Genomic DNA, 144179 nt, shown 5'->3' on the forward strand with positions numbered 1-144179 from the left:
GATTTCCTTCAATGAAATAAGCACAAGAGTAGTTTGAAAATATTGTAATCAGATAATCAAACTATAGAAATCTTGCAATGACAATGCAAAGATCCTCAAGCCTATGATTTTATCCCAACACAAGATTTACTATATTCAAATCTGTGGTATAAACTTTTCTAAACTCCCCAAAATAATATCAAACAATCAAGCCAAGCAAACGGGAGTATGAGCAATCTATACTAATCAATAACCCAATATAGAACTCTCACAAAGCTAAGATGTATCAAGGGAATAAAGATTTGAGAGTGTTTTGAAGTAAAATGGGCAATATAAACTTTTGGAAATAGAGAGGATTTGCTAATGTTTTTTGCTAGTCAAATCCTAATCCTCACAAATGAGCTCATATATATAGACCAAGGCCTAATTATAACCGTTTAGGACATGTAGGGCATTATTAGATTTGTTTTAAATAAATTTAGACAAATTAACCCTATTTAACCCTTAACCATGGTAAAATATTAACTTACCCGAGATGATTCGGGTGGCTGAACTATGGTTCGGTCGCCCAAATAGACTCAACTCTAGAAGGCACTTTAAAAGGTTCGGTAGCCCGAGTCTAGGTTTGGTTGGCTGAACAAAAATCAGAAACATTATGTCCGTAGTTCGGGTGCCTGGATATAAGTTCGGTTGCCTAAGGCCTTTTTGAACGCGAAGCTTCGGGCGCCGAGGTTGGTGAAAAGTGCTCTGGCACTTGTTCAGTCGCCCGTGGATGGTACGTTCACTTCTGGTTTGGTCGCCCAAAGCCAAGTCAAACCACTGACTTCCCAACGGTTCGGGCGCCCAAGGTGTTTTGAACACCTGGGGTTCAGTCGCCCGACCTCTCATAGTTTTTCCTATTTTGTTCTTTTACACTTCAATTTATTCTCTTGATATTATAAGTGATTATGGGGACAATTTTATGTGCTTGTGCTAGGACCTAAGGTCTTTCTAGGGTCATTTGAGGACATCAAAAAAATTGGGCGTCGGTCAATCGAAGGTCGACCGAAGGGTGCCCTAAGGTCATTCGGTCCCTATGGTTAATCTATGATCATGTTGATCTTACAATTACCTACGTGCATGACATGCAAAGATTATTACAAATTGATATAAATTATTACATACCATTATAAAAATGAATGCAAATATAATAGAAAATAAGTCTTTATTCTTTCGATTCTTCAAATGCCATAAATGAAGCTCAATCTTCATAGTCCGTATGACTTGCTTGAGTTCCTACCAACAGTGCATGCTAAGGATAAACCTATTGAAGAAGCTTAGAGCACAGGTGAGAAACATTGGTTTGTCATAACCAAAACGGGATCAAACTCATAGAGTCAACATATTTTTTTTTTCAAATACTTGTTGGCTTCTCAAGGAAGCAGCTCTCACGCCTGAAGCAGCAAGTCTCATGCACAACAACAGCTCCAGCCCCTTCATCTCCTTTTCTCCATTTTTCTTACAGCAGTTGTGACTCTCTTAGTTCTCTCTCCATTTTTGGTTTTCCACTCACACAAAACCTCCGCCTACAGCAGCACCTCACCAACACCAGTCGTCATCTTTTGCTGCAGCAACCTGCTGCTTGGCTACGTATTATTTTTTTTTTCAGTATTTTTTTGGAGCTTCTGGTTGTACTCATTTTAGTTGGTTTTTTGGAGTTTTGTTTAGAATATTTGGTGAGACATTTCCATCTTGCTACTTTTGTTTATACACTCTTGTGTATTTGTAAGGCTTGTGCCTTTTGTATCCACTTTGTAGAACATATTTGGCGATAGTGGATTTGGACCGCCGTGCCCTATGGACATACCTCAACATTTTAGGGAACCACATTAAATTTTGTGTGTCTCATTTTTATTTATTATTTGCATTACGCCATTGATTTACTTGTTGGAATTGTTTCTCATATATAATATTTTTCCCAACAAGTGGTATCAGAGTTGTGTTATTTGGACTCATTAGTTTAGTGTAAATCATGGATGGTAAGGTTGGTTGCATGATTAGCTTCAATGGAAACAATTGGGTAACTCGGAAAACAAAAATGTAAGACCTTTTATTTTGCAAAGATTTGGATGGACCTATTAAGGGTGATAGTTGAAAGCCCAAAGACACGAGTGATGATGAGTGGAATAGGCTTAATAGAAAAACCGTTGGTGTCATTCAGCAATGGATTGATCATAGTGTTTTTTATCATGTTTCTACCGAAACTTTGGCACACGAATTTTAGAAAAAATTGGAGGGTCTTTATGATAAAGTCGGCTACAAATAAAGCTTTTCTTTTCCGAAAATTGGTGAATTTGAAATATAAAGATGGTGGTCTTATTACCGAGCATTTGAATGAGATGAAAAATATTATCAATCAACTTGCTACTATGAAAATAGTTTTTGATGATGAATTGTAGGTCTTAATGCTTCTTAGTTCTTTGCCGAAAAGTTGGGAGACTTTGGTTGTGACAGTTAGTAATTTAGCTCCCGATGGAATTGTTACTATGAACCAAGTAACTAGCAACTTGTTGAATGAAGAAATTAGAATAAAATTAGTTAGCTCTTCTCATTCAGAGGAACATGTCATAGAAAATCGAGGGAGAGGCAGAAGCAAAAGTGGATATTCTCACTGCAATGACAAATCATGAGGCCGGTCTAGTTCAGTTTCGAAAAAAGATATTGAGTGCCACTATTGTCATAAAAAGGAGCATATGAAACGGGAGTGTAAAAAATTGAAATTCAAGGAGAAAAACAAAGAGAAAAATTTCAATAAAAAGCATGAAGACACAACTTCAGTTGCATCTAGTGGTGATTTTATGGTTGTTTGTGATGAAAATTGCATTAATTTGATAAATCAAGAGACTAATTGGGTTATTGATTCCAGTGTGTCATTCCGTGTCACTTCTCAAGAAGATTTCTTCACTTCTTATTCCAAAGGAAATTATGGAGTTGTTCGGAGAGGAAATGAATGTTTGTCAAAAATTGTTGGCATGGGAAATGTTTGTTTGGAAAAAAATCTGGGATGCAAGTTGGTGTTCAAAGACATGAGACACGTACCTGAAATTTGACTAAATTTGATATCTACCAGAAAGCTTGATGATGAAGGGTTTGACAACCATTTTGGTGATGGAAAATGGAAGCTCATAAAGGGTAATTTGGTGGTGGCTAAAGGCAAGAAGACTAGTACGTTCTATCTAATGCAAGGTAAAATTGGTAATGGTATTGTGAATGCAATTGAGAGTTCCTCTTCCACCGATTTGTGGTATAAGAGGCTTGGGCACATGAGTGAAAAAGGAATGCAGTTTTTGTTCAAAAAGAAGCTCCTACCCGGGATGAAAGGTACTTCTCTTAAAGCTTGTGTTCAATGTTTAGCCGGTAAGCAACATAGAGCTCCTTTTCATACAAAGTTTGTTACTAAAAAATATAATGTTCTAAATTTGATACATTCCAATGTATGTGGTCCATTGAAAGTTAAATCTCATGGTGGTGCACTTTATTTTGTTACTTTTATTGATGATTGTTCAAGAAAAGTTTGGGTTCACACTTTGAAAACTAAAGATCATGTTTTAGATGTGTTTAAGCATTTTCAGGTTAAAATTGAAAGGGAGACTGGAAAGAAGGTGAAATGTGTGCACTCGGATAATGGTGGAGAGTACATTGGCCCATTTGATGCATATTGTTATTGTTGACATTATAGGTCATGCCCGGTTTTGATTATGACAAATACTCATTATATCTAATGGGTGTTTGAGGTTATGTGCAGGAACTTAAATTGTCAGTTTATAATACACATGGAACGAGTAAAGCTTTAAAGCCAAATTTCCATTAAAGACTAAACTTTTTATGCTGTATTATAATTCATTATTATAATTGGCCTGTAATAGTAATTAGGGCTTTCCGTATGTAATAATCACACACATCACATGCATGTTTTAATACGTAAGCTCATAATGCTCAAAATGAAAATGACCTTAGAATGACCTTAGGGATTTACCCTACCGGATTTTTTCGATGTCTTCAAAAGGACTCAAAAATGACCCTAGGACACTCATCATTGCACCTATGAATGTTAGGCACTTGATTAGGGTTTGTGTGAATCATAACAGGACCGAAATGTACACATTGTGCACTTTCGGTCGACTAGCCAAGACAGTTCATTCTGCCTCGGTCGACCGAAATCGGTCTAGGTCAACGGTTGACCAATGTCCTGATCAACCGAACCATTGTAGTTCAAATCCCTTGGTCGACTGAACCCTCCTAAGGTCAACAATTTGACCACCTGGTCGATCGAGCCAAAATTGAATACCAACTACCTAGTCGACCGAGGGTCCTCAAGAGAAATCCCAACTATATGGTCGACTGAACCATTCAGTTCAAAATGGTCTAGTCGACCGAACCTCGGTAAAATGGAAAATTGCCCTTTGGACATGCACTTTCGGTCTACCGAGTCCCAAGTTCAACAATGTCCTAGTCGACCGAACCATATGAACTTCGGTCGACCGAAATGATTCTAGTCGATCGGACCTCTTAGGTTGCCCTGATTTTTTACCGTGGTTAAAATAGTTTAAGTAGGGTGAATTATTTTAAAATGATTTAAAACTTTCCTAATTATTCCCAATAGGTCCCTAACGGTTATATTTCAAAGGGTGTCTATAAATACCCCTCATTTGGGATAATTAGCATGGGATTAGCCACTTTGATTAAAAGAGATTCTCTAAAATTCCCAAAACCTATAATACTCATATCTAAGCCCCAACCACTCATACTTACCTTCTATTATTGCCCACATCATTTGTAAGTTGATTGAGTGTTTGTGTTGAAAGGTTTGCTCTCCTTGTTTGGTGATTATTTGATATGATTTTTCTTAAGAGCTAAACATAAGTATTCTTAGGGGACTTTGTTAATAAGTCTCTCCTAAGAAGACTTGTATTAAACTTCTGAGTATTGCATATCCATTGCAATATCTTATAAAGTTTGTATTTGTTTGTGGATTGCAAAATCTCTTCAAAACATTTCCAAATATCTCGTGGGATTTATTTTGATATAACTTTGAAAAGATATTTGTTTATGTGATAGTGATCTTTGTTGCAATATTCATTCACTCATATATTATTTGTTGAATACAAAGATTACACATCTTTTGCAAATCAAGCATATACATTATTTGATATTTACATGCTTGAGACATCCTGTTGATTGAAATATTTGAGACTTGATATCTTTGTGTGAGCTGTTAAATTGAGCACATATTGTGATACAAAGATCATACTGGTTGATACTCTCACGCACTCATTACACTAATAGTAAATATATATATCTGAGAGTTAAGATATTGGACCACACTAAGCTTACATATTAAATCATATTGTGGTGTATGAAATTGCACGTAGTTGGGTACATATCTGCTTTGCACGAAAGCACAATCACTATACCAATATTATTTGATTGCAAATACTGTTGTATTTTCAAGCATGGGCCTGAAAAAGAGACTAGCCCTGGAATAGTCTCGGATTGGCTTAGACTCGGTTAGGAAAGTTAGGTGCGCCATCCTATTAAGGCGTGTAGGTTGAGGTCATCCCCACTAATTGACCTGGTTAAGGTTGTAGTCAGCCCTATGCTAATTAACCTGGCTGTAATCGGTGCTGCTCCACCCTTAAGTGAGCTATTATAGAATCCACGAGCTTGGGAGCTAAAGGCGGGGACGTAGGCACAATTGACCGAACCCCGATAACATATCGTGTGTTTGTTCATATTTCCGCACTTCATATTTACCACACGTGTATGATATTATGTGAATGATGCGCTTGACTTAAATTTCTATATAGTATATTTATCGGCGTATTTGGAACTGCATAAAAAGACCCTAGGTTGTAATATTCAACTAACATCTAGTCCAACCTAGGAGAAAAGTTTAAAATTCCAATTCAGCCCCGCTTTTGGGAATACACCAATTCTAACAATTATAGCCAAAGCATTAGACATCAAAAGATCATCAAGAAAACCCCTCAACAAAATGGAATTGCCGAAAGGATGAATCGCACCATACTGGAGAGAATGAGATGTATGCTATCTCATGCGAAGTTTCCAAAATCATTTTGGAGTGAAGCAATGAGGACGGCAATGGACTTTATTAATTTGTCTCCTTCAACTCCTCTACTTGGTAAAGTTCCTAAAAAAATTTGGAAAGGTAAGGATGTCACTTATGATCACTTGAAAGTGTTTGGTTGTCGTGCATTTGTTCACATTCCAAAAGATGAAAGATCCAAACTTGATAACAAGACAATGCAATGTATTTTTCTTGGCTATGGACATGATGAATTTGGATATAGATTATGGGACCCGGTTGAAAAAAAAATTATTAGAAGTCGAGATGTTATATTTTTTGAAGATCAAACAATTGAATATTTTGGCACAGTTGAGCAACCATAATCTAATGGGAATGATTTTGTTGACTTAGAGTTACCTTCTCCACTTTTGGCACATGATAAAAATATGGAAGATGTTCTTCCACCTTTTGAAGATGTTGGAAATGATGAAATTCCTAGTGATGTTGAAGATAAAAATGAGGGGGAGCAACAAGTTCAAGAGCAAGCTCCATTGAGAAGATCTTCAAGAGAGTCAAGACCTTCAACTAAATATCCATCAAGTGACTATGTTACTCTAACAGATCAAAGGGAGCCTGAAAGTTATCAAAAAGTCATGAACCATGAAAAATAAAGCTGAATGGAAGGAGGCTATGCAAGAGGAAATGAATTCCATAGTTGACAATCACACTTATGATTTGGTTAAACTTCCTCCTAGAAAGAAAACTTTGAAAAACAAATGGGTGTTCAGGTTGAAAAATGATGGAAGGAATCTTTGATACAAGGCTAGGTTTGTGGTAAAAGGATTTGGTCAGAAAAAGGGAATTGACTTTGATGAAATATTCTCACCAGTTGTAAAGATGTCATCTATTCGAGTTGTTCTTGGCATGGCAGCATACTTGAATTTAGAAGTTGAGCAATTAGATGTGAAAACCGCTTTCTTACATGGTGACTTGGAAAATGAAATTTACATGGAACAATCAGAAGGCTTCAAACAAAAAGGGCAAGAGAATTTTAGTGTTCAAATTAAAGAAAAGTTTGTATGGGTTGAAGCAAGCATCACAGAGATGGTACAAGAAATTTGATTCTTTCATGATTGATCATGTTACTTAAAAACCTCTTCGGATAATTGTGCGTTTGTGAAAAAAAATTTGGATGGTACTTATTATAACGCCTTGAACCCTAAAACCCAGTCTGGTGCGTTATTCCTGAAAATCCAGATAATCCATAAATAAATACCATGTACACAGTAGAAAACATAACTATAATCCTCAATCATAAAAATAAATACCAGAGTTTACAATGTCTATCCATAATCCATAATAACAATCCATTACATGTATTCCAATATATACACATATCTTTAAAAACATAACCTACACTTCCAGTATTCACAACCATCCATTATCCAGAAGACTTAAAACATAAAACATAAAACATAAAATATACTGCTAGAATTGGTGTATTCCAAGAGGGGGGTGGATTGGAATTTTAAAACTTTTCTCCTAGGTTAAGTCAGAATATTACAACCTAGGGTCTTTCTAAGCAATCTCTAATGCGCGATAAATATAATATACATAAATTTAGATTATGTGCATCATTCACCAAAACATATACATGTAGAAATATAAAGTGCAGAAATATAAATAAATACACGATATGTTATCGGGGTTTGGCCAACTGTGCCTACATCCCCTCTTCTAGCTCACAAGCATGAGGATTCCACTAAAGGCTCACTTAAAGGGTGGAGCGGAACCTATTACAACCAAGTCAATTACCACAGGACTGACCTCAACCTTAACCAAGTCAATTAAGGGGCTGACCTCAACCAACACGCCTTACCAGGATGGCACACCTAACTTTCCTAAGTGAGTCTAAGCCAATCTGGGACTATTTCAAAGGGTTAGTCTCCCTCTTTAGGCCCGTGCCTGTAAATACAACAGATTTGAAATACAATACAATGGTACAGTGATTATGCTTTCATGTAAAGTAGATGTGTACCCAAATACGCTCAGTCACATACACCACAATATGATTTAATATGTAAGCTCAGTATGATCAAATATTTCAACTCTCACATATATTTTCTATCTATGTAATCAGTGCGTGAGAGTGCAAAACTATATGATATTTGTATCACAAGATTTTTAATCTAAATGCTCAAACAAAGATATTACCAAACAATATATATATATGTATATTTCAATCAGCCGATTTTCTCAATCGTATGATGCTCAAGTAATGTATATGTTTCGTTTGCAAAAGATATATAATCTTTGTATTCAGAAAATAAAATATTAGTCAATGAATATTGCAACAAAGATCAATATGACATAAACAAATATCTTTTCTAAGTTATATCAAAATAAATCCCACAAGATATTTGGAAATGTTTTGAAGATATTTTGCAATCTAAAAATAAATACAAACTTCACAAGATATTGCAATGAATGTGCAATATTTGGAAGTTTAATATAAGTCTTCCTAGGAGAGACTCATTAACAAAGTCCCCTAAGAAAACTTAGGTCTGACTCTCAAGAAAAATCGAATCAATCAAACAGAGCAAGGAGAGCAAACCTATGAAAATAAACACTCAATCAACTTACAAAGAGTATGAGCAATAGGAGAAGGTAAGTATGAGTGGTTTTAGTATGAAAATGAGTATTATAAGTTTTTGGATTTTTAAAGAATTTTCCCTAATCAAATCTGCTAATCTCTTACTAATAATCTCAAATGAAGGGATATTTATAGACACCTTATGAAATATAACCGTTGGGGATATAGCTGTAATTATTAGAAAAGTTTTAATGAAATTTAACTATATTAACCCCGTTTAAAAATATTTAACTGCGGTAAAAATTTAGTCAAGCCCAAGAGCACCGGTTGACCAAAAAAATTTTCGGTTGACCCAAGTTCATATGGTTTAGTTGACCAGGACAAAAATGAAATGGGGACTCAATCGACCGGACATATGTGTCAAAGGCAATTTTTCAAGGTTCAGCCGATCAGGAAAAAAATGAACTATGGTTTCAGTCGATCGTAAGGAAAATCGCGTAGTTCGTTCTAACAAGTAGAGATGAACTGAGTTTGTCGATTGACCAGACCATTGGGACAATTCCCGAGGACCCTCGGTCGACCAAGGTGGTGCAGTACAAATTTTGCTTGGTCGACCAGGGAGTCAAACTATTGATTTCAAGGGGATTCGGTCGACTAGGGTAAAATGAGCTTTAGAAGCTCGGTTAATCGGACTGCGGTCAACATGTTGAACTGGTCCAGATTCGGTCGACCAGGAGTATATGTATTATGAAGTATGATCGACCGAATGAGCCTATTTCGAGCATTTTGATCCTTTTAAAGCATGCAGACACACTATTCAAATAACCAAACATATATATGCATGAGTAAGTGTCTTAGGGTCATTTTTAGGTCTTTTTCTTTTTAAAGACGCCGAAAAAATTTTGTGTTGGTCGACCGAAGGGTAAACCCTAAGGTCATTTGTATTATGAGCTTATGTATGTGAGCATGCATGTGACGTGTGTGATTATTACATACAAAAGCCCTAATTACTATTACAGACCAATTACATGAATAAATTATATATTACAACACAAAGTAATTGAGTCTTGACTCTTCACTTTTATTATGTGCATCTTGATCTAATAATGTAGGTTCATGCACACAATCTCAAACACCCATTAGATATAATGAGTATTTGTCATAATCAAAATCGGGCGTGACCTATAAGGTCAACATTCTCCCCCTTTTTTATGATGACAAATACAGCATGCAAAAATATGGGTATAAGCCTAAGAAGGCTCCCCCTATCAATATGCATTTAGGAAAATCAAATTTTAACCCAATTTTTACCTCTCCATCTCCCCCTTTTGGCAACAGAAAAAAGGTCCATAAAATTTAAAAGCTCTAGGCAATGGGTGAATGTAATATTTATACATTATAAGTTTTGGAAAGTTTTTAGAAAAATTTTGGCAGTGTCGTTTGAAAACCGGATTTTTCAAAATAGATCTTGTATAAATAATAACCTGTTTGAGTTGATAAATCCTAACAGTTTATCCAAAACTACTCAAACAGTTTAGTATGATCAATGCATAGAATAGAGGTATAACTTGCAGTCTTTGAAAAATCTAATAGTCATACTTATGCACAAAGAATGACAAAGAATGACAAAGATAACCTCGGCAATTAAGCACACAAACAATATAACTAGTTATTAAAGGTTCAAATGACATAACAAACATGATTAGACTAGAAATATACACAAACCATTTGCAGTTGAAACATATCATAAGACCCGTGGAAGATTTGAGCTAAAAACACACGACATATGATACCAAAAAGGAGATTTGAGCATAAACATAGTCTAACTAGTTCACATGCATTTTTATGTGAAGTTATTGAACCAGTTATGCAACCTTAAAACATATATGTATATAATAATAAGGCAAGAGAGAAAAAGTTTGAGTTTTGAAAAAGGTTCTTGCCATAAAGTATTACAATAAATATATACATATAAATATATATCCCCCTTGATATTTGCAAAAAGTATTAGGGGGTTGCTTGTTGAAAAAGATACTTTAATTTTGAAACAAGCAAGCAAACACAAATTTTCTAGTTTTAGCATTTAAGTACATTCATAACATAACTAGAAAACCAAAGTCATAATGATCCTAAAAATTCAACAAGCACATGCAAGATCATATGGCAAACACAACCTGCTGTGGCAATATAAACATGCTTCAAATTTATGATTTTCAATAAAGCATTTCATTCAAACGCTTGCCACACTTGATTCAATAACAAATCTAAGCTAAACATATTTGAGAGCAAAACAAAATAGGAATTTATCTTTAGATGCTCCCCCTATCAATCTGAGTTCGTGCTTAGATTCTTTAACTACTTATACTAACCAAAGTTTAACTTCATTATGTTCAGTAGTATAAGTCATTTCCAAATCTTTTAAAATCAACTATATTGAGTATTTGTCAATTACATATTATCACTTGATTAGTATAGTTGTCCCTATAGACTATAGATGCATCAGAGAGTATATATTGAGACATGCAATAATGTTCATGACCCAAGAACATTTCATATCAAAGAACTTTACGTGCAGGATACAATGTTTAAGGATATCAGAAGAGCCTCAATATTTCAATAAACAATAGTGATGCATGTGAGACTTATAAGTTCTTTCTATAGGAAAGATGCTCAGCTCTCTAAGTGCCTGATGATTATGCAAGGATGAAAGTGTGATATTTTTGTTTAAGTTTTCACTCATCCTTTCAAAAAATATTTTAAATTTAATTTTATCATAATCATCTTTAACACAAGGTTTTGGTTTGGGAAAAATCCTATCGAAATTTTGGCAACATGCCGTCTATATCCCAAATTTTCATGCACCAAAACCTGATAGATTCAAGCAATCAATTCAAAATATTTCAATTTGAGCATGCGAGAACCTATTTTTACTACCATCATGCAACACACAACATACTGTATCAGTCATGCAGTTGGCGTTCTAGACTACGTATGCAATCCAGTAATACAATCAACAGTCCATATAAAATGTAAACCATCCAACTAGATAACATGAACAATAAATGACCATGGATAGTTAGGAATTCAATACAATACTCATATGGACATTTAGGCATAAAGTAAGAATTATGAGAGCATTTTAATTTATATAACCACGAAATAATGTATGCTCCCCCTGAGTTATGCACTTATTCAATTTATGCCCTTTTCATCTCCAAATATTTTAGCTAAGGTTCCTAAGATTTTTCAATGGATTTTGGACTTGGCATGAACGTTCCTAGGCTTAGAGGACCAAAGATTCACATGCAATACTTCTTCAGGGTCATAAGCCAATGTATGCCTCTTTTCTTATGATTTTCAATATATGAGAGAGGCTCAAGTTTAAATGGCTTTTCATTTTTAATGTTTAGCCATTCAACTTCACTTCTAAGTACATAAAGCTCTAAATGATATGACGTAATGATTTGAGAGCTTGTGAAGGGAAGATAAATAAATACTCTTTGAAACTTTAAACCACTAGTGGATACAGAAGAGTATTTAGGATAGGCAGAACATTTATTAAAATAGTTTAATGAAAGTGAATATGTCCAAACCGTTTAGAAAAAGAGCAACTAGAAGTATAGGAGTTTTTGAACACTGCTCTTTGGTGATTGGAAAGTATCCTTTAGATATTATCACATAAAGGAGCAAGGATACGAACCAAGGAATGGATGAAACCTTACCGAATATGATCATGGTTTGGTAAGGATTTCCTATGGAAGAGATAAATCAGAATTAAAGGTTTTGCAATTTTAAACTCAAAGGGACCAAATCCCTAGTGGATACCTCTAATTTGGTTATAGCTATGAGAAGCACTCAATATATATTAGTCATTTATGATCAATAGTACTTTAAGCCTAGAATGATAACTTGATTTTGATTTAGGCTTTTTATATTCAAAAGTGAGTTCAGGGTATAGTGATATACGATATATGATGGAACCCTAACACTCAATTTTTTGTAATGGACAACAGTGGCTTAACTTAAAGTATTATATTTAAGTGTGGGTTAAGCATTATGAATTAAATATCAGGCATAGATGTCATGTCCATTTGGAAGTGGATAAAGTGTCTTAGTATGATAAGATAGTTTAGTGAGTGTGTATACTAAGATTTTCATTTTAAGCAACAACCACTTCCCAAATCTATAGTCATCACAACCCCCTAAACCTAAACCTAGGATCTAAGGAAACATTTAATAAAGTAATATTAATTTAAATCCATTTTTCCATATGACCTACGGGGTTTGCTTTCATGATTACCTACATCATTTCTTTTTCTAACCCTCTGGCACTTCTGAATGAGAGAATAAATCGGTTGTGTCTCTTTCTTTTATAATGCAAGCAGGTTTTGTAAATGCATGAAAGGATATGCTTACAATTCTTATAATTGCTTGTGGAGACATGATAGTGGGAATTATGTGATAGTCTTAAATCCTCTTTTAAAAGATTTTTCTCTTTAATCTCTAAGGATTTATTATGATTATTCTTTTTATTTGTAACTTTGAGTGTAGTTCTAGAATAATCATCCATTTCTTCTTCTAAACAGATAATTTTTAAGATCTTCTTAATCTTTCTCTTTTCTAAGATGACATGATAGTCTTTTAGATTTTCTAATTGTGCAGCCAACTTTTTACCTTTGCTTTTCAAAAAGATTTTCTGCTTAGACATCCTAACTGTAGCATTAAGGATTTTCCTTTTCAGTTTTTCATAAGATGTCATGCTTCCAAAATTTGATGCACATGATTCAACAAAAGATTTAATACAATCATTTTCACATATATTATTGCATGCATCATCAACAAATTTATCACAAAATGCAACAGATGATTCATTCCATAATATATTGCAACATTCAATATATGAATCATCACATACATCATTAACGGAATTATTATGATATTCAAAAAATGATCCAGCATTTGATACATCACATGATTTGGCAAGAGAATCATCACAGCAAAAATTACATGAGCAATCAAACAAGCTAGAGTGAGAATCATATACCTCCTCGTGGATTTCTAGCTCATGATTTACCTCCTCCTGATCATTTGAGCTCAGAGCATTCAGAGGAGTTACGATCTCCTTCTCCTAGGATTCTCCATATTTCTTTTCTAGTTCATCCCAGATTTCCTGTGCACTATGACATGCCACAATCTCAACAAAAATATTAGTCTCTAAAGTACAGTAAAGTATATCCATGGCATTAGAATTAATCATATTAAAATTATTTTCATTTATTTGTGCACATCTTCCATTAGTAGTCACAAGCCAGACACTCCAGTCCATAGATTTTAAAAATATGGTCATTCTAATTTTCCAGGTGGTCTAATCGACACCACAAAATAATGGAGGACTAGTACATGATTGTCCCTCACCGAATGGAGATACACCAAATTGAGCCATTGCAATCTTTTAAAAAAATATTTAGGTCCAGTGCAACGAGACTCTGATATCAATTGTTAGAATTGGTGTATTCCCAAGAGAGGGGGGTGAATTGGAATTTTAAACTTTTCTCCTAGGTTAAGTCAGAATATTACAACCTAGGGTCTTTCTAAGCAATCTCTAATGCGTCGATAAATATAATATACAGAAATTTAGATTATGTGCATCATTCACACCAAAACATATACATGCGGTAAATATAAAGTGCAGAAATATAAATAAATACACGATATGTTATCAGGGTTTGGCCAACTGTGCCTACATCCCCTCCTCTAGCTCACAAGCATGAGGATTCCACTAAAGGCTCACTTAAAGGGTGGAGCGGAACCGATTACAACCAATTCAATTACCACAGGACTGACCTCAACCTTAACCAGGTCAATTAATGGGTTGACCTCAACCAACACGCCTTACCAGGATGGCGCACCTAACTTTCCTAAGTGAGTCTAAGCCAATCTGGGACTATTTCAAAGGGTTAGTCTCCCTCTTCAGGCCCGTGCCTGAAAATACAATAGATTTGAAATACAACACAATGGTACAGTGATTATACTTTCATGTAAAGCAGATGTCTACCCAAATATGCTCAGTCATCTACACCATAATATGATTTAATATGTAAGCTCAGTGTGATCTAATATTTCAACTCTCACATATATTTGCTATCTATGTAATCAGTGCGTGAGAGTGCAAACCTATATGATATTTGTATCACAAGATGTTTAATCTAAATGCTCAAACAAAGACATTAGCCAAACAATATATATGTATATTTCAATCAGCAGATTTTCTCAATCGTATGATGCTCAAGTAATGTATGTGTTTGGTTTGCAAAAGATATATAATCTTTGTATTCAGAAAATAATATATTAGTCAATGAATATTGCAAAAAAGATCAATATGACATAAACAAATATCTTTTCTAAGTTATATCAAAATAAATCCCACAAGATATTTGGAAATGTTTTGAAGAGATTTTGCAATCCAAAAATAAATATAAACTTCACAAGATATTGCAATGAATGTGCAATACTCGGAAGTTTAATATAAGTCTTCTTAGGAGAGACTCATTAACAACGTCCCCTAAGAAAACTTAGGTTTGACTCTCAAGAAAAATCAAATCAATCAAACAGAGCAAGGAGAGCAAACCTATGAAAATAAACACTTAATCAACTTACAAAGAGTATGAGCAATAGGAGAAGGTAAGTATGAGTGGTTTTAGTATGAAAATGAGTATTATAAGTTTTTGGATTTTTAAAGAATTTTCCCTAATCAAATTTGCTAATCTCTTACTAATAATCTCCAATGAAGGGATATTTATAGACACCTTATGAAATATAACCGTTGGGGATATAGCTTGAATTATTAGAAAAATTTTAATGACATTTAATTATATTAACCCCATTTAAAAATATTTAACCGCAGTAAAAATTTAGTCAAGCCCGAGAGCACCGGTCGACCAGAAACATTTTCGGTCGACCCAAGTTCATATGGTTCAGTCGACCAGAACAAAAATGAACTAGGGACTCGGTCGACCAGACATATGTGTCAAAGGCAATTTTTCGAGGTTCGGTCGACCAGGAGAAAAATGAACTATGGTCTCGGTCGATCATAAGTAAAATTGGGCAGTTCGTTCTACCAGGTAGAGATGAACTGAGTCTATGGATTGACCAGACCGTTGGGACAATTCCCGAGGACCCTCGGTCGACCAGGTTGGTGTAGTACAAATTTTGCTCGGTCAACCAGGAAGTCAAACTATTGACTTCAAGGGGATTCGGTTGACCGGGGTAAAATGAGCTTTAGAAGCTCAGTCGACCGGACTACGGTCAACATGTTGACCTGGTCCGGATTCGGTCGACCGGGAGTATATGTACTATGAAGTACGATCGACCGAATGAGCCTATTTCGAGCATTTTGGTCCTTTTAAAGCATGCAGGCGCCCTATTCAAATAACCAAACATATATATGCATGAGTGAGTGTCCTAGGGTCATTTTTAGGTCTTTTTCTTTTTGAAGACGCCGAAAAAATTTGGTGTCGGTCGACCGAAGGGTAAACCCTAAGGTCATTCTAAGGTCAATTGTATTATGAGCTTATGTATGTGAGCATGCATGTGATGTGTATGATTATTACATACAAAAGCTCTAATTACTATTACAGACTAATTACATGAATGAATTATATATTACAACACAAAGTAATTGGGTCTTGACTCTTCACTTTTTCTATGTGCATCTTGATCTGACAATGTAGGTTCCTGCACACAATCTCAAACTGTGATGCCTCGAAACCCGCCAAGTGGGGCCCGGGTGCCACGTGCTCCAATCACTTGTATCTGATACCATAATTAACATGCACGCAGCGGAACATAAATAAATAACCTCAAATAAATACCAGAGTTCTATATAACAACCCAAAAACGAACACTACAACATCTAGATATCCATATCCACAAGCAGCATTTAAAACATAATCCAGTACAAATATATATATATATATATATATATATATATATATATATATATACCAGTATCTCACAATACCCAAAAAAAAACCTTCAAATACAATCCCAGCCTAGGCCTTCAAACTCGGTCTTCAGAAGAAACTGAAAAATTGTTAATCCACTAGGGTGAGACACTTCTCAGTAAGGGTGGAATAAATTATAACAGTGTATGACAGCTAAGTTTTAATATTTACATATCAAAATAAACTGTTTCTTACATAATATCAATAACAACTGAAAAAATGTACTATTAATAACATCCCCAACATCTAATATCATACACACATCCAATATGCACAAGTACATAATTTTTATGCAAGTGAAAGTTCCCAAAGATAGGGAAGATTACCCGCTCATACAAGTAGCTTTCCTCTGCTCTGGTACTAAAAACTACCTACCAGGGCACTCACCTTTCTCAATAAGCCCTCAAGTGAAGTATTATCTCACCGCCAATACACACATCTTTATTATTTTAAAGGCGAAGGTTTCCGAGGATCGGGATGTCTACCCGCCTATACAAGTAGCATCCCTTTGCACTGATACCAAGAAACTACCTAGCAGAGCACTCGCCTTTCTCAGCAAGCCCCCGGTGGTATGTTTACCTCGCTGAATACACACACATGCATTCATAATATGCTATACCACTATTTTTATGCTATAATAAAATTCACATACGCACAACACATCCACACAGGAATCATACAACTTATATTTCATCTTCCAATGTCCTCAGTACGTGGCCCACACATAGCAACTGCATGCATGTCAGTACGTGGCCCACACAGGCACCACTACCCACACAGGGTACATAACATGGCCCACATAGGTGCCACCATCTACACAGGATGCATAACATGGCCCACACAGGCGCCATTATCCACACAAGATATAACGTGGCCCACAAAGGCACCACTCCAGCTTCCGCAACACGTGGCCCACACAGGCACCACTGTTCACCAGTATCCAATCCTCATGACCTACCCGTCGTACATCAGTAGAACAAGCTCCTCGACCTGCCAATGTTCTACCCCATATAAATGATAATATGACGAGCTCCTCGACTTGCCAACGTCATATCATGATTTATATCTAGGCAATATAACAACCTCCTCATGTCAACGTTATATTGAGATGCATACGAATAACCAAACTAGTTAGTTCACACAGACGCATCAATGCATTTCCACATAGGAATCCAACAGATCAATTCATTTCCCACACAGTATCCCAACAAATCAATACATTTACACACAGGAGTCAAACATAACAATTCATTCATCATGCCATAATCATTCCAAACATCCCAAATACCACAGTAATTCATATTCAATTTATTAGGAAAAATTACTCTCATGTCACATGAATTTAATATCATATGCAATTATTCCAAATATAAACCTTAAACAAAATCATCATTTTCTAGTACTCAGATGGTTCTAAAAATCATATAGATAAATAATAAATTTCATATGCTCGTAAATGACCGGTTCACCTTAATAAAATACTGATATAATTTTATTCCCCCCTACCTGATTCCCTGAATCATGCCTGTAGGGCTCCCAAAATTATACCCATAGCGCTCACCCGAACCCTGATTCAATCAAATCAACCCCAATAAAATATTATTTTAACCTTTCCTAATTTACAATAATTAAGTAACAATTAATTTCTAAATAACCCCTTTATCCTAGTTTTGGAGTTATTCCTACAACGACCCCACGAGAAATTTGCTCCGCTATACTTGTAGAGAATCATCCCTAGATTCTCGTGGTGGTGTCTGATCGCCCATTTGGCTTAAAATTTAAGAAAAATTGAGACAAGAATGAGAATTTGCCTTATCCCAGGAGATATGTCCACGTTGCTCCTACGACAAATCCACTTCGGTAGAATGTCGGTGGCGGAGAATGGAGTCTAGTGGTATTTTTGGAATTACAATTGGGCAAGAATTTGCTGTGAAATAGTAGAAAAAAGAAGAGTGGAGAGCGTGAGCTGAGAGAATTTTTTTTTTCTTTCTCTTTCTTTCTTTCCCTTTCCTGCGTAGCGTGAGTAGTTTTTTTTTTTTTTTCTTTCCACTTCCTGTTTGCTCAGGAAGCTTAGCCTTTAATTTTCCTTTTTTTTTTTTTTTTTTCTTTCTCTCCTTTTTCTCTTACTTTTACTTTTATATATACTTATACACACTTATATATACTTATATAGCTATACTTACCTATATACTTATATATATCCAAAACCCTCAATTTCTTAATTTAATTATTTTTCTTAATAATAATAATTTTTTTAATTAATTAAATTTTTTTGTTTAGGTTGTTACACAAACACTCATTAGATATAATGAGTATTTGTCATAATCAAAATCGGGCGTGACCTATAAGGTCAACATATACACATCCCAAAATATCATCAAAATGTTTATACACTTTCTCTATCTATAACCCAAAAATGTTATCAGTCTTGAGCTCTCTAAGCTCGATCTCGTGAAGGTCCTAAAAAAGATAAATTTGCATTCAGATCAGACACATCTCAGTAAGGGAAGAAGCGATGTATATTAAAATAGTGTGTGGTCGACATGAGATTTAAAATTAACATATTAATATCATTTGCAAACCATTAACATAAATTCTTCAAAACATTTCCTAAGCCTAATCAAACACATGCAAGATATTTACCCACGAGACTACTCAAGGATAGGGGTAATTACCCGCCCATACAAGTAACACTCCTCTGCTCTAATACATTAAGTAACCCAAAGGTCACAACTGAAGCATACTAGGGCACTCACCTTACTCAGTAAGCTCTCAAGTGATAGATTAATCTTGTAATCACATAGTTCATACAAAAGTTTACCAGCGAAGGCCCCTAGGAATAGGGAAATCTACCCACCCATACAAATAATTTCTCTCTACTCAAGTGCATTATGCAGCCGACTGCTACATCTGATACTACTAGCACACTCGCCTTTCTCAACAAGCTCTCAAGTGAAGAGTTTGCCCTGCCCTAACATAACATGTTCTACTAGCATAAATACTGATAATAACCTAATACATTATTCTTTCTGTTGTTATTCAGCCATCTATATCTGTTCATGTTCATAACTTTAGCATTTCATAGCATTTCACTTTACGTAGTCTTTCACATTTTACATCGTTCACATTTCATATTTCATATCCATTTCATTCACACTTCCATTTCATTTCATTCATTCGTACTATAGCTCCTTTTAACTGTACATTAGTTAGTCTACATAGATATGGGCTAAATCTGCTAACACAACTCATTTTAGCTGTCATCAATTAGTCTACAACTCCTTTTAGCTGTCATTGTATACATGGTTGCATTATTAAACACAAGCAATATAATCCTTATAACATTTCATTATCAATGCATTTCTTACATATCCTGCATTTCATACATATAACATATGTTTGCAATGCAATACCATCTACTTATACCACACAATTTTGCAATAAAATCCATACATTGCTTGTAAAAAAAGCCAACCAACATTTAACGTTTATATACTGAAAATATACCTTCATTTCTTACATAATTATCCTGAAAATATTTTCCACTTTCATTAGTTCATTTTCACATATACATAGCTATATAAGCAGCCCTAAGCTTAGAAAACATAATTTAAACAGTTGGCATTTTATACCCACATGAAAACATATATACATATAGATAACATAGTCCATTTTATTTAATTCATGAAAACCTGATTTTATATTTATATATATATATATATATATATATATGATGTCTGTAATGCTCACCTGAACCCAGGTTCAAAAACCCTAGTTTAATTAAATAATCCCCAAATAAACTACTATTTCTGCATTTTCTCAACTTATAAACCTTAAATAAACTTATAAAAACCCAAAAATAAAAATCTTAACCTTTACCTCAACTTAGGAGCGTTTCTCAAAAAACCCAGTTTAGAAAAATGCTCTGCTAAATGTGTAGAGAATCTTCCCTAGAACACCGTAGCGGCCTCCGATCGTCAATTCAGGCTAGATTCTTAAAGAGAAAGGAGAGAGACGAATTTAGAGAGAGAAAAACGAAGGAAAAATGATTTCCTTCACAAAGAAGCTACCTCAAACATTCTTATACTCGTCTTTGCCACATGGACTCGTCAACGAGAAGATAGGACTCGTCGACAAACCACTGAAGAACACTCATTAGCAAGGTCGTGAGCTTGTCGACGAGTTTCAAAACATCTCAAACCCTCTCGGTTAATCCTTTTCAATGAGACATGCATACTCGGTGACAAGGCTCACAAGGTCTCTTGTCGACGAGAAAATCCTACTCGTCAACGAGCACCTATTTGTTACCCTTTTACAATTTCTTTCCCTTTCTTCTATTTCCCTTTTTCCTTTTATTATCTTTCTTATTATTTTAGTTAGTTAAAAATTCTCCGGGTCGTTACATTCTCCCCTCTTTAAAGAAATTTCATCCTCAAAATTTTACTTACTAATTCATTTTTCCCTCATTTCAAACATTCATAAACTCATTCTATTTTGTATATCCATACTATTCATAACATAACATCATCATATAACTTTGCTAGCTATCCATAAGTTAACTAAATCATTACTTTTTAAATCACAAATCCATACCTACTTCTCTAATGGCATCCTCCTCAGCCTGAAGTGTATACACTCGGACTGGAGCACCTCTCCCAAGTGGTGCCTTCTGTTTTCCTCAATCCTGGTTTTGAACAGATACCAAAGGCAATAGTTCCCGATAATTTTTCTTGATATGCCCCGACTTACCACACCTGAAACAATTCAGAGTGCCAAACCAACATTCGTCCCTGTGCCTTTTATTAAATTTCTAGCATAGAGAGTCCACTGCCTTTTTTCCTTTCTTCACTGATCCCTAACTAACCTCTGACTGAAAAATTAGATGGTGCGGACCTCTTCTTCTACTCTAAAGGATTTGTGCTACTCTAGATACTCTTTTCCAGCACCAAAGCTTTATTAACTAGATCTAAGAAATTTTGAACCTAAAACCCCACCACCAGCTCATAAATTCTGCATCTAAGGCCTTTTTCAAATTTCCTAACCTTCGTTGCCTTCTTTGGGATTAGAAATGGTGCAAAACGAGAAAGCTCCACAAATTTTGTTGCATACTTCGCAACGGTCAAATCCCTCTGGGTCAGATTAGTAGACTCCTTAATCTTTTCCTCTTTAACAGATAAAGGAAAATATCTATCAAAGAATAGCTCCTTGAATCTCTCCCAGGTAAGAGCTATCTTTACCAGCCTTTGTTCCTCTAGCAGCTTTATAGAAAGCCACCAACGTTTCGCCTCTCCTGTCATCTTAAATGCAACATAACGGACCTTCTGCTCGTCCGTGTAGTCGGGTACAGCTATGATCTCCTCTATTTCTTATACCCAATTCTCTACAGCCACTAGATTAGGTCCTCCCACAAAGGCCGGAGGACTCATTCTTACAAACTCCTTAATGTTGCAGCCTTAACCTGCAGATGGACAGTTCTGCTGTCTGGGATCCTTCTTCATCTCTACCCTAACTTGCTGGGCTATACCCCACAGCACCTTTGAGGTATCAATGTCCTTTTCACTGGAAGTATCTGAATCTTCCCTTCCTTCAGCCTCTACATCCTCATCTCTAGGATCCATCCTAAAAATAGGACAGAAAAGAGATAAGAATTTCATATCATAACTCCAATACAAAATTATATAATTTAAATCCAATATACATTTAAGTTCTCCATATAAGGACCAGTCTCACAATTTAGAAACAAAAACATCTAAGGTTTACCATGGCTTTTTTGAGGCCATCGACTGCTTCAGAAAAATCATAAGAAATCATCAACGTACTTCCGCCTCTAAACTGCAAAACAAAATCTTATACTTTCATACACCAAACCTACTTCTCAACACTTAAGCTATTTATCTAGTATCCTTATCCTAACTAATTCTTATACTCTGGTATAAATCATTCCTAAGTTTATAGAACCCAAAATCTATTTGCTCTGATACCAAAATGTAACACCCAAAACCCTAAAACCTAGTCTGGTGCGTTATTCCTGAAAATCCTAATAATCCATAAATAAATACCATGTACACAGCGAAAAACATAACTATGATCCTCAATCATAAAAATAAATTCCATAGTTTACTATTTCTATCCATAATTCATAATAACCATTCATTACCTATATTCCAATATATACACATATCCTTAAAAACATAACCTACACTTCCAGTATTCACAACCATCCATTATCCAGAAGACTTAAAACATCAAACATCAAACATCAAACATAAAATATGCACATCCCAAAATATCATCAAAATGTTTATACCCTTTCTCTATTTATAACCCAAAAATGTTATCAGTCTCGAGCTCTTTAAGTTTGATCTCGTGGAGGTCCTAAAAAAGATAAATTTGTATTCGGATGAGACACATCTCAATAAGGGAAGAAGCAATATATATTAAAATAGTGTGTGGTCGACATGAGATTTACAATTAACATATTAATATCATTTGCAAACCATTAACATAAATTCTTGAAAAAATTTCCTTAGCCTAATCAAACACATGCAAGATATTTATTCATGAGACTACTCAAGGATAGGGTGATTATCCGTCCATACAAGTAGCACCCATCTGCTCTGATACATTAAGCAACCTAAATGTCACAATTAAAGCATACTAGGGCACTCACCTTACTCAGTAAGCCCTCAAGCGATTGATTAATTTTGTACTTACACAGTTAATACAAAAGTTTACTAGCGAAGGCCCCCGGGAATAGGAAAATCTACCAGCCCATACAAATAGTTTTCCTCTACTCTAGTGCATTATGTAGCCGACTGCTACATCTGATACTACTAGCGCACTCGCCTTTCTCAACAAGCCCTTAAGCGAAGAGTTTGCCCCGCCCTAACATAACATGTTCTACTAGCATAAATACTAATGATAACCTAATACATTATTCTTTCTGTCGTTATTCAACCATCCATATCTGTTCATGTTTATAACTTTAGCATTTCATAGCATTTCATTTTACGTAGCCTTTAACATTTTACATTGTTCACATTCTTTTAACTATACAACAGTTAGTCCACATAGATATGCATTAAATCAGCTAACACAGCTCCTTTTAACTGTCATCAATTAGTCTACAACTCCTTTTAGCTGTCATTGTACACATGGTTGTATTATCAAACACACGCAACATAATCCTTATAACATTTCATTATCAATGCATTTCTTACATAACCTCCATTTCATACATATAACATATGTTTGCACTGCAATACCATCTACTCATGGTACACAATTTTGCAATAAAATCCATACATTGCCTGTAAAATAAGTCAACCAACATTTAACGTTTATATACTGAAAATATACCTTCATTTCTTACATAATTATCCTGAAAATATTTTCCGCTTTCATTAGTTCATTTTCACATATACATAGTTTAATAAGCAGCCCTAAGCTCAGAAAACATAATTTAAACGATTGGCATTTTATACCCGCATGAAAACATATATATGACTCACTTCTAAAATTGAGTAGCACTAGGGCTATCCCAAGTATAGGAGCTACGTCATGTAATAATTAGCCTAAATAGGCCAGATCGTCTTCATGGGGAATGCAGATTAGTTTTAAACTAGCGAGAAATAAGAGAAGAAAATAAGAAAATAAATTTTACTGAACATGGTTCAGATTCGAAATTTTGGGTTTTTGGAGAATTTGTGATGGAATTAAAATGACGCAAAACTTAAACTAGAACCTAACACGCATGAACAATAAAATAAATATTATGAAATTAAATAGCCCAAATAACTGTGTCAACCCATTATAATCCATTTAATAACTCAACAAAAATAAGTAGACTCCAACTCAACACAATGATGATTCGAATAAAATAAATAGATCCAACAATCTCTAAAAATAAACTGAACTTAACATTGGTTCAACTAAAAATGAACTTAATCTTGCAATATCTTAAACATAAACAAACCTAACACTAATGTAAACAAAAATATCCAATCCAATAATCAACTCAACCAAATATTAAAATAAGGAACAAAAAGTAAATAAACAATTATGAATTCTTCAACAATGAAATATACTAAACACACTAATTAACTTAAATAAACATTTGGTTCCAACACTAATTTTAGATAAAACAAGCTAAACTCAACAATAAACCTAACTCAAACAAGATTTAATGACTTTAAATAATAAAAAAAAGGACAAACTGACTTCCATAATAAAAATAAGCCAAATAAAATTTTATTCCAACACTGATTTTAAATAAAAAATAAATAAACTGAACTTAATAATAAGAATAACTCAAATAAATATGTAATTTCAAACACAGAGAAAGAGAGAGAGAGAGAGATCAATGGAGGGCTGGCAATGAGAAATCCCCCAACATAGCGGCAGTTCTTCCTTGTGCAGTAGCCCGCAGCGCCCCCCAGCACGGTTCCCATGAAGACCTCTAAAGAAAAACTCCAATAACCCTACAAAAAACCCAGCCTAAAACTAACCACAACTTTTTGACTTTTCTCCCCTTACTTTTCTTTTCCCTCCTTTTCTTGTCCTCCAGCCCCAAACCCTCCAAGAAATCCTACTTTAAACCCCACAAGAAGCCTCCAATTGTTGACTTTTCAAATGCATTAAAAAAAAACAATTTTTTTCAATTCCTTTAAGCCCTCCAAAGCCCATGGCCCTCTGTGCTTTCTTTTTCTTGAGTGCATGGCCCCTTCATGTGTTTTTATTCCAGCAACCCACATTGAAGCGGCCCATTCATTTAATTTGCTTTTATTTCATGGCTCACATGTAATATATTATGCCCACATACTTCCTTGTCTTATGCAGGTATAATAACTTTAAGCTCAATTTTGACCTTCTTAGAGCTTATTTCTTGCAAAACTCAAAACATGAAAGTTGTAGATAATCCTTTCCTCTTTCTCTAAAAATTTGAATTGTCTCAATCGGAGCTCTAGAAAAAAAGTTATATGTAAATTACGAACAGGTGCTGGTTTTGGTTCCCGTGAATTTTTCTGCGATACAAAATTGCCAAAAATTCATAAATTGTGCAATAAAACTCAAAAAATGATAAACACGGTACTTTGTTAAAATATTGGACGTAATTGATCATTTAATTAAAATATAAGTCGTAAATCCAGGGTTAAGATGCCTAGTTACGTAATTTTAGCATGTAATCAATATACATATATATAACATAGCCCATTTTATTTAATTCATGAAAACCTGATTATATATATATATATATATATTTCCCCCTTATATATATATATATATATATATATATTTCCCCCTTACCTAACTCCTTGAACTACACCAATTGGTATCCCAAACTAATGCATTTAATGCTCAGTCGGATCCTGGTTCAAACACCCTAGTTTAATTAAATAATCCTCAAATAAACAACTATTTCTACATTTTATCAACTTATAAACCTTAAATAAACTTATAAAAACCCAAAAAATATAAATCTTAATCTTTACCTCAACTTAGGAGTGTTTCCCAAAAAACTCAGTTTAGAAAACTGCTCCACTAGATGTGTAAAGAATTTTCCCTAGAACACCGTAGCGGCCTCTGATCATCAATTTAGGCTAAATCCAGGCCATATTTTTTAAAGAGAAGGGAGAGATATGAGTTTAGAGAGAGAAAAATGAAGGAAAAATGATTTCCTTCGCAGAGAAGCTACCTTAAACGAGAGATATGAGTTTAGAGAGAGAAAAATGAAGGAAAAATGATTTCCTTCGTAGAGAAGCTACCTTAAACCTTCTTATACTCGTCTTTGCCACATGGACTCGTCGAGGAGAAGATAGGACTCATCGACAAACAATTGAAGAACACTCGTCGACAAGGCCGTGAGCTCGTCGACAAGTTTCGGAACATATCAAACCCTCTCGGTTAATCCTTGTCGACGAGACATGCATACTCAGCAACTAGGCTCACAAGGTCTCTCTTCGACAAAAAAATCCTGCTCGTCGATGTGCACCTATTTGTTACCCTTTTACAATTTATTTCCCTTTCTTCTAATTCCCCTTTTCCTTTTATTATCTTTCTTATTATTTTAAATAGTTAAAAATTCTTCAAGTTGTTACACTTATATTATTCTCTTACTCTATGTTGATGATATGCTCATTGTAGGACAAGACTTCTCCAAGATTGACAAGTTGAAGTTGGAGTTGAGCAAATCTTTTGCTATGAAAGACTTGGGACTAGCAAAGCAAATTCTTGGCATGAGAATTGTTTGTGACCGTGAAAAAGGACAAATCTGGTTGTCTTAAGAAAGTTACACTGAAAAAGTGCTTGAGAGGTTCAATATGGATGAAGCAAAACCCATTGGTTGTCCACTTGCCATTCACTTCAAGCTTAGTACAAAACAAAGTCCTACAAGTGAGAAAGACAAGGAAGAGATGAAGAAAATTCCTTATGTTTCGGTAGTTGGTTCCTTAACGTATGTAATGGTTTGCACAAGACCGAATTTAGCTTATGTTGTTGGAGTTGTTAGTCGGTTTCTCTCTAATATGGGAAAGGAGCATTAGTTAGTAGTAAAATGGATTCTACGATACCTTTAAGGCACTTCAAAGGTGTGTTTGTGCTTTGAAAATGATAAATCTACACTCCATGGATTCACGGGTGCCGACATGGCCAGTGATGTTGATTCTAGAAAATCCACTTCGGGTTATTTGATAACTTTTGCAGGGGGAGTTGTGGCATGGCAATCTAAATTACAAAAATGTGTTACTCTATCTACTATGGAAGCCAAGTTTATTGTCATTACGGAAGCTTGCAAAGAATTGCTTTAGTTGAAGAGATTCTTGAAAGAGTTGGGCATGGAACAAGAAATGTAAGTTCTTTATTGTGATAGCCAAAGTGCAATTCATTTGAGTAAGAATTCTATCTTCCATTCAAAGTCAAAACATATTGATGTTAGATATCATTGGATTCGAGATGTGTTGGATAAGAAATTATTACAACTTGACAAAATTTCTACCAATGATAATGGTTTGGATATGATGACAAAAGCATTGTCTAGGGACAAGCATGTGAACTGTAGAGTTTTGGTTGGATTGGTGGAGTCGTCCTCATAAGTCGGGAGGGGGAGATTTGTTGGGTTTCCATCCTTGAGGGGCCCAAAATTTGGGAAGTGGTGTTTTTTTTTTAATACTTGTTGGCTTCTCAAGGAAGCAGCTCTCACGTCTGAAGCAGCAAATCTCACGCACAGCAACAACTCCAGCCCCTTCATCTCCTTTTCTCCATTTTTCTTACAACAGTTGCGGCTCTCCTAGTTCTCTCTCCATTTTGGGTTTTCCACTCATACAGAACCTCACCAACACCGGTCATCATCTCCTGCTACAGCAACCTACTGCTTGGTTGCATATTATTTCTTTTTCAATATTTTTTTGGAGCTTCTGGTTGCGCTCATTTTTGGTTGGTTCTTCGGAGCTTTGTTTAAAATATTTGGTAAAGCATTTCCATTTTGCTACTTTTGTTTATACACTCTTGTGTGTTTGTAAGGCTTGTGCCTTTTGTATCCACTTTGTACAACATATTTGGGGATAGTGGATTTGGACCGTCGTGCCCCGTGGACGTACCTCAACATTGGGAACCACTTTAAATTTTGTGTGTCTCATTTTCATTTATTATTTACATTACGTCATTGATTTACTTTTGGGAATTGTTTCGCATATATAATATTTTTCCCAAGAGAACCTGGGCTCAATATTATTCCAATAACAATTTGATGTAGGAAACTTTTTTAGAGCAACAATCTGACTATTGTTGTCTTAGCTTTTTACCTAAAATGTGGATACTATCCAATAACTAAACCAACTAGAACTTTTTGCCAATATGATGGGAAATTTTTCATATAAATTTAATTTTCATGACGTGGCTAAATGGTTAAATTGCTGCATTCATCTTTTCGAACTTGATTATGATTCTTCTTAAATAAGAGATTTAAATTTTAATATTTTTTGTATGAAAAATATTTGTAAATAATGTTGTTTGCTTATGAATAACAAACATTAACGTTCAAGATATAGATTTCTCCGATAACCACAATTAATTATGGTCTTTCCTTCTTCTAACCCTATCTATCTGCATTATATCAAGATTTAAATCTCATATCCCTAACAAAGAACCTAACACTATTTTAGCATTTAAAAAAGAAAAATTTGAAGTCCAGATGACATTGTCGTTAACACCTATAAATAAAAAATAATTTCTCTACTAGTATTCAACCTAAAATTTAAATGCAGAGTGCATTTTATTATGCACAATATTCCCTTTTAATTGAAAAACTCTTTATCTATGTTGTTAATATTAAAATCAGGCAATTATGGGTGTTTTCAATATTAAGAAACTAATTACTAGTGGTGAATATATCTTAAGAAAAGAACATATCCTTAAAATGACTTTTAAGGCAAATTTAAACCAAACTTTTTTGTTGGAATATAAATGACAGTACTTCCTCATTGCACAAAACTATGGGGTAATTGTTCATAATCTTAGAATATCAACTAATTTCATTAAAGTCTTTTTGGGAAAAAATAAAATTATAAATTGTTCTTATCTGCTTTATTTAATTTTAAAACATTGGGAAAAAAAAATGGTGTGCATCGCCTCGCTTCGCTTCGCTAGTAGAGTAAAACAAAACAAAACAAAACAAAAGATAAGTGTTGGGAAACAAATTCAGGGAAACATAGATGCCAAAAGTTGGTGAGCCTAAATTGGTAAAAATGAAGGAAAGAATTGTCCATGAGTTGAAAAGAAGGAAAGATTGCCCATTGAAGCGGGCTTCAACCCCATCTTGGACAAGTTTGGCTAGGACTCAGGAGACTGCTGGGCTCTAACCCCACTTGTGCAAGTCGAAAAAAGGATGGGTCATCAATGGGGTTTCTATCTCATTTTGGGTGAGTTTGAAACCATAGAACTCTATCCCCATTCTCTAGCAAGTATGGGAAAGTAATAGACAGTCCAGGGGGTATGGGATACACAGTGACTGCGCGGTGGGTCTTTGTTGGGTGAGGGAAACTACACAGCCAACCCACTTACGAAGAGCCTTCAAAGGATAGTAAACCTCCCTTGTTAACTCATTTCTTCCAGTATATTGGTAATTGTCTGATGGATGTACACGCTACATCAGATCTCGATGCTCTTTAATTGTATAAGCAATTTGTTCTTGGGTTAGCACCCTATTGTCACCAGTCCTCTAGTACAGATCATCTTTACTGGTCTAAACTCCTAACATGGCATTTGGGAATACAACTGTGAGGGTAAATTTGAAAAAAATAAAAATTTAGAAAAAAAAAAATTACGTGAATTTTATTTTTATTTTTTTTTCAAATTCACACAATTCATTTTCCAAAACACAATGCAGAGGACATGATTACGGCGAAGAATGAATTTCTTGATACAGATGCAGATTGGGAACAAAAGCAAAGCAAAACTGCAATGAAATTTCCTGTATTTTCCGAAAAAACAAAAACAAGCATTATCCTTCAGCATACTGGGATCACCATCGTTAGTTTCCAATGCCTACAAACTAAGGTGTCAAAATGGCTGCAAAAAATGAAGTTCTCCTGGTAAATCAAAATTGCAGAAAGCCTAGCGACTGCTGACCCATACATAATTTGGATCCCGTTCGAAACAGAACATGCAAACGTGTAAAAACACAATGTGGTTCCTTACATGAGGGCACTTGGACCCCCAAAATGCTTGAGCATACATTGTCTACAACCACTATTTCACCTCTAAGCAAGGCTTACATAGGCTTCAGATGGAACAATCTCAGCGTCTCAATGATCTTCCTTTGCAGCAAATGCTATTCTTGGTGGCAATTAACAGATGTCACTGTTGTGTCTCTCTCTACGTGTGATTGACCTGCCCATGCGTAGTCGTCGAGATGTGAGCGCATCTAACAGAACCACTAAAGTATCTTCTAGTGCTTCAGCCTGTTCATCCAACCTGTAACAGCTAAATGATGGAAGCAAATGAAGCTCGGATAGGATGCCAATAGCAGCTGCTGCCGTACAGGTACGATCCCATGATGGTTGCGGTCTGCCCTCAAAACACCAGAAATGTTTAGCAGTCAATATAATAAATGATATGTATGCAGGGAAGAAGAGGAAAGAGAGTTGAGGTTTAGAAACTAAATAAATAAAAACAAGTAAAACAAAAAGAAAAGAGAACTATTCCAAGCCTCTTAAAGAAAGAAAGAGAGACAATTAGTATTTATCTCACCGAAGCCTATGCATTGCAGAAGCACCTGCCGCTAAACATATGCAGGGAAGATCTTCATCTCCCCACACTACCTTTGCTTGTTCCTGCTCATAAAACATATTCATGTCAAAAACACTTCCCTAAGAGTAAAAAATTACAATAACATCTGCTTCATTTTTCTTATAGGAGGTTCTTACAAAATTCAAACCCCCAACTGATCCACACCAGCAAAAATAAAGTTTGACCTACAGTCAAATCCCAATCTCCAAGTCCTCAAAGACAATGTCACAGATTTTAACCACAGCATGGTTCCCATCCTTGCCTCTTGAGATAAATAAAGAATATAATCATATCCAGCTCAGCACCTAGGTCTCAACTCTCATGTGCCACTCAAGTTAATCTGTCAAATGCAGCTTTTAAAATAAATGGGAAAATGCCACAGGCAGCAACTATCAGTCATGGTTTGGAATTGCCGTGCAAGAGTTACAGCTATCATGGACACTGTATCCCATGTTTTGAGATGGGCTGTGTTTTTCAAATAATGATGGTAAATTTTAGGCAACCTTATGGAAAACAGTATTTGGCTTCATACAGTCAACTCTCTAACGGTTAACAATCAGGGGAGGTACAAAACAGTTAATCAATAAAATTATTAAATTTTCATATCTACTACAAATTCTGAAACTCATATTTATAAGATCTCTTGCACAAAAACAGATCAAATTATACTATCCCAAAAGAGCACTTAATATCCTAAATTAATGATGGCCGCATTGGTAAAATTAATTACATAATTATTTTCTCAACAATTTTTTTTTTTTTTTAAATATAGATTCCATTTGCAACTTCGAAAATATAAGCAAAGTAAAATTCAAACAAATTCACATTTTTCCATGTTTGGTTATCAAGGGGAAAAAAAAAAAAAAAAGGCAGCCCAGTGCACAAAGCTCCCGACTCTTGTATATGGTTATCAAGGAAAGTAATAAAAAAAGATAGACTATATCAATGAACAAAAATTTAATTTTACACATCATTTAACATTTTGTTTTTCTTAATTTTTAATTATATTAAAACAAATTTTTTACTTTTAATAATATTTAATATAATATAATGGAAAATGAATTTCATTTCAACTTTTCTTTCCTTTCCTTTCTCCAAACAAAATTTTTCATCCAAATGAACCCTTAATCTTCTTGGCACATAGCTTTTCATAACTAGTGCTCAAGCATCGGCTTCATTCTCAAGCTTCGCCTGAGAAATCACTTACCACATCCGATAGATTTTATTATCAATAATTTAATTTTGTAAATATTCAATATATTTTATTATTAATAATTTTAATTTTGTAAACATGAATATTTTGATTCTAACTAACAACATAAGAACATTTCTCTAAAATTTATTTTATCAAAATTTACAAAAATAATCCAGTCATCAATTCTTTCATAATATAAAAATGCAAAAAGAAAAGAAAAGAAAAGAAAATGCAACATAAAAAGCATATTTTGTATACATTGAATATTTTGATTCTAACTAACAATATAAGAGAATTTCTCTAAAACCTATATTATTAAAATTTACGACAATAATGCAGCCATCAATTCTTTCGTAATCTAAAAAGAAAAAAAAAATGCAAAAAAAATGCACAAGGATCCCGTGTGATATTGGGAGTTTAGGAGAGGGCATGATGTACAGAGCCTAAACTCCATATAAGGATTGGGTTGTTCCCATATTTGTTTTCACCCTTACCATTGGGCCAAGGCTTGCTGATGTAAGAGATTGAGAACAGAAACACACACACACAGACACACAGGAGAAAGGAGAAGAGGAGAAGAGAAGAAGAAAGTAAGGGACAAAGAGAGAGATTGCTGCATAACAGAACAGAAAACAGAAACTGAAAGAGGAGAAAGGGAACAAGGAGGACGAAGAAGAAGAAAGGAGGAAGAAAGAGAGGGGGAGAGAGAGAGAGAGGAAAATCAATTCTGGAGTTCTGAAACAGAACAGAGAGAGAAACAGAAAGAGACAGGAAGATGGAGAAGGAAGAAGAAAGGAAGATGTAGGAGAGGGAGAGACAGAATGAGAGTGGATTTCTGAATTCAAAATGATAGTGTGTCCAATAGAACAAACACACAAAGTAATTGTACACCCAATATTACAACTAAATAAACAATTACAAAATAACCTGAAAATATACTTGAAATACACAAAATACCCCTAAATTAACAAAACTTCTAAAATAACCAAAAGTTTTCCAAACTAAGATAAAACCCTAAGTATTAAAGCTACATTACAATATTAGCATCTAACGTTCTTCATTGCTATTCCTCCATTTCTTGCCTTCTAAAATGAAAAAAAAAAAAACTAAATATCATAACATTGCATCAAGGAAAAACAATTATAACAATCAACTAAATATAAGAATGTTAAATTCAAATAAAAACACAAAAACAGACCTCGCTTATTTTTGTGGAGTGGGAAACATATTAAAAGAAAAACAAAGCCCCAAAACACCACAACATTTATCTGCTTCAAGTTGAGGGACAATGCATCACGGAGGTCTATCAACCTGAAAGAAGAAACATGCACACGAGATCCCCTTTTTGCTAAAGAAATCAGCACAATGGTTGGCTCATTTGGTTCAGCATCCTTCCCCTCAAGAAAAGCATGGATTGCTTTTCCATATAGGGGCCCACAACAGGGGGTGCTCCTCCTTTGCTTAGATCTTGCAGACTCCCCCCCCCCCCCCCGGCCCTTTCCTAAAAACAGAGTGGGTTGCTTTTCCATATAGGGCCCACAATTGGGGGTGCTCCCCTTTTTCTTAGATCTTGTAGAGTGCCCCCTGCTACTTCCCCCCACCTCTCCCCCAATTAATACGTCTAATTTATTTTTGTTGAAAGCTTTTTACTCTGCTCTGATTATTTTTAAGAAATAGAGATGATTTTTTCTTTCAAGAATAGTACCAGACAATTGACACAAGCTAGTTGGTTAACGTGCAAGCATATAACGGCATAGTAAAGAGAATAAGAGAGAGAATGCACACAAAACTTTGTGGTTTGGCTGCAAAGCCTGCATCCACGTGCACCATTACAGGTTCAAATCCACTATGAATGGAAAGAGTACAAAGGATATCAACTTACATTAGATACGCATCCTAAAGTCTCCAATTACATGATAAAATTCATAAACACTGCATTTGGGAGGATGGATTTTAAACACTGGATTTAGATTTGGGTGGATTTGGATAAGTTTCAATACAATTTTGTATTCCATTTTATCCAAATCCAACACAAATCCAAATCCAAATCCAAGATCTATCCAAACATAGGGAAAGGAACTCAGGAAAATGTTCTCTTTCTTTTAAGAAACGCCAAACCCCAGGAGTAGTTCCCAACACTTGGTTCTCAAATTGCACAAGATGAACACCTGAAATAAGCAATTCAGAGTATTTTTTCTCGACAATCACTCAACCTTTTTAGTAGCCATCAATCAATAGAAATAGATTGGAGCAAACACATTGGCAGTCAGAATTCAGTTGACCCATATGACAAAACTGACCCAGTTCAAGTAGAACTGAGCCACCAAACCACAAACATCCACATTGGCAAATTTCTGCCCTAAACTCTTGCACAGAAAGAATCAAAACATCAGTGCAACTCCAATGCCTTTGAGAGCCAGCAACTAGAACTGCAAAGATCTACAAGTCTAAGCAATGCTTGAACTTGATCAGAGTGAGACTACGTTAACATATTAATTGGATTATTTTCATAACCAATCTTCCCCAGAGAACTCTCTCTCCACAAAAAATAGATCATGAAGAAAAAAAAAATGAACATCAATATGCATCATCCTGCCACACCATGAAACATCTGATCCCAAGTCAAAGGAGTAAAACACTAATGGTCCTTAGTCCACCAACCATGCCTTGTGTTAAGCATCCTACACACCTGGAATTTCTTCCTTTCTTCTGAAGACCCATTTACAGCCTATAATCATCTTCCCTTTTCTAGTCTAACCTGCCTAATATTGATTGTTTTGAAGAGTTTCAATCTCCGTCTGCATTGCAATTAACCACTTGTCTAAATTAACCCCAGAACCAACTTCTAAATACTTAGGAGGCCCACCAGCATCCTATGAGCGTCAAAGCATGTGCTGTAAATGTTTCTTTTAAAAGAGACTTAATGTGGCCCACTTATTACATAGGTATAGATTTTGGGAGGAAGAAATAAGGAATTGCATTATGGAGTTGTGCTTTATTTGCAGTATTTTGGAGATTGTGGAAGGATTTGCGTATATTTTCAGGAAAGAAGTTACCATATTGGTTGGTGTGGGAAAAGATCCTTTTTATGGTTTCTTTATGGTGTGTGGGGCTACCTCGAGTTTCTTTTGTCATATTTTATTTTCATGGTTTTTTCTTTTTTGGTTTTCTTGAGGATTCCCAGATTTTGCTAAGGAGATGTCCTCTCCCATGATTGTACATTCTTTTTTATCCAATGAATTTCTTTTTCTATTAAAAAACAAAATAAAAATACATACGTATAGATAAAATAATATTTATCCTAGCCTCCTAGGTGAGAATTAAGAGTATTATCACATCTTGGTGATAATGAAAGTGATAATTAAGAGTATTATCATACTCTTACCTCATGGAAACAGTTATCCCATCTCCACTATAGATAAGCTTCTTTGATGGTAGGAAGAGTTTGAGTAGGAGTCTAATAGTGTCCTAGTAGAGTCGCCAAGTTGTTAATAAGTTTTTGAAGCTCACCTCTACTGGGGTGAATCTCTGAACAACCTCGACCTAGATGGCGAAATCGAGCGAAATTTGAATGGGGTTGAGATGTGGGTAAAGAAATATGTCAATGGAGTCGCCATCTTGGGTAAGCAAAGAATGCCTAATTATCATTACCAATGTTTTAAAATGCGAAGGCGTAAGGCAAGGCATTTTAACCCTTAAAAGGCAAGGCGTAAGCAATAAAGCATTGGGGCGTAAGCCTTTTAATAATTTATTTTTAGATTAAAAAATGTAAATAAATTATATATATTTTAAAAATAAAGAAAAATTAAGAAAATAACAATTATAATGTAAGAAAGAAAAATTGTATATACTTTGCAAACTACTTGTCAACTATTCAAAAATTGCTAACTTGAATACATGATATAAATCATGACAAGAGGTAGCTATACAATTACATAGTTAAATTGTTTTCATGATCTAAGATATTTACTCTCTGTTATTTTGGGAAATTGACGTTCAAGAGTTCTAGAAATCAACTCATATTATGAGATTCCTTTTATACAAACATGTAGTTATAATTTTTTTAACCAATTTTTTACTTGAGAATCACCCACCCAAAATGTGAAAGCCTTGACTAAAAAAGCACAAAAGGCATGCCTTTTGTAAAAATGTGTTAACCTCAGCATATAATGCCTTAGCCTTTTTAGAGCTTGGTATTTTAGATTGAGCCTCAAGGCGTTTTAGGCATGTTGTGCCTTGATGCGAACGCCTTGAGGCGAGCCTTGATTGAGCCTTTTAAAACAATGATCATTACTACCGATTTTTGGTCAACTAGTTACTCCTAAGGTTCAAAGAACCAATAGTCTATGGTATTCTTATAAAGTCAAGTTCGAGAGTACAATTGTGCAAGGAAAAGGCACTAGCACCTTTACACACCCGTTCCACGAAAGACACCACAATAACTTCGGAATTTCAAGCATAAATTACACATGGTCATTGATCCTTCAATTAAAGTTTAAATTACCCTCCGTTCAGTATCATACCATCCTACGACCATAGGGTATCCCCTCAAGGAACATAAGGCTTCCCTCACCTCGTGAATCCTATAAGAACATTATGACACCACTTTCGGGTTCTTTTGTTTGGATGGATTTTAACATATAAAAGTGTCTTAGTGTAAATTTACCCATCCATTAAATAGTAAGTTGGCCCCACACAAGATGGCAACCACCCTCACCTCAATATCCTCGAAGGCATGGACAAGACACCACCTTGAGGTTTGTCGTTAGATAGATTAAAGTGTTTTAAGGTTAAGCACGGCGTAATGTATGCGAACAAGTTGAAATTAAGAAATATCCTACTCAATCATGCACGAGAAAACACACCAAAACAAACAATCCACGATCAAACATACATTCAAAGTTATTAAAATTAAATATACTATCAAAGAGAACATAAAAAATCTCAAACAAAATCACATACAAAATTTACCTAATCTATAGAAGGCAACAAGTTAAATTCCAACCTTGGTTTCCTATTTTTGAAAGATCTATATTCAAGAACTAAAAATTCAAACTTCGAACTTCATGAACACGGAAACTACTTTTTGATCCTTGTTTCAATTTTCCTTTTTTTTTTTTTTCCATTTTTGATTAAGTTGGAAAATCTAATCTAAAACACAAGAAGAGAAAACTCTAGGATCCTAGAAAGTAGAAACCCTAACAAATAACCAAGAATTTTGTAGAATTTTTTAAATTAATAATAAATTTATGAACAAAATTTACCAAAAAATTCCAAATAAATAACATATTTCAATGAATTTTTAAATACTTTTTTGAATTTTCAGGGATTTTTTAACAAAACAAAATAAAATAATATAAATAAGATAAATAAAATAAAGTTACATGTGTGCAAGTGTGCGGAGAAGTGCCTAACCCGTCTCTCTTTTGTTTAATTTTTTCAAAAAAAAAAAAAAAGAACTCTTAGAACAATTTTTAAGAATTGTATCAGCAAGCATGTAATTTAAAAATCAATCTCAATTTCCTTCCGAGCATGAAGAAATTACAATATAAGCATGGAGCTCTTAATCAAAACCTTCACAACCAAAAAACAAAGATTGTAACTTTAAGAATAATATGACATGAAAATCTTTTTTTTTTTTCCTACAATCACAAATTAGAGCTTGGACTTTTAACACACACATGTGATAAAGAATAAAATTTTGACACATACATGGAAGAAAATTTTCATCTTTAACAGAAGATTAAAGAAATTTCAAGGTAAATCATCACTATTATGCCACAAAAGAGTATCTCCAATACATACTTTAATCCTCTTCTAATTAAAACATGGAAACATGCCAAAGTACATGAGATTGGAAAATTTCAGAGACAAGCCTTGTTTTTTTGGAAATTTAAATTTCAAGAAAACCTTAAAGATTAAAGAGAATCAATAAAAAATTATTAAGTTTAATATTTTCTTCAAGCTTGAGTCTTCTAATAGAGTCTTCTACAAAAATAACAAAAGCATAATAAAGAGGTCTCCTAAGAGAAAATGGATCCTCCTCTCCTTCTCTAATTGAACGTGTGTTTCTCCCCAACAATTAAGTGAGCTTCCTCCCTCAACTCAATGAATATGCCTTCTCTCCAAGCTCTAACATATGTGTAAAGGGAGCCCTAGCTTCCTTTTTATAAAGAAAAGGAAGATAAGGCGTTGCCCTAATCTACTCTTTCCAAAAACACCCTTAAGAAATAAGGGAATCTTTTCCTTATCTTTCAAGGGTCATTGAAGACAAGCTCATTCCCATTCTAAAGGATAAATTCCTAACCAAGTTAGGAATATTCCCCTATTTGAGTAGAAAAAGGCAATTGAACCTTAAAAATACAAGCCACACATCGTCCAAAATTGAATTGCACTACCAAGGGCTTAGAGAAAGATAGAGAAGCCATAGTTAATTTTTTCAAAGTCATGTATTTTCCATTATTTGGTAATTAATTGAAATTTTTTCATCCCCAAACAAAATTGGGAGTCGACAAATGCCCCTTTTATATGTTTGTTGCCATAAGATGTTAGAGAACCCTTTTGCATTCTATAGTAAGGAACATATAAAGACAAGGACATCAATTTTGGATCAAGACCCTACGTAGAAATATTTTCGCTCTTTGACAGTGGAGAGGGGACCATACTAAACCAACACACACATGCATATGATAAAATGGAAGACAGAAATCTTAGTTATGGGAATGAATCGCTATGACTAGGATAAATTACCTTTGACATGGACAAGCCGCTAGTCATTGGTAGGAGTAGGCCAACTTGGTCTACAAGGGATGCCTTTATCAAAGGAATTCTGCTACTGTAACATTGGCGGTAAACCAACTCGATTTGTAAGAAACCACTTTGGATTTAGGATCACAACGCCATACCTCCTAAGTGAAGGCATAAGCCACACCAACTTATGGAAAAACTACCTTAGATTTGGGAATCACAATCTTATACGTCCATTAATTGGCAAACTAACATGATTCATGAGAAAAACTATTTTGGATTATAGATCACGGCCTTATACCTCCAAAAATAGACAAACCAAGCCAATTTGTAAGAAAGATAAGTACCTTTGACATAGGTAAGCCACTAATCACTAGTAGGCATAGGTCAACTCAGTCTACAGGGGATTCCTTTGTCACGGGAAGTCTGCCACTAAACATTGATAGAATCCATCTTTCTTTAACCCTACAACCTAAGCTATGTTTCATCTGTGCATTAAGACTAGCTTGAGGTCCAAAACTCAGCATTAATACTCAAAAGAGGATTTATCACACAAATATTGGCAGAACAATGTTGGATTCACAATTTCAATTGAAGGTTGCAATAGTCAAGGAGCCTGCAATGAACAAAAGTTGTCAGCAGTACTCATCAGCATCCAGTCAAGTATTGAACACCCACGAAGGCAATTTCCAATTGGCTACAACTTTTGATAAAAGCTAGAAATGACATCCAAATAAACCAAGTTAGTGAAAAGGAAAAAGGAAAACGAGAGGTGGGGGGGAAGAAATAAAAAAAAGAGAAAGAAAAGGCTGAGTTGAAAACCTAAAAGGTAGTTCAGCAAGTTCAAAGTAGGCTAACATTTATGGATGTCCAGTGAACTGAGTTCTAGAATTGAGACTTCAATGAGACAACTCAAGTTAGGGTGAACTCATTGTCCATTAGATCAATCATTAGCCTATCACTACCAAATACAGGTTGGATAATGCAAATTGATCAATAGAAAATTGCACCATATTCCAGGCTTGTTTTCATTCATTTTTTTCAGAAAATCATAAATTCACTTGAAAATAAAATATACAATCAAATCTTTTGTTTCAAAGTGCCACTTATAGAGGTCACAAAGCTTGTATATCGGGCAATAAACCTTCTCAAAAATGAAGTAGATGGTCTAAATAAAGGTAGGTTCAAGATAGCATAGTTCGCGAAAGTGAAAACCCAAGAAGTTTCAACAGTTTTGAAAGATCGAAAAGCAATTAGATGGATAGAGAAATGCTCTGTGGGACCTATATTTGATCATTGCATCTTCAAGGCATAAGTCAAAATTACTCACTTCGCACATAACTTCATGAGTCAATTCATGCTTCTTTCATTCATTTGCAAACTCTTTTTCACAAGCTCAAAGTTTTAGTGAACCAAGTCAATTCATTGCTTCCACCTTTATCCCTTGTACGCTAAGTTGGTCTATGCCTAGCGGCTTGCCCGCATCAAAGGTAGTTATCCTACAAACCAAGTTGGTTTACTACCAATGTTACAGTGGCAGATTTCCCATGACAAAGGCATCCCTTGTAGGCCAACTCAGCCTACATCTACCAGTAACTAGCAAATTTTCCGTGTCAAAAGGTAGTTATCTTTCTCACAAACCATGTTGTTTTGTCTATTTTCGGAAGTATGGGGCCATGATCCCAAATCTAAAATATTTTTTCTCACAAACCACGTTAGTTTGTCTATTAGTCGATATATGGGACTGTGATTCTCATATCTAATGTAGTTTTGCTGTAAACTGATATGGTTGCCGCCCCTACTTAGGAGGTATGAGTTTGTGATTCCAAACCCAAAGTGGTTTCTCACAAATTGGGTGATTTGTCTATTTTCGGAGGTATGGGGTTGTGATCCCAAATCCAAAATAGTTTTTCTCACAAACCGCATTGGTTTTTTTATTAGTGGATATATGGGACTACGATTCTCAAAATCCAAGGTAGTTTTTTCATGAACTAGTATTGTTTATGCCCTCACTTGGGAGGCGTGAGGCAATTCCAAATCCAGAGAATTTTCTTATAAATCAAGTTGGTTAACAGCCAAAATTATAGTAGCAAAGTTCCTATGACAAAGACATCCCTTGTAGACCGAGTTGGCCTACACCTGCTAGTGACTAGCGGCTTGCCCGTGTCAAAGGTAACTATCTTTCTCACAAATCAGGTTGGTTTGTCTATTTCGAAGGTATAAGACCATAATCCCAAACCCAAAATAGTACTTCTCACAAACTGTGTTGGTTTGTCTATTAATAGACATGCAAGACTGCGTTTCCCAAATCCAAGGTAGTTTTTCTATAAATTGGAATGGTTTATGCCCCCACTTAAGAGGCATGGGGTTGTGATCCCAAATCCACAATGGTTTCTAACAAACCGAGTTGGTTTGCCACCAATGTTACAGCGGCAGAATTTCCGTTACAAAGGCATTTATTGTAGACTGAGTTGGCCTATGCCTACCAATGACTAGCAGTTTGCCTATGCCAAAGGTAATTTACCCCACTTTTACCTTTGTCATCATTATCAATTCTCATAACTAAGATTTCTATCTTACTTTCATCTTATCATATGCATGTGCGCGCTAGTCTCTATTGTCCCCTCGCCATTGTCAAAAGAGCGAGAATTGTGCTACATGGGGTCCCCCATTCAAAATTTGTGTCCTAATCTTTATATGTTCCTTACCATAGAATGCTAGAAATAAGGTCCTCTAATATCTTATGGCAACGAACATCTAAGGTGGGGCAATTGTTGACACCCAATTTTGTTTGAGGATGAAATTTCTCAATTAAATTGGAGAAAAATGGACAATACATGGCTTCGAAACAATTCAACTTTAGACTAAGTTGTGGCCTTTAATTTTGTATATTTAAGGTCCAATTGCCTTTTTCTAGTCAAAAAGGAGCTTATCCTTAACTTGGTTGGCAGTGAGCTTGTCTTCACTCACCTTTGTAGGAAAAGGAAAGGATTTCCTTGTTTCTTAAGGGTGTTTTTGGAAAGAGTGAATTAGGGCAACACCCTATCTTCCTATTCTCTATAAAAAGGAAGATAGGGCTCCCGTTGTTAGATCTTGGAGAGAAAACACATACGTTGAGTTGAAGGAGGCAGTATGCACTCAATTATTGGGGAGAAACACATTCAATTAGAGAAGCAAAGAAGGATCCATGTTCTCTTTGAAAGCTTCTTCATTATTCTTTTGGTATTCTTGTAGAAGACTCCATTGAAAGATACAAGCTTGAAGAGAATATTAAACTTATTAATTCTTTATTGGTCTCCTTGATCATTACGGTATTCTTGATATTTAAATCTCCAAAAGAACAAATTATGTCTCTCAAATTTTCCAATCTCATCTACTTTGGCATGTTTTCATGTTTTAATTAGAAGAGCATTTAAGTATGTGTAGGAGATATTCTTTGAAGTTTGTGGCATGTTAATGATGATTTACCTAGAAATTTATTTAATCATGTTAAAGATGAAACATTTCTTCCATGTGTGTCTAAGTTTCAATCTTTATCATGTGTGCGCTAAAATTCCAACTTTATTTTGTGATTGCACAAAAAGAAATAAAAACAAAAATCATGATCTTCATGCCATATTATTCTTGAAGTTACAATCTTTGTTTTATAGTCATGTGAAGGGTGCGGTTGAAATCCCCATGCTTATATTGTAATTTGTAATTTCTTCATGCTCAGACCGAAATTGTGATTGCACTTTTAAATTACATGTGCTACAATTCTTAAAAATTGTTCTAAGAGATTTTTCTTTTCAAAAAAATTAAACAAGAGAGAGAGAGAGAGAGAGAGAGAGGGTGGGTAGGGACTTCTCTTCGTACCTACACAAATGGGCACATTATCTTATTTTATTTTATTTATGTTACTTGATTTGGTTAAAAAATCCATGAATTCATTAAAAATATATTATTTATTTTGGAGATTTCTTTTGGTAAATTTTGTTCATAAATTTATTCAAATTTTTTTTCATGTTATTATTATTATTCATCTTAATTTCAAAAATTTTTAAAAAGTTTTGGTGAATTGCTAGGGTTTCTAAGACCTCTAGGGTTTTCTTCTTGTGCTTTCGATTAGGGTTTCTGACTTAATCAAAACTGACCCAAAAAAAAATGAAAATCAAGGAAAGGATGAATTAACACAAAAGCACCCTCATATGTTAAAATCCATTCAACAATCTGGAAGTGGCATGATAACGTTCTTTCAAGATTCTCGAGGTGAGAGAAGACCTATATTCCTTGATGCAATACCTAACAGTCATAGGGTGGAACGATACTTCACTAAGGGTAATTTAAACTTTAACTGAAGAATCAATGACCATGTGCGCTTTATGCTTGAAATTCCAAACTTATTGTGGTACGGTTCATGGAATGGGTATATAGGGGATGCTAATACCTTCCCCTTGCACATACTCCCGAACTTGGCTTTGGTATGCAAAATATAGACTAACGGTTCTTTAGACCCTGGGAGTAGCTAGTTGACCAAAAATTGGTAGTACTTAATCAAGTGTTCCAACCTTACCTAGGATAAAGTAGGTTAGTTGCGACTCCATTGGTATATATTTTTTACCAACATCTCAACCCCATTTCGAGTTCACCATCTGCATCAAGACGGTTCAAAGATTCAACCTGATGGAGGTGAGCTTCAGGAACGTGTTGACAGTCATTAATTGAAGGCATCCTGTTTTGACATAAGCTAGAAGACACTATTCAATTTTTGAAAGATTAAGACTGATATTGTGCTTTTGCTTAAGCAACCATGGCTGGAGGTACATCTTTATAATTCATTATAAATCTCATATATGCAACATGGTATTCATAACATAGACATTGTGGTGATATAATTTACCACCTCTATCTTTGGCAGAACATACTGCTGTGCTCCAGCATCCAAAACGGTGTCGCCTCTTGAATTAATGAAGATTGAATAATTAAATCGCTTTTCAAAAGTCATGGATTACCAGCCAAATACTACGCAAGCTTTTGGTCATTCTCCATCCTTGTAAAATCAGAACTACAAACCTTTCTCAAAGAAAATGGCAAATTCACCAAAAATAACATCTGCACTGATTATAAATTCTGTTGACTTTGGATCAATGCACCACAATCTATACGCCTTCAACTCAATGTTGTAACCCAAGAATACACATCTAAGAGTCCACAGATCAAGCCTCCCAAATCCCAATATCCACATGAACATATGCCGATAACATACCGGAATAATTAGTTAGAGTATCAGACCATGCCTTTTCTGTGAGCACTGCAATCGATGGATCTGTTAGGGGTGAGCAGTGGGCAAAATAGCATGCTATAGAGATTGCTTCAGCCTAAAACTCCTCAGTCAAGCTAGCATTACGAACATGTAGCTCTCCAAGAGGGTCTTATTCATGCACTCTGCCACTCCATTCGGTTGTGGTGTGCCTTTAGTGTTAAACTATATCATCATTCTAGAAAAACCCATCAAACTTAGATAAGAAAAATTCAAATCATTATTGGTGCTAACCCACTAGATTTTCTTCCCAGTATACTTCTCAATTATAGCATTCCATTGCTTGAAGCATTTGAACAATTCATCTTTATGCTCCAACATAATAAAAAACTTTCTGTGAGAAAGCATATATTAAGGCATGTACCTTGGACCACTCTTTGAAAGAACATGAGAAGGTCCCGCTCAATGACCATGCTCCAAAGCATCTTCTATCTTCTGCACTATAATACTAAAAGCAACCATATATTTTTTTCTTCCCAGTTCCCAAAAATTCAATGCTCACAAAAGTCAAGTTTCCCTACACTCTTCCCTTTTGTGAGCATTCATCCTTGGTTACAGATGAAGATAATCTCTCCTTCCAAAACCTCTGTAGAATGTGGGTTGCACTTCTTTCTTCTACCTTGTGACTTGTCCTTAAACTTACAAACATTTTGGCCTTTGCCCCCTTTCTTACCATAATTACAAGTTGAAGTCCTTTGAGATGCAATATGATCTTCAAGGCCAACCTGCAACTACCCAAATTCATCATATTTAGGATTTTTAGGATTTTTTTGGGCAATCATATAGATTATTATTTTTCAGGATTTTCCTATTTCAACATCAGTTTTATAGTGGGATTTTATAAGGTAATACTTTAGTAGACTATATAGGGTCTTTATGATTTAAAATTTTACAAATATGTTTGTTTTAACTTTTAGTTATCTCTTAAAGATTGTTTCCTTATGGGATCTGACATTATTTCCTAGAGATTGTTTTTTATTTAATATCAGAAGAAAGCTTTTATAAAAGCTTGATGTGTTACCATGAGAAGATAAATCTAAATATTGAGAATTAAGCCCCTAGACAGTAGACTCTTGCTTTGTGTTAGCCTTAGTGGCTACATAATCATATTTGAAGTATTTTGATGATATCAACCTAATTGTAGTTCCAAGTTTAACCTATCTTTGCATATCAAAGTACAGGTACAAGTGACAAATACATGAAGCTACTGGATTAAAAGCAAAGATCAAATCGAGTGGACATTTGAGTAGGAAAGATCAAAATGGACAATCACTCATAAGGACTCAAGCACATCCAACAAAGTCATAGTGTAATAGGGAGTGTTTGAGGTAGGAACTACTATAACTCTTACGGTATTGTTTCACGCAAGATTATTGAGCAAAAGCTGAACAAATGAATTTCATATTAGGATATAAGTATATAGGATATCACCAAACTCTTAGAACAAAACTTAATGAGTTTTCAAAGAACAAAAACAAAGATTTTTATATAAATATCCTATACTTCATTTTCATAAGGGACAAGTTTTAAATCATCCTAGTGCTGTAAATCTTTTATATACTTGATCCCAATTGGATTATAACCATTATCATGCACCTAAGTAAACAAGAAAATCAAGTTTGTAAAGAAACAGGGCAAACCGTCGACAGTTTGGCCCAAGGGCATCGACAATTTCAGGCAGAGAGTTAATTGAATTTTTGCCTAAAGAAAACCATCGATGGTTTGGGGGAATCCATAGACAGTTTGCGTCAAGATTCTACACCCAACGGCTATAAACGGCTAGTTTTCGAAGTAAACAATTAATTTATTAACCCAACGGCCATAAAATGGCTAGTAGGCCAATTTGCCTATAAATACAAGTCCAAAGGCTTGTTTAAACATTGATCTTAATAATCATATATCATTTGCAAGTACACTTCAATTAGTTCATCATCTTTGTGCTCAACTTCTCTCTTGCTCTTCAATCTTAGTGTGATACATTACTCTGAGAGAGTTGTGTGAGGATTTTATTGTATCAAATATCAGCTCGTTCAAGGAGCATTGTATTTGTAAATCATTTCCTTCCATTTGTTGTAAAAGGGTTCTTGGTGAACTTTACTGTAAGACTCTTGGTGAGTGAAAGGGATTTGTTCCTGTGGTGTAAAGGCTTCTCCGCCGGTGAAGGAGTTGTGCTAGTAGATTGCGGAAACCTTAGGTGTGACTCAAGGCATAGACGTAGGCAAGGGACCGAACCACGTTAATATCAATGTTGAGCTTTTCTTACCTTCTCTTTAATTTATATCTTGTGCATGATTTACATTCTATATATCGTGATATAATCATTTGTATCTTGCTAAGATTGTAATTTTGTAGAGAAAAGCGAAAATACGCAAAAGAATCTATTCACCCCGCCCCCCCCCCCCCCCCCCCCCCCCCCCCCTCTCTAGACTCAACTCTAGGGCCAACAGTTTGATTTTCCCTTAACTCTTTATTTTCCCATTTATTTTATGTTAGCATTTCTTGATTTTCTTTAATTTTCGATCATTTCCTCTCTGATTTCCTGCATCACATTGTCTAGACACTGAATTGCTGATGCCCAAACTTGAACACTCCCCACATTTTCCTACTTCTAGTTACAAGCCCTCCAGCTTGACACTGAATTTGATGTCCTGATCAAGCCCTATCTACTAATTTCTTCAAAAACACAGATGACTCAACATCCTCTGCAGACATGCAATCACACCCATAAATAAGTCACAAACATGCTTACAAGAAAGTGGAAATAAGCATAACAATAGAAGGTTCTTCTTCTAATTTAATATCTAAATTATCCAAATCCAAAAATATGGATTTAAATTAATGAAGATGTGTCATCAGCCATACATAAACAAATCTTTCTTGGGATGGAGTTCACTTGAGAGAGGCTGTCACATAAGAGACTCCAATTTTAACCACAAACTAGCTGCCAAAATCTTTATGAAGAACTTCTCATAAGACTGTCTGAACAGCACAACTAAATTGACATGATTTGTCAAAGCTTATTTATTTAATTCATCATTTTCATCTCTAGTCATGGCACTAGGCATTTTGTCCTTCAAACCAAAACTTCCAAGAAGTCTTCCTGAGTGAAAAATGTTTTCACCTTGAATTGCTATAAACCATAATTAACTTGCTCGATTTCAAATATTCTATTTGCAGACATCACTACACCTAACATGGATAAGAAATATTTTGCTCAAATTACTCCCAAGATAATACAAACAGAACACAAACTTATCAGTCCAAAGGCTACAATACAACAAAGCAGTGAAGTAAAGAAAATAAGTGACAACAAACAAACAAATTGACGTACTTCAGCTATAAAGCATACATCCATGAGTTCCCTGACAGGTACAAATCCACAGTGAATGGGAAGAGTACAAAGGAGATAAAATTATTACACTTACATCCAAAAGCCTCCCTATTACACCCAATATGCACAAAAGGAGCTCAAATAAAAGGTTTTTTCATGCTCAAGAAAGTTCTCAAAAGTTTCCAAAGACTCCCTTCTCAAACTGCACAGGTTTGAGTGCTAACACCAAGCCATCCCTCAAAGCCTAGAGCTCAATCACAATACTAGTTGTGTAACCAATCTGTCTTGCAAAGCCTACATCAGATGACTGTGCTTGAATAAGGCCTCCTAGACTAGCTAATCCTGTTTTCCAAGATGATCCATCCATATTAATTTTGAAGTATAGTGTGGAAGGCATGCCCATCCAACTTTGTCAGGAAAATTCTTTCTTCTGGGCTCAACCATTAGGAAAACAGCAGTGAATTTCACTGCCCAAGGAAAGGCAAGATGAGGCACATTTGAAGGTTGCAAGGCAGTGTGGCATGCAAGATGGAGTTTATTTGTCCAAATCCGAAGATGTCACCAATTCATTCCTGCATTAGCCCACATGTCTAAATAGATTAGGCCCTTGCTTTCAAAAGGGATAGCAAGGCAATTCATTATATAGTAAATTGCCATATAAAGTACTGGATACAGGCAATTCCTTTCAATTCCACTCCCAACTCCAATCACCTACCCTACTATCAAGTTTTTTCCTTTTTCAAGGAAAAAGATACATCATTCGGAGAAGGTCCCCATGTTAAAACATCCTACTTTTAACCAAACTTTGAGTAGGGATGGAAACAACATCTCAGAGGATATCAGTTGGTAACTCACAAGTCACAAGAAAGCTTGCTAGGGTCCCAGCCTCCATTGTCATCCTAAGCTTTATCACAAGCATGTCCCCGTCTCCTCTCTGAAAATGCCCTGTGATTCTGTTTCTCAGAGGTACTTTACCAGGTGACTCATCGATCCAAAAGTTACAAGCATCCCATCAAGAACACCCACCTCTCTCTTCTTAATGCCCACTTCCCAACCTTTCTTTTCCGAAAAGAAAGGATTACAAAGAACGGGCAATAAAACATCCTCCTAAAGGCAACCAGAAAACCATTACAACAAAATTCCATGGAAAAAACACAGAGAGTGCAGCCAAAAGAAAGCAAGGAAAACAACTCTATCCCATAATAAATGGAAAGGAGCTGTTTTTGTCACTAAAAAACCTATCATTCCTTTAGATCCAAAAAATCCAAGAAAAAAAAAGAGCAAAAACAACGCATTTCCACAAAACCAACCCTTTCTTACTCCTACCAAAACCCAAAAACAACACCAATAAAAGAGCATCAACAGTTCATTGTAATATTATCACCTCATCAAAAACTGAGAAAAAATCATCCCAAAGCTGCTTAGCCACCCAACAACGGAGAAATAGATGCTCAGTGGTTTCACTTGACTGTACACACATAATGCATATGCACGGACTCATAGCCTTATAGGGCCTCCTTACCAGCAACAAATTTTAAAAGGAGCTTTAGCCTTCCAACATAATTATTTCGAAGGCCAAGAGAGAGAACTAGAGGTTTTCAGCAAGAGAGAAGAAAGATTTCGTAACAATACAATCGAAAGCATTCCCAACCCAAATACTCCAATCATTCCTTACTTGATGGAAGAAAAGAATCCAAAATCCTCAACAAAATTGTAAGTTCAACAACCCCTCTTTCATGTTCCTGAAGAAATGAAAATCCCAAGAAAGAGAGCCAACCCCTCCCTCCCCTCCCAAAAAGAATAAGAAGAAGAATGAAAGGAATAAATTGAAGCATTAATAACTAAAGACAGTGATGCAAGGGCAGCATCAAGGATCTGCAGCCATGGGAAGAAAGATGAAGAATTTGAAGAGATGTAGGAAAGGGAAGAGAGGAGATCCAAGGGGGAAATCTCGCGTTCACTTCAAATTCAAATTCAGCAACCTACTTACAACATGGCTTTCACACTCTATTTGTAAGAAAGCCTCTAACACATGAAATTATACACATACCCATAAAATACACAAGTATTACAAACAAGCCCCCAAATACACATAATAATATACTAATTAAACTAAACACATAATGAACTAATAACTAAACACAACAATCCCTTGACCCAATTCTTAAGTGTTATCCAACAAGGTCTTCCCAAGACTTTCTTCTTGACCTACATCAGATAGTCTAAAAGACGACGAATAAACAACTCCAACAAAACCTCAACCACCCAAATATCCTCCTAAAATTGAATAAGATTCTCATTTCCTAAGCTAGGTAAGAAAATAGAAGACTTGAGCAGGTCACGAAATACAAATCCAAGGGCTCACATGAGAAGCATTACCATTTTTCTAGTGCCCCAATCATTCCAATGCATATCATACTTACTTTTAATAACCTTGGGCCATAAACCTCCAAGTGACCCTCCATAACCATTTTCCAACCAAAGAAATGTTTATAGATGCATGTTACCCAAGCCAAAACCCCCTTCAGACTTAGATCTTCTAAGTTCTAACCATATCCCAACAAGATGCTCCCTCTTCTTATCACCGGTACCCAACCACAAAAAAACCTCATAAGCCTCTTCCAGGACGGTAGCACATTCACAGGAACTTGACAAATAAAATAAATGAGAATATTATAATGAGTTTCCCTAATGAGAGTAATGTGATCCCCTAAGGATAAATAAGCCCAGTTCCATCCTTCCAACTTTCTATTCATTGTCTCCACCACTAGATCTGAAAAAGTAGAAAACTTAAAGAATAAGGGTTACCTCCAAGGGGAAGCCAGATAAGAGAAAGGACAATCTAAAATAGTGCAACCCACTGAAAACAGATAAAAACCTCTAGCTCATCTCTCATATTAATACAGCCACCCCACTCTAAACATGTTGATCTTCAATCGTGAAATTTTCCAAAAATTTTAAAGTTAAAATCTTTCGGGATTCAACAGCAGTATCTTCGAGAAAAACAATGATATACATGATAACCACATCCCTAAGCATGACTAATCAAGTCAATCAACACATCTAGCATAAATAAAGGAGTGAGAGGTTCCCTTTTCTCAACCCTAAGATGTTTTAAACCACCCTTCAGGTTGACCATTCACCATGACCAACATATTCATAGTAGCTGTTTACCTTCAATCCATTTCCTCCCGAACAACTCCAGAACCCTTCTTTGCCATCACAAGGTCCACAAAGCCCCAATTCACCATATCATAGGCTTTTTCAAAATCCAACTTAAGTACAACTCCCCTCCCTACCCTTTTCCCGATATCCATTGGCAACCAAAATTGCATCTAAAATTTGTCTGTACTTAATAAAGAGCAGTCCCCTCCTCCCAAAAAACATAATAAAAAATTTCTTATATCTTCATAAACAAAACCTTGGCCAAGATTTTGTAAAGATTAGTGACTGAACTAATCGATCAAAAGTCTCTCACCCTCCTAGAACACCCCTTAGGAGAAAGAAAAATAAAAGTAGAGTTCACATTTTTCTTCACCACCTTGTTCTGATGAAATTCGTGAAGAAAAAACTCCATAACATCCCCCTTAATCATCTACCAACATATTAGATAGACTTTCGAAGGTTTGCATGAAAAGAATTACTGCTTTCTGTAGCATCCCAACATCACAATGCACACCATACTTCTAAGAACGTTGTGCCATAAAGAGACAACCTTCAAAGGGACCTCCATAACCATTTCCCAACCAAAGAAATGATTTTAGACACCACATTAACAAGGCCAAACCACTTCAGACCTCGTTCTTCTAACCATATCCAAGCCAATAAAATGATTCATCTTCTATCATAAGCATGGCTTTACATAATGGTAACAACCTGCATAACAGAAATGGTCAGGGTGTAAAGGTTGTGGCCATTGCAAATGTTACATTCATGGTTTTAAATAAAGGCCAAGACCGTTACGTAACGCCGTTACGTAAAGGTTTTTTGGGTTACCGATACCGTTACACACCGCAAAATCAGTGGGAATAAAAATCACAGCCGTAGCGGTCGTTACGGACCGCGACCGTTACGTAAAGGCCGCTACGTAACCGCTTCAGGACTGTTACACCAAAAAAATATTTTATTTGTTACTTTTTCTTCTCATTTTTTCTCTCTTTTATATATCATTCTCAATATACCAAGTGGCAAGAGGGGGAAAAGATTATAATGAGGATGACAATGATACAAAATTTACTATTTCTTTAAATACTCACAATAGATGCATTAATTAACAATTTCAAAATACTTACTTGTTAGAAATTTTTTTTTTTAATAATATTAGTAATGTGATATTTATGTTCTTTATTTTTCAACTTCAACCTTCTTTCTTTTCTAGCTATTTTATATTTATATTATTCGTATGTCTGATGTGTCTAATAGATTAATGGAGTGTATAATGTATTTTATTTTATTAATTCATTTAGCACACATAAGAATTTATCACAGATAAGAACAATGAGAAGGATAAATACGCGCGCACACGTAATTTTCTATCAATGATGGTTTAAAACAAATGTAAACTTGTTGCCCTTACTAAATAACTTAGTTACTCGAACTAAAGGTCCAAAATACACTAAAACCCTTTCTAAGAATGGCTAAAAGCTTAAAACATGCAAGTACGCTAATATGCACAAGGTTGTGTGTGCTTCAAAAAAATTCACAGCCATTACACCCGTTTCCCGTTATGTAACATCCGCTACTCCTGCTTCCCGTTACACCCGTTACCATTACGTTACGCTACCCGCTACCGCGATTTAAAACCATGGTTACATTACAGGTTAACGGACACTCTCTCTGTGAATTCATTTTTGCATTAGCAAACTTGCTAAATACGTCCTATATACTAATGCTTTAAATAATTTTTTAGTAAATTTTAATTAATTTAAATATAACATATACTACAGGTACATGTTGTCATCTTTGTTGCATTAGTTGCCACTGTAGAGAAGCATGGATTTGCTACTTTTTGCTAGTTTAATGAGTATAACTTTAATTTTTAAACAAACAAATCATAAATATAAAGAAGTAAAAATATAGAAATATAAATAAATATAAAAAATAGAATGCCATCTTTTTGTGCCTTTTTAGTATTTGATGGAATTTCTATTATCCAACAAATAAAGTATAGAATGTTCATATGTTAAACAAAACAAAAATACATTCTATGTATTTTTGTCACCAAATTAGATGCAAGCATGGTCTTAAATTTCCACGAAATTGTCGAAATTTCCGGTTTCCATCACCCTCAAAATCGAAATGGCAATCAATTTCTGTCTGACATAATTTCAGTCGAAATCTCAACGAATCATTCGAAATTTATTGAAGTCTCAAAACTTAAGCGAAACTTGTTGAAATTTTAACTATACAATGAAATTTTCTTAGAATTCAAATGAGAGATTTAGGAGTGAAGTGAAATTTCTCTCTTGATTTATTTTATTTATTTTTATCAAAACAAAAGATTATTACAAGTGCTTTTGAAATTATATGAAAAAATAAACTTACAACAACAATTTATTTAACCATTCATGTCTAATATCATTATTTGTAAAATAAATAATATTTCAATGATTTATGAATTTCATTTGTATTAGCTGAATATGTTTAATGTACATTATCTTACAAATATGTTTTATACACATACCATATTACAACTTTTCCACCTCATACACAACATAGATGAATTTAACTTGTAATATATTAGTCCTAAAACTTACATTATCATGTTTGTTAACCATTTCTAAAGATTCACAAAGAATTCCATACTTTACTACCGATTTCCGTTATTTTTTCAAATTGAAATTGACATTGAAATTGAAATTTCTATCGAAATTTTCGTACTTTTGGAGCTTCGGAATTTGAGTCCAAATCGAAATTTAAGACCTTGGGTGTAAGAAAAACAAATAAAATAAAATAAAGAAAAAATTACAATATGAACATATGTAATTTAACGAGAGAAAAAGTTAAGTTAATTTGAATTCTAGTGATTAAAAAAATGCACATTAAATGTCAAGAAAAATAAACCCAAAAATGAATTTTTTTTATGAAAAATAATTACTAACTAAAATAAACCAACTTCAAATTGAATTTCTAAGCTTCAATAAAGGGAAAGATCACGAAAATGCAAAAAAATGACTCAAAAACCTATTTTAGTCATTCACAGCCACTTAGACACTAACAATCCGTAACAGCCATTATGGTCGTGAATCAAAGGACCTCCAAGATATCGACTTGTAACAATCTCGAAAGCCATCATAGTGGCCATTACATACCTATTTTTTTAAGCATAAGCCTCTGTAGGAAAGCTCTACAATCATAAGAACTTAAAAAAGAAGAGAAAATAAATCGGAATTTAAGAGAGAGTTACACTAATGAGAGTAAGGTGAGACCCCTATAAGATCAATAAGTGCTCTTCCATCCCTCCAACTTTCTGCCCACTCTCTCCACCACCAAATTCAAAAAAGTGGAAGATCCAGCATTGTCTCCAAGGGGAAGACCCAAATTTAAAATTTAAAAAAAAAAATTATAAAATATAAAAACTTAACTCAATCCCTTCCCACATTAATACCAGTCATCCCACACTTATACGTGTCAATCTTCAATCCTAAAATTTTCTCAAAAATTCGAAGGTTAAAATCCTTCACAGTTTCAGAGCACTATCTTCAAGAAAAAGAATGGTATAATCCAAAAACAAGGCAAGCCACAACAACTACCTCCATACCAACCCTAAGGCCATAAATCACAGCTAGGCCTCAAACACGACTAATCCATCCACTAAGCGCATCAACCATTAATGTAAATAAAAAAGGAGAGAGGAGTTCCCCTTGTCTCAACCCCAGAGAAGCCTTAAGCCACTCCCTAGGTTGACCATTCCCCACAATCTACACATTCACAATAGTAGGTAAACATTTAATGCATTTCCTCAAAACAGCTCTAAATCCCTTCTTCACCATCACCAAGTCCAAAAAGCCCCCAAGTCACCATGTCATAGGCTTTTTCAAAATCCAATTGAAGTAGAACTCCCCTCCCTCCCCTCCCCTTGACATCCATTGGCAACCAAAATTGCAGGTAAAACCTGTCTAACCTTAATGAAGGCAGATTGCTATGTGCCCCCTAAAAACCTCCAGCAGCCTCTTAGACAAAACCTTAGCCAAGATTTGTAAAGATTAGTAACCAAACTAATAGGTCAAAATCACACACCCAACACTCCTTAGAAACAAGAGCAATAAAAGTTGAGTTTGCACTTTTCTGCACCACCCCATTCTGATGAAACTCATGAAAGAAAACTCCATACATCCTCCTTAAACATCTTCCAACTATCCTCAAAGAAATTTATTTTGAAACCAAGCAATAAAAGTTGAGTTTGCACCTTTCTGTACCACCTATCCAATGAAACTCAAGAAAGAAAACCCCACAACATCCTCCTTAAGCATCTTCCAACTATCCTGGAAAGAAAGCTATTGTAAAAGCAAGCAACAAAAGTTGAGTTTCCACCTTTCTATACCACACCATTCAGATGAAATTCATGAAAGAAAACTCCATAACATCCTCCTTAAACATCTTAGTATCCTGAAAAAATAGCAATGAAATTAGGGTTGCACTTTTCTATGCCCCCCAAAGCCCCCTAACCTCCTCAATGTTGAACAGTATCTCTAACTAGACAGCCAGGTCCCCACCAAATGGAGTACGTTCCAACATCAACCTCTATTAACAACTCTTAGAGTACAACTTCCTAAAAAATGAAAATTTTCCTCCCATATTTTCTTAGATCTCACACTACACTTTCGAGGTCTAACTCCAACTCCTTAATAAGGCTTTTCCTCCTCCTCTTACCCACATTATGGAACAATTTTGAGTTACAGTCCCCTCCACCCATTTTATCCTAGACTTATGTTTGCATACCAGAGTTTAATTCATGATTGCTTTGCAATCAGTTTCTAGGAATAGAGATGTCATAGGGATGTTTTAGTTTGCTTCGCAGTATAGGATACTGCAGAATATAATCAAGATGCCCTTTGTGTGTTTTGTTCAACAGGGCAATCCCAACATAAATTTCAATATGATTACCATAATAACCCTAAATCTGTGTATATATCGGTGAAAATTCCACTTGTGAATTTGTCCCACATTGGAAAACTTGAGTGGATGATGGGTGCTTATATACATGGTTGGGCCCAAGACCCAATAGACTTAAGCTTTTGGGGCAAGTTAGTGCTCACTCATGTGTATCAACCCCACCCATGGACTCCTCCGATGCTAACAAGTGGTATCAGAGCCGATGGTTTGTAACTCTGGGCAAGCGACATCGTAAAATTCAAGGCATGAAGTTAGTTCTCCTAACATGCTAACAATTGGAGGACCAAGTGTGTGACTGAGGGCAATAAGGATCATCTAAGCCTAGAAGATGGATCCGAATATGGTCACGGCATGGGAGGTAGGATTGGTTCGAGGGCACGTGGAATGCAATTCAAGGCACATAAGACGCGATGGAAAGGCCCACTTCAGCAACTATTGGAGAATTGGGCTTGCTCCTATGAGGGAGACGATTTTTGTTTAGGGGGAACAGTTGAGACTCACAATTGAAGGGGAGATTGTTGAGAATTCCACTTGTGAGTTTGTCCCACAATGGAAAAATTGAGTAGATGATGGGTGCTTATATACATTGGTTGGGCCCAAGACCTAATAAGCTTAAGCTTTTGGGTCAAGTTAGTGCTCACTTATGTGTATCAAGCCCACTCATGGACTCCTCCAGTGCTAACATATATGTGATCATGTTTTCATAAAATATATAGATATTTATTTAAATATCATGATGTTGTGCTATTATTATGATTCCATTGGGGATTTCTAGTAAGGTTGAGAGAATTATGAGATACTTCTTGTGGTCTGGAGTCAGGGGTCATAAGGATCATTTAATAAGTTGAGAGGAGGTTTGCAGGTCCAAAATGGAGGGAGGGATGGGTCTTGGAAAGTTGGTTTCCAAAAACACTACTTTCTTAGCTAAATGGTTATGGCATTTGGAAGTTGGTTTCCAAAAACACCGCTCTCTTAGCTAAATGGTTATGGCATTTTTCCCTAGAAGATTCTTCCCTTTGGCATAGATTTATTAGAAGTTTGGGCTAAGTGAGAATGGCTGGGATACTAGTGTTAGTTTATGATGTTCATTGCAGATTTTATCCCTTATTCACTCCTCACACTAAATTTGAAGCGGTGAAGGATTCTCAGATTTGTTTTTGGAAAGACCTGTGGCTGGGGAATGATATCTTATCCACATCTTCACCTTGTCTCTTCCGATTGAGCTCAGGGCAGCATAGTGTTATTTCCTTCTTTACGGTTGATTCAGTTAGCCTTTGGTCTCTTGGACCTTTCATTTCAAGAGATCCCTTTACGATGGAGAGCTGGTGGAGTTATCTTCCTTGTTGTGTTTATTGAATAATTGTCATCTTTATTCAGCTAGGGTGTTCGGTCTTGATCTTTGGATCATTGAGGGTATATTCTTGCAAACCATTCTTCAAGTTCTAGACCCGTTCCAATTCTTTTTTCCCTCAATATTCATTTATTTGGAAGATCAAAATACCCCAAAAATTAAGCTTTTTTTTTGTTACTTGTGCTTAATAAAATCAATACCAATAACTTGTTGCAAATAAGGAGACCTTTCAAGGCTCTATCTCCAAATGTTGGTGTGCTTTGCTATAAGAATTCTAAGGCAGCATCTCATCTTTTTTGGGCTGTGATTTCGCTTGGAGGATTTGGAATAAGTTATTTAGTGTTTAGGAGAAAATTGGGTTTTTCATGTATTGGTAGAGGAACTGTTGGCTACTTCATTTGATGGCTTTGGAAGGAGGACGGATAGGGCTGTGTTATGGAAATGTGGTACTTTTGCAGTGTTGTGGGGGTTATTGTTGGAGCATAATGCATGGACCTTTCGGGAAAAAATTGTGTTCGTGTTCGCAGCCAGTTTGGGAAAAAATTCACTACTTGGCCTCTTTGTGGTGCATTGGGTTTGGGTTTTTTAAGGGAGTTGGCTTTCTAGAAGTTTAGCAACATTGGAGGAATCTTTTGACTTGATTTTTCCTTTTCTTTCCTTGTTTTTTAAGTTATTTCTTCTGGTTGTTCCACAACTTTTTTGGGAGACGTCTTATTCATTTATTCTCCTTTTGTAAATTCTTCTCCTATTAATGAAATGTTCTTCTTTTTCTATCAAACACACACACACACACACACACACACACACATATATGTATATATATTAACAGTATCATAAGATATCAACTTATCAAAAAGATATTAAATAACATTGTCATCAATTATGTTTTCATATTTTAACATTATCATATTATATTGTTATAACATAATATAATATTGCTCTATATTTTATAACAATTTATTATTGTAAATATCTTACTAGTGCATGATAATAATGTATTACAAGGTAAAGTACATTAATATATCATATTATGAATATAATAGCATAAAATGTACAGATAATCATTAAATAATTTAATATTACATTATATATCATAATAATACTTTTATTTTTATAATTTCTGTTGTTTATTTTACAGTAGTTTACTGTTATAAATATCATAATTGTTGCAGCCAAATATCGAACGTCCTTCACAATCCCTGATCATGACCACCTGAAAAGAGATAAATAAGCAAGGCTTGCAGGACCCGGGGTGTACTCTGGGGGATCTCTCTGATGCCTAAGGGATTGACTTGAGAAGTTTTATGCAATAGTAAATTTGGCTTAGAATGAGATACCTTTGCCTCTCCTCTGAATCCCTATTTATAGTGATGGAGTTTGACCCTGAGGAGATTCGTCATTATGGTGTCTGGCGTGGATCACTCCGGCCATTATAGGGTGGGCGTCAATTGCTCTCGTCGGGCGGTTGACTTGGGTTGTAACGACCCACATTAATGTTGGGTTCTCTCTTGACTTATGGTAGGTGATATATTTTGGGTATATATCAGTTCCCCCCCCCCCCTAGTTTCAAATTTTTGGAGCTGGTCTCATAAAGTTCGAAATTGTTCCTGTTGGGCTATTGTGTTTGATCCGGGTCCTGATCCAAAATAATGTTGTGTGGCTTTTTTTTAATAGGAGATTTCTTGCTCGACCCGAGATATTTGTTTTTTTTACACCATGTTCAGTTGCTTCTTTATCTACGGCTTGCCGAGCCGGGTTTGGGGTGTGCTCAGCTTACCCGAGCCAATCCTGCTGCGCTTCTGGCTTTGCCGAGCCAAACTCAAGGGGGTGTCGGCTGGTCCAAGCCGATGTGGAGGCTTGCTCGGCTTAACCGAGCTAATCTTGGGATGCTTCTAGCTTTGCCGAGCCGAACTCGAGGGGCGTCGGCTGGTCCAAGCCGATGTGGAGGCTTGCTCGGCTTAACTGAGCTGATCTTGTGATGCTTCTGGCTTCGCCGAGCTGAACGAGGGCCGTCTGCTGGTCCGAGCTGACGAGGAGGCTTGCTCGGCTTTGCCGAGCCGATTAGCTGCGTTCCTAGCTTTGCCGAGCCGAACTCGATGGGGCATCTGTGCCGAACAGCTCTTCGTGAGGCATTTGCGACGAGCAGCTATTTGTGAAGCACTTTGTGCCGAGCAGGTATACATGAGGCAATTGTGCCAAGCCACTTCTCGTGAGGCATTTTGTGCTGAGCAGCTCTTCCTGGGGCATTTGTGCCGAGCAGCTCTTCGTGGGGCATTTGTACCGAGCAGCTTTTTTTGTCTTCAGGCCTCATAAGCATTGCTCATCGGTTGGGTCATTCTCTATTGCCTAATGAGTCGTATTCATCTTTTGGGCATTTTTAGGCCTCATGAGCATTGCTCATCAGTTGGGCCGGTCTTCTTTGCCTAATGAGTCGTGCTCATATTTTGGGCATCTTCAGGCCTCATGAGCGTTGCTCATCAGTTGGGGCCGGTCTTTGCTGCCTAATGAGACGTGTTCATCTTTTGGGCATCTTCAGGCCTTATGAGCAATTGACGCCCACAACAACCGCCCGACGAGAGCAATTGACACCCGCCCTATAATGGCCGAAGTGATTCACGCCAAGCACCATAAGGACGAATCTCCTCAGAGTCAAACTCCATCACTATAAATATGGATTCAAAGGAGAAGCAAAGGTAGCTCATTCTAACCCAAATTTACTGTTGCATAAAACCTCTCAAGTCAATCCCTTACTTAGGCATCGGAGAGATCCCCCGGAGTACACCCCGGGTCCTCCAAGCCTTGCTTATTGATCTCTTTTCAGGTGGTCGTGATCAAGGATCGTGAAGGTCGTTCGATTTTTGGTTGATCAGGTATCGTGAGGTCGTTCGATTTTTTGCTGCAACAGTTGGCGCCGTCTATAGGAACTTGTTGAGAGGTTTTCTCTTTCAATCCTTGATCATGACTACATCAAATAATTGAAGGTCATTGGCTCGATTGAGATCATCCAAAATGCCGCCGTCCGACACCTAGACATACTCAACGTCGTCCGATCCATCACCAATTGGGACCCTACCCAGCGCAAGCTCTTCATTCGTGGCCTTGGATGGGACACTACCATCAAGAACCTCCGCAATCTCTTCTCCACCTACTGTGACTTCGAAAAATCCGTCACGATCCTTAGCAAGGTCACCGGGAAAAGTAAAGGGTATGGGTATATCACGTTCAAGCACATCAATGGCGCTTTGCTCGCATTGAAGAAGCCAAGTAAGAAAATTGACAAACGAATAACCGGGACCCAACTTGCAATATTGGGAAATTCTAGATCTAATGTGAATCTGACTGTAATTGATGTTTCTATGTGCAAGATTTATGTAGCCAACGTGCCTATTCTCAAGGTATGATTTTTTCTCCATCATACAATAATAATTCTAAAAAAAAAAAAACAAATAGATGTCACAGTTTCAAAGCTTGAAGAGCTCCGCCTTGATGGCTAGTAATAATTAATAGGATGTTCAAGTCATTTAATTGATTGAACAATGACCTATGCACCAAATGCAGAGTGGGGTCATGACAGCTGCACTACCAGTCAAATAAATAAAGCCAAGCTTTGAAATTCAAATGGGTTGGCCGAATGCACCATGCGGTCGGCAATAATGACTCTTGCACATTCATGTGCGCTGAACAATGCTCTCAACAGTGAATTTGAAATTGCAATTCGAAATTTGAGTTGAAATTGCAACGCACACTGAAATTGCACAATTGTAGCAACTGCAATCGGCAAAAACCCAAACGGCAAAACCGAGCTCCTTAGTGACATTCTGTCAAGCACCTGGAGCCCAATCAACTGAACAATCCACACCATAATCAAAACAGACAGTAACAAAATCACCATCGTCAACAGGAGACATCTCGTAGATCTTGATCTCAAACTTCAATCTGCTACCGGCATGAGTCACTTCAAAATCTGCAACCCCATGTCCGAAAAATCCAACTGGGAATAGCCTTCAATCGGAAACAAAGACAGAACAACCATAAAATTGGTGCAACAACCAATCGGACATGAAATCCAATCAGAAAAGAAACTGAAAAATCTGCAAAACTCAAAGCAACAAATGGTCGAACACATGGCGCACACACAACCATCGTACACACAGCTTTAACCCCTACGAAATCAAAACTGTAAATACCTCTCGGATTGAACAACCATCTCGGCATCAAAACCCATCAAAATATAAAACAAAATCAGATTCAACAATTCCATGGTACCCAGGAAATCTAAGATGGAGAAAAGACCATCGGAAGCCAACTTACACTTTATCTCCATCAACAAACTGGAACTGGAACTCAAATGAATCATCTATCCCTCATTGGATGACGCAAAGAGCCTCCAGCACCATCAAACGCTGAATCTTCAATTTTGAAATCAAAAAATACCCGTTTGTTCATACCGATTTGGGGTCTTCGTCACCGACATCAGCCTCAACCTCCTTAGATACGAGGAGCCGATTTCATTGGTTCCGCTTTACCTCCAACATTTGTATCTGCTTCAGAAACATTGGAGAGTCGTCGAGCTTCGCGAAATGCAAGGTTGCAACTGTGATTCTGCGTCGAACACTCATTAACATCACACCAATGCTAGATCATCTCAGATTGAGCCTAACCAAATCTCTCAAGTGCCCAATTTCGTGATGCTCTCAAAACCAAATGAGATCTCGCCTTCTCGCCCGATCCACGCCATTGAACCAAAAGAAGCTAAGACAAAGATCCCTACTCAAACCTCAAAGTCTCTATAAAATTTCTCTACAAAAACAAAGATACCTAACTACACACACAGGAACTCAATTAGCACGAACATCACGCCATTGACGATGCAGTCGGGGGAGCTCCAGGAGCTCGCAATTTTCAGACTGAAAATTTTTTGTTGCTGCCTTTTTCAAAACCCTAGAACAGCAGAGAGAACGAGGAAGGGAAAAACCCTAGGTAGGAGTGGAAAAACGGGATCTTGATCACGACATTAAAGGTCGCGGTAATGAAGTCTCGGGAATTGAACGGATCGATTAGGCAATTTTCCCTTGATTAACCTCAACTATCGAAGCCATGCTCGCAAGAGATGTATTGATTAAAGCAATACATTCTTTGTGAGGTCCACAGACTTGCAAGATTTGCGTCCCATAGTCTACGAAATCAAAATTCAGTGAGTGTGGAATCAGCCCATGGGGAGTGTCCCTCCTAGAGAGGTTCCTTTGATTAAGTTAGTTTGTGAGAACAAAACCATTCTTCTGATGCAAGAATGCTTGTCAAGCCTCCTACCAAATCCAATCTTATTTGACAAGGCAAGTCGTGCATGGTTTGTAGTAAGTCTATTTCAAATCCAATATGATTATCACACTTTAACATCTTCAAAACATGAGGCTGGTATTTCTGTTGGAGAAGACAATGTTGCCACACATTTCAAGGCCCTACGGGAGGAGAGATGCATGGATTTAATGAAGTGTTGAGGCAGTCATCCTTGCCTGATTCTCAAGGTATGGACTTTTCTCCTTCAAACTGGATTCTTTTAGTAAGAACCTAATTTTGTATGTTGATTAAATAATGAATAATGGGAGCAACTTATCCTATCATTTGAAAATCACAGTAAAGTTCTCTATAACAGGTAAATAGCCCAAAAAATGAGCACAACTAATTAGGCAAAGAAAAATCAGCTTAATTGAGGCCTGAAGATAGCCCAAAAGATGAGCAATGCTCATGAGGCCTGAAAATGCCCAAAATATGAGCACGACTCATTAGGCAGTGAAGACCAACCCAAATGATGAGCAACGCTCATAAGGCCTGAAGATACCCAAAATATGAGCACGACTCATTAGGCAACAAAGACCGGCCCAACTGATGAACAACGCTCATGAGGCCTGAAGATGCCCAAAAGATGAGCACGTCTCATAGGCAGCAAAGACCAGCCCAACCGATGAGCAACGCTCATGAGGCCTGAAGATGCCCAAAATATGAGCACGGCTCATTAGACAAAGAAGACCAGCCCAATTGATGAGCAATGCTCATGAGACCTGAAAATGCCCAAAAGATGAGCATGACTCATTAGGCAAAGAAGACTGGCCCAACTTATGAGCAACGCTCATAAGGCCTAAAGGTAGCCCAAAAGATGAGTACGATTCATTAGGCAATAGAGAACGGCCCAACCGATGAGCTCGCTCATGAGGCCTGAAGACAAAAAAGAGTTTCTCGGCACAAATGCCCCACGAAGAGTTCCTCAGCACAAACGCCCCACGAAGAGCTACTTTGCACAAAATGCCTCACGAAAAGCGGCTTTTGGCACAACTGCCTCATGGATACCTGCTCGGCACAAAATGCTTCACGAATAGCTGCTCGGCACAAATGCCTCACAAAGAGCTATTTAGCACAGATGCCCCATTGAGTTCGGCTCAGCAAAGCCAAGAACGTAGCTAATCGGCTCGGCAAAGCTGAGCAAGCCTCCTCATTGGCTTGGACCAGCCGATGGCCCTCGAGTTCGGCTCGACAAAGCCAGAAGCATCACAAGATCAGCTCAGTTAAGCCGAGCAAGCCTCCACATCGGCTCAGACCAGCCGACGCCCCTCGAGTTTGGCTTAGCAAAGCCAGAAGCATCGCAAGATCAACTCAGTTAAGCCTAGCAAACCTTCACATTGGTTCGGACCAGTCGACACCCCCTTGAGTTCGGCTCGGCAAAGCCAGAAGCGCAGCAGGATCGGCTCGGGTAAGCCGAGCACACCCCAAACCCGACTTGGCAAGCCGTAGATAAAGAAGCAATCAAACAGGGTGTAAAAAAAATTATCCCAAGTCAAGTAAGAAATCTCCCATTAAAAAAAAAACCACACAACATTATTTCGGATCGGGACCCGGATCAAACACAACTTGACTCCAAAAAAGCCCAACAAGAATAATTTCGAAATTTATGAGACCAGCTCCAAAAATTCGAAACTAGGGGGGGGGGTGGGGGGGCGGGCAATTGATATACCTAAAATATATCACTTACCATAAGTTAAGAAGGAACTCAGCATTAATGAGGGTCGTTACCACCCAAGTCAACTGCCCGACGAGAGCAATTGACGCCCGCCTTATAATGGCCGGCGTGATCCACGCCAGGCACCATAATGACGAATCTCCTCAGGGTCAAACTCCATCACTATAAACAAGGATTCAGAGGAGAGGCAAAGGTATCTCATTCTAACCCAAATTTACTGTTGCACAAAACCTCTCAAGTCAATCCCTTACTTAGGCATCGGAGAGATTCCCCGGAGTACACCCCGGGTCCTCCAAGCCTTGCTTATTTATCTCTTTTTAGGTGGTCATGATCAAGGATCGTGAAGGTAGTTCGATTTTTGGCTGCAACAATAATAGTGAGTGATAGTACTATACTTTTTGTTCTCAAGGATTAACTATTGGAGACATTTTAGTCCCATAAATTTGGATGACCATGGGATTCTAACATTACCATAGTAGAGAATGAGAATTGGATACTCTGTTTTCTGAAAATCTTTCATTCCTATGTAATTAATTACTACCACCATGTCAGATAAAGTGTAAAACCAAATGTGGGAATGAGATACTATGGGCATCATGTCCCAATACCCCCTCTCCCCCCCCCCCCCCCCCCAAAACAAAACAGCCAGGGGGAAAAAAAAACAGATTCTCTGATTTAACTTTTTGCATTTAGCTGGTTTTACACCCAAAAGGAATTGTCATCCAGCTCAAAGGTAATGGAGTGAGGGAGTGCCATATGCAGCATCAATTGATTGATAAGGCATTGCTATCGTGATAGATTTGACTAAAAAGGGTAGACTCGAGACAGTAGATTAGTGCTCCTACAAAACAAGATTTTAACACTGTCCAATAACAGTTGGCAAGCAGCTTATTGCAGCAAGAATAAGAAGAAAACTGAGACATTTACCATTTTTTCCTGTGACAGGAAAAACCCCAATGCACCAATAAAGTTATCAGCTATGTATTTTGGAGTATTGAGAGAGAAGAAAACCTGAGATTGAGTCCCTACCATCGTTTTAAAAAAAGCCGTTACAGTCACGTAATCCGCTGTTAGTGTTACACGGTGGCATCAGTGTCTTCTGAAATAGATGATACTTACAGGCGTCCTAACTCGGATCTATAACACCTGATATGGTCTGCTATGTTTTTGTAATGGACGTTATGGTCCACTACAGGCCGTTACTGTCCACTACAGGCTGTTATGCCTTCAGCTGGTTGTGGATTGATTGAACACTTCTTTACAATAATTTTGTACTTTTTTAAAAATACTTCAAGTTTTTAAAACTTGAAACATATTTATAAACTATATTTTTCATATTTACTGTCAAATACTCAAGAAGATAACTCCAATTAATTGAAGATAAATAAACTGTCTATTTTATAGGAGAGCAAATATTATATTTTAGAAATTTTTTCTTCAAGTTAGAAATTATGTTTCTAACATACATATTACATTTACATCCTTCAATTGCTGAAAAAAAAAAAATCAGATTACAAGTTAAATTTAAAGCTAAGAAATTTTTTGTTTTTGCCCCATGCTGCTTATTCTTTGATTAGATGTTTATGCTTTTAAGTGATTATTCAATGAAGTATGAAATATAAATATGTTCCATTATTTTACGATTTCTTAGTTTAGATTTGATTTATACTCAATAAAATAGTGAATAGTAACAGCTAAAAGGATTTCCTCCCTTTAGTGACCAAAGAACCATAACATCAACATGTTTAGCATGTCACGTGACTTGATTTAAAATATTCGCAATAATCATCTACGGCATCATTATGCAAGATTTGAGAGTCCAAAAATGTGAATCCATAAGTTTTAACAAGTTTTCTAATCTCATAAATGAATTCATGAATGCGGCATCTGTTACGCATTACATGACATCAGAAACGAACACAACAGCAACCCCTACACCAGGAAAGTTACCTGGACTGCCACCATTTTTTAAAACTATGGTCCCTAGACTCCCTACCAATCCACAAACCGCAATGCAGCACAAAATCTATCGAAGACAAATGTAATATCCCTGCGATTAGCTTCCTTGAGTAAGATAGAAGTGGACACAGCCAAAATGCATGTCATGAGCAACTTAGGCCGCTCATCCAGTGGCACAAGTTGATGTGATTCAGCACATCCTAGATAGAAGACCAGAAAGAAAGAATTGAGACAGTCGAGGTTACAAGACAATAACTAAGTAGTACATTGCCACATAAACTCTTAATTAGATACAAATTCACAGCCTCACCAAAAATTTGAAGCAATAAATAATCTAGATTGCATTAATGTTGATAGTACAGGGTTTAGTTTGTCACACAGATAATAGTTTAGGGACCATTTAGTAATAAACTCTGACGTTTCAAATGTAAAAATGTAGCTTTCTCAATTTAGAGATGGATAATAAAGAGTTCAGGCTCCATGGTACAGGTTACTTATAATCTTCATTCTTCAAAGGAAAATCCTGGTAACCACAACTTAGCAGTAAATCTTATTAGAGTATCATCATAATCATTAATCATCATTTTCACATATCCATTTGTATCACAGTAAACAGTTATAGTTTGTGTGGGCTGGTGAGTGAGTGCAATTCCCAGGCAAGTCCTGGCATCATCCTTTAAACAGGCTTGCAGGGGACCAATGGCTGTAGAGAGCAACGATCAATGGCTGTATATACTTGTGGAATGATTGTATGAGAAAGGTGAGCACTACACCAAAATAAGAAGCATATTGTACTTGTTAAAGATTTGAATGGCCTGGCAGCTTTTTTATAAGAATATACCACTCCCCCACCCCCAGCAATAAAAATGCAATCTGTCATAAAAAGGGTAGGATTACAAGAACAAAGAAATGCTTCAGAGTGTTACCTTCAAGCGCCTGAACATTGCAGCAGAATTGTTCCAAGTGCCATCAACCAAAATAAAGTGTAGGGTTTTATCTCCATTTGTCTGTGCAGTAGAATCAACATTAAAATTACCACCTTTCTGAACTGAAAGAAGAAATAAGCAATAAGAAAGTAAGAAACCTGGATCTACATTAACAAAGAAATGGAACCCAATAACAAACATTCTCTTATTATACTATACAAAATAAAACCTATTCTCCTAGCTAGGGACATTTGTTGGGTTCTCACTTACTACCACAATTTTCTGTAGCTTAAGAATACTGGACTACAGGTCATTTCCTAGAAACTGAAAAAGCAATTAAAGCAATTGAACGTTTATTTGAGGGGAAAAAAACTTTTTTCTTAGAGAATAGATAAATTACTATAAAAGGAAGATGAAAGATGGGTCCTATTCCGCTCCATGGGTCAACCAGGCTGGGTTGAGTAGGCAATTACGTTCCACCTGGATGGGAGTGAACCAAACAAATTTGAATTGAATTGCACCAGTCTCTACTGGCGGTTAATACTCATCTTTGTACTCCCCCTTGTGCCATTCACCAACTCAAAGTCAAAAATGTCTGAAAGAACCTGCTACTCCACTACTGAGAAGGAGCAAAATACAGAAAGAGATGGAGCAGCTACTCTAGAAATAAAAGAAGAGGGATTAGTTGCCAGCCCCGAGTGCCTTTGATCCTTGCATTCAATAGACATCTGGGAAGGGTGGTGCACAAAGAATCTATACCGTATATAGAAGAATAAATAGTGTAAACCATTTTATGGGAAAACATCCTTATCTTTCAAAAGAAAGACTAAAAACTCTTAAATAGTGTAATTGTAAATCAATTTGTTGACATAAGCATCCCTATTTTTAAAAGTAAATTTCTATAAAACCAAAATGTTTAAGTAAATTTTTATACTATATATAGAAGGGGAGCCTAGGCACAATGGTAAAGTTGTTATAGTGTGACCTAGAGATCACGTGTTCGAGGCGTAGAAACAGCCTCTTGCAAAAATGCAAGGTAAGGCTGGGTACTATAGACCCATCATGGTCCACCCCTTCCTAGGACCTCGCATATGTGGGAGCTTTCTGCACCAGGCTGTCTTTTTATGTATAAGTATGGATAGCGTATATCATCTTATTGACAAAAATATTCTTTTCTATTGAAAGTAAGACCAAAAAAAATTCCATAATATAGATAAAACGTGAACCAAAGTAAGATGAAATTACGTTTGAAATGTCAAAAAATTAATGTTTGAACTTAAAGAAAAAAAAACTTACATTTGGTTAAAAATAAATAAAATAAGCTAACATTATATATAGATATCTATAGCCGACCCCACTTAGTGGGACTAAGGCTTGGTTTTGTTGTTGTATTATATATAGATATCTACATCTATATCTATACTATAATAAATTAATGAAAGTATGAATAAAGTAAAACATTTGTAGCAAAATTACCCTATATTTTAAAAACAATACAAAAAATTCCTAAAAGAAAATAAATTCATCTAAAATTAGATTAAATATTACATTTATAAAATCTACTTTAGATATGTTAAAGTGTGAACCTTAAAAAGAAACCCTATTTACCCCCAAAAAAAAAAAGGTAGTGTATATACATATCATTTATAAAAGTACAAATGGCATAAAAATAATTTTGGAGACAAAAATATCATTATCATTTTGAAGGAAGACAAGTATTTCTAAAAATAATTAAATCTGTAACATTCAATAAATCTACATTTAAAAATTTTATTTTGAATAGGTAAAGATTTGGACCCAAAAAATCCATTTCATTCAAAAAATAAAATAGAAAAATTCATCTAATGTCTTCTAAAATTATTGTGAAGTTTCTAACATCATTTAGATAAATAATAACATAATTTCTAAAATATAAATTTTAGAAATGAAACTGTAGACCTAGAAGCACCCTCCAAATAATTAAGTTTAAACATTTAAAAATTTTAAAGAACTCTGCAATTGAACATTAAATAAATAAAAATCAACAATAATTAAGATTTTTTTAGATAGCAAATCACGATTTAGACATTGTAATAAAGTTATTAATATTTTTATGGAAAGAAGTCATGTATTGAGATTTTTCAAATATCTTATATTTTTAAAGAATTTTCACATCCATATATTTACATGGTGTTATAATAGTATCTAGCATCAATGTTTGTATTTTATAATTTTTAAACACAATATTAATTTTTATAAATAACTTAGAATATTCACACTTTAATATTTATCAACTAGGCTATGACAATATATTATTAATTCATTTTGAAAATATATCAATTAAGAAGCATAAAAACATTTTACATAATATTATTCACATACACTCACATGCAATGCACGTGACATATTGTCTAGTATTAAATAAAAAGGAAAGATGGTAAGAAAAAATAGAGCCGCCACCTTGTGATCTACAGAAAGAGTCCAAAAAGTCTTGGATGAAGTCTCTGCTATTCCGCTAAGATTCTTTACTGCCCAGAACAGTGTCTTAAGTATGAATTAAAGTAGAAACTTTAAAGCAATCAAATCTCTTCAATAACAACATCAACAAAAAATCAATAGAATCTATTGGAAGATAAAGATAAATCATCATTAGGGGTAGAATTCGTTGCATTCTAATGGGATGCCACGAAGCATTGAACTTTCAAGCCCCAACTTAGTGCATCTGTCAAGACTGAGAAATCATTCCTGGAATGAGTAACTAAAGCAATTGAGTCCATTGTAATTAAATTATGTAAAATTGAGAGGTCAGCCTACATTCTACTGGGATGTGAAGAAGGACAAACTCTTCATGTTCCCCACTGTGTAGCTTGTGTAAGGTTTGGGTAGGTGCCAAGCGCCAACTGATGGATAAGCTTAGGGTCAGATGATCAATATCAAATGGTAAGGCTCATCTAAAGTACGTTTTCATTTTTCCATGCTACATACAGCTGAGAAAGAAATACAGCTTGATGCTGATTTCTACATGTTAGCTTGTTTTTTTTTTTTGGTAATGTTTCCTCATTCAGTCACATTCCATTCTCAGTTAGCAGAACCTGAAAAGCTCAGAAACAACTTTTCATGTCTAATTCTGCAACATAGTGTTTCAACTTCCAAAACTGCACAGCTCATTCTACAGTGTCATCAGTGTTCATGAGAAGGTTTTAGAATCAATCTTTGCCTAATAAGACTGACCACCTCAGATCTGCCGTAAGCTCAGTTGCAACTCAATTGCAGTTTGATCTGTCTCCTGGTTTTATTAGGAGAATATGTCACTTAGAATTCTCATAGATGTTTTATTGCAAATCAGGTCAGCCTGCTTTTCTTTTTCAAATGCTCAATGCATGAAAATTTTTCCCCTTGAATATACAAATAGAGAGAGAGGAGATTCAGTAGGAGGCAAGATTATGATGAAGCTGACCTAAATAAGCTAAGAAATTATTTTATTTATAAAACAGAACTGTCAAAAATAGATCTCACCATACAAACTATGCTAGCTTGCATGAAAATGCTAATGTAAGAGTTTATGTGAGACAATCATATTGAGATGACAGCATTTATTTAAAACAGTTTTTGGAATTGGGAAATTTATGTCCCTTCTACAGATATGTACACATGTACAAGCAAAACCAACATATGTAGCTTTGGCATCATAATATCGTAGCTGATAATAAAAGAAGATGAGATTAGAGACAAAAAATCAAAAATGTGAGATCAACAAACACAAGATCAAGAAGTGGGAGATCAAAAGATGAGATCAGAGCATGAGGACAAGCAACAATCAAAACAAGCAAGACACTGATTGTGAAACGCCGTTTTGTGGACAGAACATTGGAAGCTTCTACCTATAATGAGGCAATAGCAAAGAAAATATCAACCTTGAATTGTAATGTTCAAAAAGGCACTACAATTACATGAAATCACTAGAATATTAAATGACCTTAAATCACTGATAAAGTCTAAGCTTAAATTAGATTTTTTAGAAGTTAACTTTGTTTGATAAAGATTTAAGAGTAAAGGTGACACTAGATTCCAAGTTCTTTATTTTGTTCCAAGTCAAGTCGGAGAAAAGAAAATTTTCTATAATTTTCAGTCTTAGATGCAGGTGCCTTTTTTGTTCATAATGTGAATTATAGCTGCAGAATCTTTACCTGTGCTTCATAAATTTTTTGTGCGCCTTTTTTAGGTATGACTGGACCAAGAAATTGACATCAATTGGTCAACTCTCTCTGATAATTCTGTTCTTTTGAAAATTAAGCTTTTGGCTATCCTCAGCTCAAATTCAAAAGCTTCAAAGCAATATCTCTTAACCCTTGGAAATGGCTGGGAATCTCACCGTCTCACTCTCATTTTCATTGGGGTTCTTCCATTGAAGATGAGTAGAACTTTGAAAGATGTTTTTCTTTGCTGCTCTTATTAACTCAGTATGTCAAGCTAATAAGCTTAAAAATCAAGAACACTCTGAAGACCGCATTGCAATGAAACCCCCGAATGAACTTGCATGATGATATTCATTTTTTATTATAAAAAAAAATATATTGAGAGAGGAAAATGAGATTACATCCTAAAAGAGAGCAAGCAATCCTCAAGAGAAAATAAAATAAAATAAAAATAAAAATAAAAAAGGAAACTAACAAACATTTCAAACAAGAAACCCCCTCTTTAAACCCTTGGCTTTCATAATTCATGGAAGACTTCAAATTTGCTAATTCATGCTGTCTTTTCTTCAATTTCCTTTTACCCCATACAAGCGAACTCCATTGCCTCCAGGACCAAAAAACCACAAACCCACCCCATCCATCATTGTTGAGCTCCTAAGTCCTTATGATCAACCTCATCTAAAGGAGTGGGCGAAACCCCATCGTCACACTACTGTTCCTTACCCATTCATCCTCCTCAATTACAAAAGTACCTCCTAAACCTTCCATCAGAGAAGGTGGCACACGCAATAAATTCCAAGTAGATCAGATGATTCAGAATCATAGTCACCTTTTTCAAATCTCACACTAAAGAGTCTTTGTCGTATGCAAATTCACTAATATCAACACTATGATGATCTGATGTATCACCCCATTCTTCCTTCTCCTTACACTTACTACTCCTCACAGCTGTACCTCCCTTCTGATTACTCTGGGGATTCACAACACATGTAGTACTTCTAGCATTGCTTCTTGCATCTTTTCTGTTGTCCCAGCAGAATTATCTCGCTTGTCAACCCGGCGTACGTAAACCCTCTCAAAACTCCTTCCCTTTCCAGTATATTCATCCCTGTCATCGACAGTGATCCTTCGGATATCATCTGCACCCTGCTCCCAATGCCTTAGTGTAGGCCCACCCTTAGTGCAGGCCTAACCCCCCCCCCCCCCTCTTCTAACAATGACAGCAGCTTCTTGATCAAGTCTTCATCCTGGCAGCAACCCTTCTGAACCAAAACCATAGGAGCATCAACTGAGTAGCTGCTGTACATGGACGGAGTCCACCCTGCAGGATTCACCTTGTCAATCTCTCCCTGTACAGTGCTGTCGAAGTCTTGGATCCCCTTTCCTGCAATGTAGCATAAACCATATTCTGCGAAAGGAATAGAGCCTGCTCCTTCTCCACACAAGTTAGCTGTATGCCTGTACCGGGCTTATTTAATCCCTTTCTAAAAATCTGATTACCTTCTTTTGATAGTTAGAATTTTGAGTCAGACAAGACCATTTATCTTTAACCTTCTTTGAGCCAAAACCTAACACAACTAATTATTTTAGCTGCATGGCCTTCAGAAGTCCTCAAGGGATCACCACAACTCAGATCCTCAAGAGAACCCCGCTTCTATTCAAGATCCATTACGCTAGAATTTGGGCCTGGTCACTAATTAAGACATTTGGATTTTGGGCCTGCTCATTCAGCTGGCCCAAGTACTCAAATCCTATACAACACAAAACCCTGCCCAAGTTCAAATTGAATTAGGCATCCCAACCCACTCCACCCTATATTTGCTGCACTCTCAACTCCCGATAAAGCCTTAGCTGCCTCTGCCATCAGTACCGTAATCCCCATATGGAGATGCAGTCCCAGCAACAATGGACAAACAGAATGTCGCTGCAGCTGCACCTCTTGCTTCACCTGCTGCAGCATCAAATGCACTGCCTGCTGCGGCTGCATCTGCCTCGTACAACATCTATCACAGATCTCATACTCCACCTCTCTGTAAACCTTCACCTACACCACAATTACAATTAGGGAAAACCCTACCAATGCACAAAATTCTTCCAGGAAAGTTCGACATCTATTCCCTTTAGGTCTACCAATATCTCACACTACCAAGTCTAATACTTTGGAAACACCTTCCCAGCCTGCCAAAAACCGAAGCCAAACTATCCAAGCACCACTTCGCTGCCTTCAAAGAAAGCCTTACCCATCAGTTGCGATTCGGGTTGCATTTGACAACAAATGAAAAAATCTTCCTTTCCTACTTTATCTAGTTTAAGATCAAAGGTTTTCCCTTCAATCTGAACAGACTGAAAGCAATCCCCTTCTTTCATGCTCTATGGCGGCCATGATACTAAGGAGCAGTTACAAAAGATATGAGAGAGCCACACGAAAAGAAAAACCCTCTTCTTGCATGATGTTATTCATGTTTAAAACAATGGTATCGTGTTCTTCACATGGATCAGAACATGGAATCAAAGACCTCAACCAACAGACAACCTTTAATTAGATTTGTAAAGTAAATTGGATGTACCATTGTTAGTATTCAATTGGTCCAGATCCTTCATTGCATCAGTTCACCCAGTTGATCTTCATTCTTTTCCCTTTCAATTAGCACTTATTGGTGTAAATATTCCTCGCTTCCCGTAACTCTCTCTTAGCCTACATCTAGCTCCTTTAAAGAGTAAAAAGAAGGCATCCATTAATGCATGAAAGGAAAACACAAAATCCCAGTTTTCAAGGGGGACTATCCTCTCCTGACCAAGAAGTCAACGTCCTCATCGGCTCTAATACCAATGCAACGGTCTTGGCCCAACTCCTGTTAGGTATTGTCTGCTTTGGTCCACTGGCCTCACAATTTTTTCCTATAAATGGTGCTGAAGTTTAAACCTTCCTTATATGCCCAAGATCTCCCTAGTACACATCCAATGTTGTATTTGTATTGTGACGCATAGCATCTACTAGTGCAATGGAACTAAACAGGAAAAACGGTATCACCTCACAAGACCATAAATGCAGGTCAAATAACTGTTAACGGATGGATTGTGTTCACCCCAACACCAACACCAACACCAACACTCATTGGACACTCCTTGAACATGGAACCATCACTATAGAGATGTATCCATTTTAAAGTATATTTTTGTCGTGTGCTTTGAATGCAAGTTAATATATATATATATCATAACTACATACTTTTATATTACTATTTTTGAGTTTCATATTGGACATATTTTGGATTTGTTACACAGTAGCAACTGAAGACCATAATTGAACAAAATTCAAAAAGTCAACAATCAGTATCAAGTATATTATAGATACTCAATATACTTGCACAATATCTTTTACAATAAATTACAAGTTTAAATATAAATAAAATATCAATTCTTCTCAGTATCTAACTTCAAAGAAATAGGATACATGTTTAATATGCTCATCGTAAAGCTAATAAATTCCCACTCCTTAAACCAAAACCAAAAAAAAAAAAGAATTATGTGCAAACTCTGAATTGCTTTTAAAAAATAATCATCATCATTTTAGAATATTCTAATCCGCAATCAACTACAACTTTCAAATGACCAATAACATGTCATACTACACCAAAATGCCAAATTGCTGCTTTGTTGGCTGCACCGTGAGCATGGAAGCAAATGGCAGTGGTGAAATGGCCCTTGCCAAAAATTGGAATTTGAGTTATAATAATGAAACAACAATAATATCATCATGAAATATTCTAGTGCAAAATACTGGTTAAAGAAACACAAGGAGAATGTCAAAGTCATATAGAATTCTAACATATTAACATCACAATATTTTGACAGCCCCGTCATTTTTTCTAATCGTCAAAAGGGAATTTCATTAAAAGGCATCAAGGGGATGCCATCCATGGACAAACAACAAAACACTTGCCTGCTCTGCAGGGTGTCAAAAAAATAAAAATTATAAGTGAGTCTACCAAAGACAAACCAGTACAGTGGCCCAGTAGTCTTTAAAAACATGTAGGGGCATTGTCGTTTCTTTGAAATTTTCCATTCCTTCTACAGCAACCAAAAGATGGCAAGAGGAATGAGGGACAAGGCATTCCTCGTCTCTTTACTACTGCAGATTCCTTTCCAAGTCCATAGCTCTCCTTCCACTGTTCTAGCAATAGACGACTGATGTCTGATTGAAGAAACAGCCAGGTCCATAGGGTTTTGGACCAGGAACAGAACGTTCTAGTGCAAATTACAGCCTCTTATGAATTTTTTGCAAAACAAAAAATCAACAAATCCAACAATGCCCATGGTTTTCCAAGAAAATATACCAAAAAAAATGAAAATTTGAAATCATACACCATCTATTAGGACCTCACGCTGAAGTGTTGTTTTCAAAGTTATCTTTCCTCCCCTCCTCCTAACCTAGAATCAAACACATGCACACACACTACACAGATGAGAGCTCTACGTAGTTGGCTATTATGAAGTTTCCAAGTAGTTCCAAAATTAGTTGTTGCTCGCTTTCAAGGATATAGTAAAAAATAAAAATGGCTGTAGATTAAATGTTACATAGATTAAATGTTCGTTACTAAAATTTGTTTGAAGTATGGATTAGATGTTGCATATAATAGGGGTTATTCATCTTGATTGAGGATTAAAATTTTTACGTTTAAATGTTGTTTATATATTCAATCGAATTTTCTTGCAACTTATTTATTTAGCATGAATATTTCCCTATTTTTGTTTTTGGTTTTTGGTTCAAGAAACAGTAGTATAAAACAATAAACATAATGATAAGATTTAAATAGATGGTGTCATGTTCAATTGCATGGTAAATGTTATTTATACTAAGTATTTATAATATATTTTATATTAAATGTTATATATAGGTGCTAAGGCTTGATATACATTGTTGGCCCACAACCTGATAGCTTAAAGGTAAAGTGGTAAGCTGACATGGTATCAAAGCCATGGTTGCTATGAGGTCAGGGGTTCTCTAGTCTTGTTGCCTGCATTTATTGTTTGTTAAGTTACATATTCCCTGTAAAGGGTGCTGTTTATCGTGTGTTTATCTCTCCACGTGCAATTGAGCTGCACGTGCGGGAGAGTGTTAAGGATTGATATATATTGCTGGCCCACAACCTAAGAGCTTAAGCTTTTAGGTAAAGTGGAAATCTAACAATAGCGATAAGTGTCAAAAAGTAACAAAAAGAATCCAACACCTTAAGAACTTGACTACGTTTATAATATAAGGGCATTGAGAATTTCCCTAGAAGGAAGAATGAAAGAAGAGGCATAAGAATTTATAAATTTTGGATATTAATTGAATGATAAGACCATAAGATTTGTCATAAATAATGTGCTTAAGATAAGACCATAAGATTTGTCATAAATAATATACTTATATAATACATATTTGTCTTTGCATCCATACATATGCATTCTATGTTTTATGTGTCTCCGTGTACAAGATACACATGTATCAAGCATGTGCTTAATAGTCCTATGCCCAAAGTGGACATGGCAAAATAGTTAGAAATTCATTTATCCAACCTGTATTTGACTCACCGAAACAAATCATATCAGACCCACACAAAAAACAATTCGGATATGAATTGTAATGTTTATGTCCATTTTGTATACGCCTAATCAGCATAAAACAATTATTCGCCTTAGACTCTTAGCGGGTTAGAAATACAATCATTGATTGAGTAGTCCATCTCGGTTCTCTGAATATTTTGCTTCCCAACTCCTACATGCATCACATATATGAATATACTTCTTCCTTCTTCTCTGAGGTCTCCATTCTTGCAACTCCACACAGCTTCTTGCTGCAACCCTAGCTTCTTGAGAAATTGTTTCAAGTATTTGACATGAAGTTCCACAATTTCAAGGAAATAACAAAACAAGATGAGAAAATATTGAGTGATTAAACTTCACTTTGTACCTCTGCATTTGTTTAGTCATTTGATGGGATATAAGAAAAAGATCAATAAGTCCCAATGACACATCATGGTTCGAAATCGCGGTCGCGGGTAACGTCGCGAAACGGTCGCGGGTGTCGCGGGTCGCGGGAGACGCGGGTGTTACGTAACGGGAAGCGGGCGTAACGGTCGTGAATTTTTTTCACGCATGCACAACCATGCGAAAATTAAAAAATAAGCATGAAATCCATTAATACATGATTTTTAATGAATTTTGAAGGCTTTCATTCAACCTACAAATGCTTTTTAATAGGCATTATGATTTTTATATTAATTTTAGTGCGCTGTTTACAAAAAAAAGCATATTTTTTTATAGTTTACATTACTTTAATGAGTAAAAAGATGTAGAAATGTAAGAATCAATTAATTTAAGTCATAAAGTTACTAAAAATGAATCAATACTCAATAGACTTAATACTCAATATACACATTACACATACATGAATTTAAAAAGTGATTAATATCAAATATCAATAAATAATTGAAAATACATGAATACAATATTACAAATTTATAATATAACACATGTCACCACCAAAAAGAATGACGTGGAGGGTCTTCATAATTTGCATCTGTATCTTGAGATTGGGATGGGAAATTATCTCCCCATCCTTGTGGAAATACATAGTTGAATGAACCCAAGTTTGCATCATTTTGTTGTTGCTCTTGAAAATGTACTGGTGATGAAAATTCTCCTGAATAATGTCTATAAGTTGGGGCAGGGGCTGGCTCTGGGTAGTGTGTAGAAGAAGACTCACTAGATCCTGAGATTCCTAATCCACTGGGATAAAAATGTGAGTCACGAGATGCATAATGTGGATATGCTGGATGAGATCCAAATGATTGTGATGATGAACCATCTAAACCAAAGTCGCCAAAACTACGAACCACACCATATGAATCTTCAGTAGAATCGCTAGGGTCACCACGAGCACTCCTCCTTCTCCTGGGTTGTGAAGATTGGTTCCCTGGAGGAATACCCAAGTCATAATTTTCAGGTATGTCATGTAATCCATAAGGATCAGAAGGATATATATCCCTTCCAAATGATGTCCCTGTATCATATCCATAATTATATTCTACACCGCCGCCTCCACCACCACCACTGCCACCCCCCCCCAACCCCAGCTCCAGCACCACTATTACCATCATCATCACTTGGTGGGCTCAAACCAAGATTGTCATCACTTTGTGTACGTTCAGGGCTTGAACCTGAATCATCATGCGCGTTTATTGGTGGTTGATCACCTCCTTCTGTAGTACCACCAACCTCTTCATTTAACCAATTTGAATTGTCCTGACCATCGAGTAGTGGTGTCTCTCTCTCCTCTAACCATTGACTTAAAGGATCATCTTCTTCGAAAATGTAGTCCAAATTGATAGGATTGAAACCCTCTTCAATTTCTCGTTGGCTTCTTCTCATTGTACGTCTTAACTTTAACCTCATGTTGTAATGTACGAAAACAAGTTTTTGTAGTCTCATATACTTTAATCTATTTCTTGTTTTCGTATGGATGAGGCTAAAGGTGCTCCAATTACGCTCACAGTTCGAAGCTGATGTGGTCTGGCTAAGAACTCTAATTGCTATTCTTTGGAGCTCAGGAGCACACAAGCCATAATGAATCCACCATTCAGCTGCATGAATAATTAAAAAGAGTTTTATGTTAGTATAGCGTATTTCAAAAGTCAAATTTGAACACAAAGAGAGAAAATAGAGTAATTTTCCATTATTTAGCTATATAGCCATATTTACCAGGATTTGTTTGTTTCACTGCCCTTTGAGCCAACGGGGTTCCAAAAGTCTCCTGCCTATCTCGATATAGCAACAACTAAAAAATGATGATTGTGAAATATAATTAATTAATTAGATGTATTAATAATTATTCTTGAAAGTATTACAGAATACTAGAACAATTCATTATTCAATTTAATGGAACAAATACTTACTTGATTAATAGCCCGAATTTGAGTATCTATATCGGGTACCAACTTGGTTATCACTTTTTTAACTCCATCCATGACTTCTCTAGCAACTTCAGGAGAGGGTGGGGCACCATAAAGAAATTGTGGATTCAAAAAATACCCTACAATTAAATTTAGAAACATATTAATCAATAGTTTTCTAATGCAACTATGCATAATTTAAAAGTTAAAATAATAAGAAATTGTATTTGATTTACACTTACCAGCAGCGTGCAAATCTTGGTGCAACTGAAAACTCCACCGGTTGTCAATAATTTTCCAATAGTCTTTGTAAAACCGGCAATCTTTTTGAATGGCCAACTTCGCCCTATCAATTGCCTCGTATATGAAGCCCATGGTTGGTTTTTCATCACCATCAACCAATTTAAGAACTTTCACCAAGGGTTCTTGCACTTTAATTATATCAGAGGCCTTTTGCCAAAACTCTTTGCCTAAGATAATTTTCTTTGAATCATATGCTGGGCCTGATTTTGCCATTCCAAACCTTGAGTTTTTCCAAGCATCAGATGTAAACATTTCCCTTAGTGCTTGTTTATGCCTGACAATAGTCTCCAAAGCAATGAAATTTGTGGCAAATCGAGTGATGGCAGGGCGAAGTAACTCTCTATTATTTGTGAATTTCTTCATGAAATTCACTGTCCATGTGTGGTTGTAAATAAATGAGGTTATTGTTCTTGCATCTTCTAAGACCTTCTTCACGTTACTTTTCTTACCAATATCTTCAAGAATAAGGTCTATGCAATGAGCTGCACATGCTGTCCAATAGAGATTGGGCCTCTTCTGCATTAATAATTTTCCTCCTGCCTTCATTGCAGCTTCATTATCAGTCACTACTTGGACAACATTCTCCTCTCCAATTTCTTCAACCACCTCATCCATTAATCTGAAATGAAATTATATATTCAATAATTACTACTATTTAATTAAAAACATGCAAGTCCATAATACTATTTGTATATACAATTAAAATTAGAAAATTACCTGAAATAATATTCAGCTGTTCTGCTTGGCACATCAGAGGCATCAACTGATTTATGAAACACGGTGCCTCTATCACAATAAACTAAAAAGTTTATAATGTGTTTTCTAGTTGGTCCTGACCAACCATCACACATAAGTGTTACACCTCTTTCCTTCCAAATTCCAGCAAAAGAAGCTATATAATTTTTCATTTCTTGATACTCTTGCTCCAAATAAATTTCAGATATCTCATAGGGTGATGGACCCTTCACCCCCTTTCCAACCTCTGCAGCAATATCAAGCATAGGCTGCATAAATGGAGAGTCAGCTACATTCGCTGGAATCCGATTATAAATTAGGAATTTTCCAACCGCTTTTCCTAATTTACTTCTTAAACCTTTCAGTAACTTTGTGTTGAGTTTTGGTTGTTTCGCACTCTTGCTTCTTTCTAAAATAGGATCCATTGCCTTTAGTCTAGCTTCAGGGGCATCAGGATTGATCCATTGTCGTCCACTACCTCCAACTTCTCGACCACTATAAGATCGAGCTCCTGCTCTATTGAAACCACTGGTAGCACCACTGCCAGAGCCACCTCCCTCTTCATAAATATTACCCCTTCCAGTTGTTCTTGCTCGAAATCTTTGTCTATCTTCCCATTGTTGTTGTGATCGCATGCTTTCTTGTCGAGCAAATCTCATACTTTCTTCTTCCAAGTCTTCTTCATCGCTCAAATTCTCAAAATCTCCTCTAATTTGGGCTTCTGCTTCTTCTTGCCTTTTTTGTTTATCTCTTTTCTTCTCAGCATACTGTTGTAGATGTTTCATCATTTGTTCTCTTACTTGTGTGGTCACATTTGAGCATCCAGCTACTTGACCCTTTTTATGTGCCAAGTGTTGTTTCAAGCGTGTAATGCCCCCTTTGATTATCTTCCCACATAATTTACACATAATAACATGTCTATTACCGTCTACCGCAGTACCAAAATGCCATCCAATATCTTCACTAGGTAAGTTTTCATTTCCTCTATCACGTGACATATTGATAGACTTAATTTGATGATCTCTACACAAAATATAAAGAAAATACAAAGTTACAACTTACAACCTTCCTACAATGACAGGAATAATATAATTAGTAATTTAGTAAATATTAAATAATAAGTACTAAATAGTCCTAATTTTAAATACTTATTACGTAAAAATAAGTATAATATTTGATTAAAAATAATAAGTAATGTTTATTATTTTTATATTTAAATAAACAAAATTATAAAATATTAGATATTTTATTACAAAAAAAATATATTCCTTTATCTTTAAAAAGATATTTTCATTATTTTTTATAGCTTGATTTTATTTTCATTTATAACTATAAGAAATTAACAGGTGAAAAAGATTTTTACTCTATTTTCATATACATCATAGCATCACAAATAGAGATCCATACATTACAAATTGACTATTTAATTTTTTAAACATTTTCTCAGTATATGGATTAAAATTAAAATTTTCTACAAATTCTAGTAGTAATTAGTAAAAATCAAATTTATTAATGTATTAACTATTAGATTAATTTTTTTTTATTAAGTTATTAATTTTTACTTTATTTGATAACTAAAAACAAAAAATAGATGTAAACATTTATTTTACCTAATTTTAAATTTAATGTCAAAATAATGTTTTAAAACTTAAAAAATATTAATAAACAGGGTCAACCTACTCAAGAAATGGCAAGTAGATACACATGTAACATAAAATGGGTGACAGATGTTATTTAATTTTTTTTTCTTTTATAATATGAATATTATTTAATATTTTTTCAATAGATGGGAGTGAATATGATATCTTCTTTATCAAAATGACCACTTTATCCAGCTGACATAAATAGTATGTTAGCCAATTGGTGCCATGAATTAATTTTATTTCTATAAGTTTGGCAAATCCTAAGACTAAATATTATAATAATTGTGCAGAGTATTCCTTGGAATTCTTTAAGAATGGTGAAAAATAGAGCTCAATTAAGCCTAGATAATATAAAATGCCATCACATGGATGTCTTGTGTACATACATTATTTTAATGCTTTGTTTAGATGGTGAATGCAGTAGTGGATTATTGATATTCAAATATTATTATAAAAAAGGCTTCAATTATTATTGGTAAATATTAATTATTTACTAACCTTAAAAAATATTAATTATATAATATTAATAATTGCTTGCTATGTCATGGAATTAATTTTCATAATTATCTTTTAAAAAATATAATACAATTAAAATATTTATAAATTAAGAAAATTTTATTTTACATAATTATTAATGATTTCTAATTTTTTACTCTATTAAATTACTTTTTTTTTAATTCAATTTAACAAACCTATTTTACAACAAAATATAATTTTAAAAAATAAACAGAATGAAAGGAATGAAAAGGGCTGTGGCCTGTGGTGCAACAAAATATAATTTAAAAAACAAAAAAAACATAATGAAAAGTGCTGTGGGTGTTAGAGTGTCTCATACGCTGAGGCCTGTAGTCGAGTCAGACCGAGAGAGAGGAGGGATTCGAGGGAACTCAGAGGAGCCTCGAACAGTCGAAGGAGCGAAGCAAAAGCAGCGAGCCAGAGATGACTCCAAGCTCCGAGTCTCCGAAGCTGAAATCGAGAGGCTGGCTGGTGCGACTGCGACGACTGGCGGAGGAAGGTGCCGACTGCGATGACTGGCGGAGCTGCTGCAGACCTTTTTCCGTCGCCGGTGACTCGCCAAGTTGCTGGAACTGGAAGCCTGGAACTGCAAGTCTGCAATTCTGAGTAGATCTGCTCGGTAGCCTCGAAGCCTTCTTATTGCCGAAGGCCAACAAATTTTCAAGGTCAGTTTGTAACTTTCCTTTTTAGCCTTTGAATGGCAGATGGGTGTGGGGACTGGGGAGAGGGGGAAAGCAGCATTGCTGCCTGCTGCCCGTCAGCGAATATGCTACCTGTCGGCCATGTAACGGTCCGTAACGGACGTTACGACATGTAACGTTGGAGTATCGGCCGTTACGTGCCGTTACGCCTCCGTAACGGCCGTTACGGCCGTGAATTTTTTCCGAACCGCGATATCGGCCCGTATCGGTTTCGGGCCCTCTGATTTCCGTTACGTATCGGCCGTTACGCTACGTAACGGCCGTTATTTAAAACCATGTGACACATATAACATATGTACAGCATATATGGTGATTATGTGTACGCAAGCACTCAAATTCATAATATTCATTCAGACAACGAAGGTTGCAATGGTCATTAATGAATCTATGGAGAGAAACCTCAAATTTATATACAAGCTGGAGAAAACAGTACCTTTGCCACTGAACATTCTAGATCTGAAGATTCTTGAGCAAAGCACTCCTGAACTGACATTGTGGGTGCATTCCTATTGGGATAAAGGCACCAAACATTGCCTTTCCCTGAAATCCATGTAGAACACAATTAGAAGCCCTTCAACATGTTCAAATTCAATGCTGAAAGATTAAATAGTAAATGGAAAAGATGCCACATTAAAGTACATCAAAAACAATAATAGCAATTTTTTTAGAGAATAAAACAAATCTATTAAAGAGACGACATAATACAGGATTGAAGTGCAACAAGAGCAAATATGAAGTCTTCCTATAAGGGGTCACCACAGATATGGAGCAAGCCATCTTGCACACTTTGGAATTTAAAGAAGTCCCCCTCCCAGTAAAATACCTTGGTCTTCCAATGTACAGTAAAAGAATTTCTAGGGATGAACATGAGAGCATGGTAGAAAAAATCTCCTCAAGAATCTCTACTTGGACTCACAAATACCTTTCCTATTCAGGCAGGCTTCAACTCATTAAATCCATTCTTCAAAGCATACAAGGCTACTAGGCCTCTGCGCTCTTTTTACCAGAATCTGTCGTATCAGAGCAAGAAAAGAAATTCAGAAACTTCCTTTGGAGAGGAAATGATACAAACCCCTACGGAGTTGAAGTAAAGTAGGATAACTTTTGTAAACCTTTTGAAAAGGTGGACTTGGGCTTAAGCTTCTAGCACAATGGAGAACTGCCTCAGCCATAAAACTTCTTTGAAACAACTGCAGCTCAAAGAACTTTCTATGGGTGATTTGTATCCATTCCTATAGGCTAAAAGGTAATAGTCTTTGGAAAGTAAATGTTACGACCAACAATCATATTCCTGGAGGCAAGTTCTAAAAGTCAGACCTCTTGCACACCCTTTTATCAAGCACATCATTGGTAAGGACAAAGGTACCTTCCTTCTCTCAGAGAACTAGCCTCCTCAGTCCCTTATCTTCCCCATATGACAGCTATATTAAAACTGAGCTTGGGATCCCTCAAAACTCCAAAATAAACTCATTAATTCATGAGGGTCAGTGGAAATGGCCCTAAAAGAAGATCCACCAGTCTTAATCATTGGAAAGATGCACTAACCTTTTTTCCCAAGGGTGGAAAATGAAGATAGCGTACACTGGAATGCCAACCCAAATAGAAAAAATTCACCTCTGCATCAGTCTGGGATACTATTAGAAGCAAAGACACTACGGTACCCTGGGCAAACTCAACCTGGTTCAAGTATCATACTCCAAAATTCTCAGAAACATGCTGAACACCCTTAAGAGAATCAACAGCTGGGGGATATACTCTCCGGCCCAAACTGTAAAATCTGCTCCTCCTACCCTGAAACCAGAGAGCGCCTATTCTTTGAATGTCAAAACCCAAATCTTGCATATAACATTGTCAAAGCAGAATTCAGAGTACACAAGCCCACGCTGCCATGGGAGAAAATCTTAATTGGGTGCTTGGGAAACACCAGCTCCAATCATCTCCACAAGCTTACTAGGACAGCATCAATATATGTCATGAGCCAAACTTGTTCAGGGCATTATGCTTGCCTCGAACCACTTGTGTTATGTGCATGAGATAGGTTACCATCATGTATATACTATTATAGGTTTTATAATCTAAGTAGGTGTAAAACTAAGTGTAAAAGTGGAGCATGACTCCTCGAACAATAGCATATGCTCTTTAGGAAAGGATGAGTGTTCATCAGCCTTGTAAAACTCACTAGCATTTGTTAATTGTTTTTAGCCTACTTGCCTCCCTTGCTAAAAAACGTTGCTTCGATGTTTAACACTTGCTTGCCATTTGTTTTCATGAATTTCTTGCTGTTTCCACTTACTTTACATTCAAATGCTGTGAATGTGTTTCTATGGTAAACCACAGTAATCTTTGGCTAACTAGAAAAGCAAGAGTGTTTTAACTAGTGCCGCACAGCCCTTCACAAGGTGTGAAATATTTGGTCAATGACAATTTGTTCTAGAGCTTGGTTAATTGCTATATGAATTCAGTTACCTTTGGTATGGGATTGAGTTAAGCATTGGTAAGAGATCATGTCGGCCAATATCGAGAGAATTGAAGCACTAAAGGCACTTGCCAATGCAGCCAACAATGTGCCCATGGAGATGGTCAAACTTGTAGAATGTGTTGATGCTTTGGAGGAACCATAAAAACATCAATAAAATTCCATGGTGGAGATGTCAAAGGACCTCCACTATATGATAGAAACTATACAGGCTCAAACGGAGGAGTTGACTGCCAAAATCAACCTAATGGATCTTGCTATGGGAAACTCCAATGCTATGGAGTATAAAGGAACCAATGTGCTAAAATCCAAAACGTTTGGGGTGCACGTGATGCTAAGGTATTTTAGAACTTATTTGACATGGAACAGTGCTTTTGTGCGAATAGGACAAACTCAAAACAAGTGAAAATAACCATTGCAACAAAGTATTGGGTTGGTGTTGCTAATCTATGGTGGCGTACCAAGTATGACAAAATTGAGAACGGAAGTTGCGTAGCTGGTTGTTGGGCAGACTTGAAGAGAGAGCTCAAGGCCCAATTCTTTCATAAAAATGTTTAGTACAATGCTCAACGTAAACTGAGAGCCTTTATGCACAATGGTTCAATAAAGTTGTCTGTGAAATAGTTTTCTTCTTTGATGTTGGATATCCTAGAAATGTTAGAGAAAGAAAATTTGTTCTATTTTCTTGAGGGGTTGAAACCATAGGCAAGGGTAGAATTTCGTCAACAAAGAGTTCAAGACTTGCTTACCACACAAGCTTTGGAAGAACACTTGACTGACTATGTTGGAGAGAGTTCCACAACATCCAAAAACAGTGTGGGGATGAAACAGTGTAAAGTCCTTCAAGAAGGGCAAACTCAAAAATGGGGCAGCTAACACCAAGGCATCAACTTCAAAGAAAGCTTTGCCATCTCGATCATTCAACACACTTAATGGTAAGGATAAGATGACATGCTTTTAATGTCACGGTGCCCACATAGTTGTCGAGTGCCCTTATAAGTCATCACTCAATGCCTTACAAGCTTACACTGTAGATAGAGCACTACAAGATGATAATGAGAAGGTAAACCCGAGGATGGGTGCAATGTGATCAATCAATGCATTGGAGAGGCAAGCAAAAGAACCAAAAGTTACCCAAGCTAAAGGGTTAATGTTTGTAGAGTTGTGGATCAATGGGAAGAGCACCCATTTTACGATTAATACCAAGGTTACCCATAATTTTGTTTCACAAGCAGAAGCGAGAGACTAAACTTGCAAAGAAAAGGATTCAGGACGCATGAAAGCGGTTAACTCTGCAACTCAACCTACTTTGGGAGTAGCCAAGCAAGTGATTGTAAAGCTTGGACAATGGGCAGAACATGTGAATTTCACAACTCTGTTGTTGGATGATTTCCAATTGATTCTTGGAATGGAATTCTTGAAGGAGACTAAGGTGGCACCGATGCTGTTTTCCAATTCCTTTTGTTTGAAGGAGACCAACCTTGCATTGAGCAAGCTGCTGCAAAGAAAAAAGACAATGAGAAGTTCCTTTTTGCCACGCAATTCAAGAAAGGATTAAGGGGTGAAAAAAGGGGTGAAAAGACATATCTTGCCACACTGGGGGTAGATGAAACGTAGGACTAAACAAGGTGTGTTCTACCATCCAAGTTGTGTTGGATGAATATAAATTTGTGATGCCAAACAAACTACCTTACTTGCCCCCACAATAGGGGTGTAGAGCATGAAATTGAGTTGTCACTAGGAGTGAAGCCATCTGCTAAAGGGTCATCCAAATGGCACCTCTAGAGTTAGCAAAGTTAAGAAAACATCTTGATGAGTTATTGGAAAAGAGTTATATACGTCTTTCCAAAGCACTATTCAGAGCATCGATGTTGTTTCAGAGGAAATATAATGGGAGCATGCGGATGTGTGTGGACTACGGCGGACTCAACAACGTGACTGTGTGCAATAAGTATCCCATTTCACTGATTGTTGATTTGTTTGATCAGCTAAGTCATGCAAAGTACTTCACCAAACTTGACTTGCGGTTAGGCTACTATCAAGTGAGGATAGCAGATAGAGATGTACCGAAGATGACCTACATGACACAGTATGGGGCATATGAGTTCTTGGTGATACCATTTGAGTCAACAACTGCATCAGCTATATTTTGCACCTTAATAAACCAGGTATTTCATAAGTACCTCAACATGTTTGTCGTGCTATACCTAGATGACATTGTTGTCTACAATTCAACTCTGGAGGAACATAAAGAGCATCTATGGAAGATGTTAAACAGGCTAAAGAAGAAAAATAGCTCTTCACTCAGTGGAGCATCAAATTCCTTGGCCATGCAATCACGCAAGGTCACATCCAGATGGATATGGAGAAGGTGAGAGCAAGACTAGAAGATCCCAACAACAATGGAGGAGCTACGTTCCTTTCTTGGACTATCCAATTATTACAAAAAGGTTGTAGAGGGCTATTCAAGGAAAACTGTTCTTTTAAGAGAACTATTGAAGAAAGGTAATGGGTGGAACTGGACAAAGAAGTGTCAAGAAGCCTTTGACAACTTGAAGGATGCCATGATGAGAGATCCATTACTTGCTCTTCCAAACATTATGAAACCCTACAGACACATGCATTAGACTATTCCCTTGGGGGGGAGTCTTGTTACAGAATGGACATCCTATCGCATATGAGAATTGTAAGCTTAGTGAAGTCGAACGGAGATACACAACTCAAGAGAAAGAGATGCTAGTGGTGATACATTGTCTTCGTGTGTGTCGGTATTACCTGTTGAGGTCGAAGTTGGTGGTGAAAATAGATAACTTGGCTTAGTCACTTATTTACACAACCAAAGTTGTCACCTAAGCAGGCCTGTTGGTAAGAATTCCTTGCGGAGTTTGATTTCTTGTTTGAGCACAAGGTAGGGCAAATGAACCAAGTCACAAATGCACAGAGCAAGAAGGCGGAGCTTGACCTTACAGATTGTAACTCACTTGATAGTAATTTACCATGATAATGTGGGAGTGCATTAAGGAAAACCTTACCAAAGATCCAATTGCCTAAAACCTCTTGAAGTTGATGGAAAAGGGCAAAGCGCGCAAGTTTTGGTTAGAAGATGGACTGCTTATGACACATGGTAACCAACTATTTGTGCCTCAAGCTGGAGATCAAAGAAAGACACTACTAAGAGAGTTCACATCATCAAGGAAGAAGCAGTATAAGTTCTTAGTGAAGTGGAAAGGCTTTGGAGACAAAGGAATCAGCTAGATTTCAACAAAAGGCATGCAACCATTCATGGACCAAGTTGAAGAGTTCCTAACATCAAAGTCTACGAGGACGTCGACCACGTAAGCAAGGGAGAATGTAACGAGCCAATCTTGTTTAAGGCATTATGCTTGTCTATGACTGCTTGTCTTGTGTGCATGGGATGGGTTGCCATCATGTACATACTAGTATAGATTTTATGCTTTGAGTAGACGTAACACTTAGTGTAAAAGGGGATTATGACTCCTCGAACAATTTGATGTTTCCTAGTGCTAGAGCTAAAATAGAATATAAAGCTCTTTAGGGGAGGATGAGTGTTCATCAGTCTTGTAAAACTAACTAGCATTTGTTAACCGTGTTTAGCCTACTTGCCTCCCTTGCTAAACAAACATTGCTTACAGAGTTATTTTTAATACTTAAATTGCTTCAATGTTTATCGCATGCTTGCCATTTGTTTTCATGAATTGCTTACTACTCCGATTACCTTACATTCAACTGTTGTGGACCCAGCAATCTTTGGTTAACTAGTTAAACAAGAGTGCTTTAGCTAATGTCGCACGACCCATAACCAGGTGTAAAATATTTAGCCTATGACAGTAATATACCACTGTTGGAAAGCTAGAAACAAACAAACTTTTTAAAATGCAAATGTTAAACTGATTACCAAATCAATCGTTTTTTATGTCAAAGCCACTTGTAATTTGTACAGATAGGTCTTCTACACTTGTTAAATCTAAACCTTTGTACAGTTCTAACATTTGAGGCTTTTAGCCTCGATCCTGCTTTTGTTTACAAAATTAAGCTTACTTTCTCCTAGAAAAAACATAATAAAGTGGAATGAGGATAAGAAACCCTCCAAGAAAAAAAAAGTGCAAAAAGGAAGAAAACAAAACACTAAAGGATTACATCAAAGATGCCTTCTGATCCCTTTGAATATTCGACAGCAAAAGACCCCCAAAAATCCCCAAAACAAAGTGCCCAAAAAGAAGCAAGAAAGACAACATTTTCCCAAAGCAATCTTGGAGACGCTTTCTAATCTTTAATTACTCTAGCATTCCTTTTGAGCCAAAGCAACCAAAGAATTGTAAAAACAGCAGAGTCCCAAAATATCCTTCGTTTCAAAACCCAAAAACTTCACCTTCAAAAAATCTTGAATTCTAGCCCAAGCTGCCCAATCCTCACCAAAGTACGAAAACAAGTTGTTCCACATGTATTTGGCTACCTTACAATAAATGAACATATGGCCAATAATCTCATTAGACTTATAGCACACATGCAAATATATGGACTTAGGGCTTTGCAAAGCCACCTTATTTGTGGCATATCATTCACATTGATCTTGTTGAGAATTAAAGTCCAAATAAAAGCCTAGATTTTAAAAGGAACCTTTGCTTTCCAAACAGCTTTGTGTAAGAGGAAAGGGCAGGGATTTGTGGATTTTCTGAGATTGTAAAAGAAAGATTTTGTAGAGAAATACCCTAAAGTGCCCCAATCCAAGGCCTTGTATTCCCTTATGAATTTAACAAGAAAGAATCCAGCGCACTCACTAAACAAGTTAACTCATCAACCTCTCTTTTATTGAGACTCAAAAAAAAAAAGGAAATCCCAAGAAAAAGAGCCCCCCCTCAAAAGAATAAAACGCTTAAAGTTGGTGCATTATGAACAAAGGAAAGTCTAAACAAGCACAGCACCAAAAACTCGAACTAGCATTCTCGAACACAAATGTCCACTCAAAAATGGCCAATACCCACCATGAAGCATATGAGAGGAAAGAAAAAGCTAGAAACCTGGGAAACAAATTTCCAAGTACTTGCATGAGTGGGATCACCACTCCTCAAGAATCGCACTCATTCCTATGTATTCCATCTATTATTCTTTGTTACCTAGTGCCCTAGGGAATTAGATTCTAAGGGAAATTGTCATAACCATTTCCCAAATAAGGATATATTCTTAGAAACCACATTACCAAGCCGCAAACCCTCCCTCTAACTTAAGCCTATAAACAACATCCCAACTAACTAACCTAGTAATTGACCACACGAAATCTCTCATTATCTTCTCCAACTTCCAACCACCCTAGAGGAATTTTGAAAAGGGATACAAAATAAATAGGAAATTATATTAGCTAGTGAAGCAATAATGAGAGTGATTCTACCCCCAAGCGAAAGACAAGCCCTTTTCCACTCCTTTAATCTATTCCCCACTTTCGTGATCACAAAGTCCCAAAAAACATCTGATAAAGGGTTACCCCTTAAGGAAGACCAAATAAGACAAAGGCCAAGCTAAGGACTCAAAACCTGCTAAAGATCTAAAACTCTCAAGCTCCCTACGACACAAATTTACACCTGCTAACCCACTCTTGGACAAATTAATCCTCAACTCGAAATTTTTTTAAAGATTTTAAGCAAAGTTAGAACCTTGCAAATTTTGATAACATTATTCTCAAAGAAAAGGATGGTATCATTAGCAAACTAAAGGTGAGACACCTCCACACCCTCCCCTCCTACAAACACACAGCCAATAACCCCCAGTTCCTAGGCTCGATAAATCATCCAACTAAGAACATCCACAACCAGAGTAAACAAGAAAGCGGATAACAAATCTCCTTGTCCTAACCCTCGCAAAACACCAAACCAATCCCTAGACAGCCCATTAACAATCACCGTCAGGTTAATAGAGCTGAGACACCCTCTTATCCACTTGCACCAAAGGTTCCAAATCCATTTTTTTTTTGCATAACTTTTTTTTTACTCATAGCCTTTTTCAAATCCAATTTAAAAAACACCCTTTTTGCCTCTCCTCCTTGCATCATCCACCACCTCATTGGCTACCAAATATGCATCTAAGATCTATTTGTCTTTTACAAAAACAAATTGAGCTATAGACACCATATCCCTCAACACCTCTCTCAACCTTCTCAAAAGAACTATAGAAATCACCTTATAACCACCAGTAACCAAACTAATTGGCCTAAAATCCTTCACCCTCTTGAACCTATCCTTTTTTGATATAAGAGCAATGAAAGTAGAGTTGATATTCTTACACACTATTTCACCCCTATGAAACTCCTCAAAAAAATTTCATAATGCCGTCTTTGATCACTTCCCAACTTTCCTAAAAGAAAACCATCATGAAGCCTTCAAGGCATGTTGCTTCATCTCTATCCATATCAAACACTGGCCTTCTAACTTCCTCCATATCAAAAGGCCTCTCGGAGCACTTGGCTCACTTTTCCCCCAAATGGTCTCCAATCTAACCCATTCACCATTAACCTGTTCCTACACATATCAGCAAAAATTCCTTTAAAAAAATTAGTGATCTCATTCCCAATTTGTTTATTATTTGTCACCACCCTCCCTGACTCTACCTCCAATTCCTTAATGAGACTTTTCCTCTTACTCCTGTTAGCCACCCCCTATGAAAAATCCTAGAATTGCAGTCCCTCTCTCACACTCAACAAGCCCTCGACTTTTGACGCCAACTACCCACTTCCCTCAACAAAAACACCTCAAGATCATTGTTATGGAAAACCCTTTTTTGTATCTCCCTCCCCCAATAGGCCACACTCCTCCAATCTATACAAACTACTTATTGCCTTCAAAATATTATTTTTCCTATCCTTTATATCCCCAAAAACTCCTTTGTTATAAATATTAAGCTTACACTTGACAAATTTCAATTTTCTCAACAAAACAATGATAACAATTTAATTATATTGACTACAATAGTTAAATGCTAAGATATAATTACAATATAAATCCCACCCTAGATATGATGATTTAATTTTTAAAAAAAAATGAGACAAAGTATCATTAAAGGGCATCGAGAGTGCCACCTAGATGGAACTTGAAATCATACTTCAAAAAAAAAACAAATAAAGAATATTCCATACATCTAAATTACAATTACCAAGCTAACAGATGTATAAACTCCTCAACCACCCTATCTTAGATTTTGTATTGAATTCACAAAGAGAATGCACATTACTACCACTCAATACACATCTCAAAAGTCATCAAATCCCTTTAAAAGGAAATGAATGTGCCTCGAGATTAGAGGTGACAATTTTAAACTACAAGATAAAGATATGATGCTCAAGAACTCCATACGATTTCCCATGCGCTTCAATATTTAAGATAACTTTGTGAGAATCATGAGAATTGAGACATCATTAGTCATGATAAAGTCACAAAAGAAGGAGAAATTTGAAGTACAGCTCCAAAAACTAAAATGCACACACCTGCCTTTAGATTTGCAAGTTGTCATGTGACCATGGTACAGGCCAAAAATTTTGGAAAAAGCAATTATATAAAAACATTTCATCTCTATCCCCACCCACTATGTCCCTCTCTCTGCATCAGCCTATACAGTAAAATATTCATTTAATTTTAACCGGTCATTAATGATCCATCATGTCACCTAAACCTTTACAATTTATGTCTAATATGAGCCAAAAAGCTCTTTGACAGCAACCAAAAGTTGGTAGAACTACAGCTTCCAATTAAGACAAGTAAGAAACAGGAACAAACAAACCAATAATTCTGTATATACATATACGAAGTACTCATATACAATACATTTACTATTATGCAACTATTTTACTCATTTTTTAGGTAGCAAACAAAGAATAATGAAAATAACATGTATATCCCCAAGTAATTGAGACCTGCAAGGCTGACTGCATTCCACATCATTTTTTCATGTTCAGCAATGCCAAAGAGACATAAAGTTGCAGCTTGAACACCAAATACTTGCCACAACAACTTCCCAGTATTGTTTTGCCGTAGGAAATCCTGCATTATGACAACAGCCAAACATCATCATCAAACTAATCAAAGGTGTCAAATGGATGACTATTGGGAAAACAATGATTATGAGCATAACCTTTGGATGCATATATATCCAAAATCTAATGTGTTGCCATAAAGTGCAACACATGACTTTTGAACACATGCAGTCTTTCAGCGGAAGCCAGCACTGTAAAATATAAATTAAAAGAAAAGTAGTTTATTCCACAACCCAACAAGTGAATAAAAATCAACACAGAGCCTCATGAAATGCTAGTATAATTTTACAAAACAGGCAAACCTTTTGACAGAGATAGCCCCTGCTTCCAAGCAAACGACAAGCTATTTGTCGAGCTGCAAAGAATTGGAGCTTCTTTTCAGAATCACCTAAAGCCTGATACCTCGCTCTGTGTTTTTTATCCTCCTGAATCTTGAAGTCTCCCTAATACAATAAAAATTACAATATGATAAAAAAAAACCTTAAAGAAACCTTGTACAATGGAATCATTGTGTCTAATGAATACAAATAAGTAAACTATGCATGATACAACAGCCATGAAAATCAAGACTGAAAACAATCACATATGCATGTAAGCACTCATGTGTGCGTACATATTACACACATGCTTGCACAAACATGTCTCATTACACTCATTTGATCATGTTGGGAACATTCCAGACTCAATTGTTGGCAATGAAATGTCTGGCATATGTGACTCACTTGAGGACCTTTTAGAAACAGTATATAAAACACAATAATCAGAAAACTAATTTCTCCTTTTCCTCAGTTATCTCAACAACCAAAAAGAGTGCTACATTTATTTTTTACAACCCATCTATCTAAAAATTCTCAATGTCTAATTGAACTTTCAGTAATCCCTGTTTAGATGCTGAGAAAATATATGGATGAAAAGAAATTGAAATTTTAATACCTTAAAATTTTCATTACTCATAAACCATGTAAACAAGACCCTCTAATCAAATTGATTTATTAACTAAAAAAAAAAAAACATGGAATTGAGCCCCCTAATTTCCACTTCCGTAAAATTGAGAATATTATAACTGAATTCCAAAACAAGAGATGAAGTGAGAATTTTGCTGACAAATCATGCTCAAAACGTGAGAATTCAGTTGAACTCCACAATTAAATATATAGCACTCTAAAGTCTAAATACAAACTATTTGCAATAGAACTCCATGTAGGAATTCATTTGCAAATGAAATGAATTCTACTTTTTCATTTACACCCCAAACAAAACGTAAACAGTTTTCATATACTTCATTTTCTTTGATTTTCTGAACAATCAAACACAGCATAAAATAGAAGAAATTATTCAGAAAATGCAAAAGCCATACCAGACTGATTTGATTCTTTTTACCTGGAGTTTCCCACCAGTTCCACCAAAACTTAAATGGCCATTCATTTCTCTCTCCAAAACCTTCAAATCCGCAATGAGTTCTATAACCATCGCAGGAAAGGGAGATACTGTGCCCCAAGACTGCCATTCTTGCAGGGTGATAGTCCCATCATCAATAACTTGGTGACCTTCTCCTGTAGGAGAGCAAGCAGTTGAACTCGAGAAGGCACATTGGAAGCTTTTTTGTACATCCATGTGGGTTTTGTTACAGATGTTGAGCAACAAACAGCGTTTGAAGTTGATGACCCTAAAAGTTGAGAGCATGGTACGCTTACTCTAGTCTGTCACTTTTAGAATTGCTTGTGGGAAGTAATGTTAAAAAATTAGCAGGATATATACCCAAGTGATTTGTTACTTTGCTTGACATACTTTCTAAATTTAAGACCTGTAAATTGCAAATGTACAATATTGAAATATGATAATTTTTACACCGCACTTAATATACAAAGAGAGTCAAACCAAAAGGTTTTTTTCTTTTTTTAGATAACAAAAAAAGTTAATTAAAGCAAGAAAAAAAGAAAAAAAAACAATTAGAGAGAAAGAGGACAAGACACCCTCCAAGACAAACCAAAAAAATAGGGAAAGAGAAAATACAAAAGATTTACATCGACACTGCCTTCCAATCCCTCTAGGTATGTGACAGCAAAAGGCCTCAAAAACCCCCAAAGAGTGATCCCAAAAGTAAGCAAAAATGTAGCTTTCTCCCAAAATTCAAACTCAGGGGAATCTTCTAATCTAAAAATGCAAGTCAAGGAAAAAGGTCATAAATTCAAGCCATAGAAACACTCTTTTTGAGGAGGAAAGGCACTAAGGGGTCAGTTGGAACCACTTATGCAGAAGTTCTTTATAGAAAAAGTGTTGAATTTAATAAGTGCTGATAATAAGTGTTAAACTGGAAAAGTGTTGAAAGTTATAATTGGTGTTTGATTGTGTTTAAAATAAGTGGTATTTGGATACTTACTCTAATTATAGGATACTATATGATTATTTTTAAACATATTTTAAATTAAAAATATTAATATTTTTTAATTAACAATTTCATTAATAATTATTTTAATTATTCATAATTAAAATTTAAATGTCTACTATTAAAAAAATAATATAAGATTATTATTTATAATTAATAATAATCTTGTTATTAATGTATATTTATAACATATTACTATCATATTAAATTATAATAAAAATAATATTATTAATTAAATTTAAAATCTTAATTTATTTAAAGTTAATTTAAATTAATAAATAGTTATTGTTCAATCCAAAATTGAATTTAAGAACTAATATGTATTTTTAAATATATTTTAAATAAAAAATATTAATATTTTTACAATTATAATTTTAAATGATATTAATTTTATAATTAAAATTTAAATAGTTTCTATTAACTAAAACAATATAATATTATTTATTAATTAACAATAATCTTGTTATTAATGTATATTTATAACATATGATTATCACATTAATTTATGACAAAAATAGTATTAAATTTTTAGTTTTTTTAATGTTAATTTAAGTTTATAGATGGTCTTTTTTCTTCATTCTAGAATTTAATTACATTTCATTAATAATTAATGGGTTATAATGCATAATAAAATAATATATGATTAATTTTTAATTAAAAATTTAATTAATAATTATGTTAACTGTTTTTTAATTAATATTGAAATATTTTTATTAAGTAAAAAATAATATAATCTTATCTTTTGATTAACAACAATCTTGTTCTTAATTTATATTTATAATATATGATTATCATATTAATTTTATGTTAAAATAATATAATTAATTAAATTAGTATTTTATATTTTAATATTAATTTAAATTAATAGATAGTTCTTCTTCTTTATTCCATTATTGAATTATGTTTCACTAATAATTAATATTACAAAATACATAATAAAATAATATATGAATATCTTCTAATGTATTTTTTTTAAATTATAAAATAGCCACTATATTTTCTTATATTTACAAAATTGACCCCATTTATAAACACTGTCACATATAAGTGGCCAAAAAGTTATCTTAGATTACTTCTCAAAATTCACTTAAATAGTTCTTAAAAAAGTGGTTCTAGAAAAACACTTTTTGCAATAAGTGTTTGTTGTAATACAAGTCAAATACCACTTTTTGTAAAAGTGCTTATTTTAAGTGATAAGTGCTAGAAGAACTTTTTTTTTAAGTGTTCCCAAACAGGACCAAAAGGCTGCAGACACCATGCCCTAGCCAGACCACTGATGTGGGGTGGGTGCAGTGGGTGTAACATTTTACTTTATATACATATTAATACCTTAATATCTGATATATGAAGGACAAAGCATAAGACTAAGATCTTACGCAGACAATGCCAATTTCCAGTATTCTGCCATGTAAGAGTAGGACAATATGTATTGATGATAAAACTATAATACTTAAACAAAATAAAGAAATTACATCACATATAAGTAGGGAAAGATTACTATTCCAACAAGTGTGTGTGTGATCCCTTTTTAAAAATCTAAAAATCCTTATGGTACTGATTACTGAATATTTTAAACTTTAAAAATCTGTCCTTATGTTGCTATCTTTGCTTGTACAATCCATTAAGACATTTATTAGTTTAATTTCATTTAAATTCATTAAAAAATTCTATTAACCTACCTCCCTTTTTGTTCAGTTTAATTTAAATTTCTTTTTCTTTTCTCATCTTTTCTGTCTCCCTCTCCCAAAGTGTGGTGAAAGCCTAGAAAAAAAAAAAAAATTTCTCGTGTTTATTAAATGGTTTGAGTTGTTTGACTGTTCTTGATTTAATGCAAAATCTCTACTATCTTGCTCCCTCCACATGTAAATGTACAATCTAGAATCTGTTTCTCTAGCTTTTAAGTATCTCTAATATTTATTATTGCATCTTTAAGAGCTCCTTTATCTACCTTTTCATCTCATTCCCCTCACTCTCAAAGGCAAAGAACAATCAAGGAGCTACAAAGTCACTTTCCCTTTATAAATCTTCCTTCCTCCTGACCCACAAAAAAAAAATACAAGTACATCAATTTGGAATTTCAAATTTTCAAGTAAATATTCACTTTCAGGTAGACTGGAAAAAAAAGATTTCTTTTAGACAAGAAAATTTCATTAAAGCAAGAACAAAGAAAACAATTACAGAGGGATTAAATCAACCAACAAATCATTAGAACAATTAGAAAATTATAAAAGTGAAACTGTTCACTTTGGAGAACAAACTTATTGTGGGACCACGTAATGACAAGTACTGAAAAATCAAAAAATAAAAATAATATAAAAAAGTGCTTAGCTAAACATGTTATGACAACAAGTACTTTTAGTAATTACTGGGAGAGAGTACTCCAGATTTTAAGCATTGATGGAATAAGTATTGTTTCGCTACTCAGAATTATACAAAAGCGGTACTTTGGCAGGGAAAGCTTCACATGAAAAGAATGAAAACAATGTAATCAACTAAATAGTGAAAATAAATAAGGTTATTTGGAAACAGTTGGACAGCAAATGAAGCTGCAGATATCCAATTAACCATTAGTCCAGTAATGAATTATCCAATTTATTTGGGAAAAAAACTTCACGATTTTTTTTTAAACTGGAAAGTCTTCCAAGAAGCTCCAGAATCCTAGTGTAGCACACATGTATATTTATTTTGATAAACATAATCTGTGTATATGGGCCTCAACAAAACAAAAAAGCGCAGAAAGCTTATGGATGTGAGGCCTCCGATTCAATGGTGGTTGGGGAACTTGAAAAACAGAGTTTGAGAAGAATATTTTGTTTGTTCACATTTTCTCAATGAATTCGTACAGAGGTATAGATCCAATAATCAAGCTATTGTTCCTACAATCAAGCTACACGTATAATGCATCTGTCCACACCTAATGGACAGCTACATTGTCTCTAGAATAGGAAAAAAACCCAAAAGTTAATTACAAGGATAGTTGACTATCAACCCAATATTTCAACACTCCTCCTCAAGTTGGTGCATAGATGTCACACATACCCAACTTGCCCAAAAACTTTGAGAACACTCAATTTGAAACTGCTTTGGTGAGGATATCAGCCAGCTGATCCTCTGATCGAATGTTAGGCAACTCCACAATTCGCTTATCCAACTTCTCCTCAATCAAAAATCTGTCCACCTCTACATGCTTTGTACGATTATGTTGAACCGGATCATGGGCAATATCACATGTTGCTTTATTGTCACAATATAGTTGAATTGGTTGCCTGGGCAGATAGCCCAAATCCCTAAAGAGAAGCTTTAGCCATAACACTTCACAAACTCCAAGGATCATACTTCTAAATTCAGCTTCTGCACTTGATCATGCAACAACATTTTGTTTTTTGTTTCTTATTACCACCTACAAGGTGAAATACCCTGAAGTAGATCGCTTGTCATCTACTGCTCCAGCCCAATCAGCATCAGTATATGCTTCCACGCTTTGACAATCTATATTTTTAGTGAACAAAATTCCCTTTCCAAGAGCCAACTTTCGATACCTCAAAATACACATAACAACATTCATATGTTGTTCTCCAGGATCATGCATAAATCAGCTGACAATACTCATTGCATAGGCAAGGTCAGGCCTTGTGTGTGCTAAGTACATCAATCTTCCTACAAGTCTCTAGTATCTCCCTTTATCAACTGGTACCTGATTAGACTCAACACATAATTTCAAACCTTCTTCCACTGGTGTATCAACTAGTTGACGTGCTGACATACCAGTTTCTTGTAACAAATCTAAGGCATATTTCCTTTGAGAGAGAGAGATCCCTTTATTAGATCGGGACACTTCAATTCCAAGGAAAAATTTGAGGGGACCGAGGTCTTTCATTTCGAATTCTCTAGACAAGTAACTCTGTCGTGTTTTCCTTTCTTCGGGATCATTTCTTGTGACTACCATGTCATCTACATATATGATAAGTGCAGTGATTTTATCTTGTTATTTATTCAGGAATTAAGTGTGATTTGAATTGCTCTGATGGTAGCCAAAGGTTATCATAGCCTTTGTGAACCATCCAAACCATGCTCTTGGACATTGTTTCAACCCATACAATGATTTCTTTAACCTGCACACCTCTGACTATGTATTTCTAGTATCATGCTTCCAGGTGGGAGATCCATGTGGACTTCTTCAGATAACTCGCCATGTAGAAAGACATTCTTCACATCAAATTGTTGTAATGGCCAATCCAAGTTTGCAGCTAGAGACAACAATACTCGAACTGTGTTGATTTTAGCTACAGGTGCAAAAGTATATGTATAATCGATCCCATAGGTTTGGGTGTATCCTTTTGCAACCAATCTTGCTTTAAAGCGTTCAATTGTACCATCTGCTTTGTACTTCACAATAGTGTTTTAAAAGGCGAAGGCGTACGGGGAGGCATTTTACCCTCCGTGAGGCGAGGCATAAGCATCAAGGCATTGAGGCGTAAGCAATTTGGGCTTATATTTTTAAAATAATTAATAAATAAAATCAATTTATATATAATAAAAAAATATGAAAAATTTTAAAATAATAGAGAAAAATATAAAAACATAATTTTTAAATATCATATAGGCCAATTTTTAGTTTTAAGTAACAAACACAAGCAATATATGTTAAAAAAAATAAGTATGAGCCATAAGAAAAAGCCAAATTAAAAATGTCTCTAATTTCTAAAAGCCAGCTGCAGCCAACAATGGCAGAGAGAACGAGAGGGTCGCAGAGAGAGGCAAAAGACTGCAGAGGGTCGCTACAGAGAGAGACAGCTCTAAAGGGTTCATCGAAGGGAGAAAAAACGTCAAAAGAAGTTGTCGGAGGCAAATTGGAGTTGGAAGGGAACGTTGACTTGTCGAAGAGAGTGCAGAAGCTTCGTTGAGGCTTCGAAGGGAGAGCAGAAGCCTCATCGAGGCTTCGAAGGGAGAGCAGAAGCTTCGTCGAGGCTTCGTCGAGGTTCAAAGAGAGAGCAGAGGCTTCATTAGGCTTCTTCGCAGGAGAGAGAGGGGTACGCCTTGAACTTGAAGCATAAAAAGGCGAGTTTTTTTGCCTGAGGCGTACGCCTCTGTGGACTTGCGCATTTTCACTAACGCCTTGGTGCATTTTAGGCCTAAAATGCCTCAAGGCGCGCCTCAATTACGCCTTTCAAATCACTGCTTCACGATAAAAATCCATCGGCATCCAACTGGTTTCTTTCCTGGTGGACAATCAACAAGTTCCCGAGTTTTATTCTTCTACAAGGATTTCATTTCCTCATTCATAGCAGCTTTCCACCTTGGGTCAACTAAGGCTTCCTACAGACTGTTAGGAATAAATACAGTAGATAATTGATTTAAAAATGATTGATTTGATTCTGATAAACGATGGTTAGACACATAGTGACTCAGAGGATATTTAACTTTACTAGAAGGATCGGGTTCATATGTGGATTTAAGAACACCTCTGGTGTGACATCGTTGTAGCTATTTTCTAACTAGTTCAAGAACATCCTCAGCAAGCGATTGGTTCGGTGTATCAATTGCCTGTGGTGCGAGGGACTCGAACGAAGGTGGAGCCACAACTTCAGTTTCTAGGTGTGCATCACCACTTTGATCCAAAGTTATACCACTCAAATCCAATTCACCCACTTCTTGATTGGTCGACCCAAGTTGTGAGTGTTCATCACCACTAGCATCCAAATTTATACCACTTGTATCCAAGTTACCCACATCATGGTTACCATGTTTAGGGAGTTTCCCTTCTTTAGAAATGTGAAAAAAATAGTCTAGAGTCCAGATATTTATACCACTTGTATCCAAGTTACCCACATCATGGTTACCATGTTTAGGAAGTTTCCCTTCTTTAGAAATGTGAACATCATAGTCTAGAGTAAGAGCTTCCTCAACACCATAGTCTAGAGTCTAAACTTCCTCCTGATACTCCCTCTGAAGTTTAGGCTCAGAGGAAAAATACATGGAGTCTTCATGAAAAACAACATCAAAAGTAATAAACATTCTTTAAGTTGGAGGATGATAGCATCGGTACCCCTTTTGATGAGTAGCTTACCCAAGAAAGATACATCGCAATGCTCGAGGTGTCAACTTGTTGCGCTAATGCTTATGAAGGTATACGAATGCTACACAACCAAAGACATGAGGAGGTAAGTTTGGGACAATTGGGGCAACAATCGCTTTAGAAAAAGCTTGGGATGGTGTCCGGAAATCAATAGTCCTCGAGGGTACTCAATTGATCAAATACGTTGCAGAAGTAAGTGCTTCGCCCCAATAAGATAACGGCATTTGAGCTTCTATTAATAAAGCACGGACAACCTCCAACAAGTGACAATTTTCTCGCTCAACTACCCCATTCTATTGGGGTATATAGGAACAAGTAGTTTGATGAATAATTCCACGTGATTCCAAATATTGCTGCGATTCAGAACTCAGATATTCTCCTCTATTGTTTCTATGGAGGACCTAAACTTGTGCATTGTATTGAGTATGAACCATTTTATGAAATTTTTGAAATAACAAGTTCACTTCCCCTTTGGACTTCATCAAGCACACCCAGGTCATCCTAGTACAATGATCAATAAAAGTAACAAACCAACATGATCCACCCAAGGTTGTGACTTTGGATGGACCCTAAACATCAAAATGTATAACCATAAAAGGAACTGAACTTTTATTCGAAGTTAATGGAAATGAAGCACGATGGCTCTTTGCAAGTTCACAAACATCACATTGGAAACTAGCAACATCAAATTGTGCAAATAAATTAGGAAATAATTTCTTAAGGTAACCAAAAGAAGTATGCCCTAGACGTTGATGTCATAACAAGATGTCAGATTTTTTCTTTTCCCCTTCAAAACCATCCACCTTCAAAGCTTGACCCAACTTGTCTAAACTCTTTAACACCAAGTCCAGGTAATACAACTTCGCTCACCTAACACTACAACCAATCGTCTCCCACGTTCAAATGTCCTTAAACACACAAAATTCAGGCCAAAAAATTACAACACAAAATAAGGCAGCGCTTATTTGGGAAACTGACAAAAGATTATAGTTCAAAGATGGAACAACTAAAACAAAAACTAAATTCAAAGTATCAGTGAAGGGCAAAGATCCTTCCCCAATAACTTGGTTTGAAGTACCATTGGCAATGGAAACAGACATTTGTGAAGATGGTTTAAGGGTTGAGACCTGTCTAGAATCAAATGTCATATGATCTGTAGCACCAGAATCAATTATCCATGTACTATTAGAAACAAGTGTAGACATATTTAAAACCTTACCACCATTACTTGCAACTACTCCAATGCCAAGACCTTTTCAGCAACCGCATCCTCTGCCTTTGTTTCAACAATTGCAACAGTAGAGGTCTTCTTGGGATTCCTCTTCCGTGGATCATGATTGTGATCCCACCATTCTGGATACCCCACAAGTTCAAAGCATCGACTTTTGGTTTGACCAATTTAATCACAATGAGTGCATTTATAGGTGGATTTGTCGACACCATTATTTGTCTTGTGATGGCTGGACTTTATTCGGTCCTACTGGTTTTGAGGAGGCCGGTTTCGAGCCACCATGGCTGAAGCTTCAGATTTTTCAAGGTCCCCATTCATCATTGTGCGTCAAACAAATTCACAACGGACCAGTGTATAAACATTCTTCTAATTCAAGAACAGGCTCCTTTCTCAAAATTTCACCACGGATTTGTTCAAATTCACCATCTAATCCTGCAAGAAAGATATGCACCCTATGTCGCTAAACTGATTTTCAGTAAGATTCAACATCTTTCTCACTCTCCATAATCACCTTATCATGATGATCCAACTCACCAAAAATCTCGGTTACTTCTCCATAATACACAGAGAGTACTTTGCCGTTCTGTTTGGCAAAGAAAGTTTTTTTTACTTAAGGCAAAAACTTGTAACTCAGTTGCTCCATCATAAAAAGCTTTGGAAAGAGCTTTCCAAATGTCATGCGCAGTGGGTAACGAATGTATCGCTTCATTATTTTTGGAGACAAACATCACCAGCCATCGCTTGACCTTTTGATTGTCTGCGTGCCACTTTTCATATTAATCATCCTTTTTGGTAGGTAATTGTGAGTTTCCACGAATAAAGGAGAGTTTCTCCTTTTCTGCAATATGCATCTCCAAGAGTTGAGACCACACATCATAATTTGCCTCATTGAGTACGATCCCTGCATTGAAGGATGAACATTTGGATTGAACAATGATAGGAGCAGATTTGTTCATAGATGCTTCAGAATCTAACTTGCTCATGGTAACGTGAGCAGGTTTCGAAGTTTTTCTGGTGTGGCGTCAATGGAGGACACAATCAAAAAACAAAAAAAAAAAAAAAGAGGTCTTTTGGGAACGGCTCTGATACCAACTTGAAAAAAAGAGTTTGAGAAGACTATTTTGTTTGTTCACATTTTCTCAATGAATTCGTACAATACATATAGATATGGGTCAAAGGTATAGATCCTATAATCAAGCTATTGTTCCTACAATCAAGCTACACGTGTAATGAATCTGTCCACACCTACTGGACAGCTACATTGTCTCTAGAATAGGAAAGAATCCCAAATTTAATTACAAGGATAGTTGACTATCAACCCAATATTTCAACAGGGGAGAGGTACAACATAGGGCTTCATATAAAAATAATGAAATAAAAATAATTTTAAAAAAAAAAGTACAGCATGATTCCAATTCATTATGAAAAAAAAAAAAACATGCAAGCTTCAAATTTCTTCTTCAATAAGAACAAATTTCTCAACAGATTTGAGTGGAGATCAGACTTTGGCTGATTTCTCTACAGAAAATTTAAAAATATATGTACTTGATTTGAAGAAGAAAAGGAAGATAAGATTTGTGCAGATCACATTTGGCCCCAATATCAGATTTGAGGAAGTTTCTCAACAAACGAGCAAAAGAAAGAAAAAATCTAAGACATTGTGCTGAGCAGACCTTAAACAAACTGGAATGATAGGAACTCTTCATGTTCACTAGAAAAAGAAAAGAGAACATTGCCGAGTAGATGTGTTGTGGCGAAGAGCTCTGGGCATTCCTCATGGTGGGTTTGTTTCATATACACAAGAGCTGAGCGCTATTTTAAGATGTGGCATCCTATCATTTAAGTTGCCCCCAACCACTGTCGATTAACAGCACCCACTTATAAGTGGGTAAAGTTTCTTCGTTTAAAGTGCCTATAAGCTTTCAAGTATCACTAGTGGAAAAATTGTTTGAAAAAAAGGTTCTTAATAAATACTTAAAAGTTGAAACTACAGAAACTTTTAGCAAATTATACAAACATCAATTATTTGTGCAAGTATACGATAAGTGACAAAGGGTTCAAGTGCCTCTTTAAGTTGTACCACATGGGAGCAAAGCACGATTACTCAAGTACAACAATGAGATTTCAATAGATATTTTATTTAATTTAATTTGATGTCTATTATTTTATTTGAGTCCAATTATACCAAAATCAATGATTACAATTTCATTTCAAATTAATTAATAAATTAAATATGCATGTACTCTGCTTACAGACTGGCATATAATTATACATAAAACCAGTCGTTTTGTCTTAGCTGCAGTCTTAAAGCATTTGTGATTTAATGTTCAATAATAAATGTCACACCCCACCCCAACTAGACCACACTCAGCAGACGTGCACCTATAAACTCTGTTTAATAAAGTAAAAAAATGCTTCCTAGACGACAACATGCATTTGATTTCCTAACATCCATCTTGTGGAGGCTTTTCCCATTGTCAACATTAAATTAGAAATTACCATGTTATTATCTCGCCATATATTTATTATTTATTAATTAAAAATCATTCACGCACGTGCATATAACTGCTATTCATTTTCATGACAACTAGTATTATCACTCTTATTACTATCATCGTTATTGCATGGGGTGGGGATGTCATTATCAATTCCATGGAATTATAGTTGAATTGAATTAGCAATATCATTACTATAGATATAATTTATTAGTTAATAGTAATTAATATCAACTAATTAGGGATAAAACCACAGGCAGTTAGCCAATACACATAACACATATGATTAATAGTATAAACAGACAGCAATCGTAATCTACTAAATACCTCTTTGGAAACGGCCGGTGAAGGTGCTTTGCCAGCAGCAGCCACCCAGATAGGAGTTGGGTCGGGAAATGAAGAGAGAAAGAGAATAATAGCTGAAATTTTCGTGGCCAGAAACTTCGTTGACGATGAAAAGTAGAGTTTGCAGCCAGTACGGGGTTGAAAGAAGGATAATGTGCTATCTTTTCTGTGCTGGTTTCGAGGACAGGCTGTTGAGATGACGGAGAAAGGAAGAGTGGAAAGATGGCAGCGCGAGGGAGAAATTCCAGAAACTTACACCCCCCGCTTGCGAGAGCATAGTCAACGGTGAGGTCTACCGCCGGCACTAACAATGTCGAAGAGGAGCCCCTCGCCGGCGACCAGGGTATCCGAGGCCTAGGGCTTGGTGGGGATGGGGGGTTTTCCCAGTGGTTAGAGTATCCGAGGGTACTTTGGTCATTCGATTTAAAACATTGGAATATTATATTTTTGGGGAGTAATTTAAATTTTCGGGGTGATTTGTAATGCACACTAGAGAAATATTTTTCTGTTTTGTAGTTGTTATATTTTTTAACTTTTATTTAGAAAAATCGAAAAACATGGAATTTTCAATTTTTGTTTTGAAAATAATAAGCATCCCTAAAAAGTATATGCAAGGTATTTGCGTATACAAAACACCCTATTGATAAGTTAATTTTTATTATAATAAAATAAATAAAATAATAAATTAATTTTTTTACTATTAAATAGGTTATTGATCTTCTTCTAATTTTATGACTTAGTTTTTATATTTGTTTGGAGGTGACTTGTACCTTGAATGATCTATTTGTGACAAATGTAAGACAATTCAATAATTAGTGAAAAATGTAATGTAGAAACCCCAAATTGTATTGGGTTAATATAACACAATCAAGCTAAATTTTATTTCATAAATAAAAATACACATGAAAAATTGAGATACATAGAAAATAAAATTTTACATTGAAAAAAAAAAAGAAAGAAAATAATAAACAAAAAAGGGAAAAAATTAAACAAAGAAATAAGAGGAAAGGATCTTCAGTTCTTCATGCTGGCACATACACGCACACACACAATAAAAATTTAGTTAGGAAAATCAGAATTTAAAATTATTTACCTATTTAAGATTGATTGAACAAATTTAAGTTGATTAATCAATTTAATTAGCAAATTAGTTTTAATTATGATGGATTAATTTGAATTTGATTGGTTAATCAAATTTAGGGAATAAGCCAATTAATAGAGAAGTTCTAAAGTGAGGAGAGGACACGGTGAAAAGTTCATACTAAGAGCATAGAAATACATTCATTGAAGGCAATCGTGAGGTTAGAGAGTTATGGTTTCAGTAATTCTAAGTGTGGGTTGAGAGTTTTGATTTTCTTAGGAACCGAGAAATTGAGGGAATTCAAGAAGGTCTGAAAGAGTTTTAGGGTTGAGAATCGCACGTTCATGAGCTAACAATGAAAGGGAAACACAAAAAAGCATCACACGCAGAGAAAGTATACCTACACCCGGCTTGAAGACTGAAGGAGAGGAAGACAGTAGGTTAGTTTTGGGTTTATTATCATATATTTTTGTTATTTTATTTCATCTATACCCATTCAAAAATAGGAGAAAAAAAATGCTCTGAAATTGACCATTTGATCCGACCCACCCGTCAGACTAAATTTGACCCATGGATATGGATCCAACCCATTGATCCAAGCCCATTCTATAACCCATATCCAATCTAGAACGCAAGATTTGGATCCCCAAGGACCCAAGTCCAAGTTTGACATGGGCTCATTGACCAGCTTTTTTTTTTTTTTTTCTTAAAAAGGAGAAAAAGCAAAGCCCACGTGTTTTTGGAAACCCAAGCCCACACGTTTTTAAAAAACCAAACTCCACTAGTTTTAAAAAACCAAACCGCACCAATTTTAAAAACCAACACCAATGTTTTAAATAAATAGTCCAACCCAAATTCTCAGCCCAACCGCGGGCTAAGCTCAATGTTTTAAATAAAAAGTCCAACCTAAACTCTTAGCTCAACTACGGGCAAAGCCCAAAATTTGTATTAAACAAAGTTTAGGCCCAAATGTCACGGCCCAAATGTCAAAGCCCAAATAGTCCTCAGACCCAACAAAGTCTAACCATAATCCTAGATCCAAACAGAGCCTAACCTTAATCTAAGACCCAACAGAGTCTAACCTTAATCCTAGACCCAAACAGAGTCTAACCTTAACCCCAGACCCAAACAGAACCCAAGAACCAAACAAACACAATCTTTAATTCAGAACAGTTCACATTAGAGAATTTTGTTTGTTTCGTGAGAAAACAAAGGGGAAATGAAAACTTATTTGATCCTATTTTGATTCTGGTGGCTCAAAGGTCTTAGTTTCCTTCATGTAGATTTGGACCTGCAAAAATAGAAATAAAAATGAAAATGAAAAATCTAAAAAAGACGAGAGTAAAAGAAAAACACAGAGAAAAGATGTGAGGAAAAAAGAAAGTTCACGGAGGAGAAGAGAAGAATAGAAAAGGATAGAACAAAGAGAGAGAGAGAGAGAGAGAGAAGAAGAAGAAAGTTCGGAAAAGAGAAAAAAAAAGCTGTGAGAGGAAAGAGGAAGAAAAAGAAAAAGAGAGAAAGTTGAGAGAAAGGAGAAACTGTGAGGAAGGGGAAAGCGGAGAGGAGAGAGAATAAGAGAGAAAACAGGAAAGAGGAGAGAGAGAAAAGAAATTTGTTGGTTTTTATATATTGGGTAGTGGGACACATGTCACATCCGTAAGGTGACATGTGTCATGATATGAACCAAGTGTTAAAGGGGCGATGTAGCTTGATCTCTACAGTCCAATTTATGTTTTTTTTTTTACGGTTGGATTACTGCCATGTCAATAATCCTTGTCATTCTTTCAGAGCCACTTAAAATACGCCACGTGGTAGGGTGACATCATGTTGGCGTCACCCTTGTGACAGTGAATTGAAAAAAAAAAAAAAAAAGGACTAAAAATGTCACATGTCACCACTCTGGGTGGACACATGGCCCACTGTCCTGAACCGATTGAACCGGTCTATTTTGCTGGACCATTTTTTTTTTTTAACTTATTTTAAATTTTAATTAGTTTTTTCCTATACTATTTAGTTGGAGAAACATAACAAAAAAATCATTAAAAAATCAAAGAAAAAACATAAAAAATCAGGAAAAATATTTTTGAAGTCAGAAAAAATAGTTTGAGTTATTATGGTTTAAATATAAAAATAAAATAAAATAACCCAAAAATTGAGGAAAAAGTCTTTAAAAATCCTAAAAAATTATAGAAAAAATGTTGAAAAAATTCATAAAATTTCTACAAAATTTTGGAAAAATATGGGAATATTTTTAAAGATTTTTTTGTTTAAAATTTGATAATTTTACCTGGTTTGTGTGTGTGTTTGTGTCTCAATGATTTAAAAAAGGGTAAAGTCGTATTTCAAGCCTCACCTGTATTAGCTCTGAGGGGGGTTTATCTAACAAGATCCCCTCGTTTGGAGGTCTTGTTAGACATTTATAATTGCACTTTGATTTTCATTTTCCTTTTAAATCTTTGTTGACTTTTTTAATCATATCCTATTTTGTTTATGACAAATACAAAGTATCTTACCTGTTCTTTGAGCATTTGAACATGATCATCATTTAGCACGCACAGATGGTAAGGTACAAATGGAAGCCATAAAAAACTCGAGGCTCACACCAGAGGACGGCATTTGAAGGGCAAAAGGAAATGAAGACCATATTTATCAATTGTAATCTTGTTATTTTTTATGTTAGGTCTGTAATAATTATGTGATCTGTAATAATTACATTTCATGCATGGTAAGGATTAAATGGCCAAATACAAAAGACCATAGACTGACCACTAGGACCCAAAACTCTTACAGCAAAATGCTATAACTTATTCACACATGATTGAATAGGTTCAAAGATAAAAACAGGGCAAAATATGCACTTTAAAAAGGGCCCCGGTCGACCAAACCTTAAGTGTTCTATTTGTCTCGGCCGACCGAAGTTATTTAGTAGAGATTTTTAAAAGAGGCTTGGGCAATTGTTCTGTTGAATACACATCTTCCTCAGATGCTCGAACCAAAATCCCCAACTCACACAACTTCTTTGGTAGACCGGCCCTCAAGGGTCAAAATTGTCTGGGTGACCAAAGCAGGACCATTCGGGTAACCAAACTAGACCTCAAGCAACCAAACCTATGAAGGTTTGGAAAATCGTCTTGACTCGGCCGGCCGACACCTCTCATGATCAACTAAACCCTTGTAATTTTTTAAATTCACCATGTCTATTCGAGCGACTGGCCCATACCTCCGGGCGATTGAATCTCTCGGGTTCGCAATTTTTTACCGCGTTAAACAAGAGTCAATTTTTAATTAATCTTTTCCAAAATACTGGTTGTATCCCTAACAATAACAATTTTTGGGAAACTTATAAATACCCCTTCATTTGCCCTCATTATGGAGAGATTAGCATTTAATTAGAAAAACTTTCTTTGAAATATTTATTGTGCCAAAGCCCCATACTCCCACATTTTCAAGCATATTGTCAAATCTCTTTCTCATACTCAATTGATTGCATATTTTAGAAAGAGTGCATTATGTTCTTCATCTTCATTTACAAAGTTATTGCAACTTGAGGATTGAGTGAACACTCATATCTTGTGGACATTTATACTTTCCTTTTAAGCTTAAACTCTATCATACTTGTATTGTTTGATATCGTTTTCTTTGAGAGTTAGCCAAAGTTTCTCCTATTGTATTTTCATTCACAAATATCTCTTGGGAAAAAACTCTTCGTAACTTGAGAACTTGCATCCTAATTGCAAGTTTCAAAAGCTTGCTTTGTGTTCTTGATAAAAATATCTTTTGCAAGCTTAAACCTAATATCTATTGTGCTTGATATTTGATAAAATATTTTGAGATATTTGCTTAGGATTTTAGAATATTGATTATTCATTTATTGAATATACTATATTGAATCAAAGGCCTCACTCTCACACACATATATACACACATTATTGAGAGTTGACATTTATCTTGACAAATCTCACTTGAGCATAAATTCTTATCATGTGTATTGTGCTTATTGGTCGTATTGTGGTACATATTTGCTTGTGTAAGAAGAAAAGTTATTTGTATGCAAATTGTTATATCTATTGTATTACCGACATGTGGTTGAAAGAGGATTGCACTAGCCTGGAACGTGCACCAAATTGCTTAGACTCAGTTAAGAAAGCACAGGATGGTTTAGACCTAGTTAAGAAAACCAAGTGCGCCTTTCTAAGGTGTTGTTGTAAAGGTTGGTATCAGTCCTATGAATGTGACCTAGGGTATTCCCTTGCCTAGTAAGGAAAGGGTGTTGTAAACGGTGTCGCTTCACCTGTAAATGAGCAAAGGTAGTGAATTCTCTTACTTGTGAGCTTGAGGCGGCCGAACCCCGATAACATTTCTTGTACCTGATATTAATATCCACAATTTAACTCCTGCACTTGAATGTTTATGTTTTATCATTGTGTATGATTGTGAATTACTGAGCCGGCAATATGTGCTTTCAATATCATCTCAGTTAAATTGTGTCGGGTTTTGCAATTGTCTTGACAGACCCTAGGTTGTGCTATATTGCTTGTGTTTAAGAGTGAACCTATGAAGAAATTTTTTTTAAATACCCAATTTACACCCCTTCTTGGGAATACACCAATTCCAATAACTGGTATCAGAGTCTCGTTGCACTAAACTTAAACGTTTTTGCAAAAGATCGCAATGACTCATATTGGTGTATCCTCATTTGGTGAGGAACAGTCATTTACTTGGCCTTTGGTATTTTGTGGTGTCAATTACACAGTGTGAAAAATTAGAATGAGCATTTTTATAAAATCTATAGATTAGAGGGCATGGCAAATGGTTGTTAATGGAAAGTGTGTGTAGATAGATAAATGAAAATGATTTTAAGTTTATCAATTGTAATGACATGGATATGCTATACTGTGCCTTGAGTTCTAATATATTTCATGAGGTCATGGCATGTTCTTGTGTGAAAGAAATCTAGGATGAACTCGAAAGGAAATATGGAGAATCTTAGGAGAATGAGACCACCACTCAGAAAGTGGTAAATGATAAGGTAACTGCATTAACAGTCAAAAAGGAATATAATCCTAGCTTAGCCTTTATAGATGATTCTGGTACTGAATTCTGTGATATATTATATGTTGAATCATCTATTGAATATAATGATTGTTCTGTTGATAATGTATGCGATGATTCTCATGAAAAATTTTGTGATATAACTTGTGATGAATCATGTGCTAAATTTTGCGATATCCTGGCTAATAATTCATGCATTGATTCATGTGTTAGGTATTTTGTTAAATTTTGTGATGAATCATACGTTGAATTTAATAGTGAAAGCATGCCTTCACTTGGAAAACTAGAAACGACTTCACTTCAAATACATAAGTTTCTAGTTAAAATATCTAAGCATAAGATCTTCTTGATAAAGGAAAATAGAAGGTTGGCAAAGTAGTTAGGAGAACTAAAAGATTATCATGCCACCTTAGAAAATAGAAAGTTTAAGAAGATATTAAAAATTATCTGCTTAGAAGGAGAAATAAATGATTATTCTAGAGTTACACTCAAAATTAAAAATGAAAAGAATTATCATATTAAACCCTTAGGAATCAAAAGGAAAAATCCTTTTTAAAGCGGTTCAGGCTTCATTCATAAATTTCATAGTCATTTGTCTGCCTCATTTAGTAAAAATAAAACAAATAAGCAAAATCCTTCACGTACATACAAAATGTGCTTATTTTGTAAAATGATGTGGCACATTCGGTTTACTTGTCCATCCAGAAGTGTCAGAGGCTTATAAAAGGAAATGATATAGGTAATCATGGTAGCTAATCCCGTAGGATCTAAAGAAAAATGGAGTAAAATTGCCTAATAAGCTAATCTTTCCTTAGTTCTTCACTATAGGAGGTAGTGTTGACCAAATGGCTTAGGAGGTGGTTTAGGCTTTAAATGTAGAAATTGAGCATATGTATCCACAATACAAAATTAATACTAAGAAGAAATTTGAGTCAAGATTAAAATAATCCCTTTGTGCAAAAATCATAAAACTCTCTAATTTTGAAGTCTTCTCCTCCATAGGAAATCTTTAGCATACCACGATCACATTAGGTAAAGATTTTGCCTATTCCTTGGGTTGTATCCTTGCTCTAAATTGTGATCATATTCAAAGGATATTTTCCATCCTTTAAAGAGCACTGTTCTAAAAATAATCATATACCCCCAGCTGCCTTTGCGAAAAAGGTGTGGACATATTCGCTAGTACGAAAATATTTATTGTCCACTTGTGCACACTCTTGAATACTCTCTTGAACGTAATAGAAATTTTAATCTTTAGGAGTATTTATTCAAATTTCCTCCTCACAAGCTCTCAAATTTCAATCAAATCCTTTAAGAGCTTTATATCCTTATAAAGTTGAATGGCTAAAATTATTTGCATTAGATCTCAATCTAGATGAAGAAACATATTTCAAAGGAGCCTATGCACATGCAGTAGAAATTGAAAGCCATTTGAACTCAAGCCTCTCATGAACTGAGATTCATGAGAAAATAGGCTAAATAGGCTTTATTCATTGAAGGTATATTGGTTGTGACTTTTTGGTCTGTTAAAGCCTATGCATCCAGAGCCAAGTTTGAATCATTGAAAATCTTAAGACCTTGGCTAAAGAATTTGAAGAATGAAAAAAGGCATAAGACGATAATAGTACATAACTAAGGGGGAGCTTTTTTCGTTATAGTTTCATAACTCTATTAAATGCTCACATTATATCTTATTTCCATATGCCTTTGTAAAAAAGTAACACTGCACTAAACTCATAACTATCCATTGTTATTTATTAATTCATATTATCTTTGTGGATAGTTAATTTTGCTTAAATGCGTTTGAGCTACCTGATTGCATGCTTAATCTAGAATGTCTCCCACATGGTGGATGCAGTGATGTGAATTGCTTGATGGTAGTGGACTTTAGGTTGTTGCATACTTAAATTGTATTATTTATTGAAGACAACCAAGTTGAAGACAACCAAGTTTCAGGTACAAGTTTTATGGGAAAATATCCAATTTACAAACGACATGCTGCCGAAATTTCATTAAAATTTTCCTAAAATAAAACCATGTGCTAAATATGATTATGATAAAATTAATGTTAAAAAATATTTTTGAAAGGATGAGTGAAAACTCAAATAGATAATTAAACTTCATCCTCACATAATCATCATATACTTAGGGGGAGCTAAGCTCCAGTCGTAGAGAGAGAGAGCATAAAAGACTCATTTGCATCACGTTTAACTGTTTAAATATTGAGGCTCTTCTAAGAACCCTGAATATCATATCCCGCTTTTAAGACTTTATTAACAGATATGGATTGTTCTTGATTATGAACGTCATTGTATGCCTTAATGTATATTCTTTAATGCATCTATAGTCTATAGGGAGACTATATTGATCAAGTGATAGAGATAACATTAATTAATCCTTAGTATAGTAGGTCTTTTGGAAATGACTTATACTATAAGGCATAGTGAAATTAGTCTTTAACTAGTATAAGCAATTTATTTCATCTAAGCTAGGATTCAAATCGACAGGGGGAGGATACAAAATTAAATTTCTATTTCTTATGCTTACCTTACCTTTAGCTTAGATTCATAACATTGTTGACTTTTTGAGTCTAATCCCTGTTTTGATATTGACAAAACACGAGTTACTTATGTGTGTATTTAGTGATTGAACATGTTATAATTCAAAACACACATAAGTGTACTGGAAATGGAAGCCTAGAGGAACAGAATGCTCACACCATCCTAGCACATTCCATGAAGTCTTGAAGAGCAAAGAGGAAGACATTTAGATTTTTATTGTGTATGCATTTTGTTGACCTTATAAGGCTTAAAATCTTGTTTTGAAGATAAAAAATAAGACGACCTTAACATATTTGGTTAAGTGATGATATTTCAAGACTCAAGTATGTGAATACAATGTCAAATGCTCATAAGGATCATTCAAAACTTATACTTCAAAAAAAGATGAACAAATGAAGCTTAAAGAGTCAAGGCATGGATTCAAAGATGTCCTAATAAAGCTTGGATATTATGAGAGCATGGATGTTAAAGAGGACTTGCTAAAAAGTTTAAAGTATATTAAAACTTGAAGACAAGATGGAGCCAAATAAAGACAAAGCTAGAGAGCTTAAAGAAAGACAAGCATGATGACTTAAGTGTTTAGAATGTCAAAAGTCATAAGAAGTCTTTATGTAAGTATTTCGTATTTAAATATCTTGTGAAATATGTTGAAAGCTCCTCTAGGGTTAATTATGGACTTAGAGACCTTATTTCAAACACCGAAAAATGTTTTATAAGAAATCAAAGCAAGAGAGCAAATAGGATTTTTGAAAACAAAAATGAAAAATCTGAATTTGGTCTACCCAGACGACTGAGGAGTACCCTCAGAAGACTGAAGAAATACTTCAGAAGAATGAAGAATTTTCTGAAGAAATCCTAAAAAGGCAATACACCCTCATAAGACTGAACCCTCAATTTAGTCATATGAATTGGGACTTCAGAAATCTGAACCTACAGTTCAGTCATCTGACCCTGTGTTTAGTTCAAATTTTTCAATGTGTTAAGGAACATCAGAAGACTGAACCCAATAGTTCAGTCGTTTGAACACTGTTCACGGTTAGAAATTTTAAATGTTTTAAAATTCAAATAATGGTTTCTTGTGCCCCAAATTTTCTAAAAACTTGGAAGATACTCCAAGTAATCTTGGGCAACACGAAATTGCTTTTCTAAGCCTATAAATACATGGTTTTGCAAATCAAATTAAACCAAGAAACAAAAAGAATTGAAAAATATGTTGCATAGCTGAAAGCACAAACTCTTTGCACAATCGAATTATTGAATTTCTGAAGTGCTGATCATCCTACTACTGAGTTCTGAGTTGCTAATTCTCATCTAGAAAGAACTTGGTGAATTCTTAATTGAGCTTCAATTGTATTTCAATTTGATATTTAGATATTGAAGTATCTAGTGCTTGAATTTATACTAATCTGCTCTTTGTGAGAGTATTATTGTACGCAGATATTGCTTCTTGTTTTTTTATGATTCCAGGTTGTTGGATCGTTGACCGAGTGTAGGGTATCACTTGGAGAGGCATTGCTCTAACCTATTGAAGGAGTGACCGAGTGTGGGGTATCACTTGGAGAGGCGTTGCTCTAACCTACTTAAGGAGTGTTTAAGCGTGGGGTATCGCTTGTAAAAGATTTGTTCCACCTGAAAAGGAACGGTATAGTGGAATCCTTAGGTGGTATTGATCAAAGGCGAGGATGTAGGTTGGGGATAAGTCAAACCTCGTAAAAAACCGTGGTGTCACTCTCTTTCCTTACTCTGTTTAAATTCCAGCAAATATTTTCTGCGTGCTTGTGTTTTAATTTTTTATCATAAACACTACGTGAATTGGACATTAAATAAACTAAAGATTAATTTGATTTTGGGATTTGCGAAAACTGAAAGGAAGTACATTAGTTGATTAATACAAATTGCGGAAACCGTAAGGGAGTACGTTGATTAGTTAACACCCAAGACTTATTAACTGAAAGTTTATTTAAAGTCTAAATTCTTGGAAAGAGTGTTGGATTTAATATTGAGCATCATATTGAGAAATCAAATCCATCAATACAGGGCTTACATATATTCACAGGGCTATAAACAAGCAATTATCTTGAATTCTTGTAAAAGCTGAGAATTTCCAAGAAGCTGCATATTTTATCTTGGGTTGGTATATTTGGTTGATTACTTTAAAATTATTGATTGGTTCCTGGTTGATTGAGTTTTGACTACTTGTGTTGTGTTTTGGTTTGAGGATTGAATAAGTAAATTAGTATATGTTGTGTGATTGTTAAATTAACAAGTGGTTTAAGAATTCATAAAAAGAATTAAAAGAAATTTTAATAATCCAATTCACCCCCCCCCCTCTTGGGAAACTCCTTAACTTTCAATTGGTATCATAGTTAGGTTGTAGCAAATCCTAACTAGTAGCTACATAAAGATCTACATGGCACACCTAGGAGTAGCTTCCTTTGGAGAGGGTCAATCCTCAACTAGAACTCCCATCTTTTGTGGTTTAAATTATACATTTTGGAAACAAAGAATGAGAATTTATATTCAAACCATGGATTGGAAAGCATGGAAGGTTGTCACATATGGTGACTACATTCCTACAAAAACCGTAGATGGCAAAGAAGTCCCTAAAGAAGAAAAAGATTTGACCGACATGGATTACAAAATGATGCAAGTAAACTCTAGTGCCATGTGTTAGCTTTGGTGTATTCCCAAGAGGGGGTGAATTAGGTATTTAAAATTTTTTCCTAAGTTAAACCAGATAACAGCAGTATATCCACAACCTAGGGTCTGTCTATGCAGTTCCAAATGCGCAGATAAATATAATGTGTGGAAATTAAATCATGCATAGCATTCACAATATAACATACATGTGCGATAAATAAATTGCGGTAATGTAAAGTAGACACACGATATGTTATCAGAGTTCGGCCAATACAGCCTACGTCCTTGCCTTGGTTCACAAGCCCAAGGATTTCACTATGGCTCACTTAATGGGGGGAGCAGCACCTAATACAGCTAGGTCAAATTCACAAGGCTGACCTCAACCTTTACAAGCTCTCCTTACGGGGCAGAGAATGCCCTAACAATTGATCCTTCCGGACTAGATCAAACCCCCTCAAGCCACGCTTGGAATACAATCAATGAATATGAAATTTCGCATACAATTTTAAGCGCTTCTACACAAGCATATATGTACTACAATACAGTATAGATAAATATACACTCACATATGATATGGATTTAATGCTCAAGTGAGATCTAATATGTAAACTCTCTAAGATGTGTGAGTGTATGTATATGTGAGATTGATTCAAGATAAGATATTCAACACACAAATAATCAAAGGAAGTTTAACACAATCAAAATCAAATATCTCAAGGATATTTTAAATGTAAAGCATAATAAATATTTTGGATTGAAGTTTGCAAAAACAATATCAAAGATTATATGCAAGCTTTCAAGTCTTGCAATTTGAATGTCAAGACTAGCAAGTTAAAAACAAAATCTTCCCAATCAAATATTTATATATGAAATACTATGGGAAAGATTAAACAAGCAAGAACTCTCAAAAATAGATTTTCAAGACCATATGCTTATGAGAGAGTATGTGCCAAGGAAATGATATGTAAGAGTGTATGCACTAACCACAATCACTTCGCTTCAATCTTGCAATTGATTTGCAAGAGATGGGAACAACTAACACTTTCTCTCACTTTCAAAAAGATGTTTATAAGAAAGTATGAATGAGAGATTTCAAAATATGAGTTTGGAAAGAAAATAATATAGCACAAGAGTACAAAAAATTTGAGAGAAAAAATCTTAATCACTTTTGCTAATCTTGTTGTTAGTTAAGTCAAATGAAGTGCTATATATAGGTGGGACTTAAAAAGTAGTCGTCGGGACGCAATGGGGAATATTAAATTTTTTTTTTAAACTGATTAGAAAAAATTAACCTTGTTTAACCCTATTTACCTCGATTAAAAAATGAGCCAACCTGAGAGTTTCGGGTGTCCGAACTAAGGTTCGGTCGCCCGAACAGACACAACAGAAAAAGTGATTGTTGAGGTTTGGGTGCATCAATTTTTGTTCGGCTTGCTGAACCAAGGCGATTCTCCAAAAGACCGCGATTCGGTCACCCGGTCTTGAGTTCGGTAGCCTGAGGCAAATTTGAATGTAAAGTTTGGGCTGCCGAGTTGTTGGGAAAGTACCTGACACAAGTTCGGTCGATTGTGGACGCTATAGTCATTTTTGGTTCAGTCACCTGGGGTGTTTTGAACACTAGGGGTTCGGTTACCCGAAACCTCACAAGTTTGGTCATTTATGTCCTGACTTAATTTAATTGACTCCCCTAATAATATATGTGATATTTGGGACTATCTTACGTGTAAGTGTAAGGACCTAAGGTCTTTGAGTAAGCTCCAAAAATCCGACGTCGGTCGACCCTAAGGTCATTCGGTCCTTATGGTCAATCTATGGTCATGTTGAGCATTAAATCCTATCATGCATGCAGATGCATTATTACAGACCATATTATATTACAAACCAATTAAAAATGAATGCAAATACAATAGGAAATAGGTCTTCATTCTTTCGATTCTTTAGATGCCATAAATGAAGCTTGATATTCATAGTCCATATGACTTGCTTGAGTTCCTTCCAACAGTGCATGCTTAGGATGAACCTGTTCAAGAGACTCAGTGCACAGGTGAGAAACATTGGTTTTGTCATAATCAAAATCGGATCAGACTCATAGAGTCAACAATGCACTATATTGTGCTTTAGATGTTAATGAGTTTAATAGGGTCATGACATGTAAGTCAGCCAAAGAAGTTTGGGACAAATTAGAAGTAACTTATGAAGGCATAATTGATGTTAGAGATAGTAGAATAGACATGCTCACAAGTGAGTATGAGGCTTTCAAGATAAACCTGGATTAAACCATAACAAACATGTATACTAGGTTCACACATATCATAAACTCCCTAAATGCCTTAGGAAAAACATACTCCACTTACGAAATGATCCGTAAAATCCTTAGAGGTCTTCCACCTGTTTGGGAACCTAAACCTACAACAATTACGAAAGGAAGAAATATCATAAATACATCCCTAGATGAACTCATAGGATCTCTTCTCACCTATGAGATGACCATGAATGAAATAAGTGGAAAATCTAAAGCCCAACAATCCATTGCTTTTAAAGCCTCAAAAGAAAACTCTAGCGATGAAGATGAAGAAGAGACGAATATAGATGAAATAACCATCATATTCAAGAAACTTGTAAGAATATTAAGAAGGATGAATAATTTCAAAAGAAAAATCTAGAACTCAAAATCATATGAGGAAGAAACTAATAAGAAAGATACAAAGAAAGAACCACCTACATGCTAAAACCAAATTGTCCAAAACTTAAGAAAGATTCCAAAAAGAAAAAGAAAAAGGTAATGAAAGCCACTACATGGGACAATCTAAGTTCTAATAGTTCTGATAATGAATCAAGTGACTAAGAGCTTGCTTGCTATATGGCATGGGACGATAAGGAAAGCTCCTCATCCAAAACAATTAACGAGTCCTATAGTGATTCATCTAATGATTCCAATGATGAAAGTATGCCTTCTTATAAAGAACTTCAAAATGAACTATTCAAGGTACATAAGATCTTAGTTAATGTAACTAAATGATACACATCATTGAAAAACAAAAATGAAGGTGTAATAAAAGAGTTAGAATCTTTAAAACTTGCTGAAAATGAAAAAGATTTAAAAATTCATAGACTAGAAAGCAAAAATAAGAAGGTAATAAAAGAACTATAAGATCTTAAGTCCAAAACTTCCATGGACAATGAAAAAAGACTTATATATCTCTGAACTAGAAAATGAAATTACCAAGATGTATTAAAACCAAGAAAAGCTACAAGAAAAAGGCAAAAATATACAAAATTCAGAAATCAATGATCTTAGGAGACAAATTGAAGATCAAGCTAAAATAATTGTTGACCTTATAGGTCGCACTCGGTTTTGATAATGACAAATATTGATATTTGATGTTTGTCAAATGTTTGTGTAGGTTCAAATTAATCTTCCAAGGAAGGACACTTGAAGAAACAAGAAGACCGTGAAGCTTTGTAATTTACATTGTAATATATTAGTCATTTTTGTAATAAGGTCTATAATAGTAATCTAGGTTATGGTTTGTATGTTTATCACCTGCACATCATGCACACAAGATATAGTGTGAGCTCAACTTGACCATAGTAAGACCCTAGGTTCCCACACACACACACACATTGCATAAAATATGAGTGTGAAATAATTGTGCTTAAATTGAATATACCTAAGCAAACTAAGAGGGGTCGGGTGACCGAACCTTGGAGTACAAAACTCCTCGGGTGACCAAACCTTGATGGTCAACAATTTGACCTGCTCTCGGGCGACTGAACCACAATTGTGCTTATCTTCCTTAGGCGCTCTAATGCCTCGATAAGCACCACTCAACAACTCGGGCGACCGAGACTTTCAATTCAAAAACAGCCCTAGGCGACCGAACACAAGAGTTCGGGCACCCGAACCATGTACCGGGCACTCGAAGTCACGTAACTTCGCTACTGACTTTGATTTGGGCTACCGAACCAAGACACGGGTGACCGAATCACACTAGAACACTTTTATTGCTATGTCTTCTCGGGCGACCGAACCTCGGTTCAGCCACCCGAACTCCAGCCGGTTAAAATTAAATTAACTGCGGTAAAACAAGGTTAAGACGAGCTAATTGAGTTTTAATTGTTTGGGACTTTCTTAATAATACCCATCATATCCCGAACGGTTATATTTTTTCACCTGGCTATAAATATACCTTCATTTGCAAAATTAGTACGTAATTAGCAAAGTGATTAGCAAAAATTCTCTCTCTCTTGAAAATCCTTCCTTTGCCTTAATACTCTCAAACTTGCATCTCTTTGATAAAATCCGAGATTGTGAGAGTTTCATTTGTGTCTATGTGATTGGTGTTCTTTGCTACTACTCCCATTGTTGTGTGTGCTTGAGATTTGTTTATTGGGAGCATAGCTTAGGTTTATCCCACAAATTTTTCATTTATAAATTTTGTGTGGGATTAAACTAAGAAAGTTTAGGGTATTTGCATTCCTTTGCAAGTGTCCAAGAGCTTTGTTTTTTGGTGTGCAAAGGTTTTTCATACAAGCAAACATTCTTCAAACTAGCATTGTGCATCTTTCATTGAGGAAAATTTATTTGAAGTTAGTTTGATTATCTGCTTAGTTTACTTGGAATATTGATGTGCTATTGAAATATCCTATTTAGATTCCAAGGTGTTGCTTGTGTTGAAATACTCTTGAGTATCATATTGATTATTCTGTGTTGAGTATTAATTGAGAAAAACACACATCACTGAGCTTACACTATATTCATGCTATTGATGTGTTTGTGATTGAGCGCACTACTTGGGTACAAATTTGCTTCACGTGAAAGCACTATTTCATTGTACCATTTGCTTGTAATATCTGAGTGTTTCCAGGTGTGGCCTGAAGGGGTGGTAATCCAGCCCAGTAAGGATTGTTGTAAAGGTTGAGGTCAGCTCTATGCTAATTGACCTGATTTATGTAGGTGCCGCTCAACCCGTTTAAGTGAGCAACTATAGTGGTAATCCTTGTGCTTGTTAGCCAAGGCGGGGATGTAGGCAATTGGCCGAACCTCGAAAACATTTATGTGTGTCACTCTTACTTTATTGTTTTTCTGGTGCATGTGTTGTTAATTAAATCGCTTCATTTAATTTCTCGTATATTTATATTACCTGCACTAGATTGACCATAGGGTTGTGAACATACTGCTGTTATGAGGAATACCTACGGGTTAAATTTTAAAAATACCAATTCACCCCCTTCTTGGGATCACGGTAAAGCTAACAATAATCTACAACTTTACTAAAAAAAAAGAAGAAAATTTTGATAGAATGATTGGTGCACAAAGAATTTCTTTGAATAAAGAAGGCATACAGTTTAATGGAGTTGAAAATACAAAGAAAAAGAACCTCTATATGGGGTACTTTGCAAAAGCCTCCAAAAATTATGCTAGCACCTCTTCAAATGCCTACACTCACACAATATGCTTCCTATGTAAGAAGAAGCGACCTATAAAGTTTGAATGTCCATTAAAGAGGAAGGGTGTGAAAACTAAACAAGTTTGGAGAATTAAAGAAACATCACTTGTTAAACCATACAAACCAAAGAAAGTATGGGTACCAAGATGAAAGACTAGTTCATAAACCATTGATTTTAAGTATTCCCTTTTAGAAATTAAGAAAGTCACTTAATCCAATTTTTTAGGATAGTGAACTAGTTGAAATAAAGAAGAGCTTATAAGATAATCACAAAATGTCATAAGTAGCCTCAAATAAAGAGAACCTTAGTTGAACATATCTTCAAAGAACAAGGATGTTATATGTCTCAAAAGGCAATGCTAAAAAGATGCTTGAAGCCTAATAATTTGATAAAACACAGTAGGGAAGTAATTTAGAAAGGTTTCAGGATAAGAATGGAAAGATTTCTAAAAATTTACAGACTTCAGATGACTAAGCTCAGATGACTGAACACTGTAGCACTGAAGGTTCAGATGACTGAACCTGGACTTCAGTCTTCTGAAGTGCTACTGCCTGTTTAGTTTCCTAATTCTGAAAATCTTCAAAAGACTGAACTAAATTAGCAGTCTTCTGAGGTCACGACAACTATATATTTAATACTTTAAAACCTTAACTTCAGAAATGGAAAATCTCAAAGATGAATTTAAGAGCTTATTGATAACTATAACATTGAAACAAATACAAACAAAAATGACATTGTTGACCAAAATCATAGGATGATTTGTACAAGGCTTAACTTTCTAAGGTTTGGAAAGCAATATGAAATGAAATCAAAAGAAAGAAAATCTAAAGCAAAATTGAGCTTATTGCATGAGAACTTTGATTAAGAAAAAATATTTGAGCAAAATGAGAGGTGGTTAAAGCTGAATGAAAATTATTTAAGAAACATAAGAAACAATCTGAACAAAATTATAACACAATGCAATAATATGTTCCATGCTTATATTACATGCTGATATGCTACATACTCCTATGCTGACATATATGATATCTATATTTTGTCAAAGAAATGATATTGACTTGACGTATATGAATGATTTTATGGCTCACTATACATTGCAAAATTGAGCATGAAATTATTGAGCATGGTTATGAAGCATGAACTTGGCATGATATGATATTAGTATTTGTATCTATAAAATACTTTGGTATCTGTGAGTATGTTAAGTGATACTTGAGAATGATAGCATATTTGTATCCATGAGCATGTTATGATATTGATATGATATAGGTACTATTCTTGATATTGGTATCCATGAGCACTCACATGAAATAATTAACATTTGAAGCATGGCATGATAATTTTAAAAGCACAATTAGTAGCTTTATAAATACAAAGTTTAAAGTTCACAAATGAAAGTCTAAACTTATTGAAAATAAGATACATTTCATTTAGGGGCAGTTAGACTTGTTAAAAAAATGACATCATGATTTATGGAAATCATTGAAAATTATGATGTACAATCTTTTGTATTTTCTCATGCTACTTTTGAACTTGTTGTCTATCTTATTATGCATGATAAATGCAAAGCTTTTGTTTTTGAGCCTTCACTAGATCTATACTTTTTACTTATAGTTGCTCTTTGCCTTAGTATTTATACTTTTTTTTTTATCTTACTCTTTTTGATTAATGTCAAAAGAGGGAGAAATTTTGGGCAAAAATTGAGCATGATACTGCATACTTAAGTTGATATATTGGCTCAACTATGAAATGATTTGATCTTGAATGATGTGAATGATATGATCTTGATATATGAGCATGATATTGAAATTAATATTGAAATTGATCTTGATATTACAAATATTGTTAAGATGATGCTTATTGTAAAGGAGGAGCCTGTTTAAGGCTTACTCAATTTTTTGCTCCTTATTTGTCATCATCAAAAAGGGGGAGATTGTTGGTCTTACAAAGCTTAAAATCTTGTTTTGATGATAACAAATGAAAGTTAAGGAGTTGTCCCAAGAGGGGGGAGGGTGAATTGGATTATTTAAATTTCTTTTATTTTCTTTCGTGAATTCTTGACCTCTTGTTAATCTAGCAATCACACGACCAAACCTTATTTGGACAATCAATCCACAAACCAATACTTCAACACAACACAAATAAAATTAGTTTATAATCACACGTTCAACGGAAAATTAATTAAGTTATAAACCTTTATAAATAAGTGTAAGTATGGTAACTTGAATACTTTGTAGATTTTTAGATATTCTTCCAATAATTCAATTCAACCAAAATGATGAAAACAATATACACAAGTTAGATTGATTCCAGCAATGCTTTCAAGATTCAGCACTTTAATAACTCAAAGTAATCAATCACAAAATATTCAATCAAGATATGAAATCCAGCTCTTATACAAGTTTTAGCTTTTGTAGCCCTATATATATATATATATATATATATATATATATATATATATGAATTTGATTCAAGCCCTGTATATATGAATTTGATTCAAGCCCTATAGAGATTGAAATTGGTCTTTCAAGATGATAAGCAATATAATATCCACACTCTTCCCAACATTCAGATTTCAAATAAACCTTCAGCTAATAGGTTTTAGGTGTTAATCAATCAACGAACCCCTTTTTGGTTTCCGCAATTAATATTGATCAACCAATGTACTTCCTTTTGGTTTCCGTAAGTCCCAAAAACAAATTAATCTTTAGTTTATTTAAAATCCAATCCACGTAGTTTTTATGATTAGGAAATTTAAATCATCCACGTAGTTGATATTCGTTGGAAATTAAAAAGAATAGGGAAAGAGAGTGACACCATGTTTTTTACGAGGTTCGGCTTATCCCCAGCCAACGTCCTCGCCTTTGACTAATACCACCAAAGGATTCCACTATGTTGTTCCTTTCCGGGTGGAACAAACCTTTTACAAGCGATACTTTATGCTCAAACACTTCTTAAGTAGGCTAGAGCAATGCCTCTCCAAGTGATACCCCACACTCAGTCACTCCTTCAATAGGCTAGAGAAAAACCTCTCCAAGCGATACCCCACGCTCGATCAACGATCCAACAACCTAGAATCATCAAGAAACAAGAAACAAGAGTTGCACACAATAATACTCTCACAAAAAGCAGATTAGTACAAATTCAATCACTATGTACTTCAATAATTAAATATCAATATGAAATACAATGAAGCTCAAGAGAATTTATGAACGAATTCTTTCTAAATGAGAATTAGCAACTCAAAATTCAGAAGTAGGATGGATCAACACTTCAGAAATTTAGCAATTCAGTTGTGCAAAGAAATTTAGCAATTCAGTTGTGCAAAGTGTTGAGCAAGAGAGAGCTTTGTTTACAAGATAGCTTTTAGCAGATTTTTCAATTCTTTCTTTCTTGGTTTTTTTGGTGTTAATTTGATTTGCAAAACCATGTATTTATAAACTTAGAAAAGTAATTTTATGTTGCCCAAGTTTACTTGGAGTATCTTCCAAGTTTTTAGAAAATTTGAGGCACAAGCAACCTTTATTTGAAAATTAAAACATTTAAACTTTCTAATCGTTAACAATGTTCAGACGACTGAACTATCAGGTTTAGTCTTCTGATGTTCCTTAAAGTACTGAAAATTATAGTCTGAACACAGGGTCAAACAATTGAACTGAGGGTTCAGTCTTCTGAAGTCCTAGCTCAGACGACTGAATTGAGGGTTCAGTCTTCTAAGGGTGTTCTGCCTATTTTGTGTTTCAACAAATAGATCTTTAGTTGACTAAACTAATTCTTCAGTCTTCTGAAGAAATTTTTCAGACATCTGAAGTAAAACTTCAGTCGTCTGAGGATGCATCTTTAGACTTCAGAGGGTACACCTCAGTCGTCTCGGCAGACCAACTTCATATTTTTCATTTTTGTTTTCAAAAATCCTTTTTACTCTTTTGCTTTGATTTCTTATAAAACATTTTCGGGATTTGAAATAAGGTCTCTAAGTCCATAATTAACCTTAGAAGAGCTTTCATCATATTTCCGTAAGATATTTAAATACGAAGTACTTATATAGAGACTTCTTATGACGTTTTGACATTCTAAACACGTAAGTCTTCATGCTTGTCTTTCTATGAGCTTTCTTGCTTTGTCTTTCTTTGGCTCCATCTTGTCTTCAAGCTTTAATATACTTTAAGCTATTTAGCAAGTTCTCTTTACATCCATGCTCTCACAATCTTCAAGCTTTATTAGGACATCTTTGAATCCATGTCTTGAGTCTTTAAGCTTCATTTGTTCATCTTTGTTTGGAACATAAGTTTTGAATGATCCGTGTGAGCATTTGACCTTGTGTTCACATACTTGACTCCTGAAATATCATCACTTAACCAAATATGTTAAGTTTATTTTATTTGTTATCATCAAAATAAGATTTTAAGTCTTGTAAGGCCAACAACAAATAAGATGACCTTAACATATTTGGTTAAGTGATGATATTTTAGGACTCAAGTATGTGAATATAAGGTCAAATGCTCATAAGGATCATTCAAAGCTTATACTTCAAAGAAATATGGACAAATGAAGCTTAAAGAGTCAAGACATGGATTCAAAGATGTCCTAATAAAACTTGAAGATTATGAGAGCATGGATGTTAAAGAGGACTTGCTAAAAAGCTTAAAGTATATTAAATCTTGAAGACAAGATGGAGCGAAAGAAAGACAAAGCAAGAGAGCTCAAAGAATGACAAGCATGAAGACTTAAGTGTTTAGAATGTCAAAAGTCATAAGAAGTCTTTATGTAAGTACTTCGTATTTAAATATCTTGTGAAATATGCCCCTTTAGGGTTAATTATGGGCTTAGAGACCTTATTTCAAATCCCAGAAAATGTTTTATAAGAAATCAAAGCAAGAGAGCAAAAAAGATTTTTGAAAACAAAAATGAAAAATCTAAATTTGGTCTGCCTAGATGACTGAGGAGTTCCCTCAGAAGACTGAAGAAATACTTCAAAAGACTGAAAAATAAGTTCAGTCTACTCATGAAGAATTTTCTAGAGAAATCCTGAAGAGGCAGTACACCCTTAGAAGACTGAACTTTCAGTTCAATCATCTGAGCTGGGGCTTTAGAAGTCTTAACCTATAGTTCAACTGTCTAACCTTGTGTCTAGTTCAAATTTTTCAGTGTGTTAAGGAACATTAGAAGATTGAATCCGATAGTTCAGTCGTCTGAACACTTTTGACGGCTATAAATTTTAAATGTTTTAAAATTCAAATAATGGTTTCTTGTGCCCCAAATTTTCTAAAAACTTGGAAGATACTCCAAGTAATCTTGGGCAACACGAAATTGCTTTTCTAAGCCTATAAATACATGGTTTTTCAAATCAAATTAAACCAAGAAACACAAAGAATTGAAAAATCTATTGCTTAGCTGAAAGCACATCTTGCTATTTTGCTACTCTCTCCTGCTCAACTCTTTACACAATCGAATTAGTGAATTTCTGAAGTGCTGATCATCCTACTACAGAGTTCTGAGTTGCTAATTCTCATCTAGAACGAACTTGGTGAATTCTTACTTGAGCTTCAATTGTATTTCAATTTGATATTTAGATATTGAAGTATCTAGTGCTTGAATTTGTACTAATATGCTCTTTGTGAGAGTATTATTGTATACAGATGTTGTTTCTTATTTCCTGACGATTCCAGGTTATTGGATCGTTGACTGAGTGTGGGGTATCACTTGGAGAGGCATTGCTCTAGCTTATTGAAGGAGTGACCGGTGTGGGGTATCACTTGGAAATGCGTTGCTCTAGCCAACTTAAAGAGTGTTTAAGCGTGGGGTATTGCTTGTAAAAGGTTTGTTTCGCTCAAAAAATAACGGTATAGTGGAATTCTTTGGTGGTATTGGGCAAAGGCGAGGATGTAGGCTGGGGATAAGCCGAACCTCGTAAAAAATGTGGTGTCACTCTCTTTCCTTACTCTCTTTAAATTCCAGAAAATATTTTATGCGTGGTTGTGTTTTAATTTTTGATCATAAACACTACGTGGATTGGATATTAAATAAACTAAAGATTAATTTGATTTTAGGATTTGCGGAAATTGAAAGGAAGTACGTTAGTTGATCAATACAAATTGCGAAAACCGTAAGTGTCACGCCCCGAACCCACAGGTGGGTCCCAGGTGTGAATATAATAACCTAACCTGTCTCTATATCAATTCAAACATAAATGATACAATACAATAAGAGCGTCCGACCCCGTAAGGTACACGGATGCCCTATACACATTCACATATACATCCATACTCATTAGTTACGCAGCGGAAAATGCTTTATCTATCTATATGACATACCATACTAGAGTCTGTACAAAGTTAGGATACACAAACCTATACAATACTAAGGTTCACATTCCCATAAATACCATACATACTCCGGGTGTCTACAAAAACCATCACGACAACCCAGTTACAAAAACTCATACCTAACCAGGTATTAACAACAGCTAATGACACCCCCGCTTCCGATTGCTAGGATGCTAAATACGGCTACCGGATGGACCTAAAAAACATTGTACGTACATTTGGGGTGAGACACCTCTCAGTAAGGAAGAAAGCATGTTATATCAGTGTGTGGCATACGAGTGTTATTTTACGCAAAACATAACACTATACAATACGATACAGTTTGAAAACATTTCCATACAATTCTATACAGTTCCATACAGTTCCAGTATATTCACAAATTCATTCCAGTACATACGATACCCAAAACATACGGTTAGTGTCATCACACTAATACGCAACTACGCTATGAAACCCGAAACTTCAAGCGATTACATTGCCAATACGATGTAGCTCACACTAATACGCAACTACTCCATGAGCCGAAGTTCCACAGCGATTACATTGCCAACACGCAACTACTCCATGAAACCCAAAACTTCACAGTATTTACATTGCCATATAGTGTAGCTCACACCTCTCGGTGACTAGCTGGGATACGTAGTGATATTTCGCACCCTATAGAGTCAGACACTCTCGCCCACGGTTTTCACACCGGTACATGGCGCATCATACAGTAATTAGCCACCAAATAACTGTTTTGGCGTACGGTAATTAGCTGCCCCTAGCCGATTTCACAAAACCTGGAATCATTTTGGAGCTCACACTCCTATACATTTCAGCATACGGTAATTAGTCGCCACATAGCTGTTTTACAAAATACTTGGAACAATTACATACAACCATACATACCACACTTATTTGGTTTACGGAAAATCATATCGTTTTCCAATTCAAGTATACAATTTATGCAAATATGGATAACAGTCATCTCAATAATACAGTTTAAATGAAACAAACAGTTTTCCAAACAAGGTAGAGATGATACCCGAAATCCCCAATTTTTCTCGAAAACTATAACCCAAAAATCTCATATTTTTACCCGATAGATTTCCCCAAATAAGTTACCAAAACTACATACGATCGTAGCCTACAAGCTTACCGATCCTGATTTCGAAAATAAACTGATATAAACTGAATCTCCTTACCTTAACCCGAATTCCAACTACGAACTCTACGGTCCCCATAACTACAAACCGAAACTTCAAAACCTACAAACCACAGTACAATACATGCTTACAACTCGTACTACTACACATATTCTGAATCAGAAACGAAAATCGAGCCTTACCTCGATTTTAGCCCAAAACCTGAAAACGCTCAAAACGAGATTCCAATCCACTAGAAAGGTTGAGAATCCTTCCCTGATCCTCGCAGTAATGTTGGATTTACGAATCAGGTGACGAACGACAAAGAAATCAAGAGAGAGAGAATTCCTCAAGTTCTAAAGAGAGAGAGAGAGAGAGAGAGAGAGAGAGAGAGAGGATATTTTGAGATTACTTAGCTTAGAAGTAATGGAAACTGATATTTATAGCCCTTGACTCGGTCGCCCTCACCGAAAAATTGGCGTCCTCGTTGACAAGTCTGCCATTGCCTTCGTCAATGAAGCAGTGGCCTCGTCGACGAGTCTGAGATCCCTAGTTTCCTGAAATCTCTCGGCTTCTCCTTGTTGACGAGCCTCTGAATTTTGTCGATGAGAACAGAAGGGACTTTGTTGACCAACTCTGGCTTCGTCAATAAAGTTTGCCGAAATTACCACTTCACCCTTCTTTCAAATATTAAATCCACATACCACTGTTCGGGTTCTTACAGTAAGGGAGTACGTTGATTGGTTAACACCCAAGACTTATTAACTAGAAGTTTATTTAAAGTCTAAATTTTTGGAAAGAGTGTTGGATTTAATATTGAGCATCATATTGAGAAATCAAATCCATCAATACATGACTTACATATATTCACAGGGCTATAAACAAGCAATTATCTTGAATTCTTGTAAAAACGGAGAATTTCCAAGAAGCTGCATATTATATCTTGAGTTGGTATATTTGGTTGATTACTTTAAAATTATTGATTGGTTCTTGGTTGATTGAGTTTTGACTACTTGTGTTGTGTTTTGGTTTGAGGATTGAATAAGTAAATAAATATATGTTGTGTGATTGTTAAATTAACAAGTGGTTTAAGAATTCATAAAAAGAATTAAAATAAATTTTAATAATCCAATTCACCCCCCCCCCTCTTGGGAAAACTCCATAACTTTCACATTAAAGTTTTTATTATTTGGACCGTAATAATGCATGCATCTGCATGATTTGGTTATATGCTGAGATAGGACCTTAGACTAACCATAGGAAACCAGGCTTCGGTTGACCGATGTTGGACTTTTTTGGTCAAATTAAGGGAAAAATAGTAAATTTTAATGTCCTCGATCGACCGACCATTCTTGAGTTATAATCCAATGGTCAACCGAAAGCACTGTTTACCGAGGTCAAAATTTGACCAAGCCTCAGCCGACCGAACCCAACATGCACAAATTGGCTCGGTCGACCAAATAGAACCAAAGTCAACATATTAACTTCCCTTGGTCGACCATTCTATTTTGAACGCACCTCTGTCGGTAGACCGAATCATAAACCTTTGACACACCAACTACTTGGTCGACCAAACCCTGTAGTTCAAATTGGCCTTGGTCGACCGAATCTATTTGAATGGTCAACCAACCTTTGCTTTTGTCGACCGAACCCATGAAGGGATCAGAATCACCCTAATATGGTCGACCAAACTTGTAGTTCAAAATGACCATAGTCAACTGAACATCAATGCTCGGTCAACCGACCAGAGCTTAGGTTGACGGAACCTTGCGGGTCTGCTATTTTTAACAACGCTAATCAAGGGCTAATTTTTAATTAAAAATTTTCAAAAATACCCAGCAAGTCCCCAACGGTCATATTTTGAGTAAAATCTATAAATACCTCGTCATAACCTCAAATTAGTAACTTGATTAACTCCAAATTCTCTCTAAACACTTATTAATCAAAGTTCCCCTAAACCAATTTTTATAGTTAAAATCATTCTTTTGGGGCTTAATTTTTTATCCAAACCTCTCCAAATCTCTTGCATGTTTTTACTTTAAAATATTTTTTGAGGAGAGTATTTTATTTAGGGCATTTTACTTGCACATACTCTCACTTGTTCTTTATGTTTTTGAAATTATTTTTTGAGAGTATTGCTTGCATTTCTCCTTGTTATTTATTTGATAAATATTTTGGGAGAAATTATTTATAGCATAAATATTTTATTGAGTAAATTCCTAAATTCTCCAAATGTTCGCTATTTGCATAAATATTTATACAAGAACATAATACTTATATTTTCATATATTTCATTTGTGCATAAATTGTTAGATAAGCACCCTTACTCTACTGAGCAAATTGCATATCATATTAGAGTGTATGTATTTTAGTTTTAACGTGTACATCTTTGCTTGTATTTTCAGAAGCATTTTAAATGTACAAAATGTTTTTAAATGATGGTTGGGTTCATCTCGTAAATTGAACTGAGGAATCTCAGCCCCGTAAGTGAGACCGGTTTGGTTCAGCTCGGTAATTGAATTGGGGTGTCTCCACCCCATAAGGGAGACCAGTTGGGCTTAGTCTTGTAATTGAGTTGGGATTTTTCTCGTCCCGTAAGGAGAGGTATTGTAAACGGCTTCTGCTCCACTCGTTTAAGTGAGCAGGTTTAGTGGAATCCTTGGGAGTATGCCCAAGGTGGGGACGTAGGCTGGTTTAGCCGAACCTCGATAACAAATATTGTGTGTCTCTCGCTTTATCTCGTTTAAATTCACGCACTTAATTTTCCGCGCATGTATGCTTGTTCATTTATCGCTATCATTACTTTTGGATACATGCCTTTTATTTAAATGAGATATGCGTTTTACGTGTATGTTTACTTTTATTGCTTAATCATTTTCACATACACGCTTTGAAGATTAAATGGGATATGAAGTGATGATTGTATGCAAGTATTTAATTTATTGAGAATGTCTTATTTGGCTTAAATATTTGCATACTTGATTAATTGGGAATGCTTAGATAGACCTTAGGTTGTGAAATACTGGCTGCGAATTGAGTTCAACTTAGGAGAAATTTTTAATACCCAATTCACCCCCTCTTGGGAATACACCAATTCCAACAATTGATATCAGAGCCTGGTTGCAATAAGCCTAACCGCTATTTGCATAAAGATTGCAACGACTTATTTTTTCGGTGTTTCCCTGTTTGAGGGTCAAATGTTTTGCAAATCCTCCATTGTTTTCATCGTAGAGATTTTACAATATGTTTATTGAAAATGTTCTTGTAAAATCAAATGATTAGAGGATTTGGAAAGTGTTTGTCAAAGTTTATCATATCCCACTAAAAAATGATTTTTAAATGCATAAGTTTCCCAAAATTTGAAAAAAATTTGAAAGTGCATGACCTAGTTTTAATGCATATCATCGTGTGTGTCATGCATACTTTTACTTTGTCTTAGCTACGAATATTCTTGAAAAGTTCATGTCTTGTAGTAATGCTAAGGTTTTTGGGAATATCTAAAAAGGATAGAAAAACCAAGAGAGAGAAGTACGCCACCCCGAGCTTAAATGTTTAAGAAGGAGTAAAAAGGAAAGGTATACATCTTTCTCCTTCTACTTTATTGTATCCTTCATGACATGATTTGTATGTTATATCTTGTGTTTAATTTTTGGTATAAATCATGATAATTTTTTTTAATAGCATGATATCTTATGAAGCACATCTTAAGAAGGAATTTTATTAATACTCATAAGATGTCGTGACAAAGTATTGAAGGGGTTATAATGCTTTGAATGCTAAAATAATGTTTGTGCTTAAAATTCTAAATTTTAGTATACACTATTATCATACTGAGACCCCTAAGAAAATCAAGCCAATACGTGAGTTTTAGTGATCATATCCAATCTAAGCTTGATATATATACATATGATTATGATTGGTTAATACATGATAATATTGGCTATAACATGCTTATATAAAACTATCAATTTTTAAATTAAATCTCAAAAGCATGTTTAAATAAATCTCATTCAAATGGACAAATTGATTTTAAACATCATTGTTTTCTTAATGCTATATATAAATTTAAAATCTCTTAAATATAGCATGATTTGTCCATCACACAGATTTGGGGGTTTAGGAAATTTATATTCTATACATTTTATTAACCTAAACTTATCATTGAACTTAAACGATAAATAATTTTCAAATGATAAATTTAATTAAAGGAACTTATAAGCTCATCCCCATATTAGAAAATATTTGTTATGCCAAATTTTATTAATTGAATATAAAATTCTTTGGTTGCATAATTGAGGGGGAGCAGAGAGTTTATTTCTAAACTGAAAATCACTATCCATATATTATGGAATGTTTAAACTCTTTAATGGATAGTAAATTGTAATCACTACTTTGAATGCTCAAAAATTCATCCTTAGCTCAAAGGTTAATTATACTTGATGGATGGACTATATTTTGAAATAATCTATTTAGTTGAGTTGAATGCCACTATCCATTTTTGCAAATTGATTATATTTCTTGATGGATAGTTTATTTTTATAAACTATTGGATCTACTAATATGCATCTTGTACTAAATGCCTCATGCATGACTGATGCAGTGATATGAATTGCATACTGGTAGTGGATATAGGTTTTCGCACGTTCAAACTGAATTATAAATTGCTTGCGTAAATCTATCAGGTTTGAGGTACATGGTAAAATGGGAAAATGTTCAATTTACAGACCGCGTGTTGCCGAAATTTCGGTAGAAATTTTTCCTATAAATTAAAACCATGTACCAAAATGAGTATAATAAAATGCATGCTAAAATATTTTGAAAGGATAAGTGAATCATAAAAGAATATTAACTTCTCATCCTTAATTGTAAATGCATATACTTGGACATATAGGGTAGATTGCACTAGTCATATACTAAAATGCCTTAATAGATAACTAGTTTAGTTATGTTAAGAGGAGTGCTTATATTATATGGTTTACTTAGTGAAATTAATTTTTGATTAGTATAAGCCACCCAGTTCTCCTTCTTAGGATGCTGGATAATTGAATAGGCAAGTACATGTTGAATCATATATGCTTGCACTAAATTGAAAACATGTACACATTTTACTGTCCTAAGATAACTAAAGAAGGATGAACATGTGATGGATGTGCTTGAATGAAATTCATCCTTGAATGTAAATGCACATAAGTGTGTTTGAGACCATACAGGGGAGTTTAAGTCCCATTCCTAAGAAAAGGATATAAATCACCAGCCCCATGGACTCACATTCTTATTGTTTCTACTTTTTGAGTCCGAAGTTTATTTTAGGTACCATGAACATCATATCCTTCGCCTATTGCTTGGGGCACAGAACACTGCACATGACTTTAAATGTTAGACTTCTGGTGCATGAGTGTTCTAGGACTTATATTGTTCAATCGCTTAACAAATTTTCACAATTAGTAAACAATATAAGTAATTAACTGGATCTATGCACATATTCAAATTGATAGGGGGAGCATCTTAACTAAAATTCTATCTTGTTGTAATCACCAACATTATAGGCTTAGATCTGTTGTTGAAATTTTCTGTGGCTTGCGTACTTTAAAGCATGATGTTTTTTTATTGAATATTATAAATGAAAATATTTTGTTTGCCATAGTTCTTTGCTTTGTCATATGATCCCTATTTTTAAATTTATTTAATATCTTTGGATCTATGTGGCTGCATTTTTCTAGTACTTTGTGATTTGTGCTTAAATGATAAATCATAAAAATTATGCTTGCGTGCTCTTTAAAATAAAGTTTCTTTTTCAGCAAGCATACTTGAAGCCATAATATGATCATCATAGGTACCCATTACAGTTTCGTTAAACCTGAGTTTAAGCCTCAAAGGTTAGGTTATGGGTATTCACTATAAAGTTATCCCTTATAAAACCATAACAACATTACAAGCTCATAGAAGTGAAGCTTAGAAGCTCTTTGGACAAATAGTGTAAGGGAAAGAGAGGTTTTTAAAGAGCCATAAGAGGAGAAAACACAAAGTTTTTATTTCTTCTCAATTTAGTCTGCCCTACAAAACGGGAAGGCAGTCCCTTAAATAGAGGTCTGAGACCCCAAAACTTACACGCAAAGCCAGCAACTTACAAATAGTTGAAAGAGACATAAAACAACTTACTTTTGACTATCAGACTAAAAAGAGACAGCTGGAAAAGGTGACAGCACATGGGCGGCTGCATTTGTGTGGGAGTGACCCACCACCTTTCAATCAAGCTGAAACTTTTGACTTAACACACACAAACTTCCAAACAGCTCACCATCATAGACTTTGGTGGAAAACAACTTTACAAATAAAACAAACATAAAGTGGAAGACATGTGGGGCTACAAGTGATGTGATGGAGAGAGGTTGAGGTTGATGTAATCTTCATCTGTGATATCTCTATGAATCGGATGGTGATACATTGGAGGAGCGAAAGGATAATCATCAGTGTCCATTGGATCATGATCATAAGGGTTCTGTAGATAATCTTTGTCGGATGAGGGCTTTGGAGCTGGAATCACATTTGGAATAACATGAATGAGTTCAGAGTAGAACTGTAGGTCATTCATTTCACAGAGGTAATTCAATAGTGACGGCTTGTAATTGGGCCAAGTACTGGGAAATTTGTACAGAGTGTCCCATTCATAGGCTTGATTCTGAGACCATAGTAGTTTTCTAGCAGGATTGTAGAAATATAGTCTGTGCAGAATGATGATATAGTGAACAGAGGATGCCATAGTTGGTTCCAGTTTCCAGAGAATATGATCACCCATGAGAGTGGTCAATCTTTGTCACCAAGTATGCAGAGGGTCGAACCATTGAAGAAGAGTGCAATATAGGGAACCTTGACTAGTTGGATCATTCAGATGAGCATACGTCTCTTTTAATAGTAGGAATACAACATGCACCTACAAAACAGAGATATACCAGACATACCATAATACATTAGTATCAAGATTCGTTGGTTTGATGATAGAAGGGCTAAGGAACGGATATGCTGGAAAGGTCAAATGATGGTTTATTCGATCAGCATAATATCCATAGAAGGTCTTGGCATAAGATTTGATATGAGATGTATCAAATGTCTGTGGAGGTATTTTTGGAGGAAACTACATCTGGGTAGAGGCACCAAGATAAAGAATATTTGAAGAGGAAGAGGAAGAAGCCATAAGGATCAAAGGGATGGTTTGAAGTCTTGAGATTAGAAAAGAGGCTTTCTTGGGGTGAGAGAGCATGTCTAACAGAACATTATGATTGCCTTTTATATGCCTTACAAAGAAATCATATCGTGAGAACCAATCCTTTAATTTGAGGATTTGTGGATCAGGAAGAATCTTGTTCCTGGACTCAAGCATTCTGGGGAAAGATGAGTTGTCCATTTCAACTGTAAAATGCTTCATTCTGACATAAAAGTCAATTTTTTGAATTCCATTTTTTACCGCAAGGATTTCTTTGTAAACAATATGGTAATGATTTTGTGAGTCTTTGAACTCCCCGCTAGCATGACCACAATAATTCCTACTTTTTTCTTTTTCGTCAAGTAATAATGCACCCCTATAATCGTCACTGGCGTCTGTATGAATGATAAGATTCCTGGTGGATGGAATAGTCAAAGATGGTGGATTATTTGTTGCTTTCTTAAGATATCTGACAGACTTTGTCTGATTAGGGCCCTATGGGGGTGGCTTCTTTTTTAAAAGCTTTGATAGGACACTGGTGAAGTGACTCGCATGTGGGACAAAGTCTCTAACATAATTTATAATGCTAAGAAATTGCTAAATTTGCTTGACAGAGATATTATCATTAAGAAATTGTGATAATTGGTCAGCAAGATGGGGACCTGGACAGATGGTCCTATGAGATATTTTCATTCCCAAGAAATCAATCTCATGTTGTCCAATCATGCTTTCTTTTTTGAAAGCATTATCCCATACCGTGATGCCAATTGGTGGAATTGGTAGAGAAGGTGATGATGATCTGCATGAGTTTTAGAAAATAGTACAATATCATCAATGCATATTAGAGTACTGTGAAGGATAGGGTTGAAAATCCTAGTCAATTCTTTTTGGAACAGAGATGGTGCAATCTTTAGGCCGAAGGGTAAAACAGTCCATTGGAACTGTTCATTTGGAATACAGAAGGCTGTTTTGAATCTGTCATCCAGATGGATTCCAAGTTGTCAATCGGTCCCCATTGATCTTCTTTGGTAAAGCATTTATTGAAGACCCAAGTTCTTCATTTGATATCCATGGGATGGATTGTGTTGGAGAAAGGTTTGTAGATTGGTTGCTTTCTTCTGAAAGATCAAGGGGCTTCCGACTCTAGGTGGTATCAGAGCCATGTTTCTTGCCTAGGGTCCAGGAAAGTTAAGACCATAGAAGTGATTTTAGAAGAATGAGGTACAAATAGTTAAGGGAAAACTTTATCCATGGATTCTCACCCTCAAAGTTCAGAGATCACCCCTGCCAGACTCTCTTCTTCGATTTCTTTTCCTCCTTCCATAAAAAGAACCACTTCTTCCAAGATTACCAACTTAATTGAATATTCCTATATTCCTGACTCTGCTTAGATTCAGGAAACCTCTCTTCTTCTTGTAAATCCTTATAACATTTTGAGAAGAAATAAATCTATAGCCAGTCAAGTTCGTACTCTCCTTGCTTCTCATAATAGACCCCATGTAAAAGAATATGTCCAAACTACAGCCCTTGATAAATGTCTTATCCCATCTTCCTCTAAAGAATAGTAGGTTGATCTTGAGCTTGACCAGGATCTGATCAATCAATGGATCAGAGAAGGTTATACTCACCTTCACTTTGGAGTTGTCCAACTTCTTCTTACTCTTCATAGCCGTAAAGGACTTCCTGTTATAGCTAGGATTACCCTTCTTAATACTACCTATACCCAGTATGAGCATGCAACCGTTGGAACTTCACTTACCACTCTTCAAGCTGGTAGCGTTTGTCTCACCTTTTTCCCTAATTTCAATATCCCTTTAAGAGACAAAAATCTGAGGAATTATATAAAGGTGCACCTTTAGATTACCGGTGCTCCGCAGATTTCTTCAGCCTATATGGCGACTCTTCACCATCAGTTGATCTATAGACTCCAAGATCATGTAGTTGATCTTCCTCTCCCAGGACAATCCGAAGACACGATTTTGATGACTACTGAAAGAGAAGATGATGTTCCCACTATTCTTCAAATTCCACGAAAGATTCCAAGAGAAGAATTAAAGCAACTTATTCCTCTGGAATGGATTACCAGTTATGAGCAACTTCACCAATAATCAACACCTATCCATCTTGCAGATCCAAAACTCCAAAGACTTCCAAATGGAACTGTGAAAACTATGTTCAATCCAAAAGATATGGTTTCATCCAGCACTCCTCCAGTTTCCCAATCTCTAATGATACAACCAGTTACTTTTGAGAGAGATATTCCTTTAAGTAGTGTTCAAGCAAATGGATCTCCCATCTACACTGACAAAATTGAAGGACATTTTATCAAGGATGTTGATCCTTCCATGTGTGATCTTGATTGTGATTGCCATTCTTCACAAAGAAATGGTACCAGGGCAACATGCAGACCCCCCACTGTTCACAAAAGACCTAATGATCCAAACAGTCCATGGATAGGAATTCAGAAACCATCTACTAAACCTAAGCCTCTCCGGATATATGAAAGAGCTCTTGAAATCCTCAAACAAGAAGGCTTAATTCCTTCAGATCCTCCAGAAAATCCAATTCTAAACCCCAGTCTCAACCAGACCCATTCACAACCCATTCCCTATTTTATGCCCTCCCCATATGACAAACATTTTCCTCCCTTGGAACCAAGGTCATACACAGATTCCAACCTTCATTCCAGACCTTTTGTCCAACCCTCTAAAATCCAACTAGATGGTTCCAGAAAACTCCCCTCGCAGGCTGAACAAGTTTTGAATTGGCAAACTCAGAATGCTAGGTCCCAGAATACAACTTTATCTGCCATTGATCACAAGGTTGATAAGCTTATACATCATGGCACTTAGATGGACCAACAACTCGGCCACCTTGATTCTAGAATTGAATTCATGTATTATGATCTTAAAAAAAGAATTGATAGTCTTGATGTTGAGCTCAGGCAATATATTTCTACAGGAAATTATGGAACAATGTTTGATGAGAAAGAAATAGAAATCAAAAGGATTAAAGACCAATTATCTCAGATAGAGTGAGATCATCACCCATCCCCACCAACTACCTATATTCCTAAGGCTTTTCCCTATACTCCTCCTTACTCTTTGATCCCTCAATCACCTCCAACTCCATCTTACCTACCAGATTATTCCAAAAATTTCAAATCCACAGCTAAAATCTTTAAGAAACACTCTCTTATCCAGCTTGAACCCTTGCCTTCCAAGCCCATTGAACAAAAACTTAAAAAGCCCTTTTTATCTTTTGACCAGACTCCATCTCTGCTTGTAGACTTCATTCCTGAAATACCTATTGATGATGATAGTAACAGTAATGTTTCCACTGAAACATTATCTTCCTCAGAGCAAGAGATTACTGATCTCACCCATATGCTGATGGCTTCTCCTACTAATCCTGAATCATCTAGGACACAAGAATATCATGAGAAATCCGACATCACAATTCCCATTGTGGAAGAACCTACTAAGATTACTTCAACTACTCAACATTCTATTCCTCAAAATCCTACAAATGGTTCTTGGTTCTCTTTTGACGGATTACCTCCAATTAAATGGAGAGACTGGATTGATGAATTTGGTGCATGGATTGATCTCCAACTCTCTAAACCTTGGAATACTTTAGAAATAGTTCTTATTGAATTCACATCCAGATTTACTAGAACATTAAGTGTCTGGTTTCAAAGTCTTGGTGAATATAGCCAGATACAATTCATTAAATCCCAAGATCCCTCCTATGCTTTGGGAGCTCTTTATCGAGAGTTTATTGGAGACCCTGATGCTCATGATAATGAGATTAGACAAGAATATTTTGAAATGAGATGCCACTCCTTGAAGAGAAAAGATCTTGATTTCCACTATCAAAGAATGTCCAAGCAATATTATCTTCTTGGTGGTTTTAATGGTGAAAATCTCAAACAAGTTTATATTAATTTTTTACCAGAAGATATTCAACCAGAACTGCAGAGAAAGATTGTATCTCTCTCATGATCACTCAAAGAAATCTCTATTGGAGAAATTCATCAGTTAGCCCTTTCTGCTTTTGAAAAATTATGTGACACTCACCAGTTGTTCTCAAAGATGTTGAAGTAGAATCATAAGTTTACAAAGCAATGCAAAAAGCCTTATTTGCATATCAAATGCAAAGAAAAATATTGCATCTGCAGTCTCAAGAAGAAAAAGCACTTCAAGTAAATCAGCTTTGATAAACCCAAGGGAGGTTTAAGGAAATCAAAGTAATTCAGGTTCTTCAAGAAAAAGTAAAAGCAAGGCCATAAAAAATCTTCTCGATGTTTTATTTGCAAAAAGAAGGGTCATTATGCAAAACAATGTCCTAAAAATAGAGCAAAATCTGTAAAATTGGCCCAATAATTGCAATCTGAAGATCTTGAAGCTGATGTTGAATCAATCCTATCTGAACAAGAAGATATGACTAAGGAGACTATCTTGGTCCTCACTAATTTAGAAGCATTTGATTATGAAGCATCTGATTATGAAGACTCTTATTCAGAAGAGATTTTTCATGTTCAAACTTTGCCTGCTCCTAAACAATCACAGATAAGTCCTCATGTTCAAATTCAGCTTCTTCCTGAAAAGTATGGTAAACCCATATCTGCTGTTGCTTATATTGATAATAGTTCCCATGAAACCATGGTTGATCCAAAGGTCCTTCCCTCAGAATACTGGTCTTCCCATACTCAGTTTTTCAAAGCCGCAAATGATCAAATTTTCACTACAACTCTGATTTCAAACAAGAAGATTGGGATTAAAATTTTCCCTAGTTGTATCATTTGGACTCATGTCATTGGAAGTTCACTTCCTCCAAAAGATGTTTTATTGGAATGGGATGTTTACTATCTTTCAAGATCCCTAAGAATTCTTCCTACAGGGATTTGGTGCAAAAGGAATTCAAAGCCTTTACTCCGATAAACGAAATCTATTCTCTTTCCCATTCCTCTTATGATTTCCCCCATTCAAGAACAATTGTTGAAATTATGTGCTGAAAGCCATGACCAGGTCATCCATGATCAGCCTTTCTGGAAAAACCTATGCATGTGCTATTGAATGTATATGGAATATATCTTATTTCTTGCCTATGTGCTTAAGTGAACTCATGACATGTGCTATTGAAACTTCTATACAAATTATGTGTCATGAAATTTATTTTTTAAGGGTGTTGCATTTCTAGTTCATAGAATATACATGAAATGCAGGTGAACTAGTTAAACCACTTCTATGCTCAAACCTACCATTGCATTCATATGTCGTGTGTTTTAAACTCAAATTTTTCACGGGTCTTATGAAGTGGTTCAATTGTAATGGTTTGAGGATATTTCTGGTCTAATCATGTTAACATGTCATTTTAATCGTTTAAATGACCAATTAAACTGTTTTGTATGCAAAATTGTCAAATACTTTTTAAAACAGTTCTAAAATTTTTATGCCCAAATCCTATGCCAAAAAGAGGGAGAGTTTTCAAAGGGGGGGAGGGGGGTTCTCTTAAGCTAAGTTTGTTTTAAATAATCAAAATGTTTTCTACTTAACTTAACTCTTTTTGCTAATGCCAAAAGAGGAAGAATTTTTTATGAGCAAAATGTTTATGACCAAAAGGGAAATTTTTTTTAGGGACAAATATTAAGGGGACAATTATCTGAGCGTGTGCTTTAATGCAAAAATTTAAATGCATGATTATTTTTAATGTCTTCTTTTGTGATATGTTTGTGTTGTATTGTCTATATTTTACATTGTGCATATTCTTAAGGGGAGCCTTTTTAGGCTATACCCATTTTGCTCTGATGCGTTTGTCATCATCAAAAAGGGGGAGATTGTTGACTTTTTGAGTCTGATCCTTGTTTTGATGCTGACAAAGCATGAGTTACTTATGTTTGTATTTAGTGATTGAACATGTTATAATTCAACACACACATAAGTGGACTGGAAATGGAAGCCTGGAGGAACAGAAAGCTCACACCATCCCGGGACATTCCATGAAGTCTTGAAGAGCAAAGACGAAGACATTTAGTTTTTTATTGTATATGCATTTAAGTTTTAATTATTTGGTCTGTAATAATGCATGCATCTGCATGATACCATACGCTCAGATAGGACCTTAGACTGACCGTAGGGAACCAGACTTTAGTTGACTGATGTTGGATTTTTTGGGTCAAATTAAGGGCAAAATAGTAAATTTTAATGCCCTCAGTCAACCGACCATTCTTGAGTTATAATCCAATGGTCGACCGAAAGCACTGTTTGCCGAGGTCAAAATTTGACCAAGCCTTAGCCGACCAAACCCAGCATGCACAAATTAGCCCGATCGACTGAATAGAACCGAAGTCAGCATATTGACTTTCCTCGGTCGACCGTTCTGTTTTGAACGCACCTTCATCGATTGACCGTTCCCAGTATTTTGTTTGAAATTCTTGAAGGGGATATTTGTTTTATGGCAAGAAATACTTTCAAAGTTAAAATCCTTTATATCTTGCCTTATATATACATTGATTGCAATAACTGGTTTGAGGATTGCACATAATTTGCAAACAAACTTGTTAGATGGAAATCGTGCTCAAACCTACTATTTGTTATCATATGCCGTGTGCTTTTAACTCAAAATTTTTTTTACGGGTCTTATGATATGTTTGGACTAAAATGGTTTGTGTATATTTCAAGTCCGAGAAATGTTTAGCACATGTTTTTTAATCTTTTATGGCCAGTTATACTGGGTGTGTGTGTGCTTAATTGATATATTTTTCAAACAGTTTTAAAATATTTTTCATATGCCCAAGTTTTTAAATAAAATAGGGGGAGTT

The 144179-nt window shown here is 35.5% G+C and overlaps 1 protein-coding gene across 11 annotated transcripts; it reads right to left on the reverse strand.

Moving 5' to 3' along the window:
• Nucleotides 1–30069: 30069 nt before the first annotated feature.
• Nucleotides 30070–106402, reverse strand: LOC131149389 (uncharacterized). 11 transcript variants are annotated; one of them, XM_058099802.1, is made up of 11 exons: nt 105900–106348; nt 97719–97805; nt 94765–94937; nt 93687–93827; nt 93483–93575; nt 93265–93391; nt 83304–83410; nt 69300–69362; nt 66861–66941; nt 30887–30969; nt 30070–30703 (listed from the first exon to the last, which is right to left on the reverse strand). In XM_058099802.1, the coding sequence occupies exons 3-11, from the start codon at nt 94852–94854 to the stop codon at nt 30484–30486; spliced, it is 1005 nt and encodes a 334-aa protein (XP_057955785.1). In that variant the 5' UTR covers nt 94855–94937; nt 97719–97805; nt 105900–106348; the 3' UTR covers nt 30070–30483. The 11 variants fall into 11 exon arrangements, with proteins under 11 accessions (XP_057955785.1, XP_057955779.1, XP_057955784.1 ...); XM_058099796.1 differs by having other exon boundaries at nt 94765–95050; XM_058099801.1 differs by lacking the exon at nt 97719–97805.
• Nucleotides 106403–144179: the final 37777 nt, after the last annotated feature.

This window comes from Malania oleifera, chromosome 2 (assembly GCF_029873635.1).
Source record: "Malania oleifera isolate guangnan ecotype guangnan chromosome 2, ASM2987363v1, whole genome shotgun sequence".
NCBI classification, from domain to species: Eukaryota; Viridiplantae; Streptophyta; class Magnoliopsida; order Santalales; family Ximeniaceae; genus Malania; species Malania oleifera.

Excerpts from the sequence above, each read along its gene's own strand:
- LOC131149389 (XM_058099795.1), bottom strand. The coding sequence starts at position 95,067 with ATGCTCTCAACTTTTAGGGTCATCAACTTCAAACGCTGTTTGTTGCTC. Across the intron at positions 83,411-93,264 it reads GAATGCAGTCAGCCTTGCAG|GGAAAGGCAATGTTTGGTGC; the intron begins GTCTCAATTACT and ends CATGGATTTCAG. Across the intron at positions 69,363-83,303 it reads TAGAATGTTCAGTGGCAAAG|AATCTTAGCGGAATAGCAGA; the intron begins GTACTGTTTTCT and ends TGGGCAGTAAAG.